General features: G+C 37.9%; 7 protein-coding genes and 1 long non-coding RNA gene across 9 annotated transcripts; 4 read left to right on the plus strand and 4 right to left on the minus strand.

Annotated features, from left to right (window-relative positions):
- Nucleotides 1-1306: 1306 nt before the first annotated feature.
- On the minus strand, nucleotides 1307-13646 carry LOC103240984 (olfactory receptor 8U9-like). Of its 2 annotated transcripts, none has more exons than XM_073018666.1 (2): nucleotides 13021-13646; nucleotides 1307-7198 (listed from the first exon to the last, which is right to left on the minus strand). In XM_073018666.1, the coding sequence occupies exon 2, from the start codon at nucleotides 7186-7188 to the stop codon at nucleotides 6253-6255; it is 936 nt and encodes a 311-aa protein (XP_072874767.1). In that variant the 5' UTR covers nucleotides 7189-7198; nucleotides 13021-13646; the 3' UTR covers nucleotides 1307-6252. The 2 variants fall into 2 exon arrangements, with proteins under 2 accessions (XP_072874767.1, XP_008006095.3); XM_008007904.3 differs by having other exon boundaries at nucleotides 1307-7201.
- A 336-nt stretch (nucleotides 13647-13982) lies between these two features.
- LOC140713428 (uncharacterized) lies at nucleotides 13983-97757 on the plus strand. The gene is made up of 4 exons (XR_012095506.1): nucleotides 13983-14069; nucleotides 15593-15643; nucleotides 97254-97415; nucleotides 97512-97757. It is a non-coding gene; the product is annotated as an uncharacterized lncRNA (long non-coding RNA).
- LOC140713175 (olfactory receptor 5P3-like) lies at nucleotides 30091-31026 on the plus strand. Its single transcript, XM_073022561.1, is given in 1 exon segment — nucleotides 30091-31026. A coding segment is annotated over 1 exon segment (936 nt).
- On the plus strand, nucleotides 63434-64378 carry OR5P2 (olfactory receptor family 5 subfamily P member 2). The gene has a single exon (XM_008007871.2). It carries the CDS (start codon nucleotides 63434-63436, stop codon nucleotides 64376-64378), a length of 945 nt encoding a protein of 314 aa, XP_008006062.2.
- On the minus strand, nucleotides 86767-88272 carry LOC140708499 (actin, cytoplasmic 2-like). The gene has a single exon (XM_073018667.1). The coding sequence runs from the start codon at nucleotides 88223-88225 to the stop codon at nucleotides 87227-87229; it is 999 nt and encodes a 332-aa protein (XP_072874768.1). The 5' UTR covers nucleotides 88226-88272; the 3' UTR covers nucleotides 86767-87226.
- A 6310-nt stretch (nucleotides 97758-104067) lies between the features above and the next one.
- On the plus strand, nucleotides 104068-105048 carry LOC103240967 (olfactory receptor 5P1-like). Its single transcript, XM_008007881.3, has one exon. The coding sequence runs from the start codon at nucleotides 104116-104118 to the stop codon at nucleotides 105046-105048; it is 933 nt and encodes a 310-aa protein (XP_008006072.3). The 5' UTR covers nucleotides 104068-104115.
- Nucleotides 105049-122269: 17221 nt separating this feature from the next.
- Nucleotides 122270-123254, minus strand: LOC103241009 (olfactory receptor 5P4-like). Its single transcript, XM_008007910.3, is given in 3 exon segments — nucleotides 122270-122952; nucleotides 122955-123056; nucleotides 123059-123254. Coding segments are annotated over 3 exon segments (933 nt in total). The 3' UTR covers nucleotides 122270-122317.
- Nucleotides 123255-134722: 11468 nt separating this feature from the next.
- LOC103241019 (olfactory receptor 10J4-like) lies at nucleotides 134723-135979 on the minus strand. The gene is made up of 2 exons (XM_008007914.2): nucleotides 135844-135979; nucleotides 134723-135558 (listed from the first exon to the last, which is right to left on the minus strand). The coding sequence occupies exons 1-2, from the start codon at nucleotides 135977-135979 to the stop codon at nucleotides 134723-134725; spliced, it is 972 nt and encodes a 323-aa protein (XP_008006105.1).
- Between the last annotated feature and the right edge of the window lie 7521 nt (nucleotides 135980-143500).

Genomic DNA, 143500 nt, shown 5'->3' on the forward strand with positions numbered 1-143500 from the left:
AATAGCCAGCATCTCCACAGAATCTCAGAAAGGCACATCATCTTTTCCCCAGCCCTCTTCCCTGCCCCCTTTTCTTTCCTCCTACCCAGCCTTGGATCCTCACATCTCAGGCTCCTTATCACCCTCCTCCTAGGGTTAGAGAGGCGGTGGAATTCTCATCCTAGCAGGCCTGCTGGGGGAAGGTAGAGAGCACGGGAAGGGAAAGAAGGTAGGGGAAAAGGATTCTGCAGAACTTTAACTCTTGGGCTATTTTCCTTCAACTTCTGCCAGGCTTATTGCTAGTCCAAGCAGAGACCAAGGAAAATGTCTCTTACCTTTACCCCTTCCCCACAGAACATCCTGGCCTGCCTCCTGTAGCTTAGCTCTAATGTTTTTTCAGAGGCTGGGTGAGACCAGCAGAAGCTTAGAGCAGTCACAGACATGGGGGACAAATGCTGCCTTTCACGACTGTAGCAGTAACAAGAAAAACATTTCTAGTGTCCACTATGGAAATGTGTGAGCTGTAGTGGTTTAGGGTCAACGAAATGTCTGTGAATATATATTATGAGTTCAGAAGACAACTTTGTGTACAGGGGACAGTCTCCATGTTCCAGATCATTGACTTGCAAACAGACAGTGGGACCAGAACTCATGTAAGTTGGAAATGGGCTGTACTAATTTCTTCCAGTCATGCATAAAGAAAATTTGTTACTGGAGACGTATGCAGCTTCTATATTTTGTCATATAGGTGGATATAAAAACATTTTCAGGCAAGGATTTCCCAAACACTTCATATCAGAGACTTTAAAAGTTAAACACTAATCATGTAGAGTCTGGTTATTAAAAATAAAAGCTTCATACTTTTATAATATTTAAAATATATTTCAGCATACCTTAGACTATTTTGTCTGTTTGGAAGCTCTTTGAGGTATAATTTTCCTCATTTTCCAGATGAAAAAGTTAAGGCTAGAGGGGTCAAGCAAGCCTCTTGACTGACATCACAGGTCAGAGCATCAAAGGACTCAAGCTCAGACTGTGAGTTTCCCAATCTATTCCTTTTCCTAGTACATCACCACTGCTCCCACAGACTTTGAGTGTCTGCTTTTTCAGACTATACTTTATTTTTGGTAAGCAAAATCTTTACCTCCAAGAACATGCATGTTTTCAGGCTCAGCATGATTGATTCTGCTTACTTGGTTTGCAGGTGCCTACTAATGTGCTCTATTATACACGTCTAAAATGTGGACTTACAGGCATTATCAGGAGTCAGTTACAGGTTTAATGAAGTGATCATACTGACACAGCCTTCTTTTGATAAATTTAACAATTTAATATACAGGAATATATGAATATGTGAGGACATAAAAGCTTAACAGATTGTATTTTAACACCTAATTAAACAAAGCAGAGCAGAGAACTGTATTCTTGATTAAAGCTGATAGAGTTGCTATTTTGGGCCCGTGAACACTTGAGAATTATCTGTGATTTGTGGTAAATATAAGAAGAAAAGATAGTCTAAAGTTTTAAGAAGATATTTCAACCTTTCTTCATAAAATGACTACTCCCCAACATAAGCAACATTAATTGGAATTTTCTTTCAATTTGCTCCTTTATTATAGTTAACACTAATTTAAACTCTGCATTTGAAAGCTATCTGAGGAAAGCTAGTAGCTACTTTTGCCAAAGCAAATGATAAGTGAAATACTATTTATGATAACTTTCACGTGAAATATGACATGATAAGAATAAAAATGGTTAAAAGTGGCTCTTTCTAAAGAGGAAAGACAATAAAAATGAAATAAAAAACTTTAGGAGAAACCCAGAGATGGACTTGAGAGCTCTCTGTACTCTTGCCTAAATATGAGAAAGCTGTAGTCACGTAGCATCCCGAGCTGAGGGTGAGCCAGAGGTGGGCAGGAGAGTGCTGGAGCCTGGCTGGCTCATTGACTATCCTTCTCCTCATGCCACATCCAACATGGCTGCCAGACAAGACTGCCTTTCAATGAGGAGCAGAAGCTGCAGGTTCGTAGGTGTCCAGGTGCCTGAGTGGCCAACACACCCAAGCAAAGAAAGTAAGCTTGTGTTTTTATGCACACTAGGTAAATGCCTTCAGTTTAAATTTTTTTGTTAAATATTTTAGTTTATTTTATTGTTATCTTCCAGGTGTCTAAATCTCCAGTCTACCTATTGTACTGGTAATTTAACTCTGTAATGGAATAGTTTACTGCCAACTATTTATATTAAGTAATTTAAAAATATTTGTAATATTGTTGACTGACTAATAAACTATTAAGTTATTGGCAAGAAAAAAAGAAGCAAGCTTGAGGGAGTAAAGCATTTTTGTTTTAGGCCACAGAATAAGACCTTCTGGAAACTGTCTCTATTAGGATAGTTAAGTTTCTGCAAAGGCCTAAGAGATACTTATTTAGTTTTTAAATAAAGATTGTCTTTTCCCTTCTCTAATTTTTCCTGTCTTACCAGACATGGAAGTTCTATTTATTTATAAAATGTTTATATTTTTAGAGCAAGCCAGCTTGGAAGAGTAGGCTAAATCTGTCGCTTTCCCAGGAGCCTAAACTCCCAAAGCTCTGACATCAGTGGCCTCTTTGTCGCTGGTAGATGCACCACTTAGTTGCAGGTGGAGCCATCTTGTGCACTGAGTTAACACTTTTCTATTCAATCTTGTTCACCAAAGAATGCTAGAATGATACATCCAGGGCAGAGTTGAAAATTTGGGGGCACAGATTTGAGATTTTAAAATGCTTAAATTTCTGAAATACTAATACATCAAATAATATGAAAGAAAATGGAAAAGAATACTATGGTTCCTTCTCATGGTTCCTTATTTTGATCGGAATAATAAAAAAATTCATTTGACATGTTTCCAAACATGACAGATCAATAGAGTATAAAATGAAGAGAAATAAAAAGTTGAAATCTATACCAGTTGAAAAATTCAGCATTTTATGTGCAAATGAGTATTTTAGATGCATATCAGATTTGTTAATGAAAAGTCTAAGTGTTGAATGCTGGCAAATAACATTCAGTTTTAGGATTATCATAAGGGAGATGAGTATGCTGTTTATTTACATGTGAGAACAGTTTGTTTTCACTTTCAACAAAATGTTGCACTCTTTAATTATGATAAATCTTCCATTATTTTGGTGACATTTACATATTCAGAAGATACTTTGGGCTGAATAATTAGTGTAATTATTATGTGTATTGGCTGAAACAGCCTCACTTTATTAGGAAACAAAGGTGTATAATTATATTTGTTTCTCTTGTGGATTATATATTATCATATTAATACTACACATTTATACAGTACTCTATTTTTTAATGCAAATAATTAATTCGAGAATTCTTCACCTGAGACTTTTCTTGCTTCATACGGCCAGAGTCAGGGAGATAAATTTATAATGCTGAGTCTCAATGGGAAAAGAAAATGGGAATTATTAGCTCAACAATTAGCTGATTCTGACCTTTTCTCATACCTATTTGCTTTTCAAGTTTTTAGGAAATTTAGTAAAATGTAGATTTATATCCTTCGCAACCTATGAATATAATATTCTCAATTTTATGCTTCATTTTACAGAGTAATCAAGGAAGCATGTTGAGCAAAGTATACAAATTCAACAGCTGGGAAGGTATTATGGAGAGGTGACATTTTCTTCAGGTTTCCTTGAAAAGAACTGAAAACTGATGAAACTTTTAGATCAAATATTCCTTTGAAAACATGAATAGAATGTGTTTGTGAGAGGCATGTATTGAAACATGTGATATTAGTGCGTGGTTATTTTTCACTTTCTAAATTAAACTGACATAAACAGTTTGAGAAATAAGTACATGGCTTTTAACTGAAAGCACAATTTTCCATGTAAATGTTGGTCCGTGTTCATCTTTATCTCAGTTAGTAGCAACCTTGTTCTGCAGCAGTGGCTCGTTAATTGTTATGGTACGTCGACAGCTCCAGCTCGTGCCACCTTCCCAGTGCACCAACTTTCTAAATGCATCTCTTTCCCTGGTCAGCTTGCGCTGTTGCCTTTGTATGTCTTCCCACCTCATGGATGTAAGTTTCATTATGAGGATATTGAAAAACAGTCTTCCGGTCATAACCTCAGTGGCTTCCTTTTCTCTGTCACTTCCAAACCGCAGCACCATTGCTGGGCACCATGTCTGCCCATCCATGGTAGTTAGGAATAAACACAAAAGAGTTCAGTTCAGTTCAGCAAACAGTTACGATGCATCTGTTTTACGCCAGGAACTGCAGTAGGTGCTGGGGTACAAAGTGAAGAAGATAATTTGCTTGGTCTCAAGAGGGAGCTCCTGGTCTAATACCCAGGCTCCTACAATCCCTCAGCATTATCCTCTCCACTTTGCCTGTTCAAACCGCTGTTGCTCATTACCTGTGCAACAGTGCTTCCCTCTCTGGCTCAATTCCCGCCTTTCTTCCCACTGTTCCTTTATCCTGCTAGTGTCTTCCTTTTCAACCATAGCCAACACTCCATCTTCAAGTGCTTAGCGATACAACTTATACCTCAACTCTCTGGAAAGGCTTTCTGAACTAAGTAAGAGAAGTTGTAAATATTTAACTCTTTTCATTTTTCTAAATTATCTGATTATAAGCAACAACAAAACAAAGATCCCATATTATTATCTGCAGAGTTAATTTGGGGACAACAGGGACCTCTTAGTTTTTTGATTAATTTTAAACTTACTTGTAATTAATGGGTAGTATATGTTATGAATCATTAAAAATTACTTAATAGTAATCACTTTTGAAAATAGGAGGAAAGTAAACATTTTTATGGCAGATTTGTTTGCCTTAAGGATTATTTTGAAAGAAGTATGAGAATTGAGGCTTGGAAAAAAGGTAGAGTGCTTGACCTGTTGCAGTGGCTCACGCCTGTAATCCCAGCACTTTGGGAGGCCGACTTGGGTGGATCACGAGGTCATGAGTTCGAGACCAGCTTGGCCAATATGGTGAAACCCTGTCTCTGCTAAAAGTACAAAAATTAGCCGGGCGTGGTAGCACACGCCTGTAATCCCAGCTACTCAGGAGGCTGAGGCAGAAAAATAGCTTGAACCCGGGAGGCAGAGGTTGCAGTGAGCTGAGATTGTGCCACTGCACTCCAGGCTGGGTGACAGAGTGAGACTCCATCTCAAAAACAAACAAACAAACAAATCCCAAAACAAAGATTGCTCATATTTTTGCCTAAATGAAAAAAATTAGAGATGTTTCTTTCACCTATCCCCCAAAACAGCAAGAATTCATATAGCCTTATTTCCAAGAAATTGGAATATTGGATCTGTGAAAACAAAAATAAAGAACATGGAAAATGTTGCAAAATTAAAGTATTTCTCTAGATCATTCAAATTAAGTAAGGCAATAATTTTATTTCTTAGAAACATTCACATATATCCAGGCCTGATTACTTCCCCAAACTCTCCCTCTTTCCATTCCTTTTTCTCCCTACTCATCCCTCACTCCCCTCCCAGAAAACTCACTGTGGCGCCACTTTCCAGAGACTAGAAAAATTGAACCCTGGCTGTTGAAAAAATGACGATTTTTAACATCTCTAAAAGTTTCCTAAACCTTCTTTTTATCTCTTTTAATTAAACTTTCTTTTCTAAACAAACTCCCTATCTAATCGCAGTGTTTTTTTTTGTTCTTTTCTCCCCACACTATTGCTGCCATACTATATTTTCTATTGTTTATTTAAAGCGTGCAGTATTTCAATTACATTTGGATTAAATAAGGTTTTTGTAAGTTGATCTTGAAACTTAATCACCATCTGCAGCAAAGTGTTATGAAGAAATATATTCTAAGACTAACAAATGACTGTCTACAATATAGCCTGTTGTAAACTGAAAAGTGTTTCTAATAACATAGATTTTCATGTGTGGGTTTTGTACCCAGCTTTGTTAAATTATAGTTTCACCCAGAATGTTGCTTTTCAGGATATTTTTTTAATTTACAGTTTATATTATTATTTAATTGGTAGTAAGCCATTTCTTCTTCAGCATATGAAGGACACAGTTTTTGACATTCTAGCTTGTAAGTCAATTTTGATAGTTCATGATAACTGGATTAAATATTACTATGTTAAATAAGTGACCCAGTACTTTGGTCATTAAAATTCCCAAATTGGATTACTGTTTGCTTCCTGATTGGACAGCAATTCGCCTGCTAAATCTAAACTTAATTAGAGAGATTATACTTGTCAATATACCAAACTTTCAATATGCTGCATTCCATTAACTCACTCACTATAACTCTTTGCCCTCTAGCATTTTTTTCAGGGCATCCTTTACTTCTGTGTTTCTCAGGCTGTAGATAAGAGGGTTACGCATGGGAATTACAAGACTATAAAACACAGAGACTATTTTGTTTTGTTTCCATGAATTCCCCGCTTTTGGTTGCTGCAGGTACATGAAAAACAGTGTTCCATAAAAGATGGTGACCACAGTGAGGTGGGAGGCACAGGTGGAAAATGCTTTGCACTTGCCCTTGGAAGACTGGATTTTTATAATGGAAAAGAGGATGCAAATGTAGGAGATGAAGATGGTCAGGAGGGACCCAGTGAGATTTACTGCAGAGAAGATCACGAGCTGCTTTTCTTTGCTGTGGGTGTCAGAGCAGGAGAAGGCCAGAAGAGGGGGGTCAGGACAGTAGAAGTGGTGGATGACATTGGAGTCGCAGAAAGACAGCTGGAACGTCAGAGCTGTCTGTATCACAGAGTTTAGGAAGCCACAGGTATAGACCCCTATCACCAACTCCCTGCAGACCTGCTGCGTCATAATAGCTGTATAAATCAGGGGGTTGCAGATGGCCATGTAGTGGTCATAGGCCATCGTGGCCAAGAGGAAGCATTCTGTAGTGGTGAAAGCACTGGAGAAGTACAGCTGAGCAAAACAGCCTGAAAAGGAGATGGTTTTTTTCTTCACTAATAAATTTTGCAGCATCTTGGGCCCAATGGAAGATGAGTAACAAAGATCAATGAATGCCAGGTGACTGAGGAAGTAGTACATGGGGGTGTGGAGCTGTGAGTCTGCTCTGATGATCAGGATCATGCCAAGGTTTCCCACGAGGGTGATGAGATAAATGACCAGGAACACCACAAAGAGGGGGAGCTGCATCTCAGGACGGTCTGTGAATCCCATGAGGACAAATTCGGTCACTGTGGTATGATTGTCTTTTACCATGTTCTCTCGCCTGCTGCAAAAATAAGAAATGATTAGATACTTAAAAACAAATGCTTCTTACCTCTTTGTTGCATTACCATATGAAAAAAAATGTGGCTTTACATTTCCAATAGTTAAAGGCTGTTATTAACTATGGGACTTTATTCTGCTAAAACAGACTTGGCAAGACTGTACTCATTTCTTTTTGGAACCAGGAGAACGATTTTCCTAGGACAGAACCTATTTTTATGTTAACAGTGTTAGTGTTTTCAGTTCAACTCAACAGATACTTCCGGGCTTTGTGTGGGGCCAGATAGCATGCTTGGTGCTGGGCTGGAGATGGGTATGGCAATGACACTGTCTTTGTTCTTATGGAGTCTAGTGGAGGGTTCGTAAAACATTCCATAAGGGGAAGTAAGCCAAGTACTTTTGGAGCTGTACAGAGTGCTGTAGGAGTTCATAAGAGGGAGAGATTGAATGTGGATGGTGGAAATGGAAAAGCTTCATTCATTCATTCTTGTTCCCTTTTAAAACACATATTGCCCCTCTTCAATGTGCCAGATGCTATGCTAAATGAAGGTGATACAAAGATGAATAAAACGTATGCCTGCCTTCAATGAGCACACAGACTGGTACAGACTGGTGGGAGAAATATGCATGTAAGTAACTAGTTACAATTCACTGTGGGCAATGCTCTGAAAGAGAGGAATCTCCTAACTCAACCTGCTTGCTGTGAAGGCAGTGCGTGGGGGTGGAGGATCAGCTGTCTCAGGCAACACTGAATTGTCCTAAATTTGAGTCTGGATATTTAAAATTATAAATGCAATATATCCACTTGGCGAACTTATCAATAGGACAGAGGGATATAAATGAAAAAACAGTTTCTCTGCTCTACCTCCAATGTAATTACTTAATGGTATCCAGTGTTAACAGTTCCTTTAATATTCTAAAAACACTTAGGTATAAACAAGTATCAATACACACAAAACACACACACATACACACTTTTCTACATAAATGAAATCATACAGTTTTGCACCTTTTCTCTTTTTACACTTAAGAAGTATTTCCATGATAAGAATACATGGACACATAGAGGGGAACAACACACATTGGGGCTTATTGGAGGAGGGTGGGAGGAGGGAGAGGATCAGGAAAAATAACTAATGAATACTAGGCTTAATACCTGGGTGATGAAATAATCTGTACAACAACCCCCGTGACACAAATTTACCTATGTAACAAAACTGCACATCCTGTACAGGTACCCCTGAACTTAAAATGAAAGTTAAAGAAGTATTTCCAAAGCAGTTCATAGAAATCCATGATATTTTCATAACTGTATCATAATTTATTAATAAGTTCTGTCTTAATGGATATTTAAATGTTTACGACTTTATTTCTTTTTTTCCCCCTATCTCAAATAAAGCTTGCGTTCCTATGTCTAAGCATGTATGTGGATTAAAGATAAATCACTAGGTCAGGCATAGTGGCTCAAGCCTGTAATCCCAGTACTTTGAGAGGCCGAGGTGGGTGGATCACGAGGTCAAGAGATCGAGACCATCCGGACCAACATGGTGAAACCCCGTCTCTACTAAAAAAAAAAAAAAAAAAAAAAAAATTAGCTGGGTGTGGTGATGCGTGCCTGTAACCCCAGCTACTCGGGAGGCTCAGGCCCGAGAATCGCTTGAACCCAGGAGACAGGTTGCAGTGAGCTGAGATCATGCCACTGCACTTCAGCCTGGTGACACAGCAAGACTCCATCTCAAAAAAAAAAAAAAAAAAAAAAAGAAAAAGATAAACCACTTGAAGTGAAGTTTGGGTCAAAATGTATATATTCATTTTACTTTTTTGATGGTGATTGACAAATTGACCTCCAAGTAAATTTCACCAAGTCAAACTCCCTTCTAACAATATTGTGCAAGAATACTGATTTTCCCATACTTTTATCCAAAGTTTTATTAAGTTTTAAGCCTTTCCCACCGTGATAGTGGATATTGGTAACTCCTGTAGTTTTGTGTGTTTTTATGAGTAGGGGTTAGCATTTTTCAAACAATTATTTGCATGTATATTTTTTCCCTATAAACTGTCAGTTCATTTCCTTTGTGAATTTTTCTATTAGGTTGATTGATTTTCTAGAACATTTTATTTCTAGGAGGCCTTCGTTTATGAAGGAAACCAGCTCTTTGTCTGATACATGTACTGCAAATTACTTTTCAGTTTGTCAGTTGTCCCTTAACATGGGTATGATAATTACTTTGTATGCTATGCAGTGAGTTTTGCGTTGATTTCAAATTTATCAATCCTTTTCCTTTTGAATTCTGATCTTTGCAATATGGTTAAATGAAACATCTTCAATTTAAAATTATTTAAAGAATTATCTCCTGTTTTAGTCCAGAGACTGACTTCATTTCAATTTTATATTACAAACTTTGATTTTCCTGGAAATTTAATTTTGATATAAGGAATGAGGCAATCAACGCAGTTATGCCTCAAATAAAGACGGGAATACACTCTGAGAAATGCATTGTTCAGTGATTCTGTCATCGTGTAAACATCATAGAGTGTACTTATACAAACTGAAATGATATAGCCTACTATACACCTGGGCTATATGGCATAGCTTACTGCTCCTAGGCTGCAAACCTGTACCGCATGTACTGTGCTGAATATAGTAGGCAATTGTAACACAATGTTACTTGTGTATCTAATCATATCTAAACAAAGAAAAGGTACAGTAAAATACAGTAAAATAATATTATGAGATCACCATTGTAAGCCGTCTGTTGTGGATTGAAATGTCATTATGCACTGCATGACTGTATTTTTACTTATTTCTTCAATGGCTAGCCAGGTGTTCTAATGCAACTTATTGGTGAAATTGTTTTCCTGCTGGTTTTGTTGATTTAAAACTCCAGACTTATCCTCTACTAATATTAAAACATCCTGAAGTACTTGGGTCAATTTATGATTTCTTTTTTTGTAGTCTTTTCTAGAACCAAGACAACACATTTAAATTAAATAGTTATATAATTCATTTTACTATCTAGTAGCAATTTTTCTGGCCATTCTCAGGTGTACATTTTCCAGATGCAGTCTAACATTATTTTATCAAGTTCCAAAAAAATCCTGTTTGTACTTGGAATGCTATTGCATTAAATTGATTTGTCAGTTTAAGGAAAAATTGACATTTTTACAACTGAATCTTCTTTTCTTAACTGTGGTATTTATTTTATTGATTAAATGATTTCCTAAATAGAGTTTTAGGGTTTTATTTAAACTTTACAGATATACAACCTATGTATTTCTTTAAATTCTAGTCACAGGTATTTTATCTTTTTGTTACTATTGCAAATTAAATCTTAAAAAAGTTTTTTTGTGGTCTATTTAAGTATTATTTGCATACAGCAAAACTACTCATTTTTTTATAAATTAATTTTATAACTCTCTTGCTTACAATACTTTCCTATCATTTAAAAATAGTTTTCTGGTTGATTCTCTTGGGTTTCTTAACTACACAATCATACAATATGAAAGGATGTGAATTTCATTTCCCATTTCTGTAACATATTTTTGTTTCTTTTTCTTCTCTACTTGTATTGGTTAGTACTTCCAGAGCAATGTTAATATTTAGTAACAGTGGTGGCAATTTTTACCTTTTAACCTCTTGAAGGACGCTTCAGAAGTATAAGGACATTCTCAGGCATTCTAGACAGAGGGAATAGCCTGTGCAAAGTTACTGAGGTTTGAGGAAGTGCAGGCGTTAAAAACTACAAATATTTGCTATGGTTAGAAATCAGGCTTCCTAGGAGTAAAGCTGCCTTTGGCATTGGCAGGGCCCAGGGCAAGAATAATAAATGAAGACCCACATACAATATGCCTAAATATTTAAAAGTTAAAAATCAAGATAACAAATTACTAAAATACATTTTATCCTCCCTCCTTAACAAGTATACTTATATAATATCTGGAAGGCAGAGTTCTTGGGATCCTTGGAATCACAGGCTGGAAGGCAGTTTTGTGAGGAGGACCCATTGCTAGCTCACATGACTGCAGTTGCACAGACACGCGAGCAAGCATGTATAAGCTCTGTTTACACTCCTGCAAGTGGCCATCCCTTGGCCACCCATAACGCCTAGTTGTGAGAACATGAGCAGCATGGTTTACCCTTACAAGGACGATTTGGTAAAGAGACACTTACGGACTCTGGGAATAAGTTGAAAGCCTTTTGAGCAAGGAACCTTAAGGTCTCATTACTAGGAAGATGGTCTAGAAGGGGTGGATACCAGGGACTGGAAGGACACATCCATTTGGCATCATAGATGCCTTGCCCCATGGAATGTAGTGCAGTAGTAAGAAGCCCAGAATGGCTCTGAAGAATGGGGCCAAGGCAGAGTCCCTATTGTTTGGATCAAAAGGTGCTACTGCTTGTGAGTTAGTGATAAGAAACATGGCTGGAAATGTGTATCTGGGCTAGATAACAGAAGGTCTGGTATCCCTCTATAAGGAGTTCAGTCTGTATACTGCAGAGAGTCGGCAGCCTTCAAATTGAACTGAGCTGGCCATTGGAAGATGGAAAGAACCTCAAAATGTGAAGGGTGGATTAAAGGAGCGTCTTGGGTACAGAGAACAATTGAGCCAGGGGTTCAGCTAGAGCAGCCCAGAGCATGCACTGGCGACTGTGGGCTTCCTTTTGGGTGAGAGAATATGCCTATGGAAGAGACTCATGGTGAATAAACTACATGTGAAAAGTTTTGGATGTCAGGGGGATGCAATAACTGGTTCAGTAGTGAGCATGGACCCATTGAACACTTGAGCAGTAGAATTGACTTGACCAGCATTCAGCTTTCATGGAGGTGGCCTGGCAGTATGCGTGGATGGTGTGAAAGAAGAGAGCCATCAGCAGGGACACCGGCTGAGACATTTTCCATGTCAGACAGGATCAGGGTTTGAACTAGGGAATCATGGCACAAATGAAGAAAGGAGATAGGCACAAGAAGTATCTCAAAGACAGAGTTTGTGTCACTTGGCAATTGACTGAGAATCTAATCTTTCAATATGCCAAGATTCATTCTGTTTTACATATATTATTTTATTTAGTACATAATTATTATTTTCATTATTTTCTTAAGGAGGAAACTAAGACATGGAAATGCTCAGTAGTTTGTCAAATTCCCAAAATAGATGAGCCAGGATTTGAAACCAGGTAGGCTGATTCCAGAGCTCTCTGCCTAAACTATCTCTCTATTTATGATTTCTCAGTGTTCATTTTTTCATAATTTTGTTTTGCCTATTTCTTTCTTGCAAGATTAGACTCCTGTGAGGAAATTTTAGGCATATTGGAATGAGTTCAGTAACACTTCCTCTTAATTTGTTCTGGCACATTTACAATTTATTGTGTTTAACCAGTATATTCAACATTTGACAACTCAGTGCTGTTTCTTCCTTACCTTTACTCTTCATGGGGAAACAATTCAAACAACTTGGTGGAAGAACCTAAGAAATATTCTTAACTCTTAGAAAGTGAAAGAACATAAACTCCTTTGAGAATCTGATGAAAGCTAAGTACCTGTCCCTAGGAAGATTTCACTTACATAAAATTTGGCTTGTGATTTCAGAGGCTTCCTATGTTTGTCAGGTCCCTGCTGCGGTTTCCTCATAGAATAATGCACTAGTTTAAAAATAAATCCCAGATTTCCAAGAGCCAACCAATATTTCCCCATTTCATCTCTGGTGGAAACAAAGCACACCTGTCCCAAAGCCCTGCCCTCTTCACAGTCCTGGAGCTGAAACCCTTCTCTAGGCTGCCTTGTGGCTTTAGCCACGACAGCCTTAGAAGTAAATGCAACTTACCAAGTGCCTGTCAGTTAGTCGGGATTCCCAGTGTTCTAGAAGCATCCATTTAGTGCATTTCCAGTCAGACAAACAGGCTTCTTCGTATCTGCCTGGAGGCCTTGGTTTCTGTTCTCCGCAGAAACTGTACTTATAAAATGTAATGAGTCTGTTATCTCTTGTGGTTCCAGAACTTCATGGGTACCAAGGGAACAGTTTATACAGAGTTTCTCTGAGATACTTTACATTTGATTTAAATCACCCTTGGGAATTAAAATCCCTAAATCATCCCCGTAACTAATGATGACTCAGGTCATGATGCTTTGGTGCCTGTTCTCAGGATGACTCCCACGTTCAGAACCTTGGGTGTGATGCTAGGAGACAGCCATCCTCCCTTTCCCATGACATCTACAGTGGGTGGCCTTAAAGTTGTGGCTGTAAATGTTTTATGGGGGGCTAGCTAAGATTACGCAAAGATTGTATGACTAGGATGCACATATAGGACATTTTTGCTTGCACAGAAAAGATGATCTTGGTTAGCATATTTATCCCAAAAGATAATGTAAGAGAAAAGTAGTGTTCATTTCTCCTACTGTTGTGTATTTCCCATCAAATCAAATTAAGGAGTCAGAGACTGAATGTTCTGATGGTCCTGTAGACCTCCTCCCCTTTCTCCCTTCTCCATTTCTCTCTGGATTGAAACTGGGGCAATCCATGCCTCCTGGTGTGGTTAGGGTCAGTTTCTCAATGCAGCTGCCCTTTTTCTCATGGCCACTGGGGAAAAAAAGATTAGAACCTGGTTGTCTAGGTCATTAGTTGTAGTGATTCAGCACAGCCCTTAAAGTGCAAGGACACTGTCTGCAACCTTGGCATTTAAGTCAAGGCAGAGTTGAAGTCAAGAGCATTCTCAAATTAGAAAGTGCATTTTCTCTCCCTCAGCATTCCTGGAGTTCATTAATTCACACCAAAGAGGAGGAAACTGGAAAAAAAATACAATTGGGTCAGACCTGGAGGTTTGGTTTTAGTGGTCTTTCTTAGTCAACTTTGCCAATTTCAGTAACTTGTAGAAGGTAAATCTGTGACTTTTCATTCTGGTGAGGGGGGAGAATATCTAGGTTATATCTAGTGGAGAGTGCAATGTAAGTTTGATTTGCTAATTGAAGAACTCCATGATTTTGCAAATGCTGTAGCTGCTCACCACCAGGTTACCTTAACAATAAGCCATAGAACATTTGTTTCCAGTCCCTAGGACTCTGTGCCTATCTTGAGTAGTGACCAAAGGGGCCAGAGTTAGGGACAGAATCAGAGAGCCAGCTGAACTACTGCCATTTATGTCACATTTCATCACTATCATTTCACTGTCTAGTCCCAGTACAAATGGTAATGTACTTTTTAGCAAGAATTGGTTTTTCTATGGAATTCTTATTGCATGATGAGCCAATTCTAGGAATTGAATATCTGGGGTGAAATCCAGCCAGGCCTTCTAAAGACTGGGTTTGCAGAAAGCACAGGACGTTGCGGATTTTGTCTGGGTGAATGCCTGGAAGCGAGGAGATGAAGGGATCAACTGACACCGTGTGTCTCACAGAGCTAAGGAAGACTGACTTCGGCACTTTTGAACCAGCATTTACACTATGCCACCCTATTGCTCACAAATCTGAGAAAGAGAAATTCTAAGTCCAGGGGTGTTAGTCATCAGCGAGATTCTAAAGAGGGGGAAGGTGTTTTTAAGGATCTGCTTGGTCATGATAATTTTTTTTTTTTTTTTTTTTTTTTTTTTTTTTTTTTTTGAGACAGAGTCTCACTCTGTCCCAGGCTGGAGTGCAGTGGCATGATCTCAGCTCACTGCAAGCTCCGCCTCCCGGGTTCACGCCATTCTTCTGCCTTAGCCTCCCCAGTAGCTGGGACTACAGGCACCCACCACCATACCTAGCTAATTTTTTGTATTTTTGGTAGAGACAGGGTTTCACCGTGGTCTCGATCTCCTGACCTCTTAATCTGCCCGCCTCGGCCTCCCAAAGTGCTGGGATTACAGGCGTGAGCCACCACGCCTGGCCTTGGTCATGAGATTTCATTCTAGTTTTGGGGAAGGACTCCTGTTAAAGGAAGGTGCACATATGATTCATGCATTCAACTGGGGATACACTTTGAGAAAGAGCATTCTCTAGATTGTAAGAATCTTGGTAATATTCATTCTTGAAGGTAATGACCAGTAGGTGCTAGGGACAGAACTCGAAACCACTGATACTTTGTTTTACCACTACTAGGAACTCATGTGGGGTTGATGATTCTTTCATAGCACCACGGGTGGGTGGGCGCTCTGAATTATCCTGTGTGCCCTGGAGTAGCTGAAGTGCTGCTGCATTTGGTTTGAGGCTTAGATTTCCCTTGATGAAATGTTTCCCTATTAATACAATATGGAGTCGGTTAAACTCTGAGGAATGTCCACCTATAATTCTGTCTTACTCTTAACGAAATTTAAACAGGGTTAGACGAAGTGCTGGTACTATCCTGGAGTGGGAAATTTCAACCTTCAGAGTAAAGGAAGGCTTTTTCACTCCTGCATTTACTTTCTTTGTATCTAATTTAACAGGCTGGAAGAAGTGCTGGCACTATCCTGGAGTGGGAAATTTCAACCTTCAAGGTAAAGGAAGGCTCTTTCAGTCCCGCATTTACTTTCTTTGTATTTGTGAGCCATGTGTATGTTGTGACATCCCATAAAACAGCTTAGTTGTCTGGCCCAGGAAAGTCTCTGCTCTTTATGACCTGAGAAAAGAAACTCTGGGCTGTGATTACATTATGACTAACACAGCTTAAATGCCCAATTGTTTGCATCCATCAGATTTATTTGAATGACACAACATATTGACCTACAGGACTTATTCAATAACATGTGCTATAACAGAAAAATATTTTTCCAGAAAATGATTCACATAGTACTTATAAAATTTTTAATAGTACAATTGACTTGTGTTGTTTTCCTTCAGAGAGGAAAGTCCATGGGTGAGACTAACTCAGAATTTTTACTGCATGAGCTCAAAATAAACAGGTGTTGTGTGATGTAAGAAATGAATGTCTTCTGTATTCCCCACCCACATGCTCCATAGAGTATGTAAGAGAAAAAAGAAATGGCATGAAGAAAATTTTTATTTGAGAAAAAAAACAAACAACCACTCAGCAAAGTCTTAAAATATGGACTGTTTCTTTTGTTTTATACAGAACATTTTGGTTTTTTGCATTTGATATTTTTAAAATTCATGTTATCTCAATTTCCAAGACCAGATGACACTAAACAGATTGGGCTTCAGTTTCAGCTTAATTAACAGCAGAGGCTTTAATATGCTTCCCTTTGATGCACATTCAATAGTCTATTTGGACCATCTCTGGGAAATTCCTTCCCTCAGAATGCCTTGAAGTGTATGAAGGGGGTTCAGCATGATTATGGCTGTGGTTACCTGGTACAATTTAGGACAAGACTTGAGCCAGTTTGTTTTGTAATCTCAGAGAATAAGGTTGGATAGACTCAGGATTGAGAGGTGGAAGACATGGTTGCAAAAAACTTCAGAGGGGAGAATCCTTGGGGCTAAAGCCAGGATGGATACCTGAAGGATGAAGATAGTCCTCAGAGCACTGGTGATCTTTAAGGCAACACCAGTAAAAAAAATCTGGCAGTCTTTTGAGCAAAACCCTAACAGGTAAGAGTTAGAGTCTGAGGAACTGTGTAAGACTAGAGACAGACGATGGTCCAGTCAGCACGCAGAAGCAGAAAGACTGCCATTGTGTGTGTCCTTGAACTCAAGTGAGGCTGGGCCAGCAGGTCACTTTGAACTTCTACAGTCACTATGACTGTGTGTAGCTCACGGAGTGTCTGATGGACCTGGATTGCTCATAGGATACTCTGGCCAGGAAACGGTGATCCTTGGCAAGTGGGACATGTAAGAAATAAATCTGGATAAAGGTGCCCATCATGACATTGGTTGCTCTCTGTAAAATGAGACTGTGCAGTATATTGTGGGAATGGCAGCAGCCCATACAGACTGAAATGTGCATGGAACAAGAGAAATTCCAACCAAATTGGAGTGTCAGGATTGGCTCCTGCTTCCATATGAGGATGAGGACATTTAATATTAAGAAAGATTTGGAAAGAGACCTTTGATGCTCTTGATTTTTGGGGAACACATGGAGGCACTTTGGTCTGGTATACTGAATCTCTGCAGTCATTTTGTTCCTCGAAATTTTTTCTTCTGGGGAAAAGATAAAATATTCACAGGCACTGAGGAAGACAATGAATAAACAGTAGGATTGAGATTAGATGTAAATAGCTTTCCCCCAGCACATTTTGGTGTTAGTTCTGCAAACATAACTCCAAAGTTGTATTACTTCATTCATGCCTACAAAGAACATTAAACATAGTTTTAAAAAAATTGACATTGCTCCTGTCTCACCCCAAGCCATTATCCCTTCCTTGATTTACACCACTGTAGGCCTGCATTCTGACAATACTCCATCTTACATCTGAGCCTGATTTTAGCCATTCATTTCTCTTTTTATATGTATATTTTGCTTAATTTTATTTTTTATATATCAGTTTATTTTTTTTCAACCTTTAGATTTAGGGGGGACATGTGCAGGTTTATTACCTGGGAATGAAAATATCTAGGTAAAAGGGTAATCTAGGAAAATGTTCAGTGGAAGGACTTCTGATGATACATCATGGCTTGATATTTTTATTTAAGAATATAGTAATATGCCACTGGCATGGGGCACTATGGACTTCATATGATTTACAGCATGAAGATAAGACAAATGTATGATAAAATTTTAAGATGCTGTTATTTGACTGGTATTCCAGGTGTGTCATCCTCCCACACAGATGTCCAAAGAGCTGACAGAACATTCATTGCTACACTTACACCCTTATATCCTTTTCTTTCCTGCTCTTTCAAATATGACATTAAGTGAAAATGTCCTTTACTGATCAATCAAATACCTAGAACTATAGCATTAATTAACTAATTCATGCTTCAAAGCTGTTGTTACCTACTAGGGTGTCTATAATTATTTCTAGCCATGCTATTTTCAGAATTATTTAAACTTTTTCACAAGTGCATGTAGTTGAATAAGAAGACCTATTTCCTTTAGTCTATGCACTTACTTTATGCCTAATTTGACATTTTACATTCTTTCTTTTCATATTTTATATTGTTTGGCTTTTTAAATTGCACATTATTAATCTTTGAATGCTCTTCCCCCAAGTATTTAATTTGCAAGTGTACACACTTAAAACACAATTTGTATGTAACTTGGAAAAAACGGAAATATGCATCTCCTTAATTATTATTGAACTTAGTTCCGAAAAGCAATTTGATAAAACAGGACATGAAGATGAAGGTAATTTTCTTTAGCATTTTACTATAAAATAATATAGTAAAAGATTTTGATATCTTTTTGGCCAGGAGTTATTTCTACAGAGACAATTTTTAATGCAAGGTTAAAAATGCCTTCTTTCGTCTTAGTCTCACTCTTCTTAGTTTCACTATTTATGTCAGATTCTGTTTGCTTGAAAGCCGGATCCCGACCATTCATTGAACCTTTCTGAACTCTCACTTGGTTAACATGAACACATTTGCACAGACTGATCTAAGAGATTATTTTCAAGCCTGTTATTGGTTTCTGAATGAAACCTGACCAAATGGTCACTGTCAGTGGTGAGGCAAACTATAGATTCAGACAGTACTCACCAGTCATCCACAAAGTAGTTAGTAGAGATTTTAGAAATTTTATTTTAAAATGCCGGTTTTGTTCAACTTCAGAGAGCCAGGTAGTTTCAAGCCCCAAAGGGGGAAATGGTGTATTTCTTAGTATTTGTAATTGCTATTTGAATATACATACATATATATATACACACACACACACACACACATATATGTATGAGAATTAATGACATCCCCTGTTGCTCTAATGCCCCATTATCTGGGGATGTGCTATGACTTACAGATGTATCAGCTTGAGCTGCTAGGGAAGCAGGGGTTGGCAGAGATGTTGTCTCACCTATGAGTCCTCTGGGGCTTTGTCTTCAATTCTGCACCTCATCTTCCATTCCAAACACAGGGCATGTGAACCCCTGGACTAATCTTTAGACTCAATGGCGTCTCTAAAATTGACTATGAGCAGAGGTTACCCTGTTCCCTGAAGAGTCATTGAACTGTGAGCCAACTAATCCAAACCCAAAGTCTAATTTCAGGTAACCAACTTTCAGATCAAAGGGATGTAATTGTACTAATGAGCTATAAAATGTATTTGCTTATGATTACAATAAATCAGCTCTGGCTTCAGATCAGAGTCAGTGTGCTAGTAGGACTGAATAATAATGATAATAAAAATAAGATTATTTAGCTCATTTTCCTGAAGAAAGCAATATTCCTTTGACTTGCCATGTTGGCTGGGATGAGTAGATCCAGGGGCCTCCACTTGAACCTTCCAATGTAATAGCTCGAGATTCCCTGGATCCAGGAGCCAATATTGGGGTAATTTTGGTAGTTGATGACCAAGCCTATTCCAATTCTAAATCTGGTTGATATTGGGCTTACAATAAGGTGAAATTAGGTCAAAATTCCACTCACATCCGGATTCTTATAAGCTTTCTCTATGATTGGCAGACTGGACAACAGCGGACTTCTGAACCTCCAAAAATTAGTGCAGCTCAAAGTCAGGTGTAATAACTCGTGAAAGGTCTGGGTATTTCCCTTTCTCATTAATAATTGCCTTTAAATAGCCTCAAAATCATTTGGAATGGATGAAGAATGAGAGTATATATGTGTATCCGAATATGTATGTGATGTCACTGTAAGAATTTTTTCTCAATTTACAAAATATTTCTTTAAGATACTCTAGATCTTTGAATTGATTCAGGTCTGAGAATTGTGTGAGGAGCTTTCACTACATTTCATGGTATTTCAAATCAGTTTCCTTTCTTGCTCTCTGTCCCTAGAATGTATTGAATCATACCTATCAAGTAGCACCTTACTGGGTTGTCCAGCAATGATTTTAAGGCCATTATATTTAATAAGCCACCTCTAAAGTTCCCTATAGGTCAGACATTTTTGGATACTGTTATGATTGCCCTATCGACCTTAGTGTTATACTTTTAGCACACATATGATCTCTGTCACTTTGAGTTTTGGTATCATTGAAATTGATCTCATTTAGATTTGCTATTCATCTCTTACATCTCAGAGCTACACAAAATATCTATTTCAGTACTTCTTAATAATAGTTATGCTTCTTTACCAATGAGTTCAATGTCATGGAGTAGAAGATGCTCCTGAGATCTTCTTGGAAGATGCATACATGGGCTACATACATGGAATGCACATGATAAAACCAGCTCAACATACCACATCTTCCCAAACTTTCAGTTGTCTCTTTTGGAAACACCAAGGAATTTCTTCTGGCCTTCATTTTACTCAGGCAACTGTTCAGTGTAGGTTTTAGTCAACCAACTAAATAAGTAATTAGAACCATGTCCATATGTTCTAGCTAGCTGCTATGGACGGAATGTATGCTTCCCCCCCAAATCTGTATGTCAGAAAATCTAATTGCCAATATGATGGTATTAACATGTGGGTTCCTTGGGAGGTGATTATATCATGAAGGTGGAGCCTTGATGAATATGTCAGTGCTCTTATGAAAAAGGCCCCAGAGAGCTTCTGTCAGCTTTTATTTAGATTCAGGAGGTACATATGCAGGTTTGCAACATGGGTATATTGTTTGATTTTGAGGTTTGGGGTACACATGATCCTATCACCCAAGTAGTGAGCATAGTAAGGAATAGGTAATTTTTCAGCCCTTTCTCCACTCTCTCTCCTCCCCCTCAGTAGTCCTCAGTGTGTATTGCTCCCATCTTGATGTCCATGTGTACCCAATGCTTAGCTACCACTTATAAGTGAGAACATGTGATATTTGGTTTACTGTTCCTGTGCTAATTTGCTTAGGATAATGGCCTCTAGCTGCACCCATGTTGCTGCAAAGGATTGATTTTATTTTATTTATTTTTTATTTTTAAAGTAATATTAATCTATTTGGGGTGTTGGTGTCTTTTTTTATTATCATATTTTAAGTTCTAGGGTACATGTGCACGACATGCAGGTTTGTTACATAGGTATACATGTGCCATATTGGTTTGCTGTACCCATTAACTCGTCATTGACATTAGGTATATCTCCTAATGCTATCCCTTCTCCAGCCCCCTACCCTACAACAGGCCCCAGTGTGTGATGTTCCCCACCTCACTGTGTCCAAGTGTTCTCATTGTTCAATTTCCTCCTATGAGTGAGAACATGTGGTGTTTGGTTTTCTGTCCTTGTGATAGCTTGCTCAGCATGATGGTTTCCAGCTTCATCCATGTCCCTGCAAAGGACATGAACTCATCCTTTTTTATGGCTGCATAGTATTCCATGGTGTATACGTGCTGCATTTTCTTTCTTTTTTTTTTTAAATTTTGGAGTGAACCTCCATACTATTTTTCATAATGGCTGTATGAATTTACATTCCCACGAATAGCATACAAGAGTTTCCCTTTCTCCACAGTCATGTCATTTTTTTTGTCATTTTAATAACAATCATTCTAACTGGACTGAGATTATATCTCATAGTGGCTTTGATTTATATTTCCCTAATTATTAGTAATGTTGAGCATTTTTAAATATACTTGTAGGCCATTTGTATGTCTTCTTTTGTGAAATGTCTATCCGTATGTTTTGATCTTTTTTTAATTATACTTTATGTTCTAGAGTACATGTGCACAACATGTAGGTTTGTTACCTATGCATACATGTGCCATGTTGGTGTGCTGCACCCATTAACTCATCATTTACATTAGGTATATCTCCTAATGCTATCCCTCCCTGCTGCCCCCACCCCACAACAGGCCCCGGTGTGTGATGTTCCCCTTCCTGTGTCCAAGTGTTCTCATTGTTCAATTCCCACCTATGAGTGAGAACATGTGGTGTTTGGTTTTCTGTTCTTGCGATAGTTTGCTGAGAATGATGGTTTCCAGCTGCATCCATGTCCCTACAAAGGACATGAACTCATCTTTTTTTATGATGTGCTGCATTTTCTTAATCCAGTCTATCACTGATGGACATTTGGGTTGGTTCCAAGTCTTTGCTATTGTGAATAGTGCCGCAATAAACATATGTGTGCATGTGTCTTTATAGTAGCATGATTTATAATCCTTTCGGTATATACCCAGTAATGGGATCGCTGGGTCAAATGGTATTTCTAGTTCTAGATCGTTGAGGAATTGCCACACTGTCTTCCACAATGGTTGAACTAATTGATACTTCCACCAACAGTGTAAAAGTATTCCTATTTCTCCATATCCTCTCTAGCATCTGTTGTTTCCTGATTTTTTTTAACGATCGCCATTCTAACTGGTGTGAGATGGTATCTCATTGTGGTTTTGATGTGCATTTCTCTGATGGCCAGTGTTGATGAGCATTTTTTCACGTGTCTGTTGGCTACATAAATGTCTTCTTTGGAGAAGCGTCTGTTCATATCCTTTGCCAACTTTTTGATGGGGTTGTTTGTTTTTTTCCTGTAAATTTGTTTAAGTTTTTTGTAGATTCTGGATATTAGTCAGATGGGTAGATTGCAAAGATTTTCTCCCATTCTGTAGGTTGCCTGTTCACTCTGATGGTAGTTTCTTTTGCTGTGCAGAAGCTCTTTAGTTTAATTAGATCCCATTTGTCTATTTTGGCTTTTGTTGCCATTGCTTTCGGTGTTTTAGTCATGAAGTCCTTGCTCATGCCTATGTCCTGAATGGTATTGGCTAGGTTTTCTTCTAGGGTTTTTATGGTTTTAGTTCTAACATTTAAGTCTTTAATCCATCTTGAATTAATGTGATTTTATTTTTTAATGGCTACATAACAGTCCATGGTGTATATGTACTATATTTTCTTTATGCAGTCCACTATTGACAAGCATCTAAGTTGATTCTGTGTCTTTGCTGTTGTGAATAGTGCAGTGATGAACATATGAGTGCATGTGTGGTAGAATGGTTTATTTTCTTTTGAGTATATATCCAGTAATGGGATTACTGGGTAAAATGATAGTTCTAAGTTCTTTGAGAAATTTCCAAACTGCTTTCCACAGGGGCTGAACTAATTTACATTCCCACCAACAGTGTATAAGTATTACCTTTTCTCTATAGCCTAACCAGCACTTGATATATTTTTAACTTTTTAATAGTAGCCATTCTCACTGATGTGAGATGGTATCTCATACTATAATGCTACAGTAACCAAAATGCATGGTACGGGTACAAAAATAGACACATTGACCAATGGAACAAAATAGAGAACCCAGAAATAAAGAACAATGGGGAAAGGACAGACTATTTAATCAATGGTGCTGGGAAAACTGGGTAACAATATGCAGAAGAATCAACTCAATCCCTGCTTCTCACCACATACAAAAATTAACTTAAGGCGGAGTAAAGACTTAAATGTAAGACTTCAAACTATAGCAATCATACAAGAAAACCTACAAAATATTCTTCTGGTTTTTGGCCTAGGTAAAGAATTTATGACTAAGACCTCAAAAGTAAATGCAGCACCCCCAAAATTGACAACTGGGACCTAATTAAATTAAAGAGCTTCTACACAGCCAAATAAACTATCAGCAAGGTAAATAGACAACCTACAGAATGGGAGAAATATTTACCAGCCATGTATCTGACAAAGGACTAATATCCAGAGTCTATAAGGAATTTTAAAAAATCTGGAAGCAAAAAGCAAATAACTCTATTAGAAAGTTGGAAAAGGACATGAACAGACAGTTCTCAAAAGAAGACATGAGTGGCCAGCAAACACATGCAAAAATGCACAACATCACTAATCATTAGAGAAATCCAAATTAAAACCACAATGAGATATTATCTCACACTAGTCAAAATGGCTGTTATAAAAATGTTTTTAAAAAGCAGATGTTAGCAAGGTCGCAGAGAGAAAGGAATGCTATTGTTGGGAATGTAAATTAATTAATTCAGCTCCTGTGGAAGCCAGTTTGGAGACTTCTCAAAGAACTAAAGATAGAATTACCATTTGACCTAGCAATCCTGTTACTGGGTACACAGTAATCTGTTCTCACATTTTAATACATTGAGTAAACAACAACAGGCTGTACCTTCAACACTTTGTTTGTAAATCTGCTTATCTAAAAATTAAGTTCATCACTTATAAGTTGTGCTTTCCACATAACTGCAGGTCATAATTAAGCTGGACTTTCTGTCACTATCTAACAAGGATCACTTTTTCTCTGTGTTCCTTATTTCTGTTTGAGCCCTCACCCAGCCAAGTGAGCTAAAACACATGACCCAACTCTATGCTTTCTACAAGAAAGTCACTTCAAATATAATAATATAGGCAAGTTGAAAGAAAAATAATGGGTCAGGCGTGGTGGCTCACACTTGTAATCCTAGCACTTTGGGAAGCCAAGGCAGGTGGATCAGGAGGCCAGGAGTTTGAGACCAGCCTGGTCAACATGGTAAAACCCTGTCTCTACTAAAAATACAAAAATTAGCTGGGCATGGTGGCAGGCGCCTGTAATCCCAGCTACTTGGGAGGCTGAGGCAAAAGAATCACTTGAACTCGAGAGGTGGAATTTGCAGTGAGCCGAGATTGCACCACTGCACTCCAGCCTGGGCGACAGAGTAAGACTCCATCTCAAAAACAAAAAATCAAACCCAAAAAAGAAAGTAAAATAATGAAAAAGACATAGTATGTAAATATTAATCAAAAGAAAAGCAGTGGCTGTATTAATATTGAATAACGTAGACTTCAGAGCAAATAAAATTACTGGAGGTAGAGAGGGATATTAAATAAAATAATAAAATTCTTGAAATTATAAAAATGTAGAAGCAGAGAACATATTAGAGGATTCCTGAAGTTAAGGAAGGCATGGGGATGGGACAGAGGTTGTTGTGGCTATGAAAGAGTAATGTGAGGGGTCATTATGTTCATAGAAATGTTCTGTATCTTGACTGTATCACTGCCAATATCCTCATTGTGATATTATACTACAGTTTTTCAAAATGCTTTTCATTGGAAGAAATTGGGTAGAGGGCATATAAGATCTCTCTGTATTATTTACATTTCTTAAAACTGCATGTAAATCTACAATAATCTCAAAGTAAAAAGTTTAATTAAAAAATAAAGGTAGTGTCATCTAGAAACATACAGAAAACATAAGCACTTATTTTTTCCCAGAAGAATTTTTATTTTGAAGAGAAATTATTCTGGTACACTGTACTCTTGCTTATTCCTATAAATCTCAAATAGTTACAGTGGTTTTAGCAGTTCATCAAAAAGTTTTTTAAAAAATTCTAATGCATACTAAAAATAAATAAATTTACAGATGTTTTTAGATTTTTTTCAGATGAGGTCTTGCTTAGTTGCCCAGGTTGGAGTACAGTGGTGCAATTCTAGCTCACTGCAGCCTCAAACTCCTGACTTCAATCCATCTTCCCATTTCTGCCTCCTGAGTAGTTGAGACTACAGGCATGAGCCATGACACCTGGCTAATTTTATTTGTATTTATTTATATTTTTTGTAGAGATGGGGTCTTGTTATGTTGCCCAAGTTTGTCTTGAACTCTTGGCCTCAAACAGTTCTCCCACCTTGGCCTTCCAAAGTGCTGGGGTTACAAGTGTGAGTCACCATGCCCAGCAGCAACACATATTATTATGAGCATACGTACCTGTAATTTGCATTGTCTTGATGAATTCTCAGTGAAATTTTTATAAACAAGTAGTGTACTCAAGAGGCTATATCCCAAAGGACCCCAAATCCCATAAATATCATCTTCCTATACAGTGACAACTCTTTGGAATTTGTCATTATTGTTGATGTACATTCATCCGCAGGTAATAATTTCCCTTTTCTATTGATACAGGAATGTTTGTTTCTCATTTCTGTATTAGAAGTTAAGGTATAGTTTTTTAAAGGAAATAATCATTTGTTGAACATCCACTTATTTCTATGATCGATACTTGGTATTATCATGTACATCATCTTATTCAACACAAGAATCATGTGAAGTATTTTTTTAAACAAATAACGTAATGAAGAGTTGAACAGTTTATGTAAAATTTCTAAGATTCCATAGATTGCTGGTGACAAAGCTGAATCTAATCTCAGGGCCGTATGTTTCCGAAGCTCATGGCATTTCTGTCCAACACATCGCTTCCATGCTGTAATAGCACGTATAACTGACTCTGAATTTCTGTTATACACATCTATCTTTTCTAAAATTTTAAACATTCATTCATTCTTGGGTACATGCCACTTCATAAAGTCCTGTACAAAGATAAGGAAGATAGGACTTTAGAGTTCAAACATGTAATTGCATGGTGTTCCTAACAGCATACTATTGATCAGTTAATTCACACATAAAATTATTCAGGCATCTCAGTTCAGAATAAAAGTGTGAAAATAATGTGGCTGGATGAGCACATGACTTTGATGCCAGTGTGTGTGTGCATATGCATGTAGTGTGTGTATGTGTGTGAAAGAAAAAGAGAAAGAGAGACGAGTGCAAGTGTGTGAGAGAGTTCAGTCTGCTTTATACCAAATTCTTTAAAGAAAAATACATTATTCTTTAATTTTGGTTGATCTTTAAAAAGAGAATTATGGCAACTTTTGTGATTGCTATTGTTGAGGAGCAATAAAGAATGGAAGTTTCCAAGAGTAAATAAACCTTATATTAAATGATGTAGGAAAACATTGAATTATCTTAATTTTCTTCCATAGAAGAAGATATAATTGATAAAAATGGAATTAAATTGTTGACATGTGAAATAAAAATTCCCTCGTTTATCTTATCAGCTATAGCACCTCTTTTGGTTTCCTCTGTATGGTCTGCCTTTCATCTTCCCCTGCCTTTCATTCATTCCTCTCTACTTTAAAAAAATACTTTTGCTTCTCTTTTTTCTTAATTCTAATAGCGGCATCAGTTGGATACTTAAGATACATAGGAGCAAAGAGCAAAGTGTTTGCAGACCGCAGAGTGAAAGTAATCTATTGAGAAATTTAAAGCATTGTCTTCATATGGATGTGTATAGACTATAGTGGATTAATTTACTATGCTGAATCCTAGAATATCAGCATTGATTTAAAAATGTCTCAGCTTCACATTAGCTCAGGCAGACCTGTAATTCCTGAATCTCTTTCATAGTGCTCTCACCAATTTGCAGCCCATTCCAACTGGGCACAATTGTTACTGCTTGATGGTTCTCCCATGTACTGAGCAGTTATTTTGTATATCCTCAGACGTCTAAAAATTGAGCACTAGAGAGTAGTAAAAAAAAAAAAAAAAAAAGATAAAAGTTAATTTCCTTCAGGAGCCATTTCTTGCCCAAGATAAATTGTTTATGTTCCTTCATTCACTTTAAAACTCTGTAACTTCTGCTTCTCTTTACTCATATTCCCACCCAATCAACATGGAATTTCTGTATCAGCAACCCTAGTTTTGTAGCAGCCACTGCAACATTCTTCCCCATTTTGCTGATGCCCTTTGGTGCATATTGGTCTTTCTATGCTGTAATCCCAACTTCTATTACCAATTCAGTTTACTTTTTCATAAAGTCATGATACCTTACAAATACAGACACAATTATATTTTCAAATATTTTTTCATATTTATGACAAAGTATACTTTTTATTTTTATGGTAATTTTTCTCTCCTTCATAAAAATTAACTTCTCCTTTTGAAAATTTTCTCTCAACTCTCCATGTTCAGTTTAAACATTTTATATAATATCTGTTCATCTTCATTCTTTCCTGTCCTAGTAAGATGTTCTCTATTTCTAGCCAATTTTTTAAAACCCTATGCGAAATAACAGCATAGGTGGAGATGAAAGTCTTCACAGACCATATGTAATATTCAAGAATATTATCCATAAAGGTAACCATGACTAGCAATGGCAATTTTGGATCTACGTGAACTTACCACTGCAGTAATCTCAGAAATGACTATCACCGGAATCTAGTTTTTTTGTTTAACTCCAGGATCTTTGACCCTTTTATTTTACCTAGTAGTTTTTCTCATTGGTTTTAAATTCTTCAATAGGGATGACTTTTCCTAGGGTGAGATACTGGGATTGCCTCAAAACTGTTAAGTCACTCCAGGTCAGCTGAGTTGCTTGCCTATTCCCCCTTCCTCACAATCTTCACAACTTTGGGATTAGTTTTCGCTCTCCCTTCTGCTCTTTCAGCAAAGGAAATCCTAGTGAAATCTGACTCCTCATCTATCAGGCACTCAGAACTGTTCAGCTGAAAACAAAAGCACAACTCCCTAGGTGCTGGGCACTGAAGGAGACTATCACCTGCCTCCCAGAATTGTCGTTATCTCTCAGCTGCATCTTTATGTGAATTACTGCACTGCAAAATTACCCTTTCAAGAGTAAATGTATTATTTATATATTAGCATAATTTTAAAACCTTTTTTTAACATGTAATGAACCAAATATACTTTCTGATAGTCTATAGTCTTCTTTAGAAATTATAGAAAAGATGTATAATATGTGAAATAAAGATAGTAAATGAATTGGAAGTAGTCCAGGGATATGGTTCTTCATTTTAGCTCAGTTTCCAGAAAGGCATTTGATCTGAAGTTAGTTACTTAACTTTTTTAGATCTTAGTTTATAATTTTATAAAATGGGAGAAATGGAGTGGATTATTTCTATGACCTTTTTTTTTGGGGGGGGGGGGCGGAGTCTCGCTCTGTCGCCCAGGCTGGACTGCAGTGGCCGGATCTCAGCTCACTAGGAGCTCCGCCTCCCGGGTTTACGCCATTCTCCTGTCTCAGCCTCCCGAGTAGCTGGGACTACAGGCACGCGCCACCTCGCCTGGCTAGTTTTTTGTATTTTTTTAGTAGAGACGGGGTTTCACCGTGTTAGCCAGGATGGTCTGCATCTCCTGACCTCGTGATCCGCCTGTCTCGGCCTCCCAAAGTGCTGGGATTACAGGCTTGAGCCACCGCACCCGGCCCCTAGGACCTTTTTGAAGCTGGGCATCCTGTAAGAAAGCTCTCCTGCTTTTCTTGCTTTTTCATGATTTTTCTCAGGCAAGTTGGTATGGAGGAAGGCTTTCCAGAAGCTGACCTACAGATGCATGTTTTATCAGACAGCAACTATTAAGATAGGGCTGGATATTTGTGTGCTGTAGAAGGCCGGAATCTTCTGTTAGCAACCTAGCCCCAGCTTATGCAGCGTCTTGGGCACAAGTTGTGTCTTTGGAACCTTCTAGGAGTAACCTGATCATGTCTTCTCCAGATTGGCTCACTATCATGAATCAGTTAGCTTGATCCTGAGATAATCAGGAGCTAGCTCATCTCCTCTTTCAAACCTCAGTCTTGTTCTGTTTACTTGTCTGTAAGGTGAGTGCATTACTTCACCTTCTGCCTCCGTCCAGACTTCCTGGACATTTGGTGTACTTTCCCTCAATTGTGAGATCTCTGGGTAGGGACCACAGCCCATTGTTGAGTTAACTGACCTCTTCTTGGTCCTATGGATTAGCATGCAGCTAATGTGTTTGACCTCTGTTTGGAATTCAGAATTCTTAATGACTACACATCTTTGATACAAGAGATGATACCTCAAACATCCTTTTGAACAGCCGCTCTTTTCCATGAGTCTTGGTCTGTTCTGACATTTATGTCTCCCTTCAATCATGTCTTTGACCTAAGAAGATTGAGTTACTGGATTCTTTATGTATTCTAGTGGTCATCTCTGAGATGTGCTCACAGAACGCCTAAATTAAACATCCAATACAAGTTGAGTGTGTTAAGTTAAAAAAAAAAAAAAAGATTTTTCTGAGTATTCCTGACCTTACATCAGTGAACATTTATGTTTTTAAGTCTTACATGAGATATTGTGTGTGAAAGCATTTTCTTCCCAAATTTACATGAGCACCTACATTGTTATATATTTTATTAACTAGATATTGTAAAAATAAATGTGCAATTATAGCATTTAATCCCATTATAATACTCATTTGTTTTTCTTTCAGTGGGCAGTATTCCCAATATAGATGGGGACTGGAAACAACACCGCTATGGTAGAGTTTACTCTTTTGGGGTTATCTGAGGATACCGCACTATGTGCTATTTTATTTATTGTGTTTCTGAGAATTTATGTTGTCACCTTAATGGGTAATATCAGCATAATCATGTTGATCAGAAGAAGTCATCATCTTCATACACCCATGTACCTTTTCTTCTGCCATTTGGCCTTTGTAGACATTGGGTACTCCTCATCAGTCACACCTATCATGCTCATGAGCTTCCTAAGGAAAGAAACCTCTCTCCCTGTTGCTGGTTGTGTGGCCCAGCTCTGTTCTGTATTGACGTTTGGTACAGCTGAATGCTTCCTGCTGGCTGTCATGGCCTATGATCGCTATGTGGCCATCTGCTTGCCCCTGCTCTACTCTACCCGCATGTCCCCCAGAGGCTGCATCATCTTAGTGGGCATGTCCTACCTGGGTGGATGTATGAATGCTTGGACATTCATTGGCTGCTTATAAAGACTGCCTTTCTGTGGGCCAAATAAAGTCAATCACTTTTTCTGTGACTATTCACCACTTTTGAAGCTTGCTTGTTCCCATGATTTTACTGTTGAAATAATTCCAGCTATCTCTTCTGGATCTATCATTGTGGCCACTGTGTGTGTCATAGCCATCTCCTACATCTATATCCTCATCACCATCCTGAAGATGCGCTCCACCGAGGGCCGCCACAAGGCCTTCTCCACCTGTACCTCCCACCTCACTGCAGTCACTCTGTTCTATGGGACCATTACCTTCATTTATGTGATGCCCAAGTCCAGCTACTCAACTGACCAGAACAAGGTGGTGTCTGTGTTCTACACGGTGGTGATTCCCATATTGAACCCCCTGATCTACAGCCTCAGGAACAAGGAGATTAAGAGGGCTCTGAAGAGGGAGCTTAGAATAAAAATATTTCCTTGATGAAACTAGTTTGAAGAATTTGATATATTAATATTCTATATATAATAATAATAAGACACTGAGTGTTTGTGGTCAAAATATATCTGTCCATAGACCATCACCCAGTGTGGAGCTTTTTAGTCAATCATGAGGGTAGATTTTCAGATAGAATAGGAAATTGGAAGTCCATCTTGCTTTACCTTTAATAAAACTGAATTAAATTTATAATTGAGAATGCAAATAATTTCACATGAAAAAATGCTTTATCTGTTGAAAATCCTTTAAAAATTTTATTCTGATTTTTTCAAGAGTTGTTTTCTGTGATAAGTTAAGGCATACCTTTAAATCTTCAGACCCCAGTGTGTGATGTTCCCCTTAATGGGTGCAGCTCACCAACATGGCACATGTTTACTTATGTAACAAACCTGCACGTTGTGCACATGTACCCTAGAACATAAAGTATAACAAAAAATAAAAAAAGAAAGAAAACGTTGGAAAAAAAAAACCCTTCAGACTGTGGCCATTTTCAACATCAGCTTATCCTGAGATACATGCCTGATAGCTATAGTTGTTACTGAGTACATTGTGAGAGAAAATGACAAAGGAACCATAGTAAAATTGCTGGAGATGTTCTTCTTCCAGAAAGGTTGCCTGCTGAGAATGAGCTTGGTAGACCCACAACAATCTGGTCTGTGTTTCTATTCTCTGTCTCCAGCATGGTTATAGGGGTCCCAGAGAAGAACCTGTTAGATGCCCCTGACTAGCCTATGAATTTATCTGTCAGATCAAAACAAGTGACTTCTGTGTGAATGAGAAGGGTTTCTGAACTCCTTAGAGACTGAGTGGAAAAAAAATCAGGCAATAACTTCCAAGAGGAGAATCTAGCTTATAGTGTGACATTGTGGCTCTGAGAAACAACCTTTCAGAGTGACTCATTCATGGTCAGATCCTCATCCTACTCAGGAAACTCAAGGGGACTAGACTGCCTCTCCCCTGAAATTATGTCTGCCCCTGGAGAGGCTTAATCAGCCTCTGTATGCTGACCACTACCAGATTTATTTTTCTTTCCTGTCCCCTCTTTAGTGTTTCAGACAACAATCCCAACATTCTGTCAATAGAACCATAGTGTATCAATCATTTCATTCATATATTTTTTATTTTGTACATTCAAAAACTATATTTGAGGCCAGGCACAGTGGCTCATGCCTGTAGTCCCAGAACTTTGGGAGGCCAAGGCAGCCGGATCACCTGAGGTCGGGAGTTCAAGACCAGCCTGACGAACATGGAGAAACCCTGTCTCTACTAATGATACAAAAAAAAAAAAAAAAAAAAAATTAGCAGTGCATGGCGACGGGCGCCTATAATCCCAGTACTCAGGAGGCTGAGGCACAAGAATTGCTTGAACCTGGGAGGTAGAGGTTGTGGTGAGCCAAGATGGCTCCATTGCACTCCAGCCTGGGCAACAAGAGCAAAACTGTCTCAAAAATAAATAAATAAATAAATAAAATCATATTTGATGATTCTTATTTTATTTTTTCAATTTTTTTTTGAGATGGAATCTAGCTCTATCGCCCAGGCTGGAGTGTAGGGACGTGATCTCGGCTCACTGCAAGCTCTGCCTGCTGGTTCATGCCATTTTCCTGCCTCAGCCTCCCGAATAGCTGGGACTACAGGCGTACGCCGCTGCGCCCAGCTAATTTTTTGTATTTTTTAGTAGAGACAGGATGTCACCATGTTAGCTAGGATGGTCTCGATCTGGTGACCTCGTGATCCGCCCACCTCAGCCTCCCAAAGTGCTGAGATTACAGGTGTGATCCACTGCAGCCGGCCTATTTGGTGACTCTTATAGGCACTGCCCTAGATGAGGATATAAGTGACTAATAGCCACAGATGTCTGTCATGATGGAATCTATCTGCTAACATAGGAGTCAGACAATAAAACTAACAAGTAAGTGATACCTAGTATTAGAAGGGGATGAGTGCTATGGAGAAAGAAAAAGTGGAAGAGCATGTGGAAGGTTGATGTGCCAGGGGCAGGGAGGAGTCACTGCAGGTCTCACTGGGAACATAACATCTGAACACCGGCTGCTGAAGGTGAGCACGGTTCATGTTGAATGTGGTGTTACCTGTGTAACAGCTCTATGAGTCTAATCTTCACTCACATGCATGTAATTTACTTTTGAGGTTTCTGTTCCAACCATGGCAGAATTGGCCATTTTAATCAGTGCCATGGTAAGTACAATTAAAACATGATAAAATGTTAAATATATCTTAAATTTCACATTAGCACTTACAGGATAATAAGGAATTGTCTTACCAGAAAGTGTGATAACCTAGAAAAGTAGGCCCAATACTCAAAAATACTTTTGCCGAGAGAGAATTTGACAAGTCAGAAGATTGTTATTAACCTGAGCTGTGGCTTTAGTGTTCTTTTGGGATGAGAGGGCCACAAGTCAAAGCCTATGGCATATCCAGGTAAGAAGTCTGATTGATACACCTCACATGTATCCTCAGGATAAGGGAAAACCTGAAGTAACCAGGGCTGGCACAGGTTAGCAGTCCTGGAGAGCTTGAGAAGCTCAGTGCTTGAATTTGAATATAACATGGTCAGGGACAGGTGGACCGAATCAGGGTGAACTGAATAAGCAAACAACCTCATGTCCATCAGAACAGATATCTGTCCTGATGTCTGTCATGTCAATGATTTCTACTGGTAATTGTTTAAATCAATCAATGACCTAATGTCAATGATTCCTAGTGGTAATTATTCAAAATCAATAACCAACACACAGTGAAAAATAATGACCAACACAAAAGGAAACAAGGTACCAAGCATGAAAGCCAGTGGAAGCAACAGGCAACAGAAACAAAACTAAGATTTAATATATGGAAATGAATAATTACAGACTATACTATTGCTTTGTTTCAAAGTAAAAGACTATTTGAAATGTGTACAATTACAGAAAACCAAAAATAATGACTAAATGTATGCAATTATTTAGAACATCATACATGAAAAATTCACAATGCCAGTAGAGTTACACCAGGCATTTCTATTTGGTGAGCATAGTCCTCATTGGTCTTCACATAGAAATCCCAAGTGTCAGCACAGGCAGAGGAGCTATCCTTCTTAGAAGCCTCATGACCTTAACTGGAATCAATATATTTTACTTGATTTATTTAGTATTTAGTATAGTGTTTAGTTCCAGGGACCCTGCAAGGTTTTTAAAGCAATAAGAATCACAGAACTCAAGGAAGTATAAAGTATAAAATAGAGGCCGGGTGCAGTGGCTCACACCTGTAATCCCAGGAGGCTGAAGCGGTGGGACCACAAGGTCAGAAGATTGAGACCATCCTGGCTAGCATGGTGAAACCCCATCTCTACTAAAAAATGCAAAAAATTAGCCAGGTGTGGTGGCAGGCACCTGTAGTCCCAGCTACTGGGGAGACTGAGGCAGGAGAATGGCATGAACCCGGGAGGCGGAGCTTGCAGTGAGCCGAGATCACGACACTGCACTCCAGTCTGGGCAACAGAGCGAGACTCCGTCTCAAAAAAAAAAAAAAAAAAAAAAAGGATAGAATTTACAATTAATCATTTTTGTCACAAGCAGTGTAGTGTTATATGTAACACACCTGACATTTCAGTTTTGTCCCAATTTAGGAGAAATAGGAAGTTCACTCATGGTAAAATTTATCCTTAAAGAAGTCAAATGACATGTCATTGGGGGTCTTAAATGCAATACACTATTTACATAGAATTCTGAACAAATGCACTGTTTAGAATTCCATACTGAATCATAGGCAGAACTTAAGGACCATGAATAATGTTATTTGGGAAACAGGCCCCTTGCTCTGTGTGTCAAGTATGGGGCTCTGAGAGAAATTTGTTTAGAAGACAACCTAGGCAATACTATTCAGGACATAGGCATGGGCAAAGACTTCATTACTAGAACACCAAAAGCAACAGCAACAAAAGCTAAATTTGGCAAATGGGATCTAATTAAACTAAAGAATTTCTGCACAGCAAAAGAAATTATAATCAGAGTGGAGGGGCAACCTACAGAATGGGAGAAAACTTTTGCAATCTATCCATCTGACAAAGGGCTAATATCCAGAATCTACAAAAAACTTAAACAAATTTACAAGAAACAAACAACTCCATCAAAAAGTGAGCAAAGGATATAAGCAGACATTTCTCAAAAGAAGACATTTATGCAGCCAACAAACATGATAAAAAGCTCATCATCACTGGTTGTTAGAGAAATGCAAATCAAAACCACAATGAGATACCATCTCATGCCAGTTAGATCGGCGATCATTAAAAAGTCAGGAAACAACAGATGCTGGAGAGGATGTGGAGAAATAGGAACGCTTTTACACTATTGGTAGGAGTATAAATTAGTTCAACCATTATGGAAGACAGTGTGGTGATTCCTCAAGGATCTAGAACTAGAAATACCATTTGACCCAGCTATTCCATTACTGGGTATATACCCAAAAGATTATAAATCATTCTACTATAAAGACACTTGCACACATATGTTTATTGTGGTGGTATTCACAACAGCAGAGACTTGGAACCAACCCAAATGCCCATGAATGATAGACTGGATAAAGAAAATGTGGCACATATACACCATGGAATACTATGTAGCCATAAAAAAGGATGAGTTCATGTCCTTTGCAGCGACATGGATGAGGCTGGAAGCCATCATTCTGAGCAAGCTAACACAAGAACAGAAAACCAAACGCTGCATGTTCTCACTCATAAATGAGTGTTGAATGATGGGATCACATGGACACAGGGAAGGGAACATCACATACCAGGGGCCTGTCAGGGAAGGGATAGCATTAGGAGAAATATCTAATGTAGATGACAGGTTGATGGGTGCAGCAAACCACTATGGCACGTGTTTACCTATGTAAAAAAACTGCACGTTCTGCACATGTACCCCAGAACTTAAAGTATAAAAAAGAGTAGAATAAAAATATTATTTTTTCTTGAAAAAAAAAAACATGACAGCCACAGATTCAGAAAAGACTTTGATAATTTTTATCATCAATTTGTGATTAAAAAGCCTTAGCAAAATTGAAATAGAATAATTACTTCATCTAGGAAAAAACTACTCATGTTTGAAAGCTTTTCCTTCGTGTCTGAGAATAAGAAAGTGATGCCATTGTTAGCATTCTATTCTTCACGGTATGGATGACACTAGGCAGGGCACTACAATAAGAAAAGGAAATAGAAGGCATAACAATAGAAGAAAAGACGTGAAGTGTTATACAAGATGACTATTTATGTAGAAAATAATGAAGTAAAAATAGATTATCAGTATTAGAGATATTTTTAACAATATTGATGAAAAACAAAATAAGAGCAAATGTTTTATTTCCTTTTAAAATTTTTTAATTTTTATGGGTACATAGTAGGTGTATATATTTATGGGGTACAGGAGATGTTTTGATACAGGCATGCAATGTATAATAATTACATGATAGAGAATGGGGTATGCACCCCCTCAAACACTTGTCCTTTGTATTACAAACAACCCAATTATATTCTTTTAGTTATTTTAAAATGTATGATTAAAATATTGATTGTAGTCGCCCTGTTGTGCTAGCAAATGCTAGGTTTTATTCATTAATTCTAACTATTTTTTTATACTGATTAACCATCTTCACTTCCCCTCCAACCCTCTACTGCCTTTCTCAACCTCTAATAACCATCCTTCTACTCTTTATCTCAATTAGTTCAATTGTTTTGATGTTTATATCACACAAATAAATGAGAACATGTGAGTGACATTTGTCTTTCTGTATGAAAAAAACTCATCATCACTGGATTATTTCACTTAACATGATGTTCTGCAGTTCCGTTAACATTGTCGCAAATGACAGGGCCTCATCCTTTTTTACGGCCAAATAGTACTTCATTGTGTCTATGTACCACATTTTCTTTATCCATTCATCTGCCGATGGATGGTTAGGTTGCTTCCAAATCTTGGCTATTGTGAACATTACTGCAACAAACATGGGAGCGCAGAATCTCTTTGATATACTGATTTCCTTTCTTTGGGGTATATACCCAGCAGTGGGACTGCTGGATCATATGGTAATTCTATTTTTGAGGAACCTCCACACTGTTCTCCACAGTGCTTGTACTAACTTACATTCCCACCAACAGTGTACGAGGGTTCCCTTTTCTCCACATCCTCACCAGCATTTGTTATTGCCTGTCTTTTGGATAAAAGCCATTTGAACTGTGGTGAAATGATATATCATTGTAGTTTTGATTTGCATTTCTCTGATGACTAACAATGCCGAATAACTTTTCATATGTTTGTTTGCCATTTGTATGTCTTCACTTGAGAAATGTCTATTCAAATCTTTTGCCCATTTTAAAAACTGGATTATTAGATATTTTCGTATAGAGTTGTTTGAACTCCTTATGTATTCTGATTATTAATCCCTTGTCAGAGGGATAGTTTGCAAATATTTTCTCCCATTCTGTGGGTTGTCTCTTCACTTTGTTTATTGTATCATCTGCTGCACAGAAGCTTTTTAACTTGAGGTGATCCCATTTGCCCATTTTTCTTTGGTTGCCTATGCTTGTGGGGTATTGCTCAAGAAATTTTTGTCCAGATCCATGTTCTGGAGACTTCCTCTAATGTTTTCTTGTAGTGATTTAGCAGTTTGAGGTCTTAGATTTAAGTCTCTGATCCATTTTGATTTTATCTTTGTATATATAGATAAAAGGGTCAGTTTCATTCTTCTGCTTATGGAAATCCAGATTTCCCAGCATGATTTGTTGAAGAGACTGTCTTTTCCCCGGTGTATGTTCTTTGCACCTTTGTCAAAAATGAGTTTACTGTAGGTGTGTGGATTTGTTTATGGGTTCTCTTTTCTGTTCCATTGGTGTATGCGTACATTTTTATGCCAGTATCATGCTGTTTTGTTCGCTATAACTGTGTAGTATAATTTGAAGTCAAGTAATGTGATTCTTCCAGTTTTGTTCTTTTTGCCTATGAGAGTTTTGGCTACTTGGGCTCTTTTCTGGTTCCATATAAGTTTTAGGATTCTGTTTTCTATTTCTGTGAAGAATGTCATTGGTATTTTGATGGCGATTGCACTGGATCTGTAAACTGCTTTGAGTAGTACGGACCTTTTAACAGTATTGATTCTTCTAATCCACAAGCATGGACTATCTTTCCATTTTTTGTGTCCTTTTCAATTTATTTCATCAGTGTTTAACAGTTTTCTTTGCAGATATCTGTCATTTCTTTGGTTAATTACTAGTTATTTAATTTTATTTGTGACTGTTGTAAATGGGATTCTGTTTTTTATTTCTTTTTCATATTGTTTACTGTTGATGGCATATAGAAATGCTACTGATTTTTTAAATGTTGATCTTGTATCCTGCAACTTTACTGAAATTGTTTATCAGCTGTAATAGTTTTTTTGGTGGAGTCATTTGATTTTTCCAAATATAAGATTATATAATCTGCAAACAAGGATAATTTGACTTCTTTCTTTCCAATTTGGATGACCTTTATATTTTCCTCTTGTTTGCTCTAGCTAGGACTACCAGTACTATGTTGAATAACAGTGGTGAAAGTGGCCACCTTTGTAATGTTCTAGGTCTTAAAGGAAAGCCTTTGAGTTTTTACCCATTCAGTATGATACTTGTAGGTCTGTCATATATGGATTTTGTTATGTTGTGGTATGCTCCTTCTATATATTTTTTAATATTTTTATGATGAAGGGATGTTGAATTTTATCAAATGCTTTCTCATCATCAGTTGAAATGATTATATGGTTTTTGTTCTTCATTTTGTTAATATGATGTACCACATTGGATTGATTTGATACGTTGAACCATCCTTGTATCCCTGTGACAAATCCTACTTAGTCATGATGAATGAATTTTTAAAAATGTGTTGTTGAATTTGATTTGCTAGCATTTTGTTCAGGATTTTTGCATCAATATTCATCAGGCATATTGGGGTATTGAAGTCTTCAGCTATTATTGTATTGGAGTCTATTTCTCTCTTTAGCTCTAATAATATTTGCTTTATATATCTGGGTGCTCCAGTGTTGGATGCATGTATATTTAATATTGTTATAATCCACTTTCCAAATTGACCTCTTTATCGCTATATAGTGACACTTTGTCTCTTGCGGTTTTTGTTTTGAAATCTATTTTGTCTGATATAAATATAGTGACTCCTGGTGTTTTTGGGTTTCCATTGGCATGGAATATTTTTCCATCTCTTTGCTTTCAATCTATGTGTGTTTTTATAGGTAAGGTGTGTTTCTTGGCAGAAACAGATCAATGGGTCTTGTTCTTTCATACATTCAGTCAGCCTACGCCTTTTGATTGGAGAGTTTAGTCCACTACATTCAATGTTATTATTGATAAGTAAGGCCTTGCTCTTGCCATTATGTTATTTGTTTTCTGGTTGTTTTGTGGTCCTCTCTTCCTTATTTTCTGTCTTCCTGTCTTCCTTTTAATGAAGGTGATTATCTCTGGTGATATAATTCATTCTCTTGCTTTTTTTGTATATCTATCATATGTTTTTTGGTTTGAGGTTGCCATGAGGCTTGCAATTACCCATTATTTTAAACTCATAATAATTTTAATGCTGTTTTCATAAACAAATAAACAAACAAAAATAAAACTAATAAACAGTTTAGCTTCATCTTCCCTGCTTTTTAATTTTTTGATGTTTTTATTTATACTTTATTGTATTGTCTATGTCTTGAAAAGTTGTTGCAGTTATTATTTTTCATTGGTTCATCATTTTGTTTTCCTACTAAGGTATGAGTAGTTTACACACCATTGTTACAGTGTTATAATATTCTGTGTTTTTCTGTGTATTTTCCAGTGAGTTTAGTACCTTCAGGTGATTGTTTAGTGCTCATGTATATCTTTTTATTTCTGCTTGAAGTACTTGCTTTAGCATTTCTTGTAGTACAGGTCTGCTGTTGATGAAATCCCTCAGCTATTGTTTGCTGGGAAAGTCTTTATTTCTTCTTCATGTTTGAAGGATATTTTCACCAGATATTCTACTGTAGGGTAATTTTTTATTTTTTTTTACTTCAAATATGTTATGCTGCTCTCTCCTAGCCTTTTCCACTGAAAAGTCTACTGCCAGATGTATTAGAGCTCCATTGTATGTTGTTTTTTTTTTCCTCTTGATACTTTTTGCATCCTTTATCTTCATTATTAAATGCCTTGAGGTAGTCTTCTTTGGATTAAATCTGCTTGGTGTTCTATAATCTTCTTGTACTTGAATGATGATATCTTTCTCTAGTTTTGGGAAGTTCTCTGTTATTATCCCTTTGAATAAACTTTCTTCCCCTAGCTGTTTCTCTACCCCCTCTTTAAGGCCAATAACTCTTAGATTTGTCCTTTTGAGGCTATTTTGTATATTCTATAAGGATGCCGCAATTACTTTTGCACCAACCTAATATCTCCTCTGACTGCGTATTTTCTTTTTTTATTTTTATTTTTTATTTTTTTAATTATACTTTAAGTTCTAGGGTACATGTGCACAAATGCAGGTTTGTTGCATATGTATACGAGTGCCATGTTGGTGTGCTGCACCCATTAACTCGTCATTTACATTAGGTATTTCTCCTAATGCTATCCCTCCCTGCTGCCCCCACCCCACAACAGGCCCCAGTGTGTGATTTTCCCCGCCCTGTGTCCAAGTGTTCTCATTGTTCAATTTCCACCTATGAGTGAGAACAAGCGGTGTTTGCTTTTCTGTCCTTGTGATAGTTTGCTCAGGATGATGGTTTCCAGCCTCATCCATGTCCCTGCAAAGGACATGAACTCATTCTTTTTTATGGCTGCATAGTATTCCATGGTGTATATGTGCCACATTTTCTTTATCCAGTCTATCATTGATGGACATTTGGGTTGGTTGCAAGTCTTTGCTATTGTGAATAGTGTCACAATAAACATACATGTGCATGTTTCTTTATAGTAGCATGACTTTGGGTATATACCCAGTAATGGAATAGCTGGGTCAAATGGTATTTCTAGTTCTAGATTCTTGAGGAATCACCACCCTGTCTTCCACAATGGTTGAAATAATTTACACTCCCTCCAATAGTGTAAAAGCATTCCTATTTCTCCACTTTCTCTCCAGCAACTGTTTTTTCCTGACTCTTTAATGATCGTCATTCTAACTGGTGTGAGATGGTATCTCATTGTGGTTTTGATTTGCATTTCTCTGATGACCAGTGATGATGAGCATTTTTTCATGTGTCTGTTGGCTGCATACATTTCTTCTTTTGAAAAGTGTCTGTTCATATCCTTTGCCAACTTTTTGATGGGGTTGTTTTTTTCTTGTAAATTTGTTTAAGTTTTTTGTAGATTCTGGATATTAGCCCTTTGTCAGATGGGTAGATTGCAAAAATTTTCTCCCATTCTGTAGGTTGCCTGTTCACTCTGATGGTAGTTTCTTTTGCTGTGCAGAAGCTCTTTAGTTTAATTAGATCCCACTTGTCTGTTTTGGCTTTTGTTGCCATTGTTTTTGGTGTTTTAGTCGTGAAGTCCTTGCCCATGCCTATCTCCTGAATGGTATTGGCTAGATTTTCTTCTAGGGTTTTTATGGTTTTAGGTCTAACATTTAAGTCTTTAATCCATCTTGAATTAATTTTTGTATAAGGTGTAAGGAAGGGATCCAGTTTCAGCTTTCTACATATCACTAGCCAGTTTTCCCAGCATCATTTATTAAATAGGGAATCCTTTCCCAATTTCTTGTTTTTGTCAGGTTTGTCAAAGATCAGATAGCTGTAGATGTGTGGTGTTATTTCTGAGGCCTCTGTTCTGTTCCATTGGTCTAAATCTCTGTTTTTGTACCAGTACCATGCTGTTTTGGTTACTGTAGACTTGTAGTATAGTTTGAAGTCAGATAGCATGATGCCTACAGCTTTGTTCTTTTTGCTTAGGATTGTCCTGGCAATGCAGGCTCCTTTTAGGTTCTATATAAACTTTAAAGTATTTTTTTTTTCCAATTCTGTGAAGAAAGTCATTGTTAGCTTGATGGGGATGGCATTACATCTATGAATTACCTTGGGCAGTATGCCCATTTTCACGATATTGATTCTTCCTATCCATGAGCATGGAATATTCTTCCATTTGTTTGTGTACTCTTTTATTTCTTTGAGCAGTGGTTTGTAGTTCTCCTTGAAGAGATCCTTCACATCCTTTGTAAGTTGGATTCCTAAGTATTTTATTCTCTTTGAAGCATTCATGATTTGGCTCTCTGTTTGTCTAATATTGGTGTATAGGAATGCTTGTAATTTTTGCATATTGATTTTGTATGCTGAGACTTTGCTGAAGTTGCTTATCAGCTTAAGGAGATTTTGGGCTGAGATGATGGGTTTTCTAAATGTACAATCATGTCATCTGCAAACAGGGACATTTTGACTTCCTCTTTTCCTAATTGAATACCCTTTATGTCTTTCTCTTGCCTGACTGCCTTGGCCAGAACTTCCAGCACTATGTTGAATAGGAGCGGTGAGAGAGGGCATCCTTGTCTTGTGTCAGTTTTCAAAGGGAATGCTTCCAGGTTTTGCTCATTCAGTATGATATTGGCTGTGGGTTTGTCATAAATAACTCTTATTATTTTGAGATAAGTTCCATCAATACCTAGTTTATTGAGTTTTTAGCATGAAGAGATGTTGAATTTTGTCGAAGGTCTTTTCTGCATCTATTGAGATAATCATGTGGTTTTTGTCTTTGATTCTGTTTATGTGATGGATTATGTATATTGACTTGCATATGTTGAACCAGGCTTGCATCCCAGGGATGAAGCTGACTTGATAGTGGTGGATAAGCTTTTTGATGTGCTCCTGGATTCAGTTTGCCAGTATTTTATTGAGGATTTTCACATCAATGTTCATCAGGGATATTGGTCTAAATTTCTCTTTTTTTGTTGTGTCTCTGCCAGGCTTTGGTATCAGGATGATGCTGGCCTCATAAAATGAGTTAGGGAGGATTCCCTCTTTTTCTATTGATTGGAATGGTTTCAGAAGGAATGGTACCAGCTCCTCTTTGTACTTCTGGTAGAATTTGGCTGTGAATCCATCTGGTCCTGGACTTTTTTTGGTTGGTAGGCTATTAATTATTGCCTCAATTTCAGAGCCTGTTATTGATCTATCAAGGGAGTCAACTTCTTCCTGGTTTAGTCTTGGGAGAGTGTATACGTCCAGGAATTTATCCATTTCTTCTAGATTTTCTAGTTTATTTGTATAGAGGTGTTTGTAGTATTGTCTGATGGTAGTTTGTATTGCTGTGGAATAAGTGGTGATATCCCCTTTATCATTTTTTATTGCATCTATCTATTTGATTCTTCTCTCTTTTCTTCTTTATTAGTCTTGCTAGTGGTCTATCAATTTTGTTGATCTTTTCAAAAAACCAGCTCCTGGATTCACTGATTTTTTTGAAGGTTTTTTTTTGTGTCTCTGTCTTCTTCAGTTCTGCTCTCATCTTAGTTATTTCTTGCCTTTTGCTAGCTTTTGAATTTGTTTGCTCTTGCTTCTCTAGTTCTTTTAATTGTGATGTTAGGGTGTCAATTTTAGATCTTTCCTGCTTTCTCTTGTGGGCATTCAGTGCTATAAATTTCCCTCTACACACTGCTTAATTGTGTCCCAGAGAGTCTGGTACATTGTGTCTTTGTTCTCATTGATTTCAAAGAACATCTTTATTTCTTCCTTCATTTCGTTATCTACCCAGTGGTCATTCAGGAGCAGGTTGTTCAGTTTCCATGTAGTTGTGCGGTTTTGAGTGAGATTCTTAATCCTGAGTTCTAATTTGATTGCCCTGTGGTCTGAGAGACAGTTTGTTGTGATTTCTATTTTTTTTACATTTTCTGAGGAGTGTTTTACTTCCAACTATGTGGTCAATTTTGGAATAAGTGTGATGTGATACTGAGAAGAATGTATATTCTGTGGAGAGTTCTTTAGAAGTCTATTAGGTCCGCTTGGTCCAGAGCTGAGTTCAAGTCCTGGATATCCTTGTTAACCTTCTGTCTCGTTGATCTGTCTAATATTGACAGTGGGGTGTTAAAGCCTTCCATTATTATTGTGTGGAAATTTAAGTCTCTTTGTAAGTCTCTAAGGACTTGTTTATGAGTCTTGGTGCCTGTATTGGGTGCATACATATTTAGGATAGTTAACTTTTCTTGTTGAATTTATCCCTTTACCATTATGGAATGGTCTTCTTTGTCTCTTTTGATCTTTGTTGGTTTAAAGTCTGTTTTATCAGAGACTAGGATTGCAACCCCTGCTTTGTTTTTTGTTTTCCATTTGCTTGGTAGGTCTTCCTGCATCCACACCCCTTTATTTTGAGCCTATGTGTGTCTCTGCATGTGAAATGCTCCTGTATACAGTACACTGATGGATCTTGACTCTTTATCCAATTTACCAGTCCGTGTCTTTTAACTGGGGCATTTAGCCCATTTACATTTAAGATTAATATAGTTATATGTGAACTTGATCCTGTCATTATGATGTTAGCTGGTTATTTTGCCAGTTACTTGATGAGTTTCTTCCTAGCATCGAAGGTCTTTACAGTTTGGCATGTTTTTTCAGTGGCTGGTACCAGTTGTTCCTTTCCATGTTTAGTGCTTCTTCAGGAGCTCTTGTAAGGCAGGTCTGGTGGTGACAAAATCAGCATTTGCTTGTTGGTAAAGGATTTTATTTTTCCTCCTCTTGTGAAGCTTAGTTTAACTGGATATGAAATTAGGGTTGAAAATTCTTTTCTTTAAGAATGTTGAATATTGGCCCCCACTCTCTTCTGGCTTCTAGAATTTCTACTGAGAGATCTGCTGTTAGTCTAATATGCTTCCCTTTGTGAGTAACCCAACCTTTCTCTCTGGCTGCCCTTAACATTTTTTCCTTCATTTCAACCTTGGTGAATCTGACCATTGGGGTTGCTCTTCTCGAGGAGTATCTTTGTGGTGTTCTCTGTATTTCCTGAATTTGAGTGTTGGCCTGCCTTGCTAGGTTGGGGAAGTTCTCCTGGATAATATCCTGCAGAGTGTTTTCCAACTTGGTTCCATTCTCTTCATCACTTTCAGGTACACCAATTAGACGTAGATTTGGTCTTTTCACATAGTCCCATATTTCTTGGAGGCTTGGTTCATTTCTTTTTACTCTTTTTTCTCTAAACTTCTCTCTCACTTCATTTCATTAATTTGATCTTCATTCACGGATACCCTTTCTTCCACTCAATCGAATCAGCTACTGAAGCTTGTGCATGTGTCATGTAGTTCTTGTGCCATGGTTTTCAGCTCCATCAGGTCATTTAAGGTCTTCTCTACACTGTTTATTCTAGTTAGCCATTCGTCTAATCTTTTTTCAAGGTTTTTAGCTTCCTTGTGATGGATTTGAGCATCTTTCTTTAGCTCAGAGAAGTTTGTTATTACTGACCTTCTGAAGCCTACTTCTGTCAACTCATCAAAGTCATTCTTCATCCAGCTTTGTTCCATTACTTGTGAGGAGCAGCAATCCTTTGGAGAAGAGGCGCTCTGGGTTTTAGAATTTTCAGCTTTTCTGCTTTGGTTTCTCTCCATCTCTGTGGTTTAATCTACCTTTAGTCTTTGATGATGGTGACCTACAGATGGGGTTTTGGTGTGGATGTCCTTTATGTTGATGTCGATGTTATTCTTTTCTGTTTGTTTGTTTTCCTTCTAACAGTCAGGTCCCTCAGCCGCAGGTCTATTGAAGTTTGCTGGAGGTCCACTCCAGACTCTGTTTGCCTGGGTATCACCAGAGGAGACTGCAGAACAGCAGATATTTCTGCCTGATCCTTCCTCTGGAAGCTTCATCTCAGAGGGGCACCCAGCTGTATGAGGTGTCAGTCAGCCCCTGCTGGGAGGTGTCTCCCAGTTAGGCTAAATGGGGGTCAGCGACCCACTTGACGAGGCAGTCTCTCCATTCTCAGAGCTCAAACTCCATGCTGGGAGAACCACTGCTCTCTTCAGGGCTGTCAGACAGGGACATTTAAGTCTGCAGAAGTTTCTGCTGACTTTTGTTCAGCTATGCCCCATAAGGGCAGTCATTAGATTTTAAATCTTCAAAATATTTTTTTTTTGACTCCATGTCTCACATCCAGGGCACACAGGTGCAATGGGTGGGATTCCAAGGCCTTGGGCAACTCACTCCTGTGAATTTGCAGGATTCATCCCCCTCCATTGCTTTCATGGGCTGGTGTTGAGTGCCTGTGGCATTTCCAGGTACAGGGTACAAGCTGTTGGTGAATCTACTATTCTGGAATCTGGAGGGTGGTGGCCCTCTTCTGACAGCTTCATTAGGCAGTGCCCCAGAGGGGACTCTGTGTGGGGGCTCCAACCCTACATTTTCCTTCTGCATTGTCCTAGTAGAGTTTCTCAGTGAGAACTCCAACCCTGTAGCAGACTTCTGCCTTGATACCCAGGTGTTTCCATACATCCTCTGAAATCTAGGCAGAGGCTCTCGAGCCTTAATGCTTTCACTCTGTGCAGCCACAGGCTTAAGACCACATAGATGCCACCAAGACTTACGTCATGTTTCCTCTGAAGCAGCAGTCTGAGCTGTACCTGAGCTCCTTTGAGCTATGGCTGGAGCTGGAGTGGCTGGGATGGTGTCCTGAGGCAGCACAGTGCAGCAAGTTCCTGGGCCTGGCCCAGGAAATAATTCAGTCCTCCTAAACCTCTATGCCTGTGATGAAGGGGCTGCTGTAAAGATCTCTGAAATGCCTTTGAGGCCTTTCCCCATTGTCTTGGTTACTAGCCCTTGGCTCCTTTTTACTTATGTAAATTGCTGCTTGAATTCTTTCCCTGAAAATCGGCTTTTCTTTTCTACCACAGGTTGCAAATTTTCCAAACTTATATGCTCTACTTCCCTTTAAATGTGTAAGTTCCAACTTCAGGTTATTTCTTTGCTCATGCATATGACCATAGCCAGGCCACATCTTGAATGCATTTCTGCTTGGAGATGTCTTCCTCCAGATACCTTAAATCATCACTCTTAATTTCAAAGTTCCATAGATCCCTTGATCAGGAGAACAATGCAGCCATGTTCTTTGCTAAGGTATAACAAAAGTGCTTTTGCTTCAGTTCCCAATAAGTTTCTCATCTCTGTCTGAGATCTCAGATGCCCAGCTGTCTCTATACAAATCACTACCAGCATTTTGGTCACAACAATTCAACAAGTCTCCAGGAAGTTTGACTATTTCCCTCATCTTCCTGTCTTCTTCTGAGCCCTCCATACTCTTCCAACCTCTTCCCATTGCCCAGTTCCAAAGCTGCTTTCATACTGTCAGGTATCTTTATAGCAATGTCCCACTCTTCAGTACCAATTTTCTGTATTAGTTCATTCTCAAATTGCTGTAAAGAAATACCTGAGACTGGGTAATTTATAAAGAAGGGAGATTTAATTGACTTATAGTTCTGCAGGCTATACAGGAAACATTGTGGCTTCTGCTCCTAGGGAGGCCTCAGGAAGCTTCCAATCACGGTGAAAGGTGAAGGGGAAGAAGACATGTCTTACATGGCAGGAGCAGAAGCGAGAGAGAGAGAGAGTGGGGAGTTGCCACACACTTTTGTGTTAAACAATCAGATCTCAAGAGGACTCACTCACTACCACAAGAACACCACCAGGGAGATGGTGCTAAACCATTCATGGGAAACTTCCCCCATGATCACATCATCTCCCACCAGTTCCATCTTCAACTCTGGAGATTAAAATTTGACATGAGATTTGGTGGCGACACAGATCCAAGCCATATCAGGTGCATTTCAGGTGTTCTCTTTTAGCTATCTTGAAAAATGTAATGCATAGTTTTAACTATAATCACCCCACTTTGCTTTCTGAACTTATTAGAAGTTATTCCTTATGGGCTGGGCACAGTGGCTCACGCCTGTAATCCCAGCACTTTCGGAGGCCAAGGCAGGTGGATCACTGAAGACCAGGAGTTCGAGACCAGCCTAGCCAACATGGTGAAACCCCATCTCTACTAAAAATGCAAAAATTTACTACTCTGGAGGCTGAGGCATGAGAATTGCTTGAACGTGGGAGGTTGCAGTGAGCCAAGATCTCATGACTGCACTTCAGCCTCGGTGACAGAGTGAGACTGTGTCAAAAACAACACCACCACCACCACCACCAAACCCAAAAACTTGTTCTTTCTATCTAATTGTATGTTTGTACCTATTAACTGACCTCTCTTTATCTACCCTCCCTCACCACTATACACCCTCTCCAGGCGGGTACCTATCATTCTACTCTTTACCTCTATGAAATAAACTTTTTTGGCTTGACATATGAGTGAGAACACGCAATATGTTTCTGGGTTTTTTTTTTTTTTTTTTTGAGACAGAGTCTCACGTTGTCACCCAGGCTGGAGTGCAGAGGCGTGATCTCTGCTCACTGCAAGCTCTGCCTCCTGGGTTCATGCAATTCTCCTGCCTCAGCCTCCTGGTAGCTGGGACTACAGGTGCCCATCACCACACCTGGCTAATTTTTTTTTGTATTTTTAGTAGAGATGGGGTTTCACCACGTTAGCCAGCATGGTCTCGATCTCCTGACTTTGTGATCCGCCTGCCTCAGCCTCCCACAGTGCTGGGATTACAGGTGTGAGCCACCGCGCCTGGCCTGCAATATGTTTCTTTCTGTGCTTGGCTTATTTTACTTAACCTAATGATCTCTAGTTGCGTGTTGTTGCAAATGACATAATTTCATTTTTTTAAAATGTCCAAATGCTATTCCATCATGTATATGTACACCATATTTTCCTTTTCCATTCATCCATTGATGGGCACTTAGGTTGATTCCTTATCTTTGTTATTGTGAGTAATTCTGCAACAAACATAAGAGTTTATGTATCCCTTTGTTATATTGATTATTTTTCCCTTGGATAGACACCCAGTAGTGGGATTGCTGAATCACATGGTAGTACTACTTTTAGTTTTTTGAAAAAATCTCTGTACTATTTTTCCATAGTGGCTGTATCAGTTTACATTCCCATCAAGTGTACAAGAGTTGTCTTTTCTCTATATCTTCACCAACACCTGTTATTTTTGATTTTTTAATAATAGCCATTAGAATGGTTTAAATTTGCGTTTCTCTGATGATTAGGAATGTTGGACATGTTTTCATACACCTGTCAGCCATCTATATGTCTTAGTTTGAGAAATGTCTTTTCGTGTTTTTTGTTTATTTTTAATGGGATTATTATTATTAATTATTATTATTTTTACTGTTGAGTTGTTTGAGTTCCTCGTATATTCTGGATATTAGTCCGTTGTTGGATGAATAGTTTGCAAATATTTACTCCCATTCAGGAGGTTGTTCCTTCACTCTGTTGACTGTTTCTTTTCCTGTACCAAAAGTTTTTAGTTTAATATTGTCTCATTTGTCTATTTCTGTTTTCATTTCCTGTGGTTTTGAGGTCTTTGCTATAAAATGTTTGCCTATGCCAGTGTCTGAATAGTTTTCGCCATGTTTTCTTTCAGTAGTTTTAGTGTCAGGTGTTATGTTTAAGTCTTTAATCAATCTTGTGTTGATTTTTGTATATAGTAAGAGTGTGGGGTTCAGTTTCATTCTTCCACATTTTAATCACATGGAGCACTATTAATTTAAAAGTACTTTCCTTCATGTATGTTCTTAAGGACTTCATTGAAGATCAGTTGTCTGTAAATGTGTGCATTTATTTCTGGGTTATCTATTTTGTTACATTGGTTTATGTGTCTGTTTTTATATTAATACTATGTTGTTTTGGTTATTAAAGCCTTATAATAGATTTACAGATCAGGTAGTATGATGCCTCCAGGTTTGTTCTTTTTGCTCAGAATTGCTTTGGCTATTCTGTCTCTTTTTTTGGTTTCATATGAATTTTGGGATTTTTTTTTCTATTTCTATGAAAGTGACATTGATAGTTTGACAGAGGTTACATTGAATATGCAGATTCCTTTAGGCAGTAGGATTATTTTAACAAAATTAATTCTTTCATAACATGAGCATAAAATTTCTTTCTATTTGTTTCTGTTCTCTTCAATTTCTTTTACCAGTATTTTATTTTGTAGTATTCCTTGTGGAGATTTTTTATCTCTTTTATTGAAGAAATACTCATTTATTTACATATATATAACTGTCTTTAGTTTTGAAAACATATCTGAATATTTTATTATTTATAATTTTATCACCTAAATAAACAATCCTTCATTTTCATATAAATTTCCTTTAAACAAGAAAAAATTGATCATGGCTATGTTTTTAAAAAGTCTGTTTACATGCGGTGTTTGGTTTTCTGTTCTTGTGATAGTTTGCTAAGAATGATGGTTTCCAGCTGCATCCATGTCCCTACAAAGGACACAAACTCATCCTTTTTTATGGCTGCATAGTATTCCATGGTGTATATGTGCCACATTTTCTTAATCCAATCTGTCACTGATGGACATTTGGGTTGATTCCAAGTCTTTGCTATTGTGAATAGTGCTGCAATAAACATACGTGTGCATGTGTCCTTATAGCAGCATAATTTATAATCCTTTGGGTATATACCCAGTAATGGGATGGCTGGGTTATATGGTACATCTAGTTCTAGATCCTTGAGGAATCGCCATACTGTTTTCCATAATGGTTGAACTAGTTTACAATCCCACCAACAGTGTAAAAGTGTTCCTATTTCTCCACATCCTCTCCAGCACCTGTTGTTTCCTGACTTTTTAATGATCGCCATTCTAACTGGTGTGAGATGGTATCTCATTGTGGTTTTGATTTGCATTTCTCTGAAGTTTAATAATAATAAATAAATTAAATAAATTTAAAAAAAAATAAAAATAAAAAGTCTGTTTAAATGTTTATGATCTTGGGCTGTGCTTAATTATTAATACATAGTAAGTTGCACCCTTTCTTCTGGTTTCTGGTGGAGGGCAAGGCATTAGCCAACATACTGAAGTAATTCTGGATGTAACCTTGTAGTACCCAATATGTATTGGCTTTAAATATGTGCATGTATTAAGCATGTATTCTTCTATCTTCACTGTTTTATTTGTTCAACTAGTTAATGACTTATTTTATTTTATTTTTCCAACTTTTGTTTTAGGTTCAGGAGGTACATGTGTGGGTTTTTTATACGGGTAAATTGCATATCATAGGGATTTTGATATAAAGATAATTTCATCACCCAGGTAATGAGCTTAGTAAACCAATAGTAGTTCCTTAATTTTCTCCTTCCTACAACCCTACATCTCAAGTAGGCCACAGTGTCTAATGTTCCCTTCTTTGTGTTCATGTGTACTGAATGTTTAGCTCCTGCTTATAAGTGAAAACATGCACTATTTCATTTCCTGTTCCTGTGGTTAATTTGCTGAGGATAATGGCCTCCAGCTCCATCCATGTTGTTACAAAGGACATGATCTCATATTGTTTTTTAATGGTTGCATAGTATTCCATGGTGTATATGTACCCCATTTTCTTTATTTATTCCACCATTGTTGGGCATTTAGGTTGATTCCATGTATTTGCTATTGTGAACAGTGCTACAATGAACATGCACATGCATGTGTCTTTGTGGTAGAATTACTTATTTTCTTTGGGTATGTATCAAATTGTATATGGGATTACTGAATTGACTGGTAGTTCTAAGTCCTTTGAGAAATTTACAAACTGCTTTTAATAGTGGATGAACAAGTTTACCTTCCTACCAACAGTGTATTAGTATTCCTTTTCTCCACAGCCTCACCAGCATCTGTTATTTTTTGAATGTTTAACAATAGCCATTCTAACTGATTTGAGATGGTGTCTCATTATGGTTTGATTTGCATTTCTCTAATAATTGGTGATGTTAGCATTTTTTTCATTTGCATGTTGGCCATGTGTATGTCTTCTTTTAAAAAGTATTTATTCACGTCCTTTGCCCACCTTTTTATGGGGTTGTTTTCTTCTTGTAAATTTGTTTAAATTCCTTATAGATGCTGGATTTTAGACCTTCATTGGATGCAAATAGTTTGCAAATATTTTCTCCCATACTGTAGGTTGTCTGTTTACTCTGTTGATAGTTTCATTTGCTGTGCAGAAGTTCTTTAGTTTAATTAGATCCTGCTTGTCAATTTTTGTTTTTGCTGTAATTCGTTTTGGTGTCTTCATCATGAAATCTTCACCAGGGTCTATGTCCAGAATGGTATTGCCTAGGTTTTCTACAAGGTTTTTATAGTTTTAGTTTTACATTTAAGTCTTTCATCCATCTTCAATTGATTTTTGTATATGGTGAAAAGAAAGGGTCTGGTTTCAGGCTTCTGCATGTGGTTAGCCAGTTATTCCAGCACCATTTATTGAATAGTGAGTCCTTTCTCCTTTGCTTGTTTTCATCAACTTTGTCAAAAATCAGATGGTTATAGGTGTATGGCTTTATTTCCCGGTTCTCTATTCTGTCCCTTTGGTCTATGTGTCTGTTTTTGAATTAGTACCATGCTGTTTTGGTTACTGTAGCCTCAGTATAGTTTGAAGTCAAATAGTGTGATGCCTTCAGCTTTTTTCTTTTTGCTTAGGATTACTTTAGATATTTGGGTTCTTTTTTGGTTTCATGTAAATTTTAGAATAGTTTTTTTTCTAATTCTGTGAAAAATGTCATTGGGAGTTTGACAGGAATAGCATTGAATTGTAAATTGCTTATGGCAGTATGGCCATTTTAACAATACTGATTCTTCCTATCCATGAGGATAAAATGTTTTTCTATTTGATTGTATTATTTCTGATTTATTTCTAGGTATTTTTGGTAGTTATTGTAAATGAACTACCTTCTTGATTTATTTTTTTTCCAATTTCATTATTGGTATATAGAAATGGTATTAATTTTTTGTATGTTGATTTTTTGTCCCACAACTTTACTAAATGTATTTCATCAGTTCTAAGAGTTTTTTTGGTGACATCTTTTGGTTTTTAAAAATAGAAAATCATGTGGTTTGCAAAGACAGGCAATTTGACTTTCTCTTTTCCAATTTGGATGGTTATTTCTTTCTCTCACCTGATTGCTTTGGCTAGGATTTCCAGTACTATGTTGAGTTGCAGAGCTGAATGTGGGCATCCTTTTTTGTTCCAGTTCTTAGAGAAAACGTTTTCCATTTTTCCCCATTCAGTATGATGTTATCTGTGAGTTTGTCATATATGGTCTTATTATTTTGAGGTATGTTCATTCTATGGGTAGTTTGTTGAGAGTTTTAATCATAAAGGGAAGTTAATTTTTTCACATTTTTCTGCATTATTGAGATGACTATATAATTTTTGTTCTTTACTCCATTTGAGGACTGAAACAAAGGTTCAACCCCCCCCCCAACAGACTAATGGACCCTTAATATGGTTTGGCTATATCCCCACCCAAATCTCATCTTGAATCCTAGTTCCCATAATCCCCACATATTGTAGGAGGGGCCTAGTTGGAGGTAATTGAATCATGAAGGTGGTTACCGCTGTTCTCATGATAGTGAGTGAGTTCTCACAAGATCTGATGGTTTTATAAGGGGCTTTTCCCCCTTTTGCTTGGCACTTCTTGCTGCTGCCATGTGAAGAAGGACATGTTTGCTTCTCCTTCTGCCATGATTGTAAGTTTCCTGAGGGCTCCTCAGCCAGGCTGAACTGTGAGTCAATTAAACCTCTTTCCTTTATAAATTGTGAAGTCTTCAGTATGTCTTTATTAGCATAAAATTAGTGTGAAAATGGACTAATACAACCCACTAGGCTAAAATACCCCCAAACCTTTAAGTTTCTGGCCACGGTGAGACAGATTGGTGATATCCCACTCTTGGCTTCCCCTTACTTATTATTACCAGATTTTCTCAAAAGCCAGCTTGTCAGAACAAAAGATAGGAAAACATCTCCACTTATTTCATTTGACCACCTGACACCACTCCTTCTGTTTTCATGGTTCTGGCATGGCAGTTCTCCTTGTCTACAAAGCATTCCTTTCTGAAAAATGACTGCTGGCTGTGGACTGGTTTTGACCAGTTTACTGAGTATGCGCAGAGAGGTGGCTCTGTGCCCTATGTTTCACCTTTTTTAGGTGAAATTTGAAAATCTGGTCACTTTATGGGCTCTCATATGTCACAAGGGATTTAGTTATCCTTTTTTATTTTTAGTTTTGCTGACTGGGTTATTTCAAAAGACCTGTCTTCACATTCTGATTTTTTTTTTTCTTGCTGGATCTAGCCTATTGTTGAAACTTGCAAATGCATTGTGTATTTCATTCAATTAATTCTTCTATTCCAGGATTTCTGTTTGGTTCTGTTTTATATCTATCTATGGTAAATTTCTCATTTGTGTTCTGAATTGTCTTTCTGATTTCTCTGTATTGTTTTCCAGAGTTCTCTTGTATATCACTGAGCTTCTTTAGCATCAAAGTTTTGAATTCTTTCTTCTGAGATTTCATGAATTTCTTTTTGATTAGGATCTGTTGCTGGAGAATTATTGTGTTCCTTTGGAAGTGTCATGTTTCCTCGCTTTTTCTTCTTCCTATGTCCTTACTTTGATACCTGCACATCTGATGTAACAGTTGCTTTATACATTTTTTAAAAAATTTGTTTTTGGAGACAAGGACATTTTCCTGAAGACATATCTATGGTGCTGGTTGGGTATTGCACTTTAGCTTTGATTCTGGGTGCATTTAATAGTGTAGTCTCTGTATTATTTCTTTGGCTGTAAATAGGGTCAGTGATGTCTGTAATTTCCTCAATGACTCAGGGTGTAGTTGTTAGTGAAGGTTTTGATGAAGTTTTGCTGGGAACTGGAACACCAGGTAGGCCAGTCTTCAGACACCAGTGGTGGCAGCAGTGGGCTGTGTGTGCCTGTCTTTGGGCCCTACAGGACCAGCATTAGTGGGTTGAGGCAGGCCAATTATTGGGCCTCCAGGTGGCTTGCTCTAGTGTTGGGAATATCAGTGGAGGGTTGGCAGGTTGGGTGCGTTCTTGAGCCCCTAAGGGGTGGGTGTTGCTTGGGCAATGGCAGTAGCAGTGGTGGAACAGCACTTTGGGACCCAGGTGGTCCCCACTGGTGTTAACAGTGGCTGAAATGGTTTGGACAGGCTGTTACCCAGACCCACAGGTGGCATATGTAGGTAGATGCTAGCTGTGGTGGCAGTGGCAGGTGAGTGGGTCCAACTTTAGACTCTAGGAGAAGTGCTCAGATGCCACCAGTGGTGCACTGGACTGGGAGAGTCCCAGGCTCCTGGGTGATGTGCTCAGGTACTTGGGGTGGGGGCAACCAGGCCTGCCTGTGTCCTCAGGCCTCTTGTTGGTATTAAACACATTGGCTATGGTGTGCAGTAGTAGGGTAAGCCTAGGTGGAGGAGGCAGTGGGTGTGCTACTGCAGAGGGTGGAGTTGCTTTTCCTGGGGGTAGCCATGGGCAGGCAGCTGGGGGTGTGGGCTTTTAGTGTACCTCAGCCCATAGCAGTCTACACCTACAGCAGTTGCAGGCAGCAGAACTCATCCTCAGGGTATATGAGAATGTGCAACCATTCCTCTGCAGGGGTGGGGCAGAATCGCTGCTGGTGTCTGCCATATTGGCCCAGGTTGCAGGGCAAGATGCAGTCTTGTGTGGGCTAGGCTCTCAAAATGGCGTCTTGTTGTGTGCAGGACTTCAGGGCTTGTGGGACCCAGCATGACCTCTCTTTCTGAAGCAATACCTTTGTGTGGTTTCCAGGGACTCCCTATGTTATTCTTGGGGCCTACAAGGGTCATGCAGCTCTCCATTGGGTAGGATTATAGGATTTCATGGTGGGAATGTGGACCACTGGGAATCTCTCACTTACATTTTCCCTGCATTAGGAAGTCTCTTCTGGCTCTTCACTGATCTTGGCTAAGCAGACTGCCTTGCTCCCTGCCTTTCCCTTGCTTTAGGTGTTTGTTGCCACTTCTCTGTTGAATTCCAGTGTTTTCTCTTGGATGATCTATTCAAAGAGCGATTATCTCTTCACTATTTTGGTTCTTTTAATTAAAGGAGGTAAGAGATGCTTCTAATCAGCCATATTGGCCCCTGTTTTGTTGCACTTTTGACTGATAGAATTTCTAAGCACAGGCATCAGATAAAAATTTAACAAATGACTTGGATGGTCAGATGACAGAACTTGGGAACAAAAATACAGTTGGAAATTTAATGGGTACCTACATGCAAGGGAACTAACTGCAGAGAGGCTGAACCCTGTTCTCCAAACTGATAATAAACTGCCCAAGTTATTAAATTATTGATAAATTCACAATCATGGAAGAGTTCCCCTAGGCACTGGATTAAAAGAACAGCAGCTGGAAGCCAGATAAATTGAACAAATATATCATGTGCTGCAAAACAAATGGAAAGGAGTTTACTATATATTTTATGATATAAATATAGAGAAGACAGCTATCTACCACAACATAAAACCAACAACCATTAGAAGAATATAACAGATTTCACAGTCACTATAATTATTATTTATAATGTCCTATTTTTGAACAAAGTGTCTAAAAAATGCAAAGAAGCAGTAAAGTATAAGCTATGTCAATGAAAAATGGTGGTCAATTGAGACTGACTCCAAATAATTGTTGGATTCAGGCGACAACGACTTCAAAGAAGGTATTATAATATGTTCAAAGGCTTAAAAATGCATAAACAAACCAACAGAGAATCTAATCAGAAAAACATAAACTATATAAAAAAGGATAAACTCTATAGCTGAAAAAATACAGTCACTGTAATGATAAAATAACTAGATGGGTTTAAAAGTAGTTTACAGATGGCAAGCAGGAAAAAATTAATTAAGTATATAATGCCTGTTCAAATGTTTAATCTATTTTTAAAATTGGGCTATTTTATTTCTTATTTATTTATAAGAGTTCTTTGTACATTCTTGTTCTAGAGTTGGCAAGATCTTAAAGGCCAGAGAGAAATATCTTGGGCTCATTGGCCAAATAATCTGTCATAACTACTCATCTCTGCCACTATAATACACAAGCAATACAGATGGTCAGCCAACGTTTGTAATTTTCTGATCTCTTTTCTGAACATAAGGCCTAAGTGAGATATATATATACTGCAAATATTATATCCGTTTCTGTGTTTGTTTGCTGTCACTTAAAGAACAAATGTTTTAAATTTTGATGAAGTCTAATGTATCAGTCAGCATGGGCTGCCATAACAAAATACTTAGACTGGGGGCTTAAACAATAGACATTTATTTTCTTACAATTCTACAGAAACAGGATGCCAGCATGGTCAGTTTCTGAGGTCTCTTCTTTAGGTTTTTTTTTCTGCTTCTCTTCCTCCTTCCACCTTAAGATAGTCCCCAGTGTCTATTGTCCCCCTTTTTTGCATCCATGTGTTCTCATCATTTAGCTTCTGCTTATAAGTGAGAACATGCAACATTTGGTTTTCTGTTCTTGTGTTAGTTTGCTAAGGATAATGGCCTCCAGCTCCATCCATATTTCTGCAAAGGACATGATCTTGTTCTTTTTTAGAACTGCATAGTATTTCATGGTGTATATATACCACATTTGCTTTATCCAGTCTACCATTGATGGACATTTAGGTTGATTCCATGTGTATTAGTCTGTTCTCATGTTCTCATACTGCTAAGAAAGACATACCTGAGACTGGGTAATTTATAAAGGAAAGAGGGGTTTTTTTTTTTTTTGAAACGGAGTCTGGCTCTGTTGCCCAGGCTGGAGTGCAGTGGCATGATCTCCACTCACTGCAAGCTCTGCCTCCCAGGTTCACACAATTCTCCTGCCTCAGCCTCCCGAGTAGCTGGGACTACAGGCACCTGCCACCAGGCCCAGCTAATTTTTTGTATTTTTAGTAGAGACGGGGTTTCACCGTGTTAGCCAGGATGGTCTCAATCAGGAAAGAGGTTTAACTGACTCGTAATTCCACATGGCTGGGGAGGCCTCACAATCATGGTGGAAGCAAAGGAGGAGCAAAGTCACATCTTAGAAGGTGGCAGGCAAGAGAGAATGACAGCCAAGCAAAAGTGGAAACCCCTTGTAAAACCATAATATCCTATGAGACTTATTCACTACCAAGAGAAAAATATGGGGGAAACCACTCCCATGATTTAATTTTCTCCCACTGGGACCCTCCCACAAAACGGAATTATGGGAGCTACAATTCAAGATGTGATTTGGATGAGGACACAGTCACACCGTATCACCATGTCCTTGCTATTGTGAATAGTGCTGCAATAAATACACATGGGGATGTGTCTTTATGATAGAATAGTTTATATTCCTTTGGGTATGTATTAGTCCATTTTCATACTGCTCTGAAGACATACCCAAGACTGAGTAATTTGTAAAGAAAACTGTGAGATTAGTAAACTAACAGTTCCACATGGCTGGGGAGGCCTCCTAGTCATGGCAGAAGGCAAAGGAGGAGCAAAGGCATGTCTTAATGGTGGCAGGCAAGAGAGTGTGTGCAGAGGAGCTGCCCTTTATAACATGATCAGATATGGTGAGACTTATTCACTATCACAAGAACTTCATGGGAAAAACCTGCCCCATGTTTCAATGACCTCCCACAAGATCCCTCCCATGACATATGGAGATTATGGGAGCTACAATTCAGGATGAGATTTAGGTGGGACACAGCCAAACCATATCAAGGTATATACCCAGGAATGGGATTTCTGGGTCAAATGGTAGTTCTGTTTTACCTCTTTGAGGAATTACCACACTGCTTTCCACAATGGCTGAACTAATTTACACTCCCACCAACCGTGTATAAGCGTTCCCTTTTCTCTGCAACCTCACCAGCATCTGTTTTTTTTTGACTTCTTAATGATTGCCATCCTGACTGGTATGAGATGGTATCTCATGGTGGGTTTGATTTGCATTTCTCTAATGATCAATGATATTGAGCTTTCTTTTCATATGCTTGTATGTCTTCTTTTGAAAATTGTCTGTTCATGTCCTTTGCTTTTGTGGGCTTTTTGTTTTTGTCCTGTAAGTTTGTGTAAGTTTCTTATAGATTCTGGATATTAGACCTTTGTTGGATGCATAGTTTGCAAATATTTTCTCCCATTCTGTAGGTTGTCTGTTTACTCTGTTGATAGTTTCTTCTTTTGTTGTGCAGAAGCTCTTTAGTTTAATTGGATCCCATTTGTCAATTTTTGCTCTTGTTATATTTGCTTTTGGTGTTTCCATCATGAATCTCTGCCAGCTCCTATGTCCAGAATGGTATTGCCTAGGTTATATTCCAGGGTTTTTATAGTTTTGCATGTAAGTCTTTAGTTCATCTTGAGTTTTTTTAAATGTAGTGTAAGAAAGGGGTCCAGTTTCAATCTTCTGCATATCGTTAACCAGTTATCCCAGTACCATTTATTGAATAGACAGTCCTTTCCCCATTGCTTGTTTTTGTTAGCTTTGTCAAAGATCAGATGGTTGTGTGTGTGGCCTTATTTGTGGATTGTCTATTCTGTTCCATTGGTTGATGTGTCACTTTTGTACCAGTTCCATGCTGTTTTGGCTACTGTAGTCCTGTAGTATAATGTTGAGTATTATAACGTGATGCCTCTGGCTTTGTTCTTTTTGCTTAGGATTGCCTCGGCTATTTGGGCTCTTGTTTGATTACATATGAATTAATTTTTTTTCTGGTTCTGGGAAGACTATCATTGGTAGTTTAATAGGAATAACAAATTGCTTTGGGCAGCATGGCCAATTTAATAATACTGATTTTTTCCTATCCATGAGCATGCAATGTTTTTGCATTTGTTTGTGTCAGCTCTGATTTCTTTGAGTAGTGCTTTGTAATTCTCATTGTAGAAATCTTTCACCTCCCTGGTTAGCTATATTCCTAGGTATTTTATGCTTTTTGTGAACGGGAATGCCTTTCTGATTTGACTCTCAGCTTGGCTGTTGTTAGTGTATAGGAATGCTAGTGGTTCTTCTATGTTGATTTTGTATCCTGCGACCCTGCTGAAGTTATTTATCAGATTAAGGAGGTTTTGGGTTGAGACATTGGGGTTTCCTAGGTACAGAATCATGTCATCTGCAAACAGAAATGGTTTGACTTCCTTTCTTCCTATTTGAATGTCCTGTATTTATTTCTTTTGCTTCATTGCTCTTGCCGGGACTTCCAATACTGTGTTGAATAGGAGTGGTGAGAGAGAGCATCCTTGTTTGTGCCAGTTTTCAAGGGGAATGCTTCCAGCTTTTGCCCATTCTGTATGATGTTGACTGTGAGCTTCATAGTTGGCTGTTTTCATTTTGAGGTCGCTATTTGTCTGTTCAGAGATTCCATTTCTTCCTGATTCAGTCTTAGGAGAATGTATGTGTCCAGGAATTTATCCATTTTTTTTCCAGATTGTCTAGTTTGTGGGCATACAGGTGTTTATAGAAGTCTCTGATGATTATTTGTATTTCTGTGGAGTCAGTAGTAATATTTCCTTTGTTGTTCCTAATTGTGTTTATTGGAATGTTCTCTAACACTACAAAATACTTAGAAAATGAATATTTGTTGAATGAATGAAGCCGTTTACTGTTTTATATTTGCAGTTTAGTATTCTTTAACCTGAAGTATCAAAGTAAACTTAGAACCAATATTTGACTATGATATAATGCATTATATTATACTCCCATTAATTATCAAATGAAAGTGCACCACCCCCTAGACAAAATGAAAAAAATTGATCATCTGAGAATTGACAAACTCTTAAAGATTATGTGTGTTTTTGTGAGTTGAACTGCTCAATATTCACTTGAGAAATGTGATAATGATTCCTGCTGCTTCAAATTCACATTTGAATCTCTAGAATCTTCAGAGATTTATCCCCAAAGGCAAAAACAATATAGTGTGGCTACTATAACATGACAAGGAATCTACATTTATAAGTGTAAGATGATTAAATTTTTTGTTTGTTTGTTTTGAGACGGAGTCTCACCCTGTCGCCCAGGCTGGAGTGCAGTGACGCGATCTCCGCTCATTGCAACCTCTGCTTCCTGGGTTCAAGCGGTTCTCCTGCCTCAGCCTCCCGAGTTGCTGGGAGTACTGGTGTGCACCACTGAGCCCAGCTAGTTTTTGTATTTTTAGAGATGGGGTTTCACCATGTTGGCCAGGCTGGTCTCGAACTCCTGACCTCATGGTGTGCCCACCTTCGCCTCCAAAAGCACTGGGATTACAGGCTTGAGCCACTGCGCCTGGCCAGATGATTAAATTTTTATTTCACAAGGTAAGACTTTGGATTTGTGGGTGAATCTGGTGTAATGAATTTCATTTTTTCCATTTGAGAACACTTTATTCTCTAAAGTTGTGTGTGTACTCACAAGTCACAATTAAGAAACAAGACAGATGTAATCTTGCAATTAGCTAGCAAGTAACTTTAGCTGAATTAAATTAAGTTTCTGCAGTCAATTTAGTGTGAATTAACAGGCATAAGTCAGTTTACCAAGACTCTTCATTTATCCACCCATAAGAACAGGTACTCACATGGTCTTTTACTGCTGTCTAAACTTGGCACTCAGCCATAATGCTAATATAAATTAACTAACTGTGAGTCTCATTTTGTCACCCAGGCTGGTGTACAATGGTGTGATGTTGGCTTACTGCAACCTCTGCCTCCCAGATTCAAGTGATTCTACTCAGCCCCCTGAGTAGCTAGGATTACAGGCATGCACCACTATACCCAGATACTTTTTGTATTTTTAGTAGTGATGGGGTTTCACCATGTTGACCAGGCTGGCCTTGAACTCTTGACTTCAAGTGATCCACCCATCTCAGCGTCCCAAAGTGCTAGGATTACAGGTGTAAGCCACCATGCCCAGCCAAAGACTGTTTTTTTTTTTTTTTTTTTTTGGAGACAGGGTCTCCCTCTATCACCAAGGCTAGAGTGTAGTGGTGCAATCATGGCCCACTGCAGCCTTGACCTCCCAGGCTCTGGTGATCCTCCCACCTCAGCCTCCTAAGTAACTGAGACTACAGGTGCACACCACCAAGCCCAGCTAATTTTTAGAGGCGAGGTTTTGCCATGTTGCACAGGTTGGTCTCAAATTTCTGGACTCAAGTGATCTGTCCACCTCAGCCTCCCAAAGTGTTGGGATTACAGATGTGAGCCACCATGCCTGGCCCAACTAGACACTTCAGAGAAAGATAAGGCTGTAAGACCAGAAAGCTTGGAGATGAGGGTCAAGCTGGCCATCAGCAGAGTGTCCTTGGTAAACTTCTTATATTTCTAGGCTGAAACTTTGTTCTGTATATTATGTCCGAAATAATATGATTTGATTCTATAATACTTCAATTTGTTAACACTGTTATATTAGGAAATTATTTGGTTTGACTAAATATCTTAATTATGTTCTGAATATTAATCATACAACATTTTGCATAGTGGTTAAATTGATATTTCAACCTACTTGATATAATAATATTTTAACTGGAAATAATAAAAGTAGTTAATCAACGTATACTAGGTGACTTCATTCATAAGCACAACTTGAAATTCCTATTTCTTCCTTGTCCTATGAAGAAAATCGTATGTCTCTTTTAAAAAACTAGTGTTGTTTAAGTGGTAAACATTATAAACTATGTAACTAGCTAGGCATCTCTTTTATACATCAGTTGTACGTTTCAGAGAACTGAAATGTTAATCTGTTATCTACTGATTTTCAAGTGTACTAGATTTCCTGGTAAATATTCTCCAACTATGCTATAAATGTAGTGGTTATACAATTTTATACGAATTACATTGTACAATTTTATACAAATTACATTAATAACATAGTTATTATGGAAATTGACTGGATTCAAACTACGCGGGATTCAGATCTGGACTCTACCACTTGCTATGTAACCTTAGGAAAGTTACTTAACATTTTCAAACTTAGTTTCCCTATCTATAAAATGGTAATAATAAAAGTGCTTAATATTATTTTATGGAAATTAAAATAGATACATCTGTATATATAATGTATATAATACAATAATATATGTTATATATTATATACATATAGATACAATTCTTAACCCTGAGCCAGTATTTTGATAGGCATTCAGTAAATGTTAGCTAATATTTAAGTTTTCATTAATCTTACATTAACATATTTTAATCATTTTTGTTATATGTACCATACCTTTTATTATTCTTGTAAGTCTTATGTTTTAAAATCTTTCTCTTTAAAGCAACTTTAAGTATATTTCATTAAAAATACAAATTGAAAAGTATATACATTATTTGAAGCAATTTTTTGGTGTTTCTTCTAAAACAGCTTTTAAAATACAGAAAGACTCATTACCCACAAATATATAAACAATGAAACCCTAAGGTAAAAAAAAAGTCTAAACTTTCCTTGAGTGATACATCTGTTCATATTAACCTTCATGTATATATTAATGAAGATGAAGCCATCAAATTTATAACATTTTAATGTGCTGTTCTCATCATGGGTTCATTTAGTCAGCAGCTACTCCATCTCATGGATTCCCTGAAGGACGGGAACCGCACTGCTCTAACAGGGTTCATCCTATTGGGCTTAACAGATGATCCAATCCTTCGAGTCATCCTCTTCATGATCATCCTATGCATCTACCTGGTAACCACATCTGGCAATCTCGGCATAATTATTCTTATCAGAATCTCTTCTCAGCTCCATCATCCTATGTATTTTTTTCTGAGTCACTTGGCTTTTGCTGACATGGCCTATTCATCTTCTGTCACACCCAACATGCTTGTAAACTTCCTGGTGGAGAGAAATACAATCTCCTACCTTGGATGTGCCATCCAGCTTGGTTCAGCGGCTTTCTTTGCGACAGTCGAATGCTTCCTTTTGGCTGCCATGGCCTATGACCGCTTTGTGGCAATTTGCAGTCCATTGCTTTATTCAACCAAAATGTCCACACAAGTCAGTGTCCAGCTACTCTTAGTAGCTTACATGGCTGGTTTTCTCATTGCTGTCTCCTATACTACTTCCTTCTATTTTTTACTCTTCTGTGGACCAAATCAAGTAAATCATTTTTTCTGTGATTTTGCTCCCTTACTTGAACTCTCTTGTTCTGATATCAGTGTCTCCACAGTTGTTCTCTCATTTTCTTCTGGCTCCATCATTGTGGTCACTATGTGTGTCATAGCCATCTCCTACATCTATATCCTCATCACCATCACGAAGATGCGCTCCACTGAGGGGCGCCACAAGGCCTTCTCCACCTGCACCTCCCACCTCACTGCAGTCACTCTGTTCTATGGGACAATTACATTCATTTATGTGATGCCCAATTCCAGCTACTCAACTGATCAGAACAAGGTGGTGTCTGTGTTCTACACGGTGGTGATTCCCATGTTGAACCCCCTGATCTACAGCCTCAGGAACAAGGAGATTAAGGGGGCTCTGAAGAGAGAGCTTGGTAGAAAAATATTATCTTAATGATGACTATTTTTTGTAGAATTTAATATAATGATATCCCATAGATATAATAATAAAAGGAAATTGAGTGCCTGTCATTGAAATATATGTTTATATATAGTTAACTAGTACAGAGCTTTTTAGTATATGCAGCTATTGGATTTTCAGACACTAAGTAGTAAATCAGAGGTCCATAGTTAGTTACCTTTAATAAAATTAAGTTAAATGTATAATTAACAAAAAATGTTTCACATGACAGAATACTTAATATGCTAAAAATTAAAAAAAAATGTTATTCACATTTATTTTTCAAAAATAGTTATTTGCTGTAAGTTGAGGTTACTATACTTTAAAATCATTAAGACTGTGTCCATTTTCAACAGCAGCTTATCCTGAAATGTGTGTGATAACTAGAGTTATAACTAACTACATTCTGTGAGGAAATGACAAAGTGGAACCAGAAAATAAAATTGCTAGGAACATTTTTCTTGCAGTAAGGTTATCTGTTGGGGATGGGCTTTGTGGACCCATAAAATTCTAAACTGTGTTCTTGACCTCTGAATTTGGCCTTGGATATGTGAAGTCTCTAGAAAAGTAAAGGGGAGATGCCCCTGAGTTACCTGTGGAATCCTCCATCAGGCCAAAAGAGGTGACTTCCTCTGCAGGGATCATCAGTGTTCCTGAACTCGTTAAGGATTGAGTGGAATAAACTCTTGGAGTGATTTGTTCATAGTTAGATCCACAGCCTGCTAAGGATACTTAAGGGAAGTGGACCGTTCCATCCCAAATAATCTTAATTTTCCTCTATATGCCAATGACTACCACATTTGTTTCTCTTCCCTCATCCTCTCTTTGGCTCCTAACTTGCTGTCCTACTGTAATATGCACCGTCATTGAATCAATGTATTATTATTATTATTTTTGAGACAGGTTCTCACTTTGTTGCCCAGGCTGGAGTGCAGTGGTGCAGTCTCGGCTTACTGCAGCCTTGAGCATTTGGGCTCAAGTGATCCTCCCATCTCGACCTCCTGAGTAACTGGAACCACAGGCATGGGCCATCATGACTAATGTTTAAATTTTTTTGTAGAGACAGGGTCTCCTTATGTTGAGCAGGCTGGTTAAACTCCTGGACTTAAGCAATCCTCCTGCTTTGGCCTCCCAGAGTACTGGGATTACAGGTGTGAGCCACTGTGCCCAGCCCGAATCAATTTACTGATTCAGAAGCCTTGTAGTGATTTATTTTTTTCTTCTCTACACTCCTACACTGTGTTACAAATTCTTATAGATTCTGAGTCCAATATTTATTTACAGCTTCTCTTCATCTTCATTGTCAGCACTTCGATTTCAAGTTACCACATCTTACATTTATTTTACAATAGTACCCCTGGATATCTAATTATTATGTGTCAACTTGACTTGGCTATGGTGCTCAGTTGTTTGGCTGAACATCAGGATAGATATTGCTGCAAAGGTATTTTTTAGATGCGATTAACACTTAAATCAGTAGCTTTGACTGAAGTAGATTACCCGCTGTAATATGAATGGATCTTTTCTAATCAGTTGAAGGCCTTAAGAGAAAAGAATGAGGATCCTTCAAAGAGAAAGAAATTCTGCCTCTAGACTGCCTTTGGATTCAAGACTGCAGTGTCACCTCTTGCTGGAATTTCCAATCTGCTCATCTCCTCTGTGTATTGAGGATTTGCTAGCCACCAAAATAATCACATAAGGGTAATTCTTAATTTCTCTCTCTCTCTCTCTCACACACACACACAAACACACACACACCCTTCACATACACAGACACATACACACTCACACATGTATACACACATCCTATTGAATCTGTTTCTCTGAAGAACCTTGACTAATAAACCCTAGCCAGCTTTCTACTTTGTTTCTCACTCTCTTCCAATCCTCAATACGCTAACCATAAATTTAAATAGATTAGTTCAGATCCTGAATATGACCTTTTTTTTTCATCTCTCACCACTCTTCCTCTCGGCCCTAAGCACAAAACTCTAAAAACTAATTATTTGGTCTTGTTTGGTCTTATTTCAAATCCTTAAACATGTGTATTTTCTTTGATGTCTCAAGACCCTCTTATGTGCAGTACCTCTAACTGAAACGCATTTCCCCTCTCACCTGGGTAATGCTTACTTACGCTATACATACCAACCTAAATTTTTTTTCCCCTCATGTAGGAAGCCTTCTTGGGGCTCCATATCAAATCAGGTACGATATTTTTCCTCTTTTCCCATGTATCTGATTTTCACACAGTTCCTGGAAAAATAAAAACTCCTCCAGAGCTATATATAACTGTGAGACAGTAAAAATACAACTAGCATGTGTATTGTGGGTGTTCCAGAAGGACAGGAGGATTAAAGAGGGACTGAGCAAGTATTCAAAGAAACAATAGCAAAAAACTTCCTAAATTTTGTGAAAGACATATAGAGCACAGATTCGGGAAGTTGAGAAACCTCAAATAGGATACGCCCAAGGAAATCCATGCTAATTAAATTTTAAAAACTAAAAACAGAAAAGCCTTTAAAGAACTAGAGAGAAAGAATTTATTCTTATAGTGGAAAACCATTTAGAAAAGACAGAGAGTTTCTCATCTGATACCATAAAAACAAATGGGGGTGGAATATTTTTCTTTTTTTGCATTTTTATTGTATATATTTAAGATGTACAACATGATGTTTTGGTATACAAGTACGTAGTGAAATAATAACTATATTCAAGCAGACTAACGTGTCTATTACCTTACATAGCTTTGTGTGTGTGTGTGTGTTTGTGTGTGTGTGTGGTAGAAGCACCTAAAATCGACTCTCTTAGCATACTTTTAGTATACAATACCCCAACTATAGTCCACATGCTATACAGCTGTAGACTTAATTCATCCTACTTAGCTGCAACTTTGTAGCTTTTGACCTAGATCTCCCACTTCCCCCACACTTTGCTCCAGTCTACTATTTTTTTCTATCTACTGAACATTTTTTTCCTACATATAAGTGAGATTATGCAGTATTTTTTTCTATCTTCTTTATTTCACTTAGCATAGCATCTTCCAGATTCATCCAGGTTGTCGTAAATGAGAGAATCTCCTTGTTTTCTTTTAAGGCTGCGTCATATTCCACTGTGTATATGTACCACAATTTGTTTATCTATTTACCCATAGATGGGCACTTAGGTTATTTCTATATCTTGGCTATTTTGAATAATGTTGAATGAACATGGGAGTGCAGATATCTCTTTGTCATCCTGATTTCATTTATTTTGTGAATATACCTAGAAGAAAGGTTGCTGAACTATATGGTAGTTCTATTTTAAAATTTTGGAGGAAACTCCACATTGTTTTCATTATAGCTATACCAATTTATCTTCCACTGACAGTGTACAATGGTTCCCTTTCCTTCACACCCTAACCAACACTTGTTACTACTTGTCTTTTTGGTGGTAGCCATACTTACAGGTGTGAGAAGATATTTCATTGTGTTTTGATTTGCATTTTGCTGAAGGTTAATATTGAACACCTTTTCAAATACATGTTTCAAATATATATTGGCCATTTGCATATATTCTTTTTGAAAATATCTATTCAGGACTTTTGCCTATTTTTTAAACCCAGTTATTTGTGCTTTTTGTTGCTATTAAGTTGTGTGAATTATATATTTTAGATCTTAACCCCTTATAATATACATGTTTTGCAAATAGTTTCTCCCAATTCTGTCTTTTCATTTTGTATTCATTGCTGTGCAGATTTTTAGTTTGAAGTAGTCCCAGTTTTTTATTTTTGCTTTTGTTGCCTGTGCTTTTGGTGTCAAATCTAAAATTAATTGAGAAGACCAACATCAAGGAACTTTTTCCCTATGCTTTTCTCTAGGAGTTTTATAGGTTCAGGTATTTTGTTTAGGTCTTTAATCCATTTTGAGTTGATTTTGTGTATGGTATAAGTAAGCATCCAACATTATTCTTTTGCGTGTGCATATGCAGTTTTCCAAAACCATTTATTAAAGACACTATTCTTTCGCCATTGTATATTCTTGGTGCCCTTGTGGAAAATTAATTGACTATATATGTTGATTTATTTCTTGTCTTTCCATTTTGTTCCATTGGTCTGTGTGTATGCCAGTACCATACTGTTTTGATCGCTTTAACTTTGTAATATAATTTGAAATCAGTAAAAGTGATGTTTCTAGCTTTATCTTCTTTGCCTAATACTGCTTGAGTTATTTGAACTTTTTTGAGGTTCATAAGAATTTTATGACTTTTTTTCAATTTTTCTAAAAAGATCATTGTAATTTTGACAAATTTTATTATGTCTATAGTTTGCTTTGGGTGGTATCTATATCTGTCAATCCATGAACAGGGATATTTATTTGTTTCTTCTTCAATTTTTTACATCCATTTTAAAATAATTTTTCATGTATAGATTTTTTACCTTCTTGGATAAATTTATTCTTAAGTATTTTATTCTTTCAGTGATATTTAACATTATAAATGGGATTGTATTCTTAATTTATTTTCACATAGACCTTTGTTCATATAAAGAAGTACAACTGACTTTTCTACGTTGATTTAGCATCCTGCAACTTTATTTGATTCATTTATTAGTTCTAATGTGTGTGTATGTGTGTGTGTGTGTTTGCATGTAGTCTTTAGGATTTCATACAGATATGATAACATTATCTGCATACAGATATGTTGCATCTTTCTGATTTGGATGGCTTTTATTTTTCTTTCATGACTAATTTATTTGGCTAGGGCTTCCAGTACTATGTTGATTAGAAATGGTGAGAGTGTGTATCCTTGTCTTGTTGCTGATTTTAGAGAAAAATGTTTCAGCCTTTCACTACTGAATATGATGCTAGCTGTGGGCTTGTCATACATGACCTTCGTTATGTTGAGGTCTATTTTTTGAAACATAATTTTTTGAGAGTTTTATCCTGAAGGGATGTTGAATGTTGTCAGATACTTATCCAGCATTTATTGAGGTGATCATGTGATTTTAATCCTACATTCTGTTAATGTGGTGTATCATATTTATTGTTTTCATATGTTGAACCACCCTTACATCAGAGGGATAAATCCCACTTGATCATCATGTGTAATATGTTGTTGAATTTGTTTACTAGTATTTTATTGAAAATTTTTGCATCTGTATTTATCAGGGTATTCGTCTGTAATTTTTTCTTGTAGTGTATTTGTCCATCCTTGATATCATGGTAATGCTGACTTCACAGAATAATTTTCAAAGTGTTGCTTTCTCTTGAAAGTTTTGGAAGAATTTGAAAAGATTGGCATTAATTATTCTTAAATGTTTGGTAAAATTCATGATCCATTTTATCCTGAGTCTTTCTTTCACAGAAGATAGTTTATTACTGATTCAAATTCCAAACTCCTTATTGGTCTGTTCAGATTTTACTTTTATATTAGACATACGTAAAAAATATAACACCTATGTTTCTAGGAATTTATCCATTTATTCCAGGTTATTCAATTACTGGTGTATAATTTTTCACGGTAGTCTCTTTGTATTTCTGTGGTATCAGGTGTATTGTATTCTCTTTTAGTTTGGATTTCATTTACTTATGTCTTCTCTTTTATTTTCTTAGTCTAAGGGTTAGCCAATTTGGTTAATTTTTACTCAAAAAATCTCTCAATTTGTTGGTCTATTTTTTTTTCTATTTTGTTTTATTCATTTCAGCTCTGATATTTGTTATTTCCTTTTTTTAAAGCACACTTTGGGCTTAATTTGTTTTTTCTTTTCTGGTTCCTTGAGGTGTAACATTAAGTTGTTATTTGCAACTTATTCATCTGACTAATATGGATAATATTAATATGGGTTTAATATCCAAAGTCTATAAGGAACTTAAGCAAATTTACAAGAAAAAAATGAACCACCCCATTAAGAAGTGGGCAAAGGACATGAACAGACACTTCTCAAAAGAAGACACTTATGCAGCCAATGAACATATGAAAAAAAAGCCCAACATCACTAATAATTAGAGAAATGTAAATCAAAACCACAATGAGATACCATCTCATGCCAGTCAGAATGGCAATTATTAAAAAGTCAGGAAACAACAGATGTTGGCAAGGCTGTGGAGGGATAGGAATGCTTTTAAACTGTTGGTGGGAATGTAAATTAGTTCAACCATTGTGGAAGACAGTGTAGTGATTCCTCAAAGACCTAGAACCAGAAATGCCATTTGACTCAGCTATCCCATTACTGGGTAAAGACCCAAAGGAATATAAATCATTCTGTTATAAAGATACATGCATATATTTGTTCTTTGCAGCACTATTCACCATAACAAAGACATGGAACCAATCCAAATGCTCATCAATGATAGACTTGATGAAGAAAATGTGGTACATATACACCAAGGAATACCATGCAGCCATAAAAAGGAACAAAATAATGTCCTTTGCAGGGACATGGATAGAGTTGGAAGTCATTATCCTCAGCAAACTAACACAGGAACAGAAAACCAAATGTTTTCACTCATAAGTGGGAGCTGAACAATGAGAAAACATGGACACAGAGAAGAGAACAAAACACATCTGGGTCCTGTCAGGGATGAGGGTGGGGGCAGGGAGAGCATCAAGAAAAATAGCTAATGCATGCTGGGCTTAATCCTAGGTGATGGGTTAATAGGTGCAACAAACCACCATGGCAAACATTTACTTATGTAACAAACTGCGCATCCTGCACATATACCCCAAAACTTAAAATAAAGCAAAATTTAAAAGTTGTTATTTGAGATCTTTCTTTCTTTTTTTTTTTTTGCCACTAAAAGCATTCACTTTTATTTTTTTATTTTTATTTTTATTTTTATTTTTTAAAATTTATTTATTATTATTATACTTTAAGTTGTAGGGTACATGTGCATAACGTGCAGGTTTGTTACATATGTATACTTGTGCCATGTTGGTGTGCTGCACCCATCAACTCGTCATTTACATCAGGTATAACTCCCAATGCAATCCCTCCCCGCTCCCCTCTCCCCATGATAGGCCCTGGTGTGTGATGTTCCCCTTCCCGAGTCCAAGTGATCTCATTGTTCAGTTCCCACCTATGAGTGAGAACATGCGGTGTTTGGTTTTCTGTTCTTGTGATAGTTTGCTAAGAATGATGGTTTCCAGCTGCATCCATGTCCCTACAAAGGACACAAACTCATCCTTTTTTATGGCTACATAGTATTCCATGGTGTATATGTGCCACATTTTCTTAATCCAATCTGTCACTGATGGACATTTGGGTTGATTCCAAGTCTTTGCTATTGTGAATAGTGCTGCAATAAACATACGTGTGCATGTGTCTTTATAGCAGCATGATTTATAATCCTTTGGGTATATACCCAGTAATGGGATGGCTGGGTCATATGGTACATCTAGTTCTAGATGCTTGAGGAATCGCCATACTGTTTTCCATAACGTTTGAACTAGTTTACAATCCCACCAACAGTGTAAAAGTGTTCCTATTTCTCCACATCCTCTCCAGCACCTGTTGTTTCCTGACTTTTTGATGATCGCCATTCTAACTGGTGTGAGATGGTATCTCATTGTGGTTTTGATTTGCATTTCTCTGATGGCCAGTGATGATGAGCATTTTTTCATGTGTTTGTTGGCTGTATGAATATCTTCTTTTGAGAAATGTCTGTTCATATCCTTTGCCCACTTTTTGATGGGGTTGTTAGTTTTTTTCTCGTAAATTTGTTTGAGTTCTTTGTAGGTTCTGGATATTAGCCCTTTGTCAGATGAGTAGATTGCAAAAATTTTCTCCCATTCTGTAGGTTGCCTGTTCACTCTGATGGTAGTTTCTTTTGCTGTGCAGAAGCTCTTTAGTTTAGTTAGATCCCATTTGTCAATTTTGGCTTTTGTTGCCATTGCTTTTGGTGTTTTAGACATGAAAACTTTGCCCATGCCTATGTCCTGAATGGTACTACCTAGGTTTTCCTCTAGGGTTTTTATGGTATTAGGTCTAACATTTAAGTCTCTAATCCATCTTGAATTAATTTTCGTATAAGGAGTAAGGAAAGGATCCAGTTTCAGCTTTCTACTTATGGCTAGCCAATTTTCCCAGCACCATTTATTAAATAGGGAATCCTTTCCCCATTTCTTGTTTCTCTCAGGTTTGTCAAAGATCAGATGGCTGTAGATGTGTGGTATTATTTCTGAGGACTCTGTTCTGTTCCATTGGTCTATATCTCTGTTTTGGTACCAGTACCATGCTGTTTTGGTTACTGTAGCCTTGTAGTATAGTTTGAAGTCAGGTAGCATGATGCCTCCAGCTTTGTTCTTTTGACTTAGGATTGTCTTGGAGATGCGGGCTCTTTTTTGGTTCCATATGAACTTTAAAGCAGTTTTTTCCAATTCTGTGAAGAAACTCGTTGGTAGCTTGATGGGGATGGCATTGAATCTATAAATAACCTTGGGTAGTATGGCCATTTTCACAGTATTGATTCTTCCTATCCATGAGCATGGTATGTTCTTCCATTTGTTTGTGTCCTCTTTTATTTCACTGAGCAGTGGTTTGTAGTTCTCCTTAAAGAGGTCCTTCACATCCCTTGTAAGTTGGATTCCTAGGTATTTTATTCTCTTTGAAGCAATTGTGAATGGAAGTTCATTCATGATTTGGCTCTCTGTTTGTCTGTTACTGGTGTATACGAATGCTTGTGATGTTTGCACGTTAATTTTGTATCCTGAGACTTTGCTGAAGTTGCTTATCAGCTTGAGGAGATTTTGGGCTGAGACAATGGGGTTTTCTAAATATACAATCATGTCATCTGCAAAGAGGGACAATTTGACTTCTTCTTTTCCTAACTGAATCCCCTTGATTTCTTTCTCTTGCCTGATTGCCCTAGCCAGAACTTCCAACACTATGTTGAATAGGAGTGATGAGAGAGGGCATCCCTATCTTGTGCCAGTTTTCAAAGGGAATTTTTCCAGTTTTTGCCCATTCAGTATGATATTGGCTGTGGGTTTGTCATAAATAGCTCTTATTATTTTGAGGTACGTTCCATCAATACCGAATTTATTGAGCGTTTTTAGCATGAAGGGCTGTTGAATTTTGTCAAAAGCCTTTTCTGCATCTATTGAGATAATCATGTGGTTCTTGTCTTTGGTTCTGTTTATATGCTGGATTATGTTTATTGATTTGTGAGTGTTGAACCAGCCTTGCATCCCAGGGATGAAGCCCACTTGATCATGGTGGATAAGCTTTTTGATGTGCTGCTGAATCCGGTTTGCCAGTATTTTATTGAGGATTTTTGCATCGATGTTCATCAGGGATATTGGTCTAAAATTCTCTTTTTTTGTTGTGTCTCTGCCAGGCTTTGGTATCAGGATGATGTTGGCCTCATAAAATGAGTTAGGGAGGATTCCCTCTTCTTCTATTGATTCGAATAGCTTCAGAAGGAATGGTACCAACTCCTCCTTGTACCTCTGGTAGAATTCAGCTGTGAATCCATCTGGTCCTGGACTTTTTTTGGTTGGTAGGCTATTAATTATTGCCTCAATTTCAGAGCCTGCTATTGGTCTATTCAGGGATTCAACTTCTTCCTGGTTTAGTCTTGGAAGAGTGTAAGTGTCCAGGAAATTATCCATTTCTTCTAGATTTTCTAGTTTATTTGCGTTAGGTGTTTATACTATTCTCTGATGGTAGTTTGTATTTCTGTGGGGTCAGTGGTGATATCCCCTTTATCATTTTTTATTGCATCTATTTGATTCTTCTCTCTTTTCTTCTTCATTAGTCTTGCTAGCGGTCTGTCAATTTTGTTGATCTTTTCAAAAAACCAACTCCTGGATTCATTGATTTTTTGGAGGGTTTTTTGTGTCTCTATCTCCTTCAGTTCTGCTCTGATCTTAGTTATTTCTTGCCTTCTGCTAGCTTTTGAATGCATTTGCTCTTGCTTCTCTAGTTCTTTTAATTGTGATGTTAGAGTGTCAATTTTAGATCTTTCCTGCTTTCTCTTGTGGGCATTTAGTGCTATAAATTTCCCTCTACACAGTGCTTTAAATGTGTCCCAGAGATTCTGGTATGTTGTATCTTTGTTCTCATTGGTTTCAAAGAACATCTTTATTTCTGCCTTCATTTCATTATGTACCCAGTAGTCATTCAGGAGCAGGTTGTTCAGTTTCCATGTAGTTGAGCGGTTTTGATTGAGTTTCTTAGTCCTGAGTTCTAGTTTGATTGCACTGTGGTCTGAGAGACAGTTTGTTACAATTTCTGTTCTTGTACATTTGCTGGGGAGTGCTTTACTTCCAATTATGTGGTCAATTTTGGAATAAGTGCGATGTGGTGCTGAGAAGAATGTATATTCTGTTGATTTGGGGTGGACAGTTCTATAGATGTCTATTAGGTCTGCTTGCTGCAGAGATGAGTTCACTTCCTGGATATCCTTGTTAACTTTCTGTCCCGTTGATCTGTCTAATGTTGACAGTGGAGTGTTGAAGTCTCCCATGATTATTGTATGGGAGTCTAAGTCTCTTTGTAAGTCTCTAAGGACTTGCTTTATGAATCTGGGTGTTCCTGTATTGGGTGCATATATATTTAGGATAGTTAGCTCTTCCTGTTGAATTGATCCTTTTACCATTATGTAATGGCCTTCTTTGTCTCTTTTGATCTTTGATGGTTTAAAGTCTGTTTTATCAGAGACTAGTATTGCAACCCCTGCTTTTTTTTGTTCTCCATTTGCTTGGTAAATCTTCCTCCATCCCTTTATTTTGAGCCTATGTATGTCTCTGCGTGTGAGATGTGTCTCCTGAATCCAGCAGACTGATGGGTCTTGACTCTTTATCCAGTTTGCCAGTCTCTGTCTTTTAATTGGAGCATTTAGTCCATTTACATTTAAGGTTAATATTGTTATGTGTGAACTTGATCCTGCCATTATGATATTAACTGGTTATTTTGCTCGTTAGTTGATGCAGTTTCTTCCTAGCCTTGATGGTCTTTACATTTTGGCATGTTTTTGCAATGGCTGGTACCGGTTGTTCCTTTCCGTGTTTAGTGCTTCCTTCGGGGTCTCTTGTAAGGCAGGCCTAGTGGTGACAAAATCTCTAAGCATTTGCTTATCTGTAAAGGATTTTATTTCTCCTTCACTTATGAAACTTAGTTTGGCTGGATATGAAATTCTGGGTTTAAAATTCTTTCCTTTAAGAATGTTGAATATTGGCCCCCACTCTCTTCTGGCTTGTAGAGTTTCTGCCGAGAGATCTGCTGTTAGTCTGATGGGCTTCCCTTTGTGGGTAACCCAACCTTTCTCTCTGGCTGCCCTTAAGATTTTTTCCTTCATTTCAACTTTGGTGAATCTGGCAATTATGTGTCTTGGAGTTGCTCTTCTCGAGGAGTATCTTTGTGGCGTTCTCTGTATTTCCTGGATTTGAATGTTGGCCTGCCCTACTAGGTTGGGGAAGTTCTCCTGGATGATATCCTGAAGAGTGTTTTCCAACTTGGTTCCATTTTCCCCCTCACTTTCAGGCACCCCAATCAGACGTAGATTTGGTCTTTTTACATAATCCCATACTTCTTGCAGGCTTTGTTCATTTCTTTTTCTTCTTTTTTCTTTTGGTTTCTCTTCTGACTTCATTTCGTTCATTTGATCCTCAATTGCTGATACTTTTTCTTCCAGTTGATCGAGTCAGTTACTGAAGCTTGTGCATTTGTCACGTATTTCTCGTGTCATGGTTTTCATCTCTTTCATTTCGTTTATGACCTTCTCTGTATTAATTACTCTAGCTATCAATTCTTCCACTTTTTTTTGAAGATTTTTAGTTTCTTTGCGCTGGGTACGTAATTCCTCCTTTAGCTCTGAGAAATTTGATGGACTGAAGCCTTCTTCTCTCATCTCGTCAAAGTCATTCTCCGTCCAGCTTTGATCCGTTGCTGGCGATGAGCTGCGCTCCTTTGCCGGGGGAGATGCGCTCTTATTTTTTGAATTTCCAGCTTTTCTGCCCTGCTTTTTCCCCATCTTTGTGGTTTTATCTGCCTCTGGTCTTTGATGATGGTGATGTACTGATGGGGTTTTGGTGTAGGTGTCCTTCCTGTTTGATAGTTTTCCTTCTAACAGTCAGGACCCTCAGCTGTAGGTCTGTTGGAGATTACTTGAGGTCCACTCCAGACCCTGTTTGCCTGGGTGTCAGCAGCAGAGGCTCAGTTGAAAATACAGAAATCACCGGTCTTCTGTGTCGCTCCCGCTGGGAGTTGGAGACTGCAGCTGTTCCTATTCCGCCATCTTGCTCCGCCCCCCTTTCATGTGTTTTCATGTTATTGATTAGTGTCCTTTCTTTTTTTGTTGTTTTTGTTGTTGTTGTTTTTGTTTTACTTGACGTTCTGGGATACAAGTGCAGAATGTGTAGGTTTGTTACATAGGTATATGTGTGCCATGGTGGTTTGCTGCAGCTATCAGCCCATCATCTAGGTTTTAAGCCGCCACATGCATTAGCTATTTGTCCTAATGCTCTCCCTCCCCTCAACCCCCACTTCCCGACTGGCCCCGGTGTGTGTTGTTCCCCTCCCTGTGTCCATATATTCTCATTGTTCAACTCCTACTTAAAAGTGAGAACATGCAGTGTTTGGCTTTCTGTTCCTGTGTTGGGGCAGCGCTCCTTTTGCAGGGGCACTAGCTGTGGGGGGTCTATTACTGTAAACCCCTGATTTGGCAAAGGATGAATAAACATAAACCGACACACAGATATTCTGCTCTGCCAGTACAGCTGAGGGTCCCAGCGGCTTACAGGCTTCCTGCTGAGTCCTGTAAACAGCTGTGACTCACTCACATTTATTCAGTAGGATTAACTGACAAAAACTTGAGTCAACACCATTGGAGGGCAATTGACATTGTGGACTTCCCAATTCAAAGCACTTAAGCACTGGAGGTACATCAAAGGTTAGTCTTAAGATGATATGAGTAAACAAGCCAGCTAGGTAAACTACTCCGCCTTTCTTTATTACTATTTTAATTTGTTTAACTAAAGGTAAAGGGATCAGGCTACCTTCAGCTGAAGGTGGAAGTTATGCAAACTTCTAACCGAAGTTATAACTGAAGTTATGTAAACTTCTAGGCCTTCCAAGAAGATTTGTGTCTATTTCTATAAGTATCTCTAATATTTTTCCCACCAGCCTGATTTAACCCCAACACTGTTAGTTTGCTGAGGATGATGGCTTCCAGCTTCATCCATGTCCCTGCAAAGGACATTATCTCATTCCTTTTTATGGCTGCATAGTAATCCATGGGGTATATGTACCACATTTTCTTTATCCAGTCTAGCATTGATGGGCATTTTGGTTGGTTCCATGCCTTTGCTATTGTAAATAGTGCTCCAATAAACATATGTGTGCATGTGTCTTTATAGTAGAATAATTTATATTCCTTTGGGTATATACCCAGTAATGGGATTGCTGGGTTGAATATTTCTGGCTCTAGATCCTTGAGGAATTGCCACACTGTCTTCCACAATGGTTGAACTAGTTTACATTCCTACCAACAGTGTAAAAGCATTCCTATTTCTCCACAGCCTTGCCAGCAACTATTGTTTCTTGACTTTTTAATAATCACCATTCTAACTGGCATGAGATGGTATCTCATTGTAGTTTTGATTTGCATTTCTCTAATAATCAGTGTTGAACTCTTTTAAATGTCTTTGGCCACATAAATGTCTTCTTTCAAGAAGTGTTTGTTTATGTCCTTTGCCCACTTTTTGATGGGGTTGTCTGGTTTTTTTTCTTGTAAATTTGTTTAAGTTCCTTGTGGATTCTGGATATTAAGACTTTTGTCAGATAGGTAGATTACAAAATTTTTTTCCCATTCTGTAAGTTGCCTGTTCACTCTGATGATAGTTTCTTTTACTGTGCAGAAACTCTTTAGTTTAATTAGATCCCATTTGTCAATTTTGGCTTTTGTTGCAATTGCTTTTGGCATTTTCATCATGAAGTCTTTGCCCATGCCAATATCCTGAAAAGTATTGCCTAGGTTTTCTTCTAGGGTTTTTATGGTTTTGCGTTTTACATTTAAGTCTTTAATCCATCTTGAGTTAATTTGTATAAAGTGGAAGAAAGGGGTCCAGTTTTTATCTTCTGCATATGGCTAGCCAGTTTTCCCAGCACCATGTATTAAATAGGGAATCCTTTTCTTATTGCTTATTTATGTCTGGTTAGATGAAGATCAGATGGTCATAGATGTGTGGTATTATTTTTGAGGTCTCTGTTCTTTTCCACTGGCCTATATGTCTGTTTTGGTACCACTGTGTCCGAAATTGGTGGGTTCTTGGTCTCGCTGACTTCAAGAATGAAGCCACGGACCCTCACGGTGAGTGTTACAGTTCTTAAAGATGGTGTGTCTGGAGGTTGTTCCTTTTGATGTTTGGACATGTTCGGAGTTTCTTCCTTCTGGTGGGTTCATGGTCTCACTGACTTCAGGAGTGAAGCTACAGACCTTTGTGGTGAGTGTTACTGTTCATAAAGGCAGCGCATCCAGAGTTGTTTGTTCCTCCCAGTGGGTTCTTGGTCTCGCTGACTTCAGGAGTGAAGCTGCAGGCCTTCGTGGTGAGTGTTACAGCTCATAAAGGTGGTGCAGACCCAAAGAGTGAGCAGCAACAAGATTTATTAAGAAGAGCAAAAGAACAAAGCTTCTACAGCGCAGAAGGGGACCCCAGCGGGTTGCCACTGCTGGCTCCCATAGTCTGCTTTTAGCCCCTTATCTGGCTCCACCCACATCCTGCTGAGTGTTCCATTTTACAGAGAGCTGATTGAACCATTTTACAGAGAACTGATTGGTCTGTTTTGACAGAGTGCTGATTGGTGCATTTACAAACCTTTAGCTAGACACAGAGTGCTGATTGGCACATTTACAATCCTTTAGCTAGACAGAAAAGTTGTCCAAGTCCCCACCCCTCCCTGAAGCCTAGCTGGTTTCACCTCTCACTGGCACTCACCGGGGGACTTTGTGGCACCTAGCCTGGGCACTCAGACAACCCAGAAGGAGCTCATCCCAGACAACCAAGAGGAAAAAAGGGGAAGCGAGAAAGAGATGGAGACCTCCACCGTGGACAATGACCCTGTGAAGAGGGAACAGTGGTCCATGCAGGGGACCCAGCCTCCAATCAAGTCCAGCAGGCACCAACTGGCTGCACCAAGTGTGGGCCCACTGAGCCCACGAGTGCTGTGCACAGGCCTGGCTTCCGCTTGTGCCTCTCCCTACATACCTCCCTGCAAGCAGAGGGAGCTAGCTCTGGCCTAGGCCAGCCCCTGAGAGGGGCCCCCACAGCACAGGGTTGGGCTGAAGGGCTCCTTGAGCACGGCCAGAGCGGATGCCAAGGCCGAGGAGGCACTGAGAGCAAACGAGGGCTGCTAGCACATTGTCACCTCTCACCAGTACCATGTTGTTTTGGTTACTATAGCCTTGTAGTATAATTTGACATTAGGTAGTGTGATGCTTCCAACTTTGTTCTCTTTGCTTGGGATTTTCTCAGCTATACAGTCTCTTTTTTGGTTCCATATGAAATTTAAACTAGTTTTATCTAATTCTGTGAAGAATGTCAATGGTAGTTTGATCAGAATAGCATTGAATCTATAAATTACTGTAAGCAGTATAACCATTTTCACATTGATTCTTCCTATCCATGAGCATGGAATATTTTTCCATTTTTTGTGTCCTCTCTTATTTCTTTGATCAGTGGTTTATAGTTCTCCTGGAAAGGGTCCTTCACATCCCTTGATATCTGTATACCTAGGTAGTTTATTCTCTTATTCTCTTTGTAACAATTGTGAATGGGAGTTCATTCATAATTTGGCTCTCTACTTGTCTATTGTTGGTGTATAGGAATGCTTGTGATTTTTGCACATTGATTTTGTACCTGAGACTTTACTGAAGTTGCTTATCACCTTATGGAGTTTTTGGGCTGAGATGTTCGGGTTTTTTAAATATAGAATCATGTCATCTGCAAACAGACAATTTGGCTTCCTGTCTTCCTATTTGAATATACTTTATTGCTCTCTCTTGACTGATGGTCCTGGCCAAAACTTCCAATACTATGTTGAATAGGAGTAGTGAGAGAGGACACCCTTGTCCTGTGCTGGTTTTCAAAGGGAATACTTTCAGCTTTTGTCCATTCAGTGTGATATTGGCTGTGGGTTTGTTGTAAATAGCTCTTATTACTTTGAAATATGTTCCATCAATACCTAGTTTATTGTGATTCTTTAACATGAAGGAATGTTGAATTTTATCAAAGGCCTTTTCTGCATCTTTTGAGATGATCATGCAGTTTTTGCCATTGATTCTATTTATGTGACGGATTACATTTATTAAATTGCGTATGTCGAACCAGCCTTGTATCACAGGGATGAAGCCAACTTGATCTTGGTGGATAAGCTTTTTGATGTGCTTTCAGATTCTGTTTGCCAGTATTTTATTGAAGATTTTTGCATTGATATTCATTAGGGATATTGATCTGAAGTTTTGCTTTTTGTTATGTCTCTCCTGGGTTTTGGTATCAAGATGATGCTGGCCTCATAAAATGAGTTAAAGAGGAGTCCCTCCTTTTTGATTGTTTGGAATAGTTTCAGACGGAATGGTACCAGCTCCTCTTTGTATCTCTGGTAGAACTCGGCTGTGAATCCATCTGGTCCTGGGCTTTTTTTGTTAGTAGGCTATTAATTACTGCCTCAATTTCAGAACTTGTTATTGGTCTATTTAGGGATACCAAAAACCAGACAATAACACAGCAAAAAAGAAAACTACAGGCCAATACTCCTGATGAATATAGATGTAAAAATTTTCAACAAACCACTAGCAAACCATATCCAACAGCATATCAAAAAATAATACACCACGATGAAGTGGATTTTATACCAGGAATGCAATGGTGATCCAACATATGCAAATCAATATATGCAACACATCACATAAGCAGAATTAAGCAAAAAACCCATAGGATCATCTCAATAGAAACATAAAAAGCACTTGATAGAATGTGGCATCCCTGCATGATAAAAATCCTCAAAAATCTAGGCATGAATCCAATTATTGGGTATTCCCAAAGGAATATAAATTGTTCTACCATAAAGGCACATGCATGTGTATGTTCATCACAGTGCTATTCACAATAGCAAAGACATGAAATCAACCTAAATGACCATCAATGGTAGACTGCATAAAGAAAATGTGGTACATATACACCATGGAATGCTATGCAGCCATGAAAAGGAATGAGATCAAGTCCTTTGCAGCAATTTGAATGGAGCTGGAGACCATTATCCCAAGTGAACTAACAAAGGAACAGAAAACCAAATACTGCATGTTCTCATAAGTGAGAGTGAAACATTGAGTACACATGGACACAAAGAAGGAAACAACAGACAGCAGACACTGGGGCCTACTTGAGGGTGAAGGGTGGGAGGAGGAAAAGAATAAAAAAACTACCTATTGAATACTATGCATACTACCTAGGTGATGAAACAATCTGTACACCAAATTCCTGTGACACACAATTTACCTATGTAACAAACCTGCATGCGTACCTCTGAGACTGAAATAAAAGTTAAAAAAAAAAAACCTGATAAAAAACGGGTCAAAGACCTGAATAAACACACCTCATTAAAGAAGAGATGGCAAGTAAGCATATGAAAAGATACTCCACATTAGACTCATTAGACTTTAACACCCCACTGTCAATATTAGACAGATCAATGAGACCAAAAATTAACAAGGATATCCAGGATGTGAACTCAGCTCTGGACCAAGCAGACCTAATAGACATTTACAAAACTGTCCACCCCGAATCAACAGAATATACATTCTTCTCAGAACCACATTGCACTTATTCTAAAATTGACCATGTAATTGGAAGTAAAACACTCCTCAGCAAATGTAAAAGAACAGAAATCACAACAAACTGTCTCTCAGACCACAGGGTAATCAAATTAGAACTCAGGATTAAGAATCTCACTCAAAACCACCCAACTACATGGAAACTGAACAACCTGCTCCTGAATGACTATTGGGTAAATAGCGAAATGAAGGCAGAAATAAAGATGTTCTTTGAAACTAATGAGAACAAAGACACAATGTACCAGAATCTCTGTGATACATTTAAAGCACTGTGTAGAGGGAAATTTATGACATGAAATGCCATCAAGGGAAAGCAGGAAAGATCTAAAATTGACACCCTAACATCATAATTAAAAGAACTAGAGAAGCAAGAGCAAACAAATTCAAAAGCTAGCAGAAGGCAAGATATAACTAAGATCAGAGCAGAACTGAAAGAGATAGAGACATAAAAAAAACTCTTCAAAAAAATCAATGAATCAAGGAGCTGGTGTTTTGAAAAGATCTACAAAATACATAGACCACTAGCAAGACTAACAAAGAAGAAAAGAGAGAAGAATCAAATAGATGCAATTAAAAATGATAAAGGGGATATCACCACTGATCACACAGAAATACAAACTACAATCAGAGAATACTATAAACACCTCTAAACATGGCAGAAATTCAAGAAAAGATAATTTTAGGCCAATATCCCTGATGAACATTGATGCAAAACTCCTCAGTAAAATACAGGCAAACCAAATCCAGAAGCACATCAAAAAGCTTATCCATGACTATCAAGTCGGCTTCATCCCTGGAATACAAGGCTGGTTCAACATATGCAAGTCAGTAAATGTAATCCATCACATAAACAGAACCAATGACAAAAACGACAGATTATCTCAATAGATGCTAGAAAGGGCATTTGACAAAATTCAACAGCCTTTCATGCAAAAAACTCTCAATAAATTAGGTATCAATGGAACGTATCTCAAAATGATAAGAGCTATTTATGACAAGTCCACAGCCAATATCATACTGAATGGGCAAAAACTGAAAGTATTCTCTTTGAAAACCGGCACAAAACAAGGATGCCCTCTCTCACCACTCCTATTAGGCACAGTATTGGAAGTTCTGGCCAGGGCAATCAGGCAAGATAAAGCAATAAAGGGTATTCAGATAGGAAGAGAGGAAGTCAAATTGTCTCTGCAGATGACATGATTGTATATTAAGAAAACCCCATCATCTCCGCCCAAAATCTCCGTAAGCTGATAAGCAACTTCAGCAAACTCTCAGGATACAAAATCAATGTGTAAAAATCACAAGCATTCCTATACACCAATAACAGACAAACAGAGACCCAAATCATGAGTGAACTCCCATTCACAATTGCTACTAAGAGAATAAAATACCTAGGAATACAACTTACTTTGTAGTTCTCTTCAAGTAGAACTACAAACCACTCCTAAAGGAAATAAGAGAGGACACAAACAAACGGAAAAACATTCCATGCTAATGGATAGGAAGAATCAATATCATGCAAATGACCTTACAGCCCAGAGTAATTTATAGATTCAATGCTATCCCCATCAAGTTACCACTGACTTTCTTCACAGAATTGGAAAAAACTGCTTTAAAGTTCATATGGAACCAAAAAAGAGCCCGCACAGCCAAGACAATCCTGAGCAAAAAGAACAAAGCTGGAGGCATCATGCTACCTGACTTCAAACTTTACTACAAGGCTACAGTAACCAAAACAGCATGGTACTGGTACCAAAACAGAGGTATAGACCAATGGACCAGAACAAAGGACTCAAAAATAACACCACATGTCTACCACCATCTGATCTTTCACAAACCTGACACACACAAGTAATGGGAAAAGATTCCCTATTTAATAAATGATGTTGGGAAAACTGACTAGCCATATACAGAAAACTGAAATTGGACCCCTTCCTTATACCTTATACAAAAATCAACTCAAGATGGATCAAAGACTTAAGTGTAAGACCTAAGACCATAAAAACCCTAGAAGAAAACCTGGGCAATACCATTCAGGACATAGGCATGGGCAAAGGCTACATGTCTAAAACACCAAAAACAATGGCAACAAAAGCCAAAATTGACAAATGGGATCTAATTAAAGAGCTTCTGCACAGCACAAGAAACTATCATCAGAGTGAATAGGCAACCTACAGAATGGAAGAAAACTTTTGCAATCTATCTATCTGACAAAGGGCTAATATCTGCAATCTACAAAGAACTTAAACAACTTTACAAGATAAAAGCAAACAACCTCATCAAAAAATGGGCAAAGGATATGAACAGACACTTCTCAAAAGAAGACATTTATGCAGCTAACAGACACGAAAAAATGTTCATCATCACTGATCATTAGAGAAATGGAAATCAAAACCACAATGAGATATTATCTCACACCAGTTAGAACGGCTATAATTAAAAAGGAAACAAACTAAAGTCAGGAAACAACAGATGCTCGAGAGGCGGAAAAACAGGAACACCTTTACACTGTTGGTGGGAGTATATATTAGTTCAACCATTGTGGAAGACAGTGTGGCAATTCCTCAACGATCTAGAACTAGAAATACCTCTTGACCCAGCAATCCCATTAATGGGTGTATACCCAAAGGATTGTAAATCATTCTACTACAGAGACACGTGCACATATATGTTTATTGCGGCACTATTCACAATAACAAAGACTTGGCGCCAACCCAAATGCTCATCAATGATAGACTGGATAAAGAAAATGTGGCACATATACACCATGGAATACTATGCAGTCATAAAAAAGGATGAGTTCATGTCCTTTGCAGGGATGTGGATAAAGCTGGAAACCATCATTCTCAGCAAACTATCACAAGATCAGAAAAGCAAACACTGCATGTTCTCACTCATAAGTGGGAATTAAACAATGAGAACACATGGACACAGGGAGGTGGACATCACACACCAGGGCCTGTGGGGGGTGGTGGGCTAGGGAAGGGATAACATTAGGAGAAATACCGAATGTAAGTGATGGGTTGATGGGTGCAGCAAACCACTATGGCACGTGTATACCTATGTAACAAAACTACATCTTCTGCACATGTTACCTAGAACTTAAAGTATAATTTTAAAAAAAGAAAAAAAAGAAAAGATACTCCATATTGTATCTTTAAGGAATTGATAATTACAATAACAATGAGATATACATCTACTAGAATGGCCAATATCCAGGACACTGACATCATTAAATGCTGCTGAGGATATGGAACAACAGGAACTCTCATTAATTGCTGATGGGAATGCAAAAACTAAATGTGCTCTTAGCATACATTGCAGCAATTGCACTCTGTGGTATCTACCCAATGAGAAAAATACTTATGTTCATATACAAATCTGGACATGAAGACTTATAGCAGCTTTATTTATAGTTGCCAAAAGTTGGATGCTACCAAGATGTCCTTCAGTAGGTGAATGGATGAATAAACTGGTACATCCGACAGTGGCTTATTCAGTGCTAAAAAGAAATGAACTATCAAGCCATGAAAACACATGGAGGAAACATAAATGCATATTGCTAAGTAAAAGAAGCTAATCTGAAAAGGCTACACAGTATGACTCTAACTATATGGCATTCTAGAAAAGGCAAAAGTATGGAGACACAAATAAGATCAGTGATTGCCAAAGGTTATGGAGAAAGGAGGGACAAATAGGTAGAGCACAGAGGATTTTTAGGGCAGTGAAACTACTCTGTATAATACTACAATGGTGTGTACTTGTCACTATACATTATATATTATACTTACTACCCATGATGACCATGTGTTGTTTTAAACTACTAAGATTGTCATAATTCATTACACAGTGAGAGAAACCAATACAAGAAAAAAACATGACCAAGAGAAAAAGTCGATAAAAACAGATTGCACAGTTATTATCTATTAAATGAAAAAGAAAAATGTTGATGAAAATATGAATCCACATAAAAAGTCAAATGGAAATTTTAGAACTGAAAAATGAAATAAAGTGCTAAATGTGGGCTTAACTCCATAGTAGATTAGCATAATAAAGCATTAGTAAACTAGTAGATAGGTCAATAGAAAATATTAAGGCTGACACTTGTAGAGAAAAGAGGATGGCAAACACAAGACACAGGAACAGGGTGAAATAGTGTAACTTGCATGTAGTAGGAATCTCTGAGGAGAAGATGAGAGAAAAAGGGACATAAATAATGAAATCAATTCATAAGTCAATAACCCTTACACATGTATAATTGTATAAATTTAAAAAGTCCTTGGCACATAATAGCAAAATACATGAAAAACATTTTTAAAGGAAAATCTAGAAAGCAGCTGAAGGAATAAAACAACACAAAACCATTGTCACTTCAATGATAATAGTAATACTAATTTAACCAAAGAAATTATGGAATTCAAAAGACAATGTAATAACATTTTTTTTTTTTTTGTAAGGTGTGCACTTTTATTCAACTGGTCTCAAGTCAGTGTACAGGTAAGCCCTGGCTACCTCCACCCACTCCCAGGGAGACCAAAAGCCTTCAGACATCTCAAGTTGGGGGACAAAAAAGGGGCGGCATGAAGGCTCATCATTCAAAATAAAACAAAATAAAAAAGTATTAAGGCGAAGATTAAAAAAATTTTGCATTACATAATTTACACGAAAGCAATGCTATCACCTCCCCTGTGTGGACTCGGGAGAGGACTGGGCCGTTCTCCTTAGAGAGAAGTGGGGTGGCTTTTAGGAGGGCGAGGGACTTCCTGTAACAATGCAGCTCATATTTGGAATGACTATTAAAAAAAAGAACAATGTACAATCAAAGTCCTCGGCCACATTGTAGAACTTTGGAGGATGCTGGCTCCAACCAACTGCTGTCACCTTCACCGTTCCAGTTTTTAAATCCTGAGTCAAGCCAAAACAAAACAAAACAAAACAAAACAAAAAAAACAAATAAAGCCATGCCAATCTCATCTTGTTTTCTGCGCAAGTTAGGTTTTGTCAAGAAAGGGTGTAATGCAACTAAGTCACAGTCCGCCTAGAAGCATTTGCGGTGGACGATGGAGGGGCCAGACTCGTCATACTCCTGCTTGCTGATCCACATCTGCTGGAAGGTGGACAGCGAGGCCAGGATGGAGCCGCCGATCCACACAGAGTACCTGCGCTCAGGAGGAGCAATGATCTTGATCTTCATCGTGCTGGGCGCCAGGGCAGTAATCTCCTTCTGCATCCTGTCAGCAATGCCAGGGTACATGGTGGTGCCACCAGACAGCACTGTGCTGGCGTACAGGTCTTTATGGATGTCCACATCACACTTCATGATGGAGTTGAAGGTAGTTTCGTGGATGCCACAGGACTCCATGCCCAGGAAGGAAGGTTGGAAGAGAGCCTCAGGGCAGTGGAACCGCTCGTTGCCAATGGTGATGACCTGGCCATTGGGCAGCTCGTAGCTCTTCTCCAGGGAGGAGCTGGAAGCCGCCGTGGCCATCTCCTGCTCGAAGTCCAGGGCGACATAGCACAGCTTCTCCTTAATGTCACGCACGATTTCCCGCTCGGCCGTGGTGGTGAAGCTGTAGCCATGCTCAGTGAGGATCTTCATGAGGTAGTCAGTCAGGTCCCGGCCAGCCAGGTCCAGACGCAGGATGGCATGGGGGAGGGCATACCCCTCGTAGATGGGCACAGTGTGGGTGACCCCGTCACCGGAGTCCATCACGATGCCAGTGGCACGGCCAGAGGCGTACAGGGACAGCACAGCCTGGATGGCCACGTACATGGCTGGGGTGTTGAAGGTCTCAAACATGATCTGGGTCATCTTCTTGCGGTTGGCCTTGGGGTTCAGGGGGGCCTCGGTCAGCAGCACGGGGTGCTCCTCAGGAGCCACACGCAGCTCATTGTAGAAGGTGTGGCGCCAGATCTTCTCCATGTCGTCCCAGTTGGTCACGATGCCGTGCTCAATGGGGTACTTCAGGGTGAGGTTGCCTCTCTTGCTCTGGGCCTCATCGCCCACATATGAATCCTTCTGACCCATGCCCACCATCACGCCCTGGTGCCTGGGGCACCCCACGATGGAGGGGTGATACTAGCCTCATAGAATGGGTTACGGAAAAACAGACAAAGGCAGGGGAAGTTAATGAACCTAGAATTTTAAAACGTTATGTATTTACTCATTTATTATCTCCAGTTCTCTTCTTTCTCTGTGTAGATGCATATTTCCTTCTTATATTATTTACCTGTTGCCTGAAGGACATCATTTCACTTATTGGAATGTTGGTCTACTGGTGATTTGATTAATTTTTTTTAGCTTCTGTTTCTCTGGAAAGCCTTCATGTTACATACACTTTAAAAATATTAGGTTTGTGCAAAAATAATTGCGGGTTTTGCCATTACTTTTAATGATAAAAACCGCAATTACTTTTGCACCAATCTAATATGTTTTTGCAGAAGGCACTGAGAGTGGACAGAGGGAAAAGACAGAAGCTGATTTGAAGGGAGAGAAAGTTGGCAAATCTGAATAGGTTTACCTTGCACTGGGACTTGTTTCTGGCCCCAACACCTCTGGGGGAACGGCTGAGTTGAACTGGCAAGCAACAACCCAGTCTTGCCACAGGTCTCTGGAATACTGGCAGCAGGAGACCCCATGACCACTATGGACACTTGGGTTGGCAGGGAGAGCTGCTTATAGAAGTGGTAGGGGCAGCCAGCTGGTGTGGAGCCCAGAGGGCTTGGGTGCGCTGGGGGCCCACATCATAACTCTTGCACTGGTGGACTGTGCCTGACCAGTGGAAAGCTCCAGGTGGGCAGCCCCCATAGCCACTCACCAGCCCACCCTCTCTCTCCCCACATTGCAGCTTCCCCTGGGCCACAGCAACTTGTCACATTGCTTTGCTGCTGTGTGTGTGTGCGTAGGTGAGGTTTCCCTTCCTTGCCCTGCCAATGCATTTCCCCAGTGACTGCCATTGCACTTGGAGCTTTGGCAGCCACAGCCAGCAAGCCCTGTCCCCGCTAGCACCCTGCTCTTGTATCAACAATGCCTTGGGAGTGAAATTAGGCATAGAGAACAGCGGATGCTCCCCTCCCCTGAGTGACCATCCCTGCCTGTGGTGTAGAGAAAGCACGAATAGACCTGCATCTGCTAGTGCCCCACCCCTGTGTCAATACCACCACCAGCATGACTGCATGCACTGTCACCAGCATGGACCCCCATCCCCAAGAGCTGCATGGCTGCCACCACTGTGGTGAATGCCCCCACAAAGGCAGAGACCCTGGCACCCCCTAGCATACTGCTATAGCCAATAAGCATGCACCCTGCCATGCTGCCACTGCTGCTGCTGCTGCTGGCATGTGCAAATGAGGATAGATCCTGATGTCACTGCACTAAGAAATAATTTGGCTGACACCACACATTGGAGTGTAGTGACCAGTGGTCTGGGAGTACCTTCCCCCACAGTGAAGTTGATCCCTAAGCTTAAGGAGCCAGAGAACAAAGTCAGGGTCCAATACGTATCTCCTGGAGCTGAAGCATGCAGTCAAGGATTTGGGAGCTGAGCCATGGCCCCCTAAAATCTTCCAGGAATGAAGCCACTTAGCTGAATCCACCTTATAACACCATCAAACCCTCAAGGTCATCAAATAGAATAAAAGAAAAAAACCCATCCGAAGGTCAGCAATTTCAGGGACTGAAGAAACATTATCCCACAAAGATGAGAAAAAAGAAATACAAAAACTAACAACTCAAAAAGCCAGAGGACCTTCTTTCCTCCAAATGACCAAACCTCCTTTCCAGCAAGGGCTATGAACTGGGCTGAGATGGCTGAAATGACAGAAATAGAATACAGAATATGGATAGGAATGAAGATCATTGAGATGCAGGAGTACATTGAAACTCAATCCAAGGAAGCTAAGAATCACAATAAAATTATGCAAAAGCTGGTGGACAAAATAGCCAGTATAGAAAAGAATATAACCAACCTGATAGAGCTAAAAACAGACTAAAAGAATTTTATGATGTAATAACTGTATTAATAGCAGAAATAGACCAAGTGGATAAAAGAATCTCAGAGCTTGAAGACTGGCTTTCTGAAATAAGACTGTCAGACAAGAATAGAGAAAGAAGAATGAAAAGAAATGAATAAAACCTCCAAGAAATATGGGATCATGTAAAGAGACCAAATCTGTGATTCACTGTTGTCCCTGAAAGAGATGAGGAGGGTGTAAGCAACTTGGAAAGCATATTTCAGGATATCATCCATGAGAACTTCCCCAATGTAGCTAGAGAGGCCAATGTTTAAATCCAGGAAATACAGAGAACCCCAGTAAAATACTTGTCAGAAATATCATCCCCAAGACACATAATCATTAGATTCTCCACGGTTGAAATGAAAGAAAAAAAATGTTAAATGCTTCTAGAGTGAAAGGTCAGTTCATCTACAAAAGGAAGCCCATTAGACTAACAGCAGAACTCTCAGCAGAAACCCTAGCAGAAACCTTAGCAGAAGAAATTGGGGGTCTATATTCAATATTCTTAAAGCAAAGAAATTCCAACCCAGAATTTCATATCTGGCCAAAGTAAGCTGCAAAAGTGAAGGAGAAATAAGATCTTTTTCAGACAAGCAAATGTTGAGGGAATTAATTGCCATTAGATCTGCCTCACAAGAGCTCCTGAAGGAAGTGCTAAATATGGAAAAGGACTGTTACCAGTCACTTCAAAAGCACACTTAAGTACAAAGACCAGTGACACTTTATAATTGTCACTGCTTTATAGCAACCACACAAACAAGTTGGCATAATAACATCTTACATAATGGTGGCAGGATCAAATTCACACATAACAATACTAACCCTGTATGTAAATGGGCTAAATTCGCCAGTTAAAAGGCACAGAGTGGCAAGCTCGATAAAAAACCAAGACCTGGCTGGGTGCAGAGGCTCACGCCTGTAATCCCAGCACTTTAGGAGCCCAAGGTGGGCGGATCACAAGGTTAAGATATTGAGACCATCCTGGCCAACATGATGAAACCCAGTCTCCACTAAAAATACAAAAAATTAGCTGGGCATGGTGGTGTGTGCCACTGCACTCTAGCCTAGCAACAGAGCAAGACTCCATCTCAAAACAAACAAACAAACAAAACCCCAAGACCCTTTGGTATCCTGTCTTCAAGAGACCCATCTGACACCCATAAGCTCAAAACAAAGAAATGGAGAAAAATCTACCACAGAAATAAAAAAAAAAAAAAGAAAAAAAAAAAAAGAAAAAGAAAAAAACAGGGGTTACAATCCTAATTACAGAATAAATAAACTTTAAACCAACAAGGATCAGAAGAGACAAAGAAGGGCATTACACAATGGTAAAGGTTCAATTTAAAAAGAAGATTTAACTATCCTAAATATATATGCACCAACACAGGAGTGCCCAGATTCATAAAGGAAGTTCTTAGAGACTTTCAAACAGACTTAGCTTCCACACAACAATAGTGTAGTCTTCACCACCTCACTGACAGTATTAAACAGATCATCAAGGAAAAAAATTAACAAAGATATTCAGGACCTGAACTCAGCACTGGATCAAATGGTCCTGAGAAACATCTATAGAATCCTCCACCTCAAAATAACAGAATATACACTCTTCTCATCACCACAAGGTACATACTCTAAAATTGATAACATAATCAGATATAAAACACTCCTTAGCAAATGCAAAGCAACTGAAATCATAACAACCAATCTTTTGAACCACAGCACGAGAAAAATAGATTTCAAGACTAAGAAAATAACTCAAAACCATACAATTACATGGAAATTGAATAAACTGCTCCTGAATGACTTTTGGGCAAATAATGAAATTAAGGAAGAAATAAAGAAGTTCTTAGAAACTAATGAGAACAAAGATACGACATAACAGAATCTCTGGTACACAGCTAAGGTGGTGTTAAGAGGGATATTCATAGCACTAAATGCCCACATCAAAAAGCTAGAAAGATCTCAAATTAACAACCTAATATCACAACTAAAAGAACTAGAGAACCAAGAGAAAATCAGCCTCAAAGCTAGCAGAGGACAAAAAGTAAAATCAGAGCTGAAGTGAAGGGGGTTGAGACACCAAAAAAAATTCCAAAGATCAACAAATCCAGGAGCTGAGTTTTTCAAAAAATTAATAAAATAAATAGACTGCTAGCTAAGCTAATAAAGAAGAAAAGAGAGAAGATTCAAATAAAAACAATCAGAAATGATAAGGGGGATATTACCACTGACTCCACAGAAATACAAACAGCCAACAGAGAATATTACAAACACCTCTATGCACAGAAACTAGAAAAGCTAGAAGAAATGGATAAATTCCTGGACACACACAGCCACCCAAGACTGAACCAGGAAGAAATCCCTGAACAGATCAATAAAGAGTTCTGAAATTGAAGCAGTGATAAATAGCCTACCAACCAAAGAAGCCCAGGACAAGACAGATTCACAGCCAAATTCTACCAGATGTACAAGGAAGAGCTGATACCATCCCTGCTGAAACTATTCCAAAATATTGAACTACATTTTGAGTAACAGGGTATTGTGCTTTGTTTCTATTTGCATAGTTTTGTCCCCACTATCTGACATCCTTAGCTAAGAAGACTGTTTTGTCCACAGAGATGAAATTAATGCCCTGGTGGCATTGCTTCTGGTCTCCAATGCAAGCCAACTTTCCATTCCAATAGTTTTTGTCTAAATGTCTGCACAAAGATTCCATCAGGATTCTTGGGAGTATAACTGTTGTTAGTATCATGTATTTATGCTTCCTTCTAACCCCTTGCATGCAAAATTAATTATCCTTTTCCCTATATTTCCAAAGTAGTTCCTACATGCCTTCATTGTGCTACTGATCATACTGTGTGATAAATCCCATCTGGGTTGAGGTTTGTTTTATTTTGTTTTGTGTTTTGGAGATGAGGGACTCAATTTAGGTTGGTTGATGGACTGACTAAAATCAACGACCAAAAGAATGATGGACTTTCTCTTAATATGCCTTATGGAGCACTAGCCACCGCCAATGTCCAAAAAGACCAATAATTCAATTTAGCATTGAAGAAAAATTGAGTAGGATGCAGATATACTGACATAACACAGCTCTGGGGATGAGGAACCTACTCCTTCTTACAGGCATATCTCAGAGATATATGGGTTTAATTCCAGACAAAAACAATAAAGTGAATATCACAATAAGGCAAGTCACATGAATTTGGGGGTTTTCCAGTGCATATAAAAATTATGTTTGCACTATACTGCATTCTTTTAAGTGTGAGCCCTTAGTGAGTCTTTTTTCTGATGGAGAGTTTTGCCTTGATGTTGATGGCTGCTGACTGATCAATGTGGTTGTTGGTGAAAGTTGGGGTAGCTGTGACACTTCTTGAAAGTAAGACAAGGAAGTTTGCCATATTGATCAGTTCTTCCTTTCATGAAATACTTCTCTGTAGCATGTGATGCTATTCGATAGCATTTTACCCACAACAGAACTTTCAAAATTGAAGTCAATCCTCTCAAACCCTGTCACTGCTTTATCTACTGAGTTGATGTAATATTCTAAATCTTTTGTTGTCATTTCAACAATGTTTACAGCATCTTCACTAGGAGTAGATTCTATCTCAAGAAACAACTTCTTTTGCTCATCCAAAAGAAGCAAGTCTTCATCTAAACCCAGTTTTCTTGGTTTCAAAGGTCACACCTCGTGTTCTTCAAGCAATCTAAATGAAGAAACATTTTTTCTTCAAGCTTTCAGGGAATCACTAATGTTTAGAATTACAATAAAGCTAGAATTACTAAAATGTTTAATGATAAAAACAAAAACATGCAAGTATAAACCCAATGTTCATTATTAGAGTCTACACACTTAAAATTACTCTTTCAAATTTCTCACGAGATTGCAGCGATTCAGTCACATCTTCAAGCTCCACTTTTTTTTTTTTTTAATTAACCAAGCATTTATTACAAACAACTGTGAAGAACTGTGGTACTTGCAAAACTTTTAAAAAGAGGGAGGCAGGGAATGAAGGTCTTTATTTTTGCATGTTTCTTTTGATGCTCAAGAAGCAATATGAGACTCACCAGTTCATTATTTTTTCAGCACAAATACCCCTGAACTTGAAAGGTAAACTTAGAAGAAAATTTCAAATAAATGTTATGTTTAACAGAAGGAACATGTACAACACAACTATTACCAGAAAAACAAGTTTATTTTAGCTAACTTTTAAATAAAATAATTGCTTATTCACTCAGTCACATGCTTGATATGCAGATTACGCATTTAGAGTGAAACGAAACTCCACTTCTAATTCTAGTTCTCTTGCTATTTCCACAACATCTTCAGTTACTTCTTCCACTCAAGTCTTGAATCCCTCAAAGTCATTCATGAGGGTTGGAATCAACATCTTCCAAATTCCTGTTAATGTTGATATTTTGACCTCTTCCCTGAATCACACATGTTTCTAATGACATCTGGAATTGTGAATCCTTTCCATAAGGTTTTCAATTTACTTTGCTTAGATTCATCAGAGGAATCACTTCCTATGACAGCTGTAGCTTTACAATATGTGTTTTTGAAATAAGACTTGAAAGTCAAAATTAGTCCTTGATTCATGGGCTGCAGAATGGATGTTGTGCTAGTAGGCATGAAAACAACATTAATCTCCTCTTACAGCCCCTTGAGAGCTCTTGGGTTACTAGGTGCATTGTCCATGAATAGTAATATTTTGAAAGGATTTTTTTTCTGAGCAGTAGATTTCAACAGTGATCTTAAAATATTCAGCAAACCATTCTGTAAACAGATGTGCTGTCATTCAGGCTTTGTTGTTCTACTTATAATGCACAGGAAAAGAAAAGTAGATTTAGAATAATTATTAAGGGCCATAGGATTTCCAGAATGGCAAATGTTCATTGGCTTCAACTTAAAGTCACCAGCTGCATTAGCTCCTAATAAGAGAGTCAGCATGTCCTTTGAAGCCAGGCATTGACTTCTCTCTAGATATGGAAGTCCTAGATGACATCTTCCAATATAAATCTGCTTTATCTACATTAAACATCTGTTGTTCAGTGTAGCCACCTGCACCAATAATCTTAATGAGATCTTCTAGATAAATTTCTGCAGCTTCTATTCATCAGCACTTGGCTGTTTTATGTTATACTTGACTTATATTTGGCTTTTTTAATAGACAGTGTCTCACTATGTTGCCCATGCTGGTCTTTAACTCCTAGGCTCAGTTGATCTTCCCACCTCAGCCTCGCAAGTAGCCAATACTACAGGTGTATGCCACTGTGCCTGTCTCCCACATTGCATTTTTATGTTATGAAGTCAGTTTCTTTCCTCCAGCCTCATGAGCCAACCTCTGGTAGCTTCAAATTTTTCTTCTGCAGCTTCTTCATCTCTTTTAGACTTCACAGAATTGAAGAGAGTTAGGGCCTTGCTCTGGATTAGACTTTGGTTTAAGGGAATGTTGTGGCTCGTTTGATCTTCTATCCAGACCACTAAAAGTTTCTTCATATCAGCAGTAAGGCTATTCTGCTTTCTTATCATTCAGGTGTTCACTGTAGTAGCACTTTAAATTTCCTTCTAAGAATTTTTCCTTTACATTCACAAAATAGCTAACTGGTACAAGAGACCTAGCTTTCAGACTATCTCAGCTTTCAGTGTGCCTTCCTAAGTTTAATCATTTCTAGCTTTTGATTTAAAGTGAGAGATGTGTAATCTTCCTTTCACTTGAATGCTTAGAGGCCATTTCAGGCTTATTAATTTCAATATCATTGTGTCTCAGGGATTAGACAGGCCTGAGGAGAGGAAAGGAGACAGGGAAACGGCTGGTTAGTGGAGCAGTCAGAACCCACACAACATTTACCAGTTAAGTTTGTCATCTTATATGACCATGGTTTGTGCTGCCCCCAAACAATAGTAACATCAAAGATCACTGATCACGGATCACAATAACAGATAAGAAAATTCATAAAAAAATTTGAAGTATTGTGAGAACTGTCAAGATATCACAGAGAAATACAAAGTGATCACACTTTTGTAAAAATGGTGGTGATAGCTGTGTTTGACATAGGGTTGCTACAGCCTTCAATTTGTAATAAATGCAATATCTGTGAAAGGTAATACAATGAAGTGCAATAAAATGAGGTATTCTTGTATTCTGGTGTTGCAATCTCACTATTTCTTGATAATTTAAATGCTTTTGAATAGGGCTGATGAAGTGAGAAGGCTCATGATGTATGGCAGAAAAACATTTTGGTGGTTTTAAATTGAAGAACATATTTTTACTGGGAGTCAGACAGTCCTAGAAGGGACCTAGGTAAATTGATGGTGCAAGAAGTAAAGGAGTTTGGTTTTGAGCAGAACTCAAGGGTGGACAATAATGGTTGTGTATAACAAAATAAATCACTATGAGATGCCTTTGCTCACTGGAACTTGCCAAAAGAGCAGCAGGAACAATGGATCCCAATGTCAGCCCTTAAGGAATATAAAAGAAGGTGAGGTATTTGGAGTATGAATTGAGTCAAGCATCTAATATACTTGACTTACTACCTTATTGCTCGCTGCCTCAATGGAAGAGTGTCCTAAATTGTTCTAAAAGGTGCAATCCCATGTATACAGAATTCCAGAAAGAATCATCTTGTTTTTTGTTTTTTTTTCTTTTCCTGCAGTTAAATGGTCACTAAGTCAAAGTGATAATTTTCTTCTTTACTATTTTCCACCTCCAATGTTCTTTTCAATTTGATTTAAAGGTTATTTTAATGAGAAACTATTTTGACATTGTCATATTGATCACAATTAAGAAAATAAGTGAATGTTAGTCATTCTTTGGGAAACCAAGAACACTATCCTTCACTTTCATGAAACAAGAAGGAAAGAATTCCAAAGGACTTCACGGCACATAGATGCTCCTTTCAGAAGGGTCCAACCAGTTTAATGAGTCACCTGGCTCCACAAGTCATTTCTTTGTAACAAACCCAAGGGCCTTTCTCTCAAAGGGACAGGCAATAACAGCCCTAGGAGACTTCCCATGTTCTCTTAGAACCTTCCTTTCTCCTTCCAGACCCCACAGAGATATCCATATTCATCCTTGCTGCATGTATGGGGAGCATTCAGTGGTTGACACTGTCAAGTATTCAGTACTCAGCTACTTATAACACTGAATGGAAAACAGTACTTTATAAATGTCCTTGGAATTTAACATCAACAATTCTGGCTCTGAAAGGTAAGTGCAAGATTCATAAATTTTGCTAAAATAATTTAAATTTTTATTTGTTTAGCAAGAAACTAAAAATAAAAGAACTACTCTCGCCAACTTTAGCTCTTGACTCCAACGGAAACTATGGCCTCAGCAAGAAATGCACCACAGAATAGTCATTGTCTGCACACCCAGCTCAGGCTTCCCAGAGTCTCCAGGGGCATTGTGGATGGTCTACAGAAGCCAAAGCTATTGCTAAGATTGTGTAGGTAAGAATATGAAAAGGAAATCAGAAACGCAGTCTGATTTTCAGGTTGGGTGGGGCTCCCAGTCCTATACTCTCTATTCATCATCAAAAGTGACCCATGTATTGAAATATTGAAAGAATATCTGAGTAGTTAGAGTCCCTGACCCAGGTAGACAAGCATGAATGGATGTCAAAATGAAGAACTCCAGAGAGGACCTTAGGTGTCCAGTGGAGAGGAAGGGAAGGACAACAATTAGTTGGCATGTTATATATCTAAATGGCATAGTCCAGAACCAAGAAGGCACCAGATACTGCACTTCCTGTTTTATATTGGATTTGGGGTGAAAATCCCCTGACATGTGTTGAAAGACAATTTACTTCTCATAAAAGAATGAATAAATAATCATATACCAATACTTCATTTTTACTTAATGAAATTTAAGCCCTGATGTATAATCAAACACCTATGGGTACTTTATAGGTATCATCCTTCCTTTAAATCAAATAACAAAGCTGTATTATAGGGACAATTAGTTCTATTTCACAAATGCAAAAACTGAGAGTCAGAGAGATTATGCACCAATTGATACAGTTGTCTGGCAGAAGGTCCAGGACCTAATTGTTTGACCTTAGTCACTCCATGACTCTCTGATCAGCATATATTGAAGCTCAAGTGGTGTACACAATGAAAGCAAGGTAAGCTCCACTGAACTCTGCCTCAGTCAGGAGGCAAACAGCATAAATGCTGCTCAGAATTTGGCCTCATTCCTGAGTTCAGAGTATGTTCAGAGACTGACAAAGAGAATTGTGAAGGATTTAATGATATTTCACAGTGGAATGCCAAAGGAATTATGAAAGTTTAAATTTAGAAAAAGGACGGTAGAAGAGGCATCGTAGGGGCTCCAATATTTTAACATTTTTATATAGATATTGGATGGTTTGCACCATTAAACTCAGGGGGAACCAACTGAGAAGTTTAAAAAACAGATTTTAATAACAGAACCAACACCAAAGGCAATAAGGCCTGACACTAGAGTAATTGAGGCACAATTAATGAAGATCAATTAAAGAAGAGATGGATCACATTCTTTAATGAGCTACAGGTTCTCAACTATTGATTTATTATCCCTCAGAATTCACATAGTCAAAGAATTCAGTTCCACTGTCAGAGAAAATTAATTCTTATTCCAAAGTAAAAATAAATTATAATTGCTAGGAATTTGAAGACATTTGGTACTAATATTTATTATTTAGATAAATGTTTCAAACCTTAAGAAAAGCAATAACATTGTTAGTAGAAAATTGTGTTTTTATGAATAGTATAACCAATGATATTGAGCAGAAAATCTCAATGTCATGTTAATATGACTCTTTAAAACTACAAAAGTTGCAAGGAAGGATATGTAATAGGGAGACACATTTAGAAAAGTAATTGAAGATAGATTATGAAGCTCCATGGATATCGTGCTAAAAAGTTTGACATAGATTCCATCAGTATTTCAGTTATAAGGATTGTTCCGGAAAATGGGAAATATTTTATTGATAATACTAAGTAGAAATGTAAATTAAAAAATGGAATATATGTTAAATATATACGTGATTACAAATATGTGAACACTACTTATATATGCCTCAAAGTCAAAATAAATCAAAATGGATTGTGAGGCACTATTAAAGTTAAGGATTTGTAAGTGATTCTTTAGTTGTTAAATATGCAAAACATTAAAATAAAACATATGCAAAAAGAATTTGTAAATCTATAGAATTTACCTATAGCGATTGCTGTTTAGCTGAAGTTAATGGCGAGTAAAGACATTGACTCTGTCAAATGCTGTATGCTTTAATATAAATTATTTCCGCACTTCTATTTTCTCATTCTGATGAATACACTTTTTTCTAATTTTCACTGAACCTTTAGTATGCCCTGAAATTATTACATTGAACTACAGAAATTTATCTGTTTTTTTTTTGTATTATTTATTAATTCTGCTTTGGTATCATTATCTCCAAACACAGAAGCTTTGCCTTTGCCACAACACAGTGGCAAAACATCTGAATAAGGCAATAAGCTCCTTAATGAAAATGTAGGCAAGAATGCAACAAAACAATGATCAAGAGGGAGCACTTTGGTTTAGTATTTTCATTATTGCAAATCATAGGGATTTGCTTACCTTGGAGCACAGAATCTACTTCTTTTTACTTATTGCCTTAAGGGAAATACCTAGTAATGGGAATATTTTAAAATGTATCATATTTTGACATGATTTCCACCTTATGCCTGATCCAGTTTGTAGGGTTACTAAATCATTTTCCCCCTTATTTTATTTTTAAATTAATATACAGTAAAAACGACCCTTTTAGTGAACATCTCCACAAATTTTAACGCAGGTATAGATTTGTGTAACCACCATCACAATTAGGATACAGAATAGCTGCATCAATCCAAAAGACTCCTTTGTACTACCCCTTTGTAACTTCACCTCTGTCCATTCCAAACCCTGGGCAAACACTAATTTGTTCTCTATCTGTATATTATTGTCTTTTAAAGAATGTCATATTCATTAAATCATGCATTAGATAACTTTGGAGACTAGCTTCTTTTATTCAGCACAATGACTTGCAAATTTATCCATATGTGTGTGTTCATTCCCTTTTTTTGCTTAGTAGTATTCCATTGCGTGAATGTATTATGGTTTATCATTCACTTGAATGATATTTTGCTTGCTTCCAGTATTTGATAATTATGAATAGAGATGTTATAAACATTCCTGTCCAGGTATTTGTGTGAACATAAGTTTTCATTTCCCTAGAATAAATACCTTGGAGTAATGTTGCCAGATCATATAGTAAACGTATTTTTAACTTAATGAGAAACTACCAAATTATTTTCAAATGTGACTATGCCAGTTTGCATTCCCATCTGCGATGAATAAAACCGTAGGTGCTTCGTCTCCTTGCCACCATTTGGTCTTGCCAATATTTTTTAAATGTAACCATTCTAATAAATGTGTAGTGGTATCTCATTATAGTTTTAATTTGTAAATTTTATAAATGAATTTGTGAGATTTTAATTTTAATTTGTAAATGTTTAATGTCTAATGATGTTGAGACACTTGTATTTAAAGTAATTACTGATGTATTGTGACTTGTTTGCAGTTTATTTTTGTTTTCAAAAATTAATTTTTTTAAGTTACAAATTAATTTATAAAAATTAACTTTAGTCTTAAAATTAATTTGTAAAATTTTAATTTTAATTTGTAAATGCCTAATGTCTAATGATGTTGAAACACTTGAGTTTAAAGTAATTACTGATATATTATGGTTTGTTTGCCCTTTTGTTTTTTGTTTTCTATTTGTTCTCTCATTTGTTTCTTTTTTTCTTTCTTTCCCTGCCTTCCTGTGGGTTACCTGAACACGGCCATTCATACATCTTCTTTGGTGAAATGACTATTCAAATATTCGCACATTTTAAAATTAGGTTATTTTTGTTCTCATTCCTGAATTGTAAGAACCTTTCTCTGTTTCATGTATACATCTTTTTATCCAATACGGTGTTCTCAAAAATTTTCTACAAGTCTGACTTCATTGCATTTTCTTGGTGGGGTCTTTTGAAAAGCAAAAGTTTTAAATTTTGAGAAGTCCAATTTTTGATTTTTCATGTATGTATTGTGCTTTTGGTATTATAGTTAAAAAAAAAAAACCTTAGCTTTCATACCCAAGATCACAGAGACATTCTTTTGTGTTTTCTTTCAAACAATTTGTAGTTCTAGCTATTGCATTTATGTCTATATTTATCTTGAATTAATTGTTTTGTGTGTCACGAGGTAATTGTATACATTCTTCCTTTCACATATGGATGTTCAATTGTCTCAGCACAATTTGTTGGAATATAATTGATTTTCCTTGGCACTTTTGGCAACCGGCCGGCATACACCTTTAAGTAACCTGACTGGGGACCTGTCACATTACGGCCCACCCTGTCCTGTCCCCCAGCTTTTACATTCTGTCTGCAATCTTGCACAAAAGTCCCTGAGTGGGGTAAGAGGGGAAGAAATATATTAATATATAATATATAGCCATGGCTTTTGCATACAGGCCATATCCACAATAGCATAAAAAGCACACACCGTATACACAACAGCATAAAAAGCAGAAGCTAACTACAATTATAATGCCTATTAGCAAAACATACTTCAATGTGTAGGTAGGGTGTGTAACTAATTTGAGAATAAGTCAAAGAAATCTAATTGGATTGTATCATGGATCTGGACCAAAAAATAATGTAAAACGTCTGTGACATTATTCACTTCATCTGGCATATAGGTGCAACAGGTAATGTCTATAAGGGCACATGTTTTTAGGTCTCCAATATGTTGGCAATTGGGCCTCCAGGTGGAGACAATCACCAGTCAACTGGAGTTGCATTATCAGTGCTGTTGAACTGATCACTCCAGTTCTGTCAGGAGAAATGCAGAATATTCTAAGGTGTGCCATTATCATTTGATAGAGGGAGCTCTTATACTTAACAATCAGACTTGTTGCTGACAGCTGCTGTAGTCACAGCCCAGCATAGAAAGACATTACCAGCTGCCATGGGTAGCAGGAACAATAGCTATTGGCAAAAACACAGGTTTTTAGTAGGGACCCTTGTAGGTATATCCATTACTTGAACATTACCACCATATTTTCTCCCATTTGCCCTATTAGGAAGCCCACCATGGACTTCAGGCTTGTCTTGCAGTACCATGTTTGGCTTCCCTCTCTAGAAGCAGGCAAAATAGCAATCAATTGGTAAATTTCTGGCCTTGCCCACATTATCTGCACTATGATCATTCCATTGAAGCCTCACATTGTATTCCATAATATATGCAATTATTTATCAACTAAAAATAAAACTTAAAAAGAAATTTATTTACAATGTGATACAAAGCATATAAAAATATATACATAGGAGATAAATTCCTGGAAACACATGTGCCACATTTCTAATAGTTGATATGCGTGATGGTAGCCAGATTTGAGAGAAATGTTTCTTTTGAATTTTCAAGTATTTCCCAGACTGCTTATATAATTTTTTAATTTAGAAATAAAATAAGCCCTTTCTTTACTTATACTATTATTACAGTGCTTTCCATGAACTAGTATCTTCACTTTTTCCTTCTCCATGAGGCCGGCTTTCTCTGGACAGAGAACCTAAACTTTATTTATCTTTTTATTTCGCAGAGCCTATTTATTGTAATCATGCATTCATTCATTGGACAAGTTTTTTTTCAGCATGTTATGTACAAGAAGTCGATATTTGTAATACAGGGATAGGATACAGTTATGGAAGATAATGTATTCATTGAGGAGAATGAACAGTAAAAAAAAAAATAACAACAAAAATCATAACCCAGTATAAGTGAAGACAATCTAGACATGCGTGAAAGTTGATGTCTATAATACAAATGAAGGTTACCTGATACACCCCTGGGAGTCAGAAAAGCCTTCGGAGGGAAATTAATCTTGAAAGATGTATAGAAGTCACCCAGGATAATGACGGTGGGAGGTGGTAACTGTCTACACAGGAGAAAAAGTGGAGCAAAGGCCAGAGAAATTAGAGTACATCAAGAAGACTCTAAATAGTTCAAGAAGTTTGAGTCAGTGTGAGTGGTGAATGGAGACATCCTGAGAGACAGAGTCGTAGGCTGGAACATAAAGGATATTGTATGCTTTGCTAACAAGTTAAGTTTCATTGTGAAGGCTTGAGAGAGTACTGAAAGACTGAAACGAATCTCTTTGGGATCATCTGCTTTTTATTTACCAAGATATCGCTTACACAAATGTGTTGTGAACAAGAATGAAGGCAGTAAAGTAAATAGGTCAATAAAATAGAAAGGAAAAATGACTAGGTCCTTGACTAAAGTAGGGATGCTGAGAATAGTAAAAAGGAGATAAAGAGATAAAATTGGGAGTTAAATTGTAGATAGGCTCAATAAGATTTTATTAGTTGTGATAAAATAAGAGGAAGAAGACTAGGAGGGCTCACAAGTTGCAGACACAAGAGACTGGGTGGATGGTGGTGTCACTCCCCAGATACACAATCTGGAAGGAAAGAATGCCAAAGAAAAGAATGAATGAATTTGTTATGGGGAAGGCTGGGTTTGAGGTACTTGTGGAATTTCCAACTGAAGACTCATTGAATTGTGGTCTAGATGTCTTCTGAGAGATCTGTCTATAAGTCTAGGTATTAGAGGCATTTTAACACGCTCATTATATACAGAAAAGAATGTAAGTAATTTCCCAGAGAGTTAAGTTGAACCATTCTCTTTTTTATGCAGAAGACACATGAAAACAAAAACAATCCTGTAGGACATCAATATATGAAGTCACTGTGAATGAGTCTGAGGAACAACCAAAGAAAGCTGGGAATGTGTGATATAAAATCCTCTAACAAATTAATACTCACATTTCTTTCAACAGGAACAATTCACAGAGAAGATGGGGATTGGAAACCATACCACAGTGACAGAGTTTATTATTTTGGGGTTAACTGAGGATCCTACACTTCGTGACATCTTCTTTGTGATATTTCTAGGAATCTACATTGTCACCTTAATAGGCAATATTGGCATAATCACTTTAATAAGAAGCTGTTCCCAGCTTCACACTCCCATGTACCTGTTCCTCAGCCACTTGGCTTTTGTGGACATAGGGCTGTCCACAGTAGTCACACCTATAATGCTTATGGGATTCCTAAGACATGGAGTGGCCCTCCCTGTTACTAGCTGTGTAGCCCAGCTCTATTCTGTAGTCATGTTTGGGACGTCTGAATGCTTCCTACTGGCGACCATGGCCTGTGATCGCTATGTGGCCATCTGCTCACCCCTGGTGTACTCCACCCACTTGTCCCCCAGAGTCTGCATCCTCTTAGTGGTGACTTGCTACCTGGGTGGATGTGTGAATGCCTCAACATTTACTAGTTGTTTATTGAGTCTGTCTTTCTGTGGACCAAATCATATAGATCATTTTTTCTGTGATTTCTCTCCTTTGTTGAAACTTTCCTGCTCAGATATCTCCATTCCTGAAATGATACCTTCCATCTCTTCTGGATCTATCATTGTGGTCACAGTATTTGTTATAGCCATCTCCTACATCTATATCCTCATCACCATCCTGAAGATGCGCTCCAACGAGGGGCGCCACAAGGCTTTCTCCACCTGCACCTCCCACCTCACAGCGGTTACTCTCTACTATGGAACGATTACCTTCATTTATGTGATGCCCAAGTCCAGCTACTCAACTAGCCAGAACACATTGATATCTCTGTCCTACACAGTGGTAATCCCCATAATGAACCCCTTTATCTATAGTCTGAGGAACAGAGATGTAAAGGAGGCACTAAGAAAGGCAACTGTCAGAATATATTCTTAGGATTAATTCACAGCATTTCAGACAACCTATAAAGTTTTCATTATCGGTATCACACTTAGGACCTACCAAATACTGCTTAACTGACTGCTTAAAATAAAATTATATTTATTTGTTCTAATTTTCACTTTTAAATACTTGTAGACCAATTGGGAGACACCTAGACATCAGTAATAATGATAGTAATATTTATTACTATTATTAAACTCTTATAGATGCCAAGCATTTTTCCCTTATTTATTTTGCAAACAATAGCTTTTACTTACTCTGTGCCAGGTCCTATTCTAAGCATGTTACATATGTTAACTCATTGATTCCTCACAACAACCCTATGAAGTGATGCCACTATTTGTATTTCACAAATAAATCATCTGGGCATAGAGACATTAAGTGGAGTGTCCAAAGTCATGACGTTAAATATGGGACCAGTAAGTATTTGAATCAAGAAAGTTTGATTCCAAACCATTATTTTTCTTCATTTAATTTTCTCAGCAATCCTATGATGCAGGAATAAATTTCCCATAATTTACAGCGGAGAAAACTGTATTGAAAGATACAGTAGTTTTTACAGATAGATGTAAACTTAAGTCCTCTGTTTCCAGGATCCATGCACTTAACCTATATCAAACCATGACCATCGGCCTAATGACATCAACATTGCTACTGAGCTAGAGGATTTGGGCAGGACAATCAAGCTTAAGCTGTAACTTTGTATCAATTTTTTGAACAAACCCTACCACTAGATGGTCTAGGTCGTGTAGGCTCTGAATGAGGGTGAAAATTTGAAAGCTGGATTGGTTGTCATCTTTTAGGAGATCAGATCTTAACACCAAGACCACATGATTTAGCTAGTAGTTTATCTATATTTTAAAGCACATTAAAAACAAATAGTCTCCTTAAATATAATGTAATATTTATTTGTAGCAATTAAAAGCAGTGTCCTTTAATTCTTTTTTTTTTTTTTTTTTTTTTTTTTTTTGAGACGGAGTCTTGCTCTGTGTGGCCCAGGCTGGAGTGCAGTGGCATGATCTTGGCTCACTGCCAGCTCCGCCTCTCAGATTCACGCCATTCTCCTGCCTCAACCTCCCAAGTAACTGGAACTACAGATGCCCACCACCAAGCTGGCTAATTTTTTTGTATTGTTTTAGTAGACATGGAGAATTAAAAACAGTGTCCTTTAATTCTAAACATTGCAATTAATGTGTTAACAACAATAGTAGTTCCATAGGTCTGAATTGATACAGAAATTAGAACATGTTTTAAAAAAAAAACAAACAGAAATGTTGTTGCATATCACATTAACTAAATGTTTTTCTTGGAGAATGATTTATTTTCATTTACATTATCACCATAAGACTAGAAAGGATGAGGAGAGGTCTGCTGGAATACAGAAACTACCAATTCCAAGCAAATATCGAAACAACTGTTTCTGGTATCTGGGAGGAAGACTTAGAATCCAGTTGTCCTTTTTACCTCAGTGTAATGGAGAGAGAGAAGTGAGGGTTGGGAAACATAGGAAATTTTTTTAACAAAATGAAAAGTATTTAAAATATGCTGTTCAGTGAAAATATAGAGTATCTATAATATTCTGGCAAATTTTTAAATAGAAAATACAGAACAAGGAGTGAAAGGTAACAAGGAAAAACTAAAACACAGGAAATGAATAAATAATGGGGTTTTAGACACATTCCATTTTGAGTTTCTCTTGTTTTAATACTTTATAATAAAAAAACATTAAAAGTAGAGAAAGTTTAATAGTATATGCAAAAGACTTGACACATACTAGGCACTCAAAACCATGTGGATATTTTGAATACAGGCAGAACATAGCTACCTGAATTTCCCCTTTGAGTAGTGGGAGAGTATATTCTCCTTCCCATTTATGGACAGTAGAACTGTAGCCACATTGTAAATCCCTGTGACCTTGGCAGGGTCTTCCAACCCTTTAGTCATGCATCTTGCACATTAGAGGGATGCAGAACCTAAGGTACTCTTTTCTTAATGTTGTTGGAGACAGTTCAGTTCAACATTATGATTTCCTGAGCACTTATTTAATGTCAGGTATTGTGCTGATTTAAAAAAAAAAAAGCCATTGTCTGATCTCTAAATACTTACTATATTGTATAAAACATATGTGTCCCCGCCTAGAAGCAGCTTCTCCATTCCTTCTCGAATCTCTGTTGAATTTGGCCCATCTGCCTTTACTCCAGCTTCCACCACTCCATCAGGGTGACCCAGAAGTCCTACAAAGTGTCCACCTCTGGTCCGGGACTTTCAGCAGGGGCTCCTACAAGAGTGGGCCCAGAGCCCACATCAGCCTCTTGAGCTTCGGTGGGCAGTAGCAGCAGCTTCTGGGGCGACAGGGCCCCAGGATAGGTTTGGGTGGAGGCTATGCTGGTCGGATAATATGGGGGCACAACCACTGTCACGGTGAGCCAGAGCCTGCTGAGCCCCATAAGCTGGAGGTGGACCCCACAGGGCTAGGAAAAGCTGAAGCTGGAGGTAGAGTTTGGCAATATGCAGGGGCTGGTGGAGGACTTCGAGTAAATGTAAGGATGAGATCAACACGTAGACAGAAATGGAAAATGAATTTCTTCTCATCAAAAAAGATGTGGATGAAGCTTACATGAAAAAAGTAGAGCTGGAGTCTCACCTGGAAGGGTTGACTGACGAGATCAACTTCCTCAGGCAGCTGTGTGAAGAGGAGATCTTTGAGCTGCAGCACTGGACTTTAGACACATCTGTCATCCTGTCCATGGACAACAGCAGCTCCCTGGACATGGATGGCATCATCTCCAAGTCCGCGCTTAGTTGCGGAGATGACCAGCCACAGCCGGGTGAGGCTGACAACTTGCACAGGATCAAGTGTGAGGAGATGCAGACGCTGGTGGGGAAGCATCGGGATGACCTGTGGCACTCGCAGGAGATCTCCAAGACAAACTAGAACATCAGCCGGCTCTAGGCTGAGACTCAGGGGCTCAGAGGCCAGGGGACTTCCCTGGAAGCCACCATCATGGATGGCTTGCAGCGTGGGGAGCTACTGGTTAAGGATGCCAGTGCCAAACTGGTGGAGCTGGAGGCCCTTCGAGCCAGGAAGGCCTTGCCCTACAGCTGCAAGGAGCTGATGAAGGTCTGGCTGGTCCTGGACAGTGAGATCGACACCTACAGTACACTGGGAGAGGGCAAGGAGAGCCGGCTGGAATCTGGAATGCAGAACATTAGTATCCACATGAAGACCATTGGAGGCTACTCAGGTGGGCTGAGCTGGCAAGCTCTTGCCTCAGCTATGGCCTGGGCTCCTTCCAGTCCAACTTTGGCTCTGGCGGGGTCTCCAGCTCCTTCAGCCACACCAGCTCCTCCAGGATCTTGGTTGTGATGAATATCAAGACCTGAGATGGGAAGCTGGTGTCTGAGTCCTCTGATGTCCCACCCAAGTGAATGGCCTCTGTAGTCTCTCCCATCCTACCCCTTCCTGTGGCTGTTCCAGAGCTTATGAGGGAGGCAGCTGTGCAGAGAAGAATAGAGAACAGGAGACCCATCTGAGGCCAAGCCCTAGCCCTCAGCCCACCCTTGTGGGGAGTTCTGCCTTAGGTACCCCCTCTTGCCCATGCCCCCAACTAAAAATCAATTTAATTTAATTTATTAATTATTTTTTTCCAAAATAAAGTCACAGCTAACTCTACCAACTTACAAGACAGCCAGCAAACAAACAACAACAACAATACCAAAAAATAAAACACATCCATATTTACTTGTCTAGAAGTAATTTGGTACTCACAACATGGTAAGTGCAATGAGGAGTATGCCTAAAGAAAGGACACTTTTCCTAACCACTATTGTAGAATAACACTTTCTGGAGAATAAAGCACTAAAACTTGGTCTTACAACATGACTAGATTAATAAGGTAAGGCAGTGGAAAGGTGTTCCAGGTATTAGAAGTTGCATTATCAATGGCACACAGGAATAAAATAGCAGGTGTTTGGGAAATTACAAGTCATTCTACATTTATGAAGCTTTCAGTATGGGGTGAAAAGAAGTGGAAATAGGTGATGTCTATATGAAACAGGTCATAAAAAGCCTTACATTTGATGTGAAAGTATATTTTATGCAATAATGAACTATTGAAAGCCTTTTGTAAAATGGTTAGATATGTTTAGATCATTCTGACAACAAAGTAAAGCATATCTTTGAGGATGCCTGGTTAGGTAACAATCTACAGTAGTCCAGTAGACAAAGGATAAAGATTTGAATATCAGTAATAGAAAAATACAAAACAAGGAGAGAACAACCTTGAGAAAGATTTAGGGGAGATGATTGGTAGAAATTGTTGATTGTTGGATGGGGGATTAGATAGAAGGAATAATTTGGATAACTCCCATGGTCCCAACTTAGGTGAGGGAGTGCTCTTACTGACACCAGTCTCCCATTTAAAGTCCCAGGTTAGGGTAGGAAAGAGAGTAGTGTCTGTAAAATCTGTAAATTCTTTCAGTACACACACTGCCATCAGAAGAGCAGATATTGTGAGACTCAAAGGCCAGCTTTAAGGATTAAAGTTTCTTAATCTCACATAGACCAGTCTTCTCCAATTTCTGAATTCAACTCTAAATGCCCTGACCTCTTGATCCTTTCTGCCCTGCTTTTTCACCATAATAATGAACATTTGTAAGTAGGCAGCTTTTTGTCTTTTTCCTGAGGTCCTAACCCTGGTCCTTATCTTTTGATAAACAACATCTCCAACAGTCCTGTAAAAATTTCAGGTGTATCCTGATTCCCATGACATCTTGTAGCATTAGTTATGCAAACTTTGCGGTCCTGAGTATAAAGATTAGCCTCCTTTGGATAGTTTGGATTCACGTCTCAAAGTTTAGAGTGTTCACAGGTCTCCTGCATTTTATGCCAGTTATCATTTAAGCCTTCATAATTGTCAATTAATTCAAGTCAAAGGCCAGTGATAAGCAAGAACTTTCTGATCTGTTAAGATTTGTATATCCTTGTTGGCATGTTTGTATGAATAATTCAGGGAGAAAGTAGAGGACTGACCACAAACATTGATAATTTCCTGTCATTGTGATCTCCAAGCCAATGAGGGATATTTGATCAATGCCTTAAAATTGTTTGACATGTAGATATAGGATAATCATTTATCCATTTATTTCAAAAATATTTGTTGAGAATTTATCATAGTCGAGAACTGAGTAAGCACTGAAGGTATATTGATGAATAGAAAAGACTTTGCATGAAATTTAGATTTCGGCAAAAACACTAGAAAATAAATCAACATTATAAATACAGAATATGGTAAGTGATGTGGAAGAAACAAATCAATAAGGTTAATATGACCGTTAAGGGTAAATGTGGTGATATAAGTGGTACTATAGGTAAAGTGACAGGGAAGGCCACGTGGGGCAGGTGATATTTGAGTAGAAGATGGAATGATCAGAAAGACCCATAGAAGGAGAGTGGAGTCGGGGAAGCTGCCAGACAGGAAACAAGATATGCAAAGATCCTGATATTCTCAAAAAATAAAAAGAAGACAATGGTAAACCAGATGAAGAGAGGTATACCAAAAGGGTTAGATCATGCGTGGGGAGCATCACATGCCATGGAAAAGTGTTTGGATTTTATGCCAAAACGAATGGGAAGCACCAAATGTTTTCTAAATGGGTGTAGCCTAATTGCAATTCACACTTTTAAAGAATACCTCTATTGTTGTATGTAAAAATTGACTATAAAAACACATTTTATTATATTACACTATTTCATGAGTCAGAAATTAAGATTGGGTTTAGCTTGGCAGTTTTACTCTACATAGCATTAATGAGGATCACTTAGTGATATCCAGATGGCATCTTTGCATGTCTACAGAATCAAAGATGGCATCATTCAAATGCCCAGCACCTTCACAGGGATGGTTTGAAAGCCTCTTCCTCTCCATGTAGTCATAGGATCATTCTATATGGTCTCACTAGCAATTTAGTTGGATTTCTCACTAGTGGCTCAAGACTTTAATAGCAAGTGTTCCAAGAGATTAAAAGAAATCTGCAGTGTTTACTATCACCTAGCCTCAGGAGACCTAGACATCTTGTCTACCTTTGTCTACTGGTAAAGCAAATTAGTAATTTCAGTCCAGATTCAAGAGAAGGGAAATTAGATTGCACCTGTCAATAAAAGAAGTAGCAATGATGTTATAGCCATCTCCAGCCTACCACAATCCCTCTGGCCACAATTATTTATATATTTCCTACATGTCAAATTACATTTATACATCCCACAATCCTCTAAAATATCATACAATTACAGCATCACAATTAAGTCCATCATCATGGGATTTAAACCAAGTTCAGACTTGGGTGAGTTTCCTTGGGCACAGCTTCTGAAATACAGTCACTCTTGATTGAAAGACATGCGAACTAAAGAGACAAGTCATCTGCCTCGTATATACCCAACAGACACTGTTGATGCAGGGGTAGAAAAACTGCAGTGAACACTCCCATTCATAAGGGGGGAATACAGGAGTCATGTAGCAATCACTGGCCCATTGCAATTCCAAAACCCAACTAGACAGATACTGCCATCTTCTTGATCAGGGCCCAATCCTGCTCCTTGTTAATAAATCTCTGTGTCTCTTGGCTCTGCCTTCTGAGTTTTTGGTTCCATCCTCTGACTCATTGTTCCTTTTCCAGAAAAAAAAAATAGCCTATGTTATAGCTGAGTAGTTTTCTTGGCCTATTTCCTAATTATTTTAGGTCAAGAGTCCAAAACTTCTTTTTACTTTGCACCATCCCTGTCCCTTTCAGTCTAAGCTGGTATAATTTCTTTAAACACACAGTGGGAGTCATCATGAAAATACAAATGAAATATCAAGGAGATTCTACTCTTCACCCACTAGGATGGCTAGAATTTAAAAGTATGATAATAAAAAGTGTTGGTGAGGATGTGGAAAAATTGAAACCCTCATATACTGGTAGGTATTTAAAACGGTGGGATCATTTTGGAAAATAATCTTCCAGTTACTCAAACTATTAAACAGAAATACCCTATGATCCAGAAATTCTAGATATATGCCAAAGAGAGATAAAAGCATATGTCCACACAAAACTCATGCATGAATGTTTATAGTAGCATTATTTACAAAACCAAAAGGTAGAAGCAACGCATGGATCCATTAACTTACAAGTGAATAAGGAAAACATAGTATATCCATATAATGGAATATTATTTAGCCATTGGAAAGAATGAAGAACTGATATATGTCTCAACATGAATGAACCTTGACAACACTACACTAAGTAAAAGAGATTAGTCACAAGAGACCACATATTATCTAAGGCCATACATATGAAATGTCCATATAGACACAGAAGGTAGACTGGTGGTTTCTTACGGCTGGGGGGATAGGAATATGTAAGGTGATACTAAAGGATACAGGGTTTCTTTTTGAGATGATTAAAACTTTCTAAAATTGACTATGGTGAGTCTTGAAAACATCTGTGCATATGCTAAGAACATTAAATTATACACTTTAAAACTGTAATTTGTATGGTATGTGAACTATATCTCATTAAAGTTGTTAAAAACAATGTGGTCTTTCTTTGTATCAAATTATAAACTACTGAATTAGACAAAATTCATACTCATAAATCTCTTCCAGTTAACTCTATCTCTGGAGGTTTATGTGGTTTCTGCCAGAAACCTTGTGATTTTAAAAGCTTTGTTTTTGGCCCGGCGCGGTGACTCACGCCTGTAATCCCAGCACTTTGGGAAGCCGAGGCAGGCTGATCACGAGGTCAGGAGATCCAGACCATCCTGGCTAACATGGTGAAACCCCGTCTCTACTAAAAATACAAAATAAATAAATAAATAAATAAATAAATAAAAAATTAGCCGGGTGTGGTGTCGGGCGCCTGTAGTCCCAGGTACTCGGGAGGCTGAGGCAGGAGAATGGCCTAAACCTGGGAGGCGGAACTTGCAATGAGCCGAGAACGCACCACTGCACTCCAGCCTGGGCGACAGAGCCCGACTCTGTCTCAAAAAAAACCCAAAAAACAAACAAACTAACAAAAAACCAACAAACTTTGTTATTTAGAAAGAAAAAAGAGGGTCTTTAAAGCATGCCATTAGGATTCTTAGAAGGACATAGATTAGCTTAAAGGGTCAGAGAGGCCTTAGATCTTTCTGAGGTCTCAACAGAGGATCTTACGGCCCCAACCTGAATTTGATCTTTGACCTGAAGTTGTTTCCTACCATGAGAATCCTTCTGGAAGATATCAGGGATGAGAAATAGCCTTATTTTCAAAGCCAGCAAGATCTAGCTTTCTTATATATTTTTTAAATGTTTCTTTGAAAAAAATCTTTAGTTCACAGATCTCTGGTTATAGTTTGCCATAGGCAACTATAAGAAGCCAGGTAATGCTTTCTACACTCTTCCTGGAAACCTTCCCAGACAAATCTGAGAGTATATTAGATATCCTTTCTCTTTTCCAATTTGTCACAGGTGGCAATATTATCAAACTTTCCATCACTACTCAGCAAATGTGTTTTTTATCAGCTCTTAAAAATATTTTCCTTACTATTTTTCCAACCATTACCATCTATTACTGTTGAATGTAGAAACATGTTAGGTCATAGAGAAATTGAGGTTGCATATATAAATTTTGGAGCAAACAATGTCTAAGTGGTGCTATGGTTTGAATGTATGTCCTTCAAAATTCAGGTTTGCTAATGTGATAATACTGAGAGGTGGAGCCTTTAAAAGCTGATTGGGCCACAAAAGTTCATCTCTCATAAATAGAATTAAGTATCCCTTTTAAAAGGCTTGACAGAAGGAGGCCACCTCTTCTTGCCCTTCTCACTTTCCCCATGTAACACTGCAGTATTCTTTCCTTCCAGAGAGTGCAGCCCTCACTAGTCACCAAATGCCAGGGCCTTGATATTGGACTTCCAGCCTTCAGAATTGTGAGAAAAAAATTCATATTTTAAATAAATTACCCGGTCTGTGGTATGCTGTTATAGCAGCACAAAATGGACTAAGACAAGTGGTATTGTCTTAAAAATCATAAAATTGCATGAGATCAATAAGTGGCTATAAATGTAAGGATGTATATGATAAGTTATAAGGTAGTCTAACATTTAAAGGTCTGATAGAGTTGCAATCTTCAGGAAAGATGAAGACAAATGGACAAGAGAGGTAAGGAAAAACCCAAATTGGGAATGTGAGATTGCAGAATACAAAAAAGAAAGTGATTCAAGATGGGAGAGGGCGGGTACTTGTTTAATGATTCTGAGGTTTAGCAGAGGGGTGAGTGTAGGTAATTTAGCAAGAGCAGTTTCAGAGTGGATTGAAGCCAGGTGGGAATGTCGTTGAGATGGAACTGATAGTGAAAATAATTTCAGCAAAAGGGTAGGCCGTGAGGCCAGAAGTGGGGAGGATATTTCAGGAATAGTGAGTAACTCACTTTTGCAGGGTCATTGAGTTAGTGGAGGAGAATAGGGAATTATAACGCTGAAAAACTAGTATGGTTATACTGAGGAATTCTTTAAAATCTGACTAAACATTTATGAACGTGAGCAAGATGGCTAAAAGTAAATAAAAGTGACTAAAAATTTAGACCTGAACTTGAATGCATTAAGTCCCATCTGGTGTTGATAATTTATTGATGATCAAACCAGATATATATATATATATATATAGGGAAATATATATATATGTTGAGAAATCAGCTGTAATTAAAAATCCACCTGTGCAAATCTGTAAACCAATGTGTAAGTTGTTTGTGAGACTAGGTGAAAGAATATAGAGTGTGCTGCAGTTACATCTCAGCTGTTCTAAGAGGATTCCATTTCATACTTGAGTTCTTTAAAAACATTGTCCATCGTTACTATCATCTGCACATTTTAAGAGGAAATGTTTTCTAATAAAGTGGAAACATCTATGAAGAAAGTGGGTGAAACTAAAAGGCCCTAGAAATGTCTGCTCATTCAAAATTTTTGTGATAAAGTATATAGATAAAAATGAATAGGTCAAAATGAAAGCTTATCTATACACATACCTCCGCGTCTTCAGCATATTATTTTTATGCTGAGTCTAAAGAATAATTGCCCAAGAACTTCTGTCTTAAAATATGTTAGTAAAGAAATCTAAACATTTGTGTGAATATATAACTTAATTTCTTTTGTAATCTATAAGTATATATTTTGATATGTATGATACATAATACTTTGTAATACAGTCATACATAGTATTAACAATGGGGATATGTTCTGAGAAATGAGTTGTTAGGCAATTTCGTCATTGTGCTAACATCATAGGGTATACTTACCCAAACCTAGATGGTATAGCCTACCACACATACAGGCCACATAATATAGCTTATTACTTCTAGGCTACAAACCTGTACTGCATGTTGGTATACTGAAAACTGTAGGCAATTGCAACAAAATGGTAAGTATTTGTGTATCTAAACCTATCTCAACATAGAAAAAGTCAAGGAAAAATATGGCATAGAAAAATAAAAATGGTACACTTGTATAGGGCACTTATGAATGGAGCTTGCAGGAATGGGAGTTGCTCTGGGTGAATCAGTAAGTGAGTGGTAAGTGAATACGGAGGCCTAGGACATTCCTGTGTAATAGACTACATTAATACACCTTAGCTTACTGTAACATTTTTACTTTATAAATCAAATTTTTAAAACCTTTCTGACTCTAAATTTTAATTTTTATTTTTCTGTCTGTTACCTAGGCTACAGTGCAGGGGCACGATCGTCACTCACTGCATCCTTGACTTCCCAGTCTCAGGTGATCCTCCTACCTCAGCCTCCTGACTAACTAGGACTACAGGCATATGTCACCATGCCTGGCTAATTTTTGTTGTATTTTTTTGTAGAGTCAGTTTCACCATGTTGCTGAATCTTGACTCAAACTCCTGGGCTCAAGTGATCCTTCCATCTTGGCCTCCAAAAGTGCTAGGATTACAAGTGTGAGACACTGTGCCTTTTTGACTCTTTTGTAATAACACTTAGCTTAAAACACAAATACATCGAACAATGGTTTAAAAAATATTTTCTTTCTTTGTATCCTTATTCTATAAACTTTTTCTATTTTTAATTTTTTAAATTTTAAACTATTTTGTTAGAAACCAAGACCTAAATGCACACACTAGCCTAGACCTATACAGTTATGATCAGCAAAGTCACTGTCTTCCACCTCCACATCTTGTCCCACTGGAAGGTGTTCAGGAGCAATAACACGAATGGAGTTGTCAACTCTTATGATACAATGACTCCTTCTGGAGTATCTCTTGAAGGACCTGCCCAAGGCTGTTTTACAGTTAAGTTTTTTCATGTAAAGCGAGTATACTCGAAAATAACAATCAAAAAGTAGAGTAGATATATAAATCAGTAATATAGTCATTTATTATCATTATCGAGTATATGTATTGGATGTAATTGTATGTGCTATACTCTTATATGATTGGCAGCACAGTAGGTTTATTTAGACCAGCATCACTACAAACATGTGAGTAACACACTGCTCTACATTATGATGGCTATGGTATTACTAGGTGATAGGAATTTTTTAGTCCCATTATAATTTTATGAAACTGTTATATATGTGGTCTATTGTTGATCAAAACACTGTTATGTGCTGCATGACTGTACATAAAGTCGTATGTGAATTCAATATTTCAGCTTCAATACATAACTTCAAATGTAAAAATTATGATAGTAGCACCCAAGAACATGAGGCAGGTGGTAAAAGACTCTTTGTACCAAGAAGCCAGGCTAAGATGGATATTATTTTGTGTCCTGCTTTTGTCGGGACCATTAGGACTGCTGCTTTTAGGCCTGAATGGTACACATCTAGGGGATTCTGACAAATGAATGTGCCTCTAGACAAGGCCCAAGTGTTTAGAGATTGCTGCAGACCAGGAATGGGACAAGACTAGTGGCCACCAAGACATGGCCACGTGGGAAGCATACGGTCTTGTGGGTACATACCCCATATGATGGTTTTCCTGTTTTTGTTTTTTTGTTTTTGTTTTGTTTTGTTTTTTGAGACAGCGTCTCACTCTATTGCCCAAGTTGGAGTGTAGTGGTACGATCTTGGGTCACTGCAACCTCCACCTCCCGGGTTCACGCCATTCTCCTGCTTCAGCCTCCCTACTACAGCTGCGTGCCACCACACCCGGCTAATTTTTTGTATTTTTAGTAAAGACGGGGTTTCAACATGTTAGCCAGGATGGTCTCAATTTCCTGACCTTGTGATCTGCCCGCCTCAGCCTCCCAAAGTGCTGGGATTACAGGCATGAGCCACTGCGCCTGGCCAATGGTCTTCCTGTTTTAGAGGAAGGTAAGAATGAAACTTCTTTTACCATCAGCTTAACATAAAGGTTGACATTCTTAGAGACAATGGAGGAAACTGGCACAAAAGAAAACAAGAAACTAAACCCAGAATATAAAAACAATTCCAGACTCTTGGTAAGGGAGAAGCCTGCCCCACTGGAGAATCATAAAACAAAGAGAATCCACTATACAATTGAGGGTCATAAGCCTGCTATTTTCATTTTCTCTAGACAAAGAAGTACATCTTAGTAAAAATCTTTGCTATTGAGAGTTACATGGATGAAGGTATCTGGCGCTTAAAGGGTCAACAGAACTCTTGGTTGTCTTTCCTGACTTGTACCTTGCATAGGGTGTGGTCTGCCAGGCCTGGTCTCTACTGCCCATACCTGCTGATTTACCCTATCTTCTGGCCTGAGAGGAACACAATTTTTGAGCTTATGAGTAAGCCAAGATCTGACCAATTAAACATTCAAATAGATGTATATTAATTCTCCAAAAGGCCTATAAGACTTCCCCAGATTTTATCAGGTAGAATAAGTTGTCCTCTCCTGTATATTCCCCTAACAGTCATTCCAAATTTGAGATTGAACCCACCTAGGGGTTTCTTTGGAAATGGTAGATTTTTGTTTACTAGGACTGGAGAAGACAATCAGCCTAGAATGGGCAGGAGCCAAGAATGCTACATATTTGCAATACACAGTCACACACACACACACAATAAAGCATTTTCTTGCCCAAATGTCAAGGAAACTACTGTTAAGAAACATAACATGTAACACTTTGTTCATACCATTTGAATAGAAACCACTGTATTTTTTTTTAAATTTTAGCTTAAGTTCTGTGATACATGTGCAGAATGTGCGGGTTTGTTACATAGGTACACATGTGCCACGGTGGTTGGCTGCACCTATCAACCAATCATCTAGGTTTTAAGCCCTACCTAACATGCATTAGATATTTGTGTTAATGCTCTATCTCCCCTTGCCTCCCATCCCCCGACAGGCCCTGGTGTGTGATGTTCCCCTCCGTCACATGAGATGATCAATGAGAAAAATGTCCGTATTTTCTCATTGTTCACCTCCCACTTATGAGCAAAAACATGCAGTGTTTTGTTTTCTGCTCCTGTGTTAGTTTGCTGAGAATGATGACTTCCAGCTTCATCCATGTCCCTGCAAAGGACACGAATTCATTCTTTTTTTATGGTTGCGTAGTATTCCATGGGGTATATGTGCCACATTTTCTTTATCCAGTCTATCATTCATGGGCGTTTGGGTTGGTTCCAAATCTTTGCTATTGTAAATAGTGCTGCAATAAACATACACATGCATATGACTTTATAGTAGATTGATTTATAATCCTTTGGGTTTATACCCAGTAATGGGATTGCTGGGTCAAATGGTATTTCTGGTTGGAACATTTATTTCATTATTGTGAACTTCTTAAAAGAAAAGTACATGACGCATACAACTTCATTTCTTTAGTTCATAGCCTAGTGCTAGGAATATGAAAGATATTACATAAATATTTATTGAATTAGAGTTAATATTTAACAAATAAATATTTGTTGAGTGCTCGCTCTGTACCAGACACTGTGCTTTGAGCTGAGGATAATTAGGCCAGCCTCCCACATCACTATTTTGCCCACCCACCAAAGTTTGTACAACTGTACTTCCAACTCCCAATGGCCTGTTAACTCTTATCTTCTTTATGTCTCAGTTTAAATGTCATTTTGCAAGTGAAATTTTCCTTGATCCTCAAAAAAGATATCATGAAGAATTAGGGCTGAGAAAAAAAAGCCAGAGGCTGGGGCTTTTGACAGTGCAGCAGGATGGGCACACAGAGGTTGGGGGTCAAAGATGTCAAGGCAGCTAAGACTCGACAGACCAAGATCCTGCAGAGGAATAAACTGCAGATAATTTAGTCTGAAATGTGATGTGTAACTTCCCATTAAGAAATTTAACTACTCCTAAGCTGCACTGGGCTGGCAGAATATCAAAACACTAAGCAGGAAGCAGCCTGTAGGAGGCTGAAGATCTGAGCAGATTTCAACCTTCTGAAATGCTGATATGATAGAGTTTGATAAAAATACCATTTAAGATGGAGGGGACTGAGAATACTCCAAGCTTTTATGTGAGGCTCGTAAAGTGCTACACCTTACCTGGAAATAAGACCAGCCTTGATGTGTCGCTGAATTCAGTTTGCCAGTATTTTATTGAGCATTTTTGCATCAGCAAAAGGGAGTTTATTAAGGAGAATTGATTCACACGATCACAAGGTTAAGTCCTACAATAGGCCATCTGCAAGTTGAGGAGCAATGAAGCCAGTGGTGGATCAGCCCGAGTCCCAAACCCTCAAAATGAGGGAAGCCCACAGTACAGCCTTTAGTCTGTGGCCAAAGGCCCAAGAGCCCTTGGCAAACCATGAGTATAAGTCAAAGAGTCCAAAAGCTGAAACACGTGGAGTTTGATGTTTGAAGGCAGGAAGCATCCAGCATGGGAGAAAGACGAAGGCCGGGAGACTCAGAAAGAAAGAGTGTCAAATTCTGGGATTCAGAACACAAAAACATGTGTCCACGAACATAAACCACATTCTCTAATATCAACTCTTTCTTTTCTACAGGCAATATTTTGCTCTCACACATACCTTCTCTTTTTTTCATTCTTCAGTTGATTCAGAACTTGGGAGGGGAAAATGAGTTTAAATATAAATCCTCTCCCAGAAGGACTGTAACAGTGCCAGATGCAGCCATACCCTCTACATCTGTGTGATTGAATTAATTGAGCCCCTTAGAACTGAAGAACAGAGGACAGATTTCTGCATGGACTTATCATAAGCAATTGGGAAGCACTTAATTCTCCAGACAAAAGAGACTTAGGTGAGGATAGATTAATATATGACATATCTTTGTTTTGAGAGAAGGAAAAGGAGGGAGGGAGGCTGACCATTTAGACGGGTACACAGTGAGGGCCACGCCAAGTCTGTTGGAGTACTAGTCCTCACAAAAGGTGACATTTGTGAGGTGACCATATTAAGAAAAGAAACAGAGGAGAAACAGTTTGGGGAGAAATACGATAAATCCGGTCACAGCACGCTGAGTGTGAGGGTCCTAGGGAAAAGGTCAATGAAGTCTATCTGTCCTCCAAGGAAGGTTGCATTTGGAGATAGGAATACTGTTAACCACATAGGGGACAGCTGACCCCACTGGAGAAAATGAGGTCTCCCTTGGGTTCCATGGGGAATGGGGATAAGGACAGAGATCTGAGGATGTACCCTGGTCAAGAGTGAAGTGTGGAGGGTGAGATGAAGAAGAGGCTGACAGAAAGAGTCCATGAAAACCTTCAACCACCAGAGTTCAGTGTTCTCACCATGATGCTAAGATGGTTCTTTCTCAGACTGAAGTTACACCTTTGAGTGCCCTCTCTTTGGAAAGGGCCACGTCTGTGCTAACATTAACCCCAGAATTATTGCATTGGGGGGATTATAGGCCCATAATTAATGCAAGTAAAGAGGTATAAACAGGGAAACAGGACCAGAGAAATTGCACAATATGACTTCTAGACAGAAGAAGAGAAGATTTCCTTGATCTGGTCAGTGAAGAACCCAGGAATGGGAGATTGGACTGTAAAATGAATGGTCGCTCCCTACTGTCTTGGGATCTGTATGACATCATTACTATACTAATAATGCAAATATATTAAGTAAAATGTTAATCAGAAATTGTTGTGGAAGAAGCACTGGAGGGAATCAATGTAGAGACAATTGCCTTAATCAGACTGGGTCACAAGCCCCTACAAAAAGGAAAGTTGAAGAAGCAGTGATGATGGGCACCTTTTTGAGAGACACTGTAAAAATGTGTGGCAGATATATGTTTTGCCTGGATCATAATTTCATGTCTCCTATCTATAAGCTGTTGGTCAAAGAAAGTCTCACTATCTAAAGAAACGTCTGCTTTCAAAATCCAACTCTAGTGCTCATCTGTTAAGACTTCATTTATAAAAAGAGTTAGCTGAGATTTATTCAGAGTTTCTTCTGTGCTGTGTGGGTTGTATTTCTTAATGGCCAAATACAGGAATCATAATTTTTGCTCTGGCTTAAATAAAAGAAAAAAAATAGAAGCTTTTTGACTCTCAGATTGCCATTTTCAAAAGTTTAAACATCCATGGACCACAGCAGAGTAGGACATTTAAAGAAAGTAACCTGGACTGCCTGACTTGTTAACATTACCATTGATTACACATCTATTGGAAATTCCTTTCCCAGATGTTGTTTTATAAGATGGGATTTAGAAAAAGTTGATCTTTGAAATATGTCTGTTTGTGTCTCTATTTAATTAGAACTCTGTAATTGGTGAATGGGGACATCTCGTTAGAAGCTGTTTTCTGAAGTAGTCTTACCTTGACAAATCTACGTTTAATGATTCCAGGCTGGGCACAGTGGCTCATGCTGTAATCCTAGCGCTTTGGGAAGCCCAAGGCGGGCGAATTGCTTGAGCTCAGGAGTTCAAGACCAGCCTGCCCAACAGGGTGAAACCCCGTCTCTACCAGAAATACAAAAATTAGCCAGATGTGGTGGTGCACACCTGTAGTCCCAGCTACTCAGGAGGCTGAGGCGGGAGAATCGCTTGAAACTGGGAGGAGGAGGTTACAGTGAGCCGAGAAGAGATTGTGCCACTACACTGCAGCCTGGGTGACAGAATGAGACTCCATCTCAAAAAAAAAAAAAAAAAAAAAAAAAAAAAGACTCCAGCAGATGTCCATATAAATTACACAATTACCTTTGTACATGGAAGTAAGCATTGGCTTTCTATATTTATACAAGCTCTTCACTATATAAGTGATATAGTCAATGACAAACATAAATAGAATATTAAGCGCAAATGTCTCCCAAATCATTGGTTTTGTTATTTATGGATTATACCTGATTTAATTCAGGAAAACCAATGTGTTCTTGCCATCAATTTTCTCATGGCCTCTTTCACCTCCTTATTCCTAAGACTGTAGATGAGGGGGTTCAGCATGAGAATCATCACCGTGTAGATCACAGATGCCACCTTGACCTGATCCGCTGAATAGCTTGACTTGGGCATCACATAAACAAACAAAATGGTCACATAGAACAAAGTGACTGCAGTGAGGTGGGAAGCGCAGGTGGAGAAAACGTTCTTCCTTCCCTCAGTAGAGCGCATCTTCAGGATGGAGCGGAGGATGTAGATGTAGAACATGATTATGGTAAACAGCGTGCTGATAAGGACAGATGCAGAGGAGATGGCAGGGGATATTTCAGCAATGTCAACATGGCCACAAGAAAGCTTCAAGTGTGGGAAGAGGTCACAGAAAAAATGGTTGATTTTTTTTGGACCAGAGAAGGACAGGTTCATCGAACAGCCTGTAAAAGACGAAGCGTTCATGAATCCACCCAGGTAGGAGGCTCCCAGTAGGAGGAGGCAGATGACTGGGGGCATTTGGATGGAGTAAAGCAGGGGAAAGCAGATAGCTACATAGTGATTGTAGGCCATAGTGGCCAGTAGGAAGCACTCTGTGGTTCCAAACATGACATCAGAGCAAGCTGTGCTATACAGCCCGTGACAGGAATAATTGTTTTCTTTCTTAAGAAACTGATGAGCATGGTTGGTGTAACCGATGTGGTATACCCAATGTTCACAAAGCCAAATGGCTGAGAAAAAGGTACATTGGGGTGTGAAGCTTTGGGCTGCTTTGGATTAAGAGGATTATGCTAATATTTCCCACTATGGTAACTATATAAACTGTTAGAAAAACCATGAAGAAAATGGCACATAGCATAGGATTGTCTGTTAATCCCAAAATAATGAACTCTGTCACTGTTGTATTGTTTTCCGTCTCCATCTATCCATTTAACAGTGCCTATTAAAACCAGACCAGAGGAAATTAAGTTGGTTGAAATGACCCCACAGTTAGTGTATATGCCTAAATGTGATCTTATTCAATTTTTAATATGGTAACTTTGCCTTATAAAATATTTTGTGCGGACAAATTTTCCTTTCAGATTCCATAAAATAAAACTGAAGACTCATCTTGGGATCCAGCTATTTTACCCCTATTTGTATACTTTAGAGTAAGTCTAATCACCATGTGCACAAGAGATACATAAATGGATGTTTACAACAACATTTATTAAGATAACATAAACTGTTAACATATTAATAAATGTTCATAGAAAAGTCAACTCTAGGCCAGGCATAGTGGCTCATGCCTATAATTCCAGCACTTTGGGAGGCTGAGGTGGGTGGATCATTTAAGGTCAGGAGTTCGAGACCAGCCTGGCCAATATGGTGAAACCCCACCTCTACTAAAAATACAAAAATAGCCAGGTGTGGTGGTGGGCGCCTGTAATCCCAGCTACTTGGATGGCTGAGGCAGGAGAATCGCTTGAACCCGGGAAGCGGAGATTGCAGTGAGCTGAGATCATGACACCGCACTCCAGCCTGGGGAGACAGAGTGAAATTACCATCTCAAAAAAAAAAAAAAAAAAAAAAGTCAACTCTTAATTGTCCATGCCCATCCCAAATGTGTCTTTCCCAGTGCACTCTGTCTCAGTAAATGCTGCCTCGAGTTATACAATTAATTGGGCCTGAAAATTGACTTTGACATCTCTTTCTTTCTGACTTGCTCCTTTTCATAGAGTGAAAATAACCACATCCTTAATTATAATAATTGACAACAAGAGCTAGATGATGTCTACATTTAAGATGAAGAGGTCAAACAATTTTTATTATTGTTGAAAGTTAAACATCCTAGATATTTTGCAAAATATCCCAAGACTTATCTCCTATACCATACCTTGTCGTACATGTGGGATTGTGTGAAGCAATAAGAAAAACCTAGGTATCTTTATGAACTAGGATTAAATGGAAAGTGAATGGAACTATTTGGGAATCTATTTAGGTACATTTTAGTTTCACCAGTTCTAACAAGCAGCTATAGAGAAACAAGAAGTGTGAGAGTATTTGATGGGTGCTGGCAAGTTAAACTAGTAGGGAAAGAAGTAGCCAGATAGAAAAGGTAGGAAGTTATATTGAAAAAAAGATTAATTGGCATTTCAAAATGATGGTCCCTGTGTTCAAAATACAGAACATGATCAAGGAAAGGGGAGAATAGATAAGTCATATTCATTCTTTCCCATGACTCTGATCTAAAGATCAACATATTCTTTAGAATAATTTGCTTTTTCTTCAAGAAAGCCTATGTGAAGAATAATTAAGGCAACGTACCTACATAATTATCAGCAACCATGCTCTTACCCAAACACATTCTATCAAATTTCATTCAATCTAAATTACATGAGAACCATGACAACAGTATGCTCTAGTGTAAATAATACTAGGATTGTGTGCCTGAATTATTAAATTCTGGCTTTTTTTATATGTACAAGCACCCAAACCAGATATGAATTTAATATTTTTAAAGAAAATAAACACATAAAAGACACAAACATTTTCAAAGTTGAATATAGTTGCCAGCATGGAAGACAAAGTGACCAGCAGAGACACCATGGACTTTGCAGCCATGCAAACCTGGGATCAGAGTTTTTAGTTCTGCCTCTCACAGTCTGGAATCACAGGCAGGTTACAAAAACTTTCTGATCTTCTGTTTCCTTACCTATAAAAAGAAGATAATAATACATACTTCATATGATTCTTGTGTTAAAATATACAATGTGGGAAAACACCAAGCACTGTTTACACAATAAGTAGATGCTCAATTACTAAACATTTGCTTGAAATAATCAACCTGTTTCTGGTATGAATAAAATAATCAAATGTTCCTTAATCCTAAAATATAAGTATAAACTCGTGATACATTTATTGTAACACTGGAGATAGATTCAAAGGAATTGTTATCACACATCAAGGCCATATTTAAGTGAGGTTTGGGTCATCTGGGACATTATTTACTTCAATTGTAATTACAAATTAATCACTTCACTTGTTTTGGAAAATTACATTGAGGATCCATTGGGACAAAGAAATTATATGTACACATCTATTGGGACAGCGAGATAACCTGTCCACATGATCATATAAAGGCTTATGATTGCAGTATTTTCTACACACCCAAGGATTCCATGCATTTTTAAATTCAGTGATTTGAAAAAAAGAAATTATAACATTTTACTATTACTGAAGTTGAGCTTCAGATCAACATGATTAATATGGTTGCAGCAATTTGTGGCACTTCTGAAATGTGGCTATATTCAGTGGCCCAAGTTTTAATGTCACTTAGGTTTAGAAATCACCTTGGTTTGCCAGTTTAGTTTACAAACACGTATAGAATAGAATTGCAATATTCTTTTCAGCATGATGAGTAGCATACACTTTTAAAAAATTATTTGCGCATTCCACATCTTACATTTATAAGATGTGCATTCCACATCTTATATTTTCTTTCTTGTTCTAGGACACTTGATACTTGGTGGTGGTACATATTTCTCTCACCTCTCCTCATATTTCTCTCACCTCACCTCTCCTCGTTGCCCACTCTAATCCACTAATATGTATGCGTTCCAATAGAACAATGGTGCCTACACTAAAATTTTTTGTGACTTTGTCACATACAGTTGCCACATTGACTGGCAGGTTGCCATGGCACAACTGACTCTCATGGTGTTCCTGAACTATAACAGAACATTCTCTAGGTTGAAGGCCAAGTTCCTTTGGTCTTGTCCTTGAAGAACCCGTAGGTCAGCCCCTCCACATCAAGAGGACCTAACTGCTCAAACATATATGGATCCAATTTCCTTATTTTGCATGTGGCTTTTCAGTTTTATCAGCATCATTTGTTGAAGAGTTGTCCCCACCCCGCCCCATTGGCTAGTCATGGCAACCTGCACACAGATCATTTGAGCATATATGCCTGAGTTTATATCTGGAGTTCCTGTCTATCCTTCTGTTTTCCATCTGTCTTTATGCCAGTATCATACTATTTTAATTACTGTAGCTTTGTATTTTGAAATCATGAAGTGTGATGCCTCCAGCTTTGTTCTTCTTTCTGAAGATTGTTATGGCTGTTTGGGGTCTTTTATGGTTCCATATGAACTTCAGGATAAATTTTTCAATTTCTGTGAAGAATTCCATTGGGATTTTGATAGGGATTGCCTTAAATATGTAAATCATTTTGTGTAGGATGGACATTTTTAACAATATTAAGACTTCCAATTCATGAACACAAGATGTCTTTTCATTTGTTTTTGTCTTCTAAAATTTCATTCATCAGTGTTTTGTATTTTCAGTCTACAAGTTTTTCACTTTCTTAGTTAAATTTAAACCTATGTATTTCACTCTTTTTGATATCTTTGGAAATGGGATTATTTTCTTGATTTCTTTTTCTGATAGTTCATTGTTAGTGTCTAGAAAAGCAATTGAATTTATGTGATGATTTTGTGTTCTGCAAATCTAATGAATTCGTTTATTAGTTCTGATGGTTTTTTTGTTGAATCTTAATGGTCTTCTACATACAAGATCGTGTTGTAGGCTTACAGAGATAATTTTACTCCTTCCTTCTATATTTTAATGGCTTCATTTCTTTTCTTGCTTCATTCCTCAATGTTTCCAGTACTATGTTGAGTAAAACTGGTAAAAATGGATATCCTTGCCTTGTTCCTAATCTTAGAGAAAATGCTTTTAGTTTTTCACCGTTTAGTATGACATTAATTGTGACTTTATAGTATATGGCCTTCACTATGTTGAAGTAAATTATTTCCATAGCTAATTTTTGAGAGTTTTTCTCATGAAAGTGTGTTGAATTTTGTCAAATGATTTTTCTGCATTTATTGAGATGATTCTTTTTTATTCTTTTTTTTTTTTTTGAGGCAGGGTCTCACTCTCTCCCCCAGGGCTGAGTGCAATGGCGCCATCACTGCTCACTGCAGCCTCTACCTCCTAGGCTCAAGCAATCCTCCCACCTTAGCCTCCCAAGTTACTGGGACTACAGGCATGTGCCACCATGCCAGACAAATTTTTTGTTTTTTCTAGAGATGGGGGGGTCTCACTATGTTGCCCAGGCTGGTCTTGAATTCTGAACTCAAGCAATCTGCCTGCCTCAGGTTCTCAAAGTGCTGGGATTATAGGTGTGAGCCACCATGCCCAACTTGGTTTTTTTAATGCTTTATTCTGTATCACATTGGTGTATCACATTGATCAATTTGTATATGTTAAATCAACCTTGCACTTGCATGCCAGAGATAAATTCTATTTGTTTATGGCGTAGAATTATTTTATTTATTTATTTATTTTTTAGACAGAGTTTCGCTGTTGTTGCCCAGGCCAGAATGCAGTGGCACGATCTCAGCTCACTTCAACCCTGCCTCCCAGGTTCAAGTGATTCTTCCGCCTCAGCCTCCCAAGCAGCTGGGATTACAGGTGTCCGCCACCACGCCCAGCTAATTTTTGTATTTTTAGTAGAGACAGGGTTTCACCATATTGGCCCGGCTGGTCTGGAACTCCTGATCTCAAATGACCTGCCTGCCTCGGCCTTCCAAAGTGCTGGGATTACAGGCATGAGTCACTGTGCCCGGCCAGAATTCTTTTTTTCTTTCCTTTCTTTCTTTTTTTTTTTTTTTTTAATGTGCTTTTGAATTTAGTTTGCTAGGAATTTGTTGAGAATTTTTGCATCTATGTTCATCAGGGACATTGGAACGTAGTTATATTTTCTTGCAGTGTTTTTGTCTGGCTTTGGAATCAGGATAATGCTGACCTCATAAAATGAATTTGGAAGTATTCACTCTTCAGTTTTCAGAAGAGTTTGAGAAGGATTGGTGTTAATTCTTCTCTAAATATTTGGTAGAATGCACCAGTGAAGTTCAGGTACTCTATTGGCTGAGAAGTTTCTGATTACTGTTTAATCTCCTTAGTTACTGGCTCATTCAGATTTTCTGCTTATTTATATTCAGTTTGGGCAAATTGTATGTTGTTGGTGTATGACTGTTAAAAGTAGTCTCTTAGGATCTCTTTTATTTCTGTGGAATCAGTTATAATGTTTTCTCCTTATTTCTAATCTTACTCATTTAAAACTTCCTTTTTTATGGCTGCATAGTATTCCACGGTGGTTTTATACTTAATTTTTATTTTTTTATTTTTTTTTTATTATACTTTAAGTTCTAGGGTACATGTGCATAACGTGCAGGTTTGTTACATATGTATACTTGTGCCATGTTGGTGTGCTGCACCCATCAACTCGTCAGCACCCATCAACTCGTCTAGTTCATGTCCTTTGTAAGGACATGGATGAAGCTGGAAACCATCATTATGAGAGAGCTATCACAAGGACAGAAAACCAAACACCACATGTTCTCACTCATAGGTGGGAATTGAACAATGAGAACATTTGGACACAGGGCGGGGAACATCATACACCGGGGGTGGGTCGGGCAGGGATAGCATTAGGAGAGATACCTAATGTAAATGACGAGTTAATGGGTGCAGCAAACCAACATGGCACGTGTATACATATGTAACAAACCTGCACATTGTGCACATGTACCCTAGAACTTAAAGTATAATAAAAAAATTAAATATAAAACAAAACAAAACAAAACGAAACAAAAAAACTTCCTTCATTCTTTTCTTAGTCTAGCCAAAGGTTTGTCAGTTTTGTCTACGTTTTTAAAAACCAACTATTAATTTTGTTGATTTTTTTCCTTTTTTCTGTTTCATAGATTTCTGCTCCAATCTTTGTCATTTTCTTCCTTTTGCTAACTATGGGCTTAATTTGTTTTTCTTTTTCTACTTCCTTGAGTTGTAAAGCTAAGTTAATCCAGATCTTCTCATTTAATTTAGGCAGTTGTCACTATAAAATTCCCTTTTAGTACTGTTTTGGCTGCATCCTATAAGATTTTGTACATTCTGTTTTGTTTTCATTTGTCTCAAGATATTTTTTATTTGTCTTTTTGATTTCTCCTTTGATCCACTGGTTATTCAAGAGTGTACTATTTAATCTCCATATATTTGTAGATTTTTTAGTTTTCCTTCTGTTATCAATTTCTAGTTTTATCTGATTATAATCCAAAAAGATACTTGTTAAGATATCAATCTTTTTTTTTTTTTAATTTATTTATTATTATTAAACTTCAAGTTGTAGGGTACATGTGCACAACGTGCAGGTTTGCTACATATGTATACTTGTGCCATGTTGGTGTGCTGCACCCATCAACTCGTCATTTACATCAGGTATAACTCCCAATGCAATCCCTCCCCCCTCCCCCCTCCCCATGATAGGCCCCGGTAAGATATCAATCTTTAAAACTTTGTTAAAACTTATTTTGTGACCAAACATGAAATAAATCCTGTAGTATGTTTCATGTGCACTTGAGAAAAATATGAATTTTTGATGCTGTTGTTTGGAATGTTTTGTATGTCTGTTAGGAAAATTTGCTCTATAGTGTTGTTCAAGCCTCCTGTCTCCTTATTGATTTTCTGTCTAGGTATTCTATCCATTATTGAAGGTGCCCGTTAAAGTCTTCTTCTACTATTATTTTATTAATTTATATTTTAGGTGCTCTGATATTGTGTGCATGCATTTAAAATTGTTATATCTTCCTGATACATTGGACCTTTTATTATTATATAAGGACCTCCTTTGACTCTTGTAACAGTTTCTGACCCAAAGTCTGATATAAGTATGGTCAACCCTGCTCTCTTTTTAAAAAATTTTTCAATTTATTTTAGATTCATGGGGTACATGTGCAGGTTTATTACCTAGGTATATTGCATAATGGTGAAGTTTGGGTTTCTAGGGAACCCATCACCCGACAGTGAACACTGTATCCAATAGATAATTTTTTTAGACCTAATACCTTTTGGAGTCCCCAGTATCTGTTATTTCCATGTTTATGCCTATATGTACCCATTGTTTAGCTCCTACTTATAAATAAGGATATGCATTATTTGATTTTCCATTTCTGAGGTATTTCACTTAAAATAATGTCCTCCAGCTTCATCCTTGTTGCTGCAAAAGATGTGCTTTCATATTTTTTATGGCTGGGTAGTATTCTATGCTGTGTGTGTATATATATATATAAATTATATATATATTATATATATATTATATATATCACATTTTCTTTATCCAATCACCTGTTGATAGACACTTGGGTTAATTCCATGACTTTGCTATTGTGAATAGTGCTGCAATAAACAAACAAGCTCAGTGGTCTTTTGTTATAATGATTTCTTTTCCTTTAGGTAGATGCTCAGTCATGGGATTGCTGGGCCAAATAGTAATTCTGTTTTTATTTCTTTGAGAAATCTCCCTACTGTTTCCCTTAGCAGTTGTATAACTTACATTCTCATCAATGGTGTATAAGCATTCTCTTTTTCTCTGCATCCTCATCAACATCTGTTATGTTTTGACTTTTTAATTACAGCCATTCTAACTGGAGTGAGATGGTATCTCTTTGTATTTTTGATTTGCATTTCTTTAATGATTAATGATGTCGAGCATTTTTTCATATGCTTGTTGGCCATGTGCATGTCTTCTTTTTAGAAATGTCTGCTCATGTCCTTCACCCACTTTTCAATGAGGCTACCTGTTTTTTTGTTGTTGATTTGAGTTCCTTACAGATTCTGGATATTTGTCCTTTGTTAGATGCATAGTTCACAAATATTTTCTCCCATCTCGAGGTTGTCTGTTTACCCTGTTGATTATTTATTTTGCTGTACAGAAGCCCTTTAATTAAGTCCCATTTGTCTATTCTTGTTTTTGTTGCATTTGCTTCTGTGGTCTTAGTTACAAATTATTTGCCGAGGCCAATGTCCAGAAGAGTTTTTCCTAGGTTTTCTTCTAGAGTTTTTATAGCTTCATGTCTTACATTTAAGTATTTAATCCATCTTGAGTTAATTTTTGTATATGGTGAGAAATAGGGGTCTAGTTTCATCTTTCTGCAGATGGCTGGCCATTTTTCCCAGCACCATTTATTAATTAAGGTATACTTTTCCCATTGTTAATTTTTGTTGACTTTGTCGAAGATCAGGTGGTTGTATGTGTGTGATTTTATTTCTGGGTTCTCTATTTTGTTTCATTGATCTATGGGTCTATTTTTGTACCATGATGATTTGGTTATTATAGCCTTGTAGTATACTTTGAAGTGAGGTAATGGGATACTTCCAGCTATATTACTTTGCTTAGGATTGCTTTGGCTATTTGGGCTTTTTTTTTTTTTTTTTTTTTGGTCTCATATGAATTTTAGCATTGTTTTTTTCTAATTCTGTGAAATACTACACTGACAATTTCATAAAAATTACATTGAACCTGAGGATTGCTTTGGGCAACATGGTCATTTTAATGATGTTGGTTCTTCCAATCCATGAGTATGGGATTTTTTTATTTGTTTGTGTCACCTACAATTTCCTTCATCGGTGTTTTGTAGTTCTCTTTGTAGAGGTCTTTTGCCTCCTTGGTTAGTTGTATTGTTAGGTATTTTAATCTTTTGTGGCTGTTGTAAATGAGATTGAGTTCTTGATTTGGTTCTAAGCTTGAGTGTCATTGGTATATAGAAATTCAACTGATTTTTGTACATCAGTTTGTATTGAAACTTTACTGAAGTTGTTTATCAAGTCTAGGGTCTTTTGGAGGAATCTTTAGGGTTTTCTATGTATAAGATCATGTAATCAGTAAACAGAGATAGTTTAAACCTGACAAAATCCTGAACAGACCCATAGCTAATTTCATACTTAATAGCCAAAGACTAGATGCTTTTCCCAGGTATGAGGAACAAGACAAGAATGTCTGTTCTTGCCACTTCTAGTCAACATTGCAGTGGAGGAAGCAAGGCAATTAGCAATAACAAGAAATAAAAGGCATCCAGATTGAAAAAGTAGAAGTAAAACTGTATTTGCAGATGACATGATTTCATAGAAAACATAAATATATAGAAAACATAAACATATATAAAAATATAGAAACCCATTAAAATTATAGGGATGAATAAATGAGTCCAGACAACTTGTAGGATATAGGATAAATATAACAAGTCAGTGGTATTTCCTTGCATTAGTAATGCAAAATATAAAAATGAAATTAAGAACACAATTCCATTTACAGCAATATCAATTTTTTAATGCTGATAGGAATGAAATAAAACCTAATGAGTGAAAAAGCCTTATGCTCATTAATTGGAAGTCTTAATATTATTAAGATGGAAATACTCCCCAAATTTATCTGCAGATTAGACAAAATCCCTATCAAAGTCCCAGATGGTTTCTTTATGGAAATTGACAAGATTATAAAATGTATATAGAAATGCAAGTGACCCAAAATAGCCAAAAGAATCTTGAAAAACAAGAACAAACTTGGAGAATTCACACTTCCCAATTAGTATAAAGCAATACTAATCAAGGCCAGGCATGGTGGCTCATGCCTGTAATCCCAGCCCTTTGGGAGGCCAAGGTGAGTGTTTCACTTGAGATCAGGAGTTCAAGACCAGCCTGGCCAACATAGTGAAACCCCATCTTGACTAAAAACACAAAAATTAGCCGGGCGTGGTAGCGGGTGCCTGTAATCCCAGCTACTCAGGAGGCTGTGGCAGGAGAATTGTTTGAACCCAAGAGGCAGATGTTGCAGTGACCCATTGTGCCACTGCACTCCAGTCTGGGCAATGGAGTGAGACCCTGTTTCAAAAACACACAGCAACAACAAACAACACCAATCAAGACAGTGTTTACTGGTAAAAGGAAAGACATATAGATCAATGGAATAGCACTGAGGTCAGAAATAAACCCATGTGTCTATGGTTAACAGGTTGTCTATAAGGGTGCCAAGAATATTCAGTGGGGTAATGAATAATCCTTTCAATAAATGGTGCTGGGTCATTTGAATATCCACATGTAAAAGAATAAAGTTGGACCCTTATCTTAACCCACGTACAAAAGTTAATTCAAACGGACTGAAGACCTAAATGTAAGATTTAATACTACAAAACTCTTAGAAGAAAGAGGAGAAAGTCTTCATGATCTTGGATTAAGCAATAGATTCTTAGCTATGACATCAAAAGCATGATCAAAAAAAAAAAAAAAAAAAAAGAAAGAAAGAAAGATAAATTCCACCACATTAGAGTTAAAAACTTTTTTGCTTCAAAGGAAACTATAAAGAAAGGGAAGAAACAACCTACAGAATGGAAGGAAATATTTGCACATAGTATGTCTGATCAAGGATGTTATCTAGAATCATTTAAACAATCTAAATTCAATACAAATACCCCAATTAAAAGTGGACAGAGAATTTGAATATTTCTCTGAATTAGACATATAAGTGATTAATAAGTATTTAAAAGATCCTTGATGTCATTTGTCATTAGGAAAATATAATTCAAATCAAGAATAATATGTTACTTCACACTCCCTATAACCATGTGAACAATGTAACCTCAAAATTCCTTCACCAGCATACATCATCTAATCTTCCACACTCCACTTCAGAACTTCCCTACCAGAGCCATGATCTGTCAGCAGTAATAACACTTCCCACCACTGTGAGGTTCACAAATTAGAAGCCGTATATTTTTATGCTCTAAATCAATTTAAATAACATTTGAATTATTTGTTCCTTAAGAATTTAAACAAATTAATTATTAAACTATCTGCTCTAATGCTTTGTGGGAGAGAATAGGAAAACATCTCTTTGACAGATTTCTCAAAAATTTCCATGGAAATTGGTATGTCAAAAAATGTCTATTGCTTTTGGGGTCACTTTATAAGCTTATTTTTTCCATAGATGCATTCATGATTTTTTTTCTAATTTTCAAATTTGTTTGATTAAATTTGAACAAAGTATTCTCTTAAATTGCTTTTAATTTTCTCTATTTTAATCATATCCTTATTTTCAATTTCAACTTTTTGTGTTTGTACTTTCTCCCTCTTTTTGGATTAATTATACTAGTCAGCTCCATTTTTTTCTTTTTCTTCCTCCCTTCCTCCTTTCCTCCCTTCCTCCCCTCCTCCCTTCCTTCCTCCCTCCCTTCCTTACATTCTTTCTTTCTTCCTTGCTGTCCTTCTTTCTTTAGTATCATAATTTTTTTTCTTCCCAAAAAGCAACTGCTATCATTAAAATACAGTGTTCCAAAGCAATACGTTCCCTGAATGAATATGTGTACATACACACATACTCACATACACACAAACACACACACAACATTTAAAAATATTTTAAAACTGCACCCTCTCTGTAGTAGGAAAACGGTGAGACCAAGACATATTAGGCAGTTAGACAATACTTTAACCAGTTTGTGCACAAAGTGATATTAATTGGAAGTACTCCGCTTTTCCCACCTTTATTTATCAAGGCTATGTAATTTTTTTAAATGGTCAGGGCTCATTTTTTGTCTTCTGAGGGAAAACCCCAATTACATTGCCTTGTGTTTTTCTTAGGGCTATCTGCATTTCTTTGTTTCTCAGACCGTACACGATGGGGTTAAGCAGAGGCGTCAGTATTGTGTATGTCACGGCCGTCAGCATGTCTTCATGGAAGGAGTTGCTGTTCTTGGGCCTCAAATAGACAAAGCAAGCAAATCCATAGTGTATGGACACAACAGTGAGGTGGGAGGAGCAAGCTGAGAAGGCCTTAAACCTCCTCTTTGCAGAGGGCATCTTTGTGACTATGAACACAATGAAGACAAAGGAAATCATAATTAAAATAAAGCTGCCCATCAACACACAGGCAGAGAGTACAAAAATAGCCATTTCATAATCGGAAGTGTAATTACAAGCAAGGGAGACCACTGGTGAGAAATAGTGCCGGATAGTGTTCAAGTCGCAAAAAGACAAGTTGAATACAGTGATGGTGATGCACAGAGAAAGCAGGAACCCAACCATCCAAGAAGCCATCATCTTCTGCAAGCAGATCTTTCTTGTCATAAGGGGGTGGTACTGCAGTGGGCTGTGGATGGCCGTGTAGCGGACATAGGACATAGCGGCCATGATGAAACGGTTGTTGGATGCAAAGCCCAGAAAGGAAAACATCTGTGTGGCACACTCAGGAAGAGAAATGGTCTTGCTCTCTGACAGCAAGTCCACCAACATGCGAGGCATGACTACCACAGTGGTACAGGTTTCTGAAAAGGACAGGCCACAGAGGAAAAAGTACATGGGAGTGTGAAGGTTGTGGCTGAGCTTGATGGCCCCCATTATGGACACATTTGCAGTTAGGATGGTCATATGGGAGAAGAGAATCACCACAAAAAGTAGACTCTGCAGGTCTGAAAAACTGGAAAATCCCCACAGAATGAATATGCTCACTGCAGTGTGATTGCCCATCCTCCTGGTGGGCATGACCACTGTCTATCAATGGTGCAGAGGGGCTGTTGGTCACAAGTCTGAGATCACTGTATAAAGCTCCTTATGCACTGATTTACCTTTATTTTATTCAGGGGACCTGAGCAAGTGTCAGGTAACTCTTAGAGAACCCGAGGAAAGGGAGTTAAATGCACCTGGAAAGAGGTCAAGGTCAGGAGCCTGAGTTAAGAGAAGAATGATTCTAATATGAGAATCTGTGTAGATGAGTGGGCCCAAATACCTATACCTGGATTTTACCCCAAAAGCACTGTTTATCTCTCTTTTCTCCATTCTGGATCTGCAAGGAAGACACAAAATAATGAATGAAAGTTTTTTGATCTCACTTACTGGATTTTGAGATGTTATATTTGTCAAATGCTTTTTGTGATTTAGTGGTACCCTAGCACTCAGGGGTGCTTAAAATACTATTGATTGAATGAATAAAATAATTCCATCATTTAAAATTACTAAAACACTTAGAAAATTCTGAGAGATCAGCGAATATTTCCAAAATAACATTCACATTTCTTTCAATGCAATCCTATCTTCATCAGTGCTCTCCACAGAGTAGTGGTTCTGAGGGTGACATTTGTGTCAACAACTAGAGCAGACAAATCAGTTTAACATGTTGTATATTCTGGGTTTCTATATGTGGTAATAATTAAAGGTTGAGACATACAACATCAATTTTTCTTATTACAATAGTTCTTAAGACATATCATTAATTTTTAAGTTCTTAATGTCTCTTTGAAGTTCTTTGAACATCTTTTTGAAGTGTCTAATATAATAAAATGGACTAACTTAAATTTAATATAATTTTGAAGATACTGGCTCATTCCGGAATGGTGTATTCTGATCAATTTTTGTGTTTTTAGCAGAACCTCCAGAACACCTGCCAACTAATGTACTTAGGTAGTTTGCTTTGCAACAAGCCTGAAAAGAATTAAATCAAGTTCCTCAGATAAATTTTGCCAGTAATATTTCTATTTTGATTGTTCAACATACAATCTGCTTAGGACATGAGGGCAGAAAAATGATATGAAGACTCTTCATAGAATTTTCATTTTAATTTCAGTCATGGTTAAAGGTGGAGGGAAAGAAATGAGGAAGCAGGTATGAGAATGAAGGGCTGGGAGAGAAAAAAGAAATACTGGCTGAAATTATTTTGAAAGATTCATCAAGACTAATGACAAAATAAGACAAAAAACAAAACAATTATATTGTTAGTTGAGGAGTTACTGTCTTCTATGTGCATTGCATTTGTAGGTAAGGAATACAAGAAGAGTCAGAGCAGGTAACCAGCACCTACTCAATACCAATAATGTATTATACAAGATGCTAGGATTAGACAGAACTGTCTCATGTAATTCTTACAAGGCTATGTGTAGAATTTTTATTTTTATTTTACAAAATGTGAAAGTAAGGTATGGAGTGGTAACACGACTATCAAAGTCCATGAATTTATTCCATATATACTGACTAGATGCCAATGATGTGTCCAGCAATTGTATCCATAGGAAGCACAACATGGAACCAGACATGTAGGATCTCTGTGATGTGAGAGTGCATAAGTACTGTCGTTTGTGGAATTTGAAAGCCCTCTCTGAGGAGGTGATGCACTTAAATGGAGAATAGAATAACAATATGTAAACTATGTGATGATCAGGGGGAGATACTGCAGGTACAAGGCACAGATAACACAAAGACCCTTAGGTAGAAAACAAATATACCCAAGCATTCTTCAATCAAGACTCATATCATTTATTTTTTAGTCTACTCCCCAACAGACTCTTTCCTCTGAAGGTTTCTCAGATGATTTACCTCTAAAGGAAAGTCTTTCCCATTTCTATTGTTTCAGAACCACTCACTTTGTATGACTCTCCAATTTCAGCCTCTATCAAAAAAGGATCTCCAATTTCTTCTGGGACATCTCCAATTCCAGAATGTCCTCCAAGTATTGAATACAGATGTTCAGAGCAAAATTGGCCATATTCCCTTACATATCGGGTTTCCTTCCTGTGTTTCCTCTCTGAGTTATTTACAGACATTGTAGAGTTACCATTAGGCTGCGTTTCTTATTCCTTCCACATCTTTCACCCCAATGAGTTACTTCCAAAATTCTAGATATCTGTTTTCCAACATCTTAACCTTCTTTTTTAGTCCCTCTGCAGTTGCCCTATATCTGTCCCATAGGGTGAATATGGTATCTCCTTCTCCCAGTTCTATCCTTCACCTACTGCCAGCTTATTTATGTCACACCTGTGACCACGCTATGTCTCCTCATTATAGATGTCTTTTGGACCCCTTTTGCTTACAAGCTAGATAATACTAATAACTTATACTCTTTATTATATGTTTTGGTTTCATAGTCTTGTATATACTCATAGCTACCCTAAGATATAAGTATTATTACAATGATCTTATTTGCAATTAGGAAATTGTGGCTTAGAGAGGTACCTGATTTGCCAAAAGTGAGATAGGTGGTAAATGTATGTGCATGGCATATTTACAGCAAGGCAGTGAGAGTCTAGAGAACTACATGTTTAGCTAGCTGATTCTGAGGGGAATTCCACCTAGCATGGCTTCAAGATCTTACCTGTCCATCCTCATTTCCTACAGCCAAGTTCTCCTACAAAAGAAACATCCCACTATTTCTCAAATATAGCATGTCCTTTTAGGGCTCTTCTACTATATCCATGTTATTTTCTCTAAGTTGCAATGTATTTCCTGCCCTTCTCTGCCTCCTAAAAACATAGCTTTCTCAAAATGACAATTTATCACTTCTCAGAAGACTCTCTAAATTTGCCTAGCTATGTTATTCACCTTTTAGATTTAGATACCATTTTATTGTAATAAGACATTTTTTACAAGCTTGGCTTCTGTACTAGACAGGACAAAGAACAGTGTAAAATTTTGTCTCCCCCAACTTTTAGCCTAAGCTGAGCACAATGTCGGCTTTGATTAAGGTCAGTTCGATGGCTATAGGATAAAACAGGATCTCATATTCTCCAGAAAGTCTTCCATGATTATTCAGTGATTATTACTTCAATTCATTTATTAATTCCTCCAATACATTGCTTGAGCTCTTTTGCATTTATTTTATTTAGACATGCACTAAAGAGAGTTGGCTGCTTTCTAAGTGAATTTTAAGTATCTTGTCGCCTAGCAATGTGAATGCAATAGGTGCTTTCTAAATGCTTGCTTAATTGCACTTATGAATGTTGAATAACATCAAAAACAAACAAACAAGTTCTGAAAACTTCAACCATGGTTTCTTAGAGCCTAGGAGAAAGAAACTATTATTTTTACATTCTAGACACTCCCCTTATTTACTACAGTATTAAATCATGCTTGACTTATAAATGGTCATATTAGAGTCACTGGGAGAGCTTTTTCAAAGAATATATTTCCACATACATATACCCCACAAGTTCTTGGCAAATATCTTCAAGAAGAAAATCTCCAGGATATCAGGATATGTATAGTTTGCACAATCTTTCTCAGTGATGGTGGTTGGGAGCATTTGACTTTTGTGATACTTTTCATATATGTTGATGGTAAAGTCTGCTTTCTTCATTATTTAAGTATAGTAATGACAAAAGGTATGTCCATATGACATTACCTGCTTCCTTCCCAATGACCCTGGCAGCTTCTGGTGAACAAGATGCCCCTAACATTGTGTCAGCCTTTCTGTTTGGTTTGCCCAAATCTTACCCTCTTTCTATGCCTGGCTTTTGCCTTGAGTTTGCCATCCTGGTCTCTGTTTTTTGTTCTTCAAAGCCCTCCTCACGCAGTTTTCTGGGTTCTCTCTTTACCAAGAATAAGAAACAGACAACATTCTTAATTTTCATCTGTCTGTGCTCGTAGTTTCTTCAATACTACTGAAGAATAGTAGTAGAATATTCAAGATACTTCAATTTCTAACAGGCTATAAACACCCACAGATACTTGATTATTAGAACATATAGAATGAAATTATGTACATTGTAAAAAGTAAAACAAAACAAAACAAAAACCCAAACTCTAAAATTCCTACCTTCTAAAGAAGGAGAATTACCTTCCAGTTTCTTAAAATCATGAAGTACTTAAGCTGGAATAATGTACAGTCTCACAACACAGGTGCGACTTTCTGCAGTTCTTCCTGTCAGTTCACTTATCTCTTCATTCAAGGGTAAGTGTTTAAGCAACTTTTCCCCTTGAATGGCTGTGATCAGTCCCCTCTGAATTTAGAGTCACCTATACATAAAAGGTAGTGTCATCTTCATTTCTTGGAGATGGAGCTCAGAACCATGAAGATTTTATTGTTCTTTTTTTTTTTTTTTTAAATTTATTTATTATTATTAAACTTCAAGTTGTAGGGTACATGTGCACAACGTACAGGTTTGCTACATATGTATACTTGTGCCATGTTGGTGTGCTGCACCCATCAACTCGTCATTTACATCAGGTATAACTCCCAATGCAATCCCTCCCCCCTCCCCCCTCCCCATGATAGGCCCCGGTGTGTGATGTTCCCCTTCCTGAGTCCAAGTGATCTCATTGTTCAGTTCCCACCTGTGAGTGAGAACATGCGGTGTTTGGTTTTCTGTTCTTGTGATAGTTTGCTAAGAATGATGGTTTCCAGCTGCATCCATGTCCCTACAAAGGACACAAACTCATCCTTTTTTATGGCTGCATAGTATTCCATGGTGTATATGTGCCACATTTTCTTAATCCAATCTGTCACTGATGGACATTTGGGTTGATTCCAAGTCTTTGCTATTGTGAATAGTGCTGCAATAAACATACGTGTGCATGTGTCCTTATAGCAGCATAATTTATAATCCTTTGGGTATATACCCAGTAATGGGATGGCTGGGTCATATGGTACATCTAGTTCTAGATCCTTGAGGAATCGCCATACTGTTTTCCATAATGGTTGAACTAGTTTACAATCCCACCAACAGTGTAAAAGTGTTCCTATTTCTCCACATCCTCTCCAGCACCTGTTGTTTCCTGACTTTTTAATGATCGCCATTCTAACTGGTGTGAGATGGTATCTCATTGTGGTTTTGATTTGCATTTCTCTGATGGCCAGTGATGATGAGCATTTTTTCATGTGTCTGTTGGCTGTATGCATGTCTTCTTTTGAGAAATGTCTGTTCATATCCTTTGCCCACTTTTGGATGGGGTTGTTTGTTTTTTTCTTGTAAATTTGTTTGAGTTCTTTGTAGGTTCTGGATATTAGCCCTTTGTCAGATGAGTAGATTGCAAAAATTTTCTCCCATTCTGTAGGTTGCCTGCTCACTCTGATGGTAGTTTCTTTTGCTGTGCAGAAGCTCTTTAGTTTGATGAGATCCCATTTGTCAATTTTGGCTTTTGCTGCCGTTGCTTTTGGTGTTTTAGACATGAAGTCTTTGCCCATGCCTATGTCCTGAATGCTGGGACCACTGAGACCACTATCTTGCAACTACTGATTTAGATACCAGAAGTCTTGACCTCTATATCACTCTATGTGATGCTCACAAATATGTTTTCTTAAATCCTCACACACCATAAGGGCTTTTCAATGAAGTTTGCTCCTGTTATTCTGAATAATAGTAGAAATGATTGAAATTCAACTTGTTAAAAATATACTTTAGAATGTAGAGGATGCATTTGGGCATATTTTACTTCCTGCACAATACCATTTATTTTATGATTCTGAAAATTTGTGAAGTCTCTCCGGTCTCTTCAACCTTATTCACAGGGAAAGGGAATGGGTCATCATTAGAAGCTATTGCCTGGGGAAACAAAAGAAGGAAGGTAAGAAGAAAACAAACACACAGTATGATCACTGTGATTTTTTTTTCTCATGGGGCAACTTTGCTGTAGAAGACCTTGATGAAAAGGAATATCCACTATTACCCAAACCTCCAGTCACTGCACTGCTATCTGTAATATCCACAGGTGGCTTCGAATTTCCCCTGTCATCAGATTGTCCCTCATTGTCTTTGCCATTTATAACAATCTTCTACCTAATGTATTATCAAGTCTTGTCTCCAATATCTGTTCTCATCATCTCAATACTTCAGGCAAACCAATGCACTATATTCAAATTAAATTCTGCATTTTCCTCATTCTGTTTTCTGTTCCTTCTGTCTGAAAAATCTCTATTCTTGATTTCACCCATCCAAAATCTTGCTCATTCTTCAAGGTTCAGAACAAATGCCACATCATCCAAGAAACTCCTAGCTTGCATAATGTATAAAAATCGAGACAGAAATTGTTGTCATTAAGAAGGAATTCTATAAGGGGAGGCATTTACTTTGCATAACTTGCATTGGGTACCAGAACATCAATGCTAACAGAGTCAGTGTAACAGTGTAGATAGCTGTACATAATAAATAAGACTTGTTGAAACTAAGCAGACATTTTAGTGCCTTTCCTGGATCTCCCTTACCAGAGCAGTGAATACATCCCCCAGCTTCTTCGAGAGCCAGCTTCTAACATATATAAACCTCTTTTTTGAGAATTGCTCTTAGCAAAAAGGAAGATAAGTGACTGAAAATAGCTGGGAGTGCATACCCTCATACCCAGGGTGCCCCATAGCCAACAACGGAATGATATGATGGCTTTAAAACAATGGCAGAAATGTCCTATTGCTGCAAGCTAGAACCACTCCAAAGTGCCATTCATGCTCCAATACTTCCTGGGGAATCAGACTGAAGCTACTTTCAACTGACTCCACACCTTTCTCTGGCATATTCCCATGCCTTGTCCTGTTTCTCTCTCATTCTTTGTTTTCTCCTGAGATCACTCTTTTACTAAATCACACGCATTTGAATTGGTAAGGTTCTGCTTTTGCAGAACTTGCGATAAGACAGAGTCTTAATAAATACACGAGAATAAAGACTGCTTATACTTTTTTATACACACTCAAAATTTAAAAATAATAGAGTATATCTAGTGACTGAAGATAGTGAAAAACAAAACAAAACAAAACAACAACAAAAGCAAAATAATGAACTATCAACAGTACTTACCCTTTCCCATCTTGAACCACTGTCTGTTTTGTATTCTGCAATCTCACACTCCTACTTTGGGCCTTTTTCTATCACTTTTGTCTTTTTCATGTTTGGTAGAGAGTGAAACTTCACCAACTTGAAGGAACACCTCACAGTGAGGCCCTTCTTCAGTTCTCATCACCAAGGACCACACAGTTACCGAGGTTGCCAACCCCAGCTATCTGAGTCAATCAGACACCATACACACTGAGACCCACAGTCACCATATGCCCCTTCATTTGGTACCTCATGCATTCCAGTATTTCTAGCCTCCTGCGGGTGAAGGTCTTTACTTTTAAAAGTCAGCTCATGAATTTTGAAGGGGAAGACTGCTTCTTCAAATGCATAGACACCTACACAAAGTTACAAGAATCACAGAGAATCAGGAAAACATGAGGCCACCAAAAGAACACAATACACTTCCAGTAATTGTACTAAAAATTGGAGATCCACAAGTTGACTGAAAAAGAATTTGAAATAATTGTTCTAATGAAATTCAGGGACTAGAAAAGAATGCAGGTAAATAATTTAACAAAATAAGGACAAAAATAAAAAAATAAGAATTCAAGAGATAGGAAAACACTAAAAGAAACAACTTTTGAGCTAAAAATACAATGACTGAATTAAAAAATGCAATAGAGTTCTTCAACAGCAGACTCAATCAAGAAGAAGAAAAAATCAGTAAAATCAGACAGGTCATTTGAAATTATCAGAGGAGAAAAAAGGAAAGTAATAAAAAAATGAAGAAAGTTTATGGGCTATGTGGAACACTATCAAGAGAGCTAAC

The sequence above is a fragment of the Chlorocebus sabaeus genome, chromosome 1 (assembly GCF_047675955.1).
Source record: "Chlorocebus sabaeus isolate Y175 chromosome 1, mChlSab1.0.hap1, whole genome shotgun sequence".
NCBI lineage: Eukaryota > Metazoa > Chordata > Mammalia > Primates > Cercopithecidae > Chlorocebus > Chlorocebus sabaeus.

Coding starts and splice junctions, on each gene's coding strand:
- LOC103240967 (XM_008007881.3), top strand. CDS start 104,116: ATGGGGATTGGAAACCATACCACAGTGACAGAGTTTATTATTTTGGGG.
- LOC103241019 (XM_008007914.2), bottom strand. CDS start 135,979: ATGGAGAAAAGAGAGATAAACAGTGCTTTTGGGGTAAAATCCAGGTAT. Junction 135,559..135,843: donor TGACCTTGACCTCTTTCCAG/GTGCATTTAACT, acceptor TGACCATCCTAA/CTGCAAATGTGTCCATAATG.
- OR5P2 (XM_008007871.2), top strand. CDS start 63,434: ATGGATTCCCTGAAGGACGGGAACCGCACTGCTCTAACAGGGTTCATC.
- LOC140708499 (XM_073018667.1), bottom strand. CDS start 88,225: ATGGTGGGCATGGGTCAGAAGGATTCATATGTGGGCGATGAGGCCCAG.
- LOC103240984 (XM_073018666.1), bottom strand. CDS start 7,188: ATGGTAAAAGACAATCATACCACAGTGACCGAATTTGTCCTCATGGGA.